The sequence below is a fragment of the Hevea brasiliensis genome, chromosome 11 (genome assembly GCF_030052815.1).
Source record: "Hevea brasiliensis isolate MT/VB/25A 57/8 chromosome 11, ASM3005281v1, whole genome shotgun sequence".
Lineage (NCBI taxonomy): Eukaryota > Viridiplantae > Streptophyta > Magnoliopsida > Malpighiales > Euphorbiaceae > Hevea > Hevea brasiliensis.
The window spans coordinates 73,671,561-73,793,128 of NC_079503.1; the positions used below are offsets into that span (position 1 = coordinate 73,671,561).

The following is a 121,568-nucleotide window of genomic DNA, read 5'->3' on the forward strand; positions in this document are numbered from 1 at the left end:
CATGTATGGTGCAGATTGTGAGAACGGACTTGAGGTATTGATATTGCCAGACTTGTGGTTGCATTTTAATTTATTTCTGTTAATATGTTTTTTTTATATGTATTTTTCTCTATAATCGTATGAGGAATTTTCTTATGATTTTCCACTTTCTTCTATTAGGCAAAGGAGCAGCAAGCCAATTTTGAGCACCTCAGCATTTTAAGCAGGTAGGAAAAATTTTTGTTGCATCTGCTTCTCTAGACATTGTTACTGGCATTGGCTACTTTATTCATTGGCTACTTCAGATACTCATAAATCCACTTAGTTTGTTTAGTGTTCTAGAACTTCCTTTTTGAGGAAAAGTACAGTCTTTGCCAGTTTGTTTTTTGTTTATTTAAGTTGCCCATGAAATGCTTAGCTTAGTGTTCTAGAAGGCTGAAATAGGGTGGTATGCTGATTCATAGAATTTCTTGAAGTTGCATTTTGCTGCAGACTTGTAGAATATGTGCTTGAATATTTGAATAGGCTTAGTAGCTGGGTTGGCAATGCTTTGTGTTTTTATTTCTGAAGCGAACTCTTTAATTGATCATTATCCTTTTTTCCTAGTGTTCATAAGCAGCCAGTTGCACTCAACTTTTTCTTTAAGATGTTTATTTGCTCTTTTACTTCGGAAATATTTCAAAATTAATGGATAAATCCAACAAAGCTATTGCCTTTCTAGTTGATGCGTCTTTCTGTGTGATTTCTTTTATGGCATAAAGATAGGAACCTCTTTGTCATTTACTAAATGCAAATTGATTTCTAAACAAGTAGATGGGGAATTCCAATAATCTCACAGTAGAATTGATTTTTAAAAACCATCCCGGCTAGTATTGTTAACTTGCTTTCAATCAACTGGTTGTACTTATGATGATAAACAGACAAGGAAAATAGCAATATGATTTAATAGTTATGCTTGCTGGAATGTGTTTTTTTTTTTGGTGCTTTGTGCTGACAACATGTAGGCATTCTAAGGGTCTGTACTATTTTTGTTTACTTGCCAAAGAAACTTTATATTTTTCTTGTTGAAAGTTGATTTTTTTTATCATTATATGGCAAATTATCCAATTGGGTGCATAAAGATAGGAACCTCTTTGTCATTTACTAAATGCAAATTGATTTCTAAACAAGTAGATGGGGAATTCCAATAATCTCACAGTAGAATTGATTTTTAAAAACCATCCTGGCTAGTATTGTTAACTTGCTTTCAATCAACTGTTTGTACTTGTGATGATAAACAGACAGGAAAATAGTAATATGATTTAATAGGTATGCTTGCTGGAATGTGTTTTTTTTGGTGCTTTGTGCTGACAACATGTAAGCATTCTAAGGGTCTGTACTATTTGTGTTTACTTGCTAATGAAACTTTATATTTTTATTGTTAAAAGTTGATATTTTTTTTATCATTATATGGCAAATTGTCCAATTGGGTGCTATGACATGTATAATTTTTTCTTTTGATTTGCTCCAGAGTTATATTATGTGTCATATGAAGTTAATGGCACATGGTAGTTTTGTCATCTATGTGAGGGAACTTTTTGGCCTTGTTCAGTTATGAAAAACCTTTTCTGTTTCCATTTCCAGTTTTCCTTTCCATTTCTTATTTTTCCAATTTTTCTTTTTGGAAAGTCGAAAACACGTTCATTTGTCTAATTATTTCAATATTTTAAATTTCATTTTTCCTTTATAAAATTTTTTGGAATTTTATTAAACAAAATAATATTTCACTCAAACTACTAATCATTTAAATATAAATATATAAATACTTTCGTGGTTTAATTATTTAAATATAATTTTTTAATCTAAAATTACATTTCAGACATAAAATTGCTTTGACAATTATTATAAAACAATTCATTGTAACATTTCAAAATTAATATGAAGTTTATCTATTAATAAGAAGGTAGTAAACAAAGTTTGAAAAACATATAATTTAATTATGTTTGCATATAATTTGATTATGTTTCATCCTTTCTTTAAAAAACTGATATTAATATTCAAAATTAAATAAATATTAAAATATATATTATTTATAAATTAGGAAAAACGTCGCTGGAATTAAAACCACATGCTGAATTTGGATGTTAAAATTAAACTACATGCTGAATTTGGATGTTAAAATTTGTTTATCTATAAGTTGGATGTGAAAGGAAATTTAAGAAAAAGAAGAAATAATGCTATTTCTGGGATTTGAACCCAGCTCATAGATTCCAATAAAATGGAATCCCGTGTTTTCCAGTTTTGCATCTTTACTGCATTTACTACGAAAAGATGAAAAATAGCTCAAAGTAGTGGAGAATTGAATTCTGATTTTCTATTTGAAAAAGTTTTCAAAGTAACCACTAGCTTCCAATTTTTAGTTTTCTTTGAATAATTTTCTGGAAGACAAAGTTGTTTCCCACAACTAAACAGTCTCTTTGTATTTTGCTATACAAATGCAACTTCTGGGGCAGTGACAGGGTAATCTTTCACCATGCAACTGAACTTTGAGTGCAAATTTGCTTTCATGATTTTTTTTTTTTTAATTTAAACTTCTCGAGTAAATAACATTGTTTCTTGTTATTAATTGGTACAAGGCACTACAAACGTGCATATCGGGAACTTTTCTTGACAAGCGATGCAAATGTTGATAAACAGTCAGCAGTTGCCAGCGACACAGCACCCATTTCAGAATATTATCATTTTGGATGGTTGCTGTTTTTGGCACTACGTGTGCATGCATTCAGCCGTTTTAAAGATTTGGTGACCTGCACAAATGGTTTGGTTTCTGTGTTGGTTAGTTCCAATCCCCCAGTTTTATCAATTCCTGATACTTTGATGTTGGTTCAGTTAAAAGGAATTCCACATTACTGCCTCCTTTTATTTATTTATTTATATATGGATATCATAAATTTTATGCCTAGGAAATTAGCAGTCTAGCCAAATGATACCGGTTATATCTTTTTGCCTAATGCCTTGACAAGATTATCTAGTGTTAGAGCAGAGATTGACATTTTTACTATTTACTGGAACTTGTCAGGCTATTTTGATAATTCACATTCCAATTCACTTCAGAAATTTCAACTTGAATGACTCTCAATGGTTTGGTAATAATCTTGTCTGTTTTGCAATTTTTGTCAGAATTTTTCTTCTCATTTTCTTGGAGGATGTCTGCTTTCAATTTTTGTTGATTGGTGTCCAAGTGTTTTATGTATAGTACAGTTAAGAAAGACGACAAAGGTGTTGATTTACTGGCATCACTTTGCAACAAATATGAGACCTCAGAAGATGAGCTGAGAAAAACAATGGAGAAGACCAACAATTTAATAGCGGATATTCTGAAGAAAAAGCCTTGTTTGGCATCTGAGTTTAAAACTGAAAACCTGGATTATATCAATGCAGGTGTGTTTGAAAAGTTCTCCATATTTACATCTGTGCACATTTCAACACTGGCAACATGTTTTCATTGTATGCTTCTGAAATTCTGATTCTCTTTGATGTAGATGGTTTGATCTATTATAAAGACTTAATGGAGGAATCATCTCTGCAGTCCAGTTTGGCTATTTTGGAGAAGAATTACGAGGATGCAATTCGTGCAAGGGGTGAACTGGATGAGAGGGTATTTATCAATGATAAAGATGGCTTGATTGGTTCAGGAAGCCCATCTGTTGGTGGCACAAATGCAACTGGCACCAAAGTAAGTTTTGTGCCAAATGCAGATTCTATAAGAAAAAGACATGAAGTATTATTGTTTAAATGTTTTTTGATTTATTTTATTTTGTGTAAACTTGATCAATAGCACCATTTTATTTGTTCTGCACAGAGAAAATTTGATTATATATCGTCACCAGCAAAGACAATTACAAGTCCTCTTTCTCCCCTCCGATCCCCTGCATCAAGTAGCATTTTAGGCAGCACGAATGCTAAGATGGCTGCTACTCCCTTAAGCACTGCAATGACAACCTCAAAGTGGCTTCGAACTGTTATTTCTCCACTTCCATCAAAACCCTCAGCACAACTGGAACGCTTCCTTGCATCATGTGATAGGGATGTAACTAATGATGTCATACGTAGAGCGCAGATAATATTGGAGGCTATATTTCCAAGTAGCTCTCTGGGAGAGCGTTGTGTAACTGGACGTCTGCAAAGTACAAACCTGATGGACAATATATGGGCAGAACAAAGAAGATTGGAAGCATTAAAGTTGTATTTTAGGGTTCTGGAAGCAATGTGCACAGCGGAGGCCCAAATATTGCATGCAACTAATTTGACCTCTTTATTAACTAATGAGAGGTTCCACAGATGTATGCTTGCATGTTCTGCTGAACTTGTTCTGGCAACACATAACACTGTCACTATGCTCTTTCCTGCAGTTTTGGAGAGAACTGGCATTACAGCTTTTGATCTTAGCAAGGTGATAGAGAGCTTCATTAGACATGAGGAATCTCTCCCGAGGGAGTTGAGGCGGCATTTGAATTCATTGGAAGAACGACTTCTGGAGAGCATGGTGTGGGAAAAGGGTTCCTCAATGTATAATTCCTTGACCATAGCAAGACCCTCTTTTTCTGCAGAGATAAATCGTCTTGGGCTATTAGCAGAACCAATGCCATCTCTGGATGCAATTGCCATGCATATTAACTTTTCTTCTGGAGGTTTGCCTCCTGTGCCTTCTTCACAGAAGCCTGAGTTGTCTCCAGGTATTTTTTTTTTTTTTTAATGAAATACTTAATCTGAAGTTAGCAACATGCAGAATTTCATTGGTTGTCATGTATCATTTTCAGGTCAGAATGGGGATAACAGGTCTCCAAAGAGGCCATGCACAGACTTCCGAAGTCTGTTAGTAGAGCGGAACTCTTTTACATCACCTGTGAAGGATCGACTGCTTGCCTTTAGTAACCTTAAATCAAAGCTGCCACCACCTCCTTTGCAGTCTGCATTCGCCAGGTAAATCGATATTCTTTGGGGGACATGAAGTTGCATCTCTGACTTTTATTGTCAATTTACAGCTCTTTTATATTATCTAATTGTTAGTTTTATGTGGATATTTGTTTCAGTCCAACACGTCCAAACCCTGGGGGAGGAGGGGAAACATGTGCAGAAACTGGGATTAATATATTCTTTAGCAAGGTAATGGACATAATATTTTAATGTCAATATTGCCAACTTGACAACCCAAGATGATTGTTCATATTTTTTTGAGGATCGGATGTTTAGGCCCTCATTCCCTCTGCCTGTAATGAAAAAGGAAATATATTCTTTAACAAGATAATAAACATAATATTTAATGTCAGTGTTGCCAACTTGACAACCTAAGATGATAGTTCATATACTTTTGAGTATTGGATGCTTAGGCCCTCATTCCCTCCGCCTGTAATAATAAAGGGATCTATTTTCATGCAAAAATTTTGTTTGAATTGGTGGTTGTGGTGATGATGGTTGGTTTGGAGCCACAATTCTTGGCATATGCTTCATTGGGTACTCAACCTGGCTTTATCTTTTGAGGCTACCATGCTTGCAGTGTGTCATGCATGGTTCAAAAATTAAGGGTGCAAACAAGCAGGGACTAACTAATATTTCGGTGGCTCAAGAGGTAGCCAAACATTAAGAGCTAGAGGTTGGCTTGAGTGTATTCAAGCTTGAACTGATGAGCCCAAGTTTGTTGAGAACAAAATTTAACGAGCTTAAGCTTGGGTTTGATTGACTTGAGCAGTTTGTATACCCCACACCCCACCACAACCCACCCCCCCTCTCTTTTCCCTGTGCCCCCACCCTGAGTGTGACATCCATTTTTCATCTATGAATGGGTTTATAATAATGTAGAGTTTTACATTTATACATTTGCTTATGAAGATGTTAAGTATTGGGGAAGACTTTCTGTTTGTCTGTCATATTGTTGACAGTTTGGAGGTTTGTCTATCATTTTCAACAGTTGTTGAAGAGTAAATGCCAAAAATAATGCCCTTGTTTGAATGGTTCCTTTGACAGTATTTTCTTCTGTGCATCATTTTTATATTTGATAAAGATTAAACTATTTTGCTTTATTTGATTTAATAATGTTCGAAAATTTACATGTCAATTTCTTCTCCTGCCCAGATTAATAAGTTAGCTGCTGTCAGAATCAATGGTATGGTTGAAAGGTTACAACAATCTCAGCAGCATGTAAGAGAGAATGTCTATCGTCTTTTCCAACAAATCCTTAGCCAGCAGACATCTTTGTTTTTTAACCACCACATTGACCAGATCATCCTTTGTTGTTTCTATGGAGTTGCAAAGGTTTGCTGTCAGTAACGTGTGGGTGTTTATTGGCTGCTATTGATGAATGATTTGCTTTCATCTTTCATTTTTTCTTCTCATGCTCATATTTTTGCCTGCAGATTTCTAAAGTGAACCTAACCTTCAGGGAGATCATTTACAATTACAGGAAGCAACCACAATGCAAACCACAAGTTTTCGGTAGTGTGTTTGTTGATTGGTCATCAGCACACCATAGTGGGGTATGATAACTAATGTCTACTCTCTTTGCTGTTGAATTTTGTGGATGTCTAACCATTTAAATTTATCATGACAGAGGACAGGACAAGATCACGTTGACATTATTACATTTTACAATGAAATATTCATTCCTGCTGCAAAGCCCTTGCTGGTGGAGGTTGGTTCTGCTGGAACAATTACAAAAGCCAGCCAGGTTCCTGAAGTCAATAATAATAAAGATGGTACTTTTTAATTATTAATAGTAATTTTTATTTTTATATTTGGTGTCCCTGCCATTGCCTTTACAAGTCATTGTTTAACATGCTTCTGTTTGTGGCCAATCAGGTCAATGTCCAGCATCACCTATAGTATCTCCTTTTCCAAGTCTTCCTGACATGTCTCCAAAGAAAGTTTCTGCAGCACATAATGTGTATGTCTCTCCATTGCGGACATCCAAGGTACCTTTTTTTTTCCCCTCAACTGTTTCCGTTTAGAGATGACTTTGTATTGGTTTTTTTCGTTGAAAACTAGTCAACCTTATTTGACGAGCTTGCCAGAACTGGAAAAGGAGCAAGATGTGGGGAATTTGGGTTATTTCATGTTGACTAATTCACAACTTGTTTGAGTACATATAACATTGCAGCTTGCTTTTAGTTTATATGAATGCTAAAGCCAAAATCGCTTATGTTTTTTGTTTATCTCGTCTTTCATCACTTAATGAGAAACTACTTGTTCTTCTGTGCTTGTACCGCTTAAATAATATTGTATCCTTGATTGCATCATCAGCTTGTGAGCTTTTTTATTACTTCACAATCAAACCTTTCTGTAATAAGTGTGAGTGCAGGAAACCTTTTGGCAAATTAGGGAAATGGTAGTATAAAATGATAAAATGGTTAAAATTAAGTAATACATGTATTTCTGCTGTAAAGCTGTAATTAATTTTATGGAAGCCTTATCAGTTACATATATCCCATTTCTCTGAAGGAAAGTGGAAAGAAATTCCAGCCTATGTTTTATATATTCCACTGTCAGGTTAAAAGGAAAGAAAAAGAATAAAAGAAAGAGGTTGATAACATAAGTCTCCTTTTCTGTTAATTGTTATTGTTGTCTTGGCAAGAACACCGTTCATAGATGTGTCAGTGTGGGCTTTTAGTGGTTATAATGCGGCAAAAGCTTTATGGCAGTTATTTACTTCAAGGTCAAAACTTTGGTTTTAGGTACAGTATGCCCTTGTGCCATCTTATTATTTCGTATGTAACTTGAACTTGATCTGCTTTCATGCTTTTAGGTGGATGCATTAATCTCACATAGCTCAAAAAGCTATTATGCTTGTGTGGGAGAGAGCACTCATGCATACCAGAGTCCTTCAAAAGACCTGACTGCTATCAACAATCGTTTGAATAGGTATGCTTTCTTTCAGCAGAAGCTATAAATTTCATCAAATCTAAAAGTCAATGACCTTAATTGTTATGCATTTTTGCCCTGTCAGTAATAATAGGAAGATCAGGGGCACGTTGAATTTCGATGATGTTGATGTGGGTTTGGTTAGTGATTCTATGGTGGCCAACAGCCTCCACCTTCAAAATGGACCTCTGAAATCTGAGCAACCTGACTCCTAATTTCAACGGTTGCGTTCATACCCTTTCTGTAAATTATAGTCGTCTACCTAATTCTTTTATTTTTGTTATATCATACTCAGAAATGTAAGACGCAGGGTGTTGTATGAGCGGTGAGTTATAGAATGGCTGCCACCACCCCCCTCGTGTGTTTTGTAATTTAGTAGTAAGCTTGGAAATTTACTATCTCTACTTGTAGTGAAAATCATGGTTTCTCTATAGCACTCACGAGGCCAAATTGATGAAAGATGAGCACCATTTGTTAAGCATGAACATCTCTGCTTGCTTACGGTTCTGCAGGCCCCCTCTTTTTTTTTTTTAACACTACTGTTTTATTAATCGTTGACAAAGATTAGTTAAAAATAGCATTTCAGTTTCTATAATGGCAATACTACCATAATGAACACGAAGACATTTTAAATAAATTATTGTATGATATGAAATTATTTTACAATGTCAAAAAAAAACTTTGAAATTTGGTAATTTTTTTACTGTTTTTATGTTTGATTGATTGATGTTTAAAATTGATCAAATGAGGGTTAATTGTTAATAGAATTTTGAAATTTAATGATTTTTGTAATTAAATTTTAAAATTAGTATAATTATTAATTAAATCTTCAAGTTTAAAACTAATTTGATTGTCAATGTCTCTGATTTTTGGGAGATAATGACAAACTTTTATTTTGATTCTTTTAAATAGGAGTTGCATTTTATAAAAAAGATAATAGCTGAAATTTAGTAAAATAAATGTCTTTTTTTTTTTTCTCAAGGTTTAATCTACTTTGCAATAATTAAGAGCTATTAACATATTTGTTTTGATAAAAAACTCTGCAAGAGAAAGTTATAAAATTTAAGGAGATTAACAATAAAATCATTAAAAAATGAATGCCAAACAAAAAAAAAGTAATAAAATGATACACAAATTCATAATTTTTCTTGACAATTAACTTCAATTTGAGATTTTTAATATAATTTCTTTAATGATTATATGACATTTGACATAAATTTCTCATTAAATATACTGATAATTATTAACTATCGATCAATTTAGGACATTAATCGTATATTGCAATTATATATATATATATAGATTCGATATGTATAAGCATAAAATGAAAAAAAAAAAAATTTAATAATTATCATTGAACTTATATAATTATAACATTATAATCCTTCAATTTAAAAATACAATATAAAATTCTCTCAATTAAACTAAGAACGGTAGCATTACAACTATATAAATTCAAGAACAGTTAGTAAAATTTGCCCGCTTAAAAATGCGAAAGGGTTTTTTTTTTTTTTTTTTCAGAAAAGAGAAGCAGATGACTTTCCAAATTAGAAAATTAAAAAAAGAAAAAAAAGACTACATATTGCAGCAGACACAAAAAAAGTAGCTTTAAAATGAATCAATCATACTAAATGCTAAAATAATCACAGCACAAACGTTTTTAAACTAGACTCTAGAAAATGTTACAGTTAAATTTTGCTCCCAAAAAGAAAAAAAAAAGAAAAAAACAAAATCAAAAACTATATCAACCATGATCTAACAAAACACGCCAGACATATCACAAACCCTAATGGAAATGCATTTTTTTTTTTAAGAAAAAAAAAAGGAAAGGAAAGGAGGTCTGCGATTACAACAAAAAAGTGAGGAAAAAAGATAGAAATGCTAGCATGGCCAAATTTGCAATCACATCCAGCATATATCTCTCCAGACATAAATTTGCAATTCACATAAAAATTAGATAATCTATTTTCCAGATTGTAATGAAAAATAATAAATGCGCTTGTGAGCTTCTCCATTACTATACAAACCCACTTGTGAACAGCTCAATTCAAAGGCAAATTAAATGGGAGAAAGGAATAGCATATGTGCATTACGCACCATGTTATCTCCAACATAAAATAAGAGCTCATGCATTATTAATATAGCACGTTGAGCATATCTTATTCTCATAGATTGAATTTCTGAATCTTCCCAATGAATAAGCCAACTCATAATAAATATAAGCAAAAATTTAACCCAAATTCTCCACAACCAATCTCCAATTTCTCCTAAATTGAATATAACAAGGGTTCACACCAAAGTTTGGGCCAGTAATAGAAGAAAGTTTTTCCTTTTTTTTTTTTCCTGGGTAAGCTTTATCATCACAGACAGATTGATTCAATTCTGATTGAATGTTGAAACCAGGAGCATGAACCCCATTCCCCATTTCTTTCTAAAAATAAAATCCGACCCATCATATGACAAATTACAAAAAGGAAGGATTGAAGAGAGGAGAAAAAACTAAGACACCAACAATAACAACAGCAACAAAGATAAAGACCAAAATCATGGAGATAATTCGCAAAATATATTTTGAAAAGGCAAAAATAAAAGAGCAGGAAGAACAAGAAGAAGCTAAGAAGAAAGAGGACGTGGGGGAGGCAAGAGTTGATGTAGACTCTGATTCACCTCTCTTTGGCCTCCACTATTCCTTGATATAAACGGATGATTTAACAACTGATTCGCCATCCACCTTCTCGCCGGCTCCCTCTGCAGACAACGACTAATAAAATCACGAAAATCCCTCGAAGCGGTAGGCGGAGCCTCCGGTGGTTGCGACATACAAATGGCACACATCAAGCTCGCCCAATCGCCCTGCCGCCCAACTGCAAAAGGAAACCTCCCCAGATAGAACTCCAATATGCTCACCCCCAAGCTCCAAATATCGCCAGCATAGCCGTCGTATTGGCCGTGATTCAAGTCTGTGTTGATCCTCTCAGGACTCATATACGCAATAGTACCCACCGATGAATTGCAGGGATCCATGGTCTGCGCCAGAATCCTACTCACCCCAAAATCTGCAATTTTCACATTCTTGCTCGAATCGATTAAAAGATTCGAAGGCTTGATATCCCTGTGCACTATTTTCCGGCGGTGGAGATACGCAATCCCGCTCAAGATTTTCCGGGCCACGTCCGACAATTGGGCCTCCAGGCCGATATGGGTCCCTTCTAGGGATCCGCCGTCCATGAATTCTAGCAAGACTTGGATCTCCCCACTTTGCTCGTAAAATTCGTGGCATTTAACCACGTTTGGGTGATCGACGCCTCGGAGAATCTCGATCTCGCGGCAGATCTGGTTCCTCACCGAGTCCTCAAGGTTTCCATATATCACTTTCAGCGCGTAAAGCTTCCCCGTCGGACGGTGGATCACTTTATACACGGTTCCGCCACTGCCACTTCCTATGCGATTGATTCGGTCGAGGTCCGAAAAACTCAGTTGCTGAGTTTGTGCGGAGCTGGAGGTAGGTGGAAGAGGAAGCGGAACCGCCAATCTTGGGTCTCTCTGAGGAAGAGGTAGGGTTAAGTTCCGTTTCCTGGTCTTGTTTCGATTGGCCGTGCCATTTCCACTTCCGTTTCCCGTTCCCGTTCCCGTTCCCGTTCCCGTTCCCGGCGTTGGTTGAATCGGCCTCATGACTCCGATGCGATAAGATTTGATTGAATCGGTTTTCCTCCTTTTTTTCCCCCTTTTCTTTTTCTATTTTTGCCCCTTCTTTATAGGGCTCCGTTTGGACAATCTTTTTTCTTCTTCTTCTTCTTCTTCTTCTATGGACAGCTTCACCGCCAAGGAAGGCTTTGTATTCAATTCTTTCTTTACAACAAAAATAAGAACAATCGAATTTTTCTTTTTTCTTGAAGAGAGAGAGAGAGAGAAGGGAAAGCGCTTCTGCTGTAAAGAGCCTTCTTTGCAGGTGAGAGAAAAGCGAGAAAATTCTTATAATTATTTTTTTTTTTAATTTGTTTTTAAGAAAATTAAAAGAGTAAAAAATGGAAATTGTGATTTGATTTGAGGGAGAGTGGAGAGGATTTAAAGGGGGAGAAGGATTATGGAACACGCGCTATCATGGAAGAGGAAAAAGAAGAAGACTGGGTAAATGCATGCGCGTGAGTTTTACTTCACATCGGTTATGTCGTAACTGCAGAATTTTTAATTTTAATTTGCAGTTTTCTTGTTGAAGTTGAGTTTTTCTTTTTCTCTCCATGCGTATAAGAACCAAAGGAAATAAAAGGTCAAAATGAGGTAACGCGTGGAGTCTTTCCAACTTTGTTTTTTTTTTTTTTTTTTAATTAATTATAAAAAAATATTTGAAAATTTATCCTTTTTTTTTTATAGTATTAATATTTACACTTTTTTCTATAAAATATAATTCAATAATAATTTTTCTATATTATTCTCAATTCATAGTATTTTATTTATATTGATAGTTAAATAATAAAAAAAAATGATTTTTTCCGTTACATTTAAGTCATAACATTTTAAAATTTAAATATATGTACCCTAATTTTAAATTAATATTTTATAAATAATTTAACCTCTTAAAATCTCATAATTTTATAATGTATAAACTAAAAGCATTAATAAGTGAGATATAACATAAAAGTGAATAATTTCATGATAAGTAATAGGGATATGTAGTTTAGGTTCAGTTTAAAATTTATCTAAATATCAAAATTAAATTAAAATTTTAGTATAATTTTAGTTTAATTTTTCATTATTTTGATACGGCTCTCAATTTTTTAGTTTTAGTTTGATTCAGTACGATTTCAGTTCGATTCTCGGTTCTTAAAATAGTTTTATATAATTTTTTTATACTTAATTAGTATTTAAATTTTAAATTAAGTTATTAATACACAATACATCATATAATATATTTTTTTAATTATTTCTAAATTATATAATTTTAATTATAAGGTATATATTTAATTTATAATTAAATATATTATATATTATATAATATATATTTTAATTATTTATTATGTAATATTTAACTATAAGATATAAATATAATTATATATATATATTTATTTATTTATAATTAAAAATTATAAGGTAATTTAATGTATTTATATTTAAAATTATTAAAAAAATATAAAAAAATAAAATATAATATTAAGTTATATTTAGTTCATAATTATATATATATATAAAAATTCAGAATTGAACTAAATTATTAAAATAAATTCGATTTGATATGATTTTTATGAATTCGATATAATTTTTCAATTCGATTCGGACTTTCGAAAATCATGGATAACCTAATAGATAGACAGATGGTTTACTTTCTATGTATTAAAGGAGAAAAAAGGCTAATTAAATTATTTGATTTTAATTATTATTTTTGTATATAATTAATTTTTTATATGTAGCGTGGGATAAAATATGAAGGGAGAGGAAGATACCGCGTCTTGGTTGAATGAAGGTAGGTGTTGGAAATGCAATGTGGGTAAAAAGGAAGAAAGGCCGAGAGATGTCAAAGAGTCAACCCAGGGACTACGTCCTCCTCCCCATGCGTTTGTCAAACGCATGGTTTTGAACAACTTCTTCCTCTCTTGGACTATGTAAAACTTCCTACTGTTTTCAACTCTTGCATGCAGCCCTTCCTCTCTATTTACATTCTTATTATTATAAATTCTTTTTTAAAAATTTTTCTGCTTTGCATGAGAATAACAATTCATCATTTATTTTTAAATATTAAATTCGATAAGATTACAAATTTAGATAATTTATTATGATAATATATATGCTGAATTTAGATATGTATTATTAAATATCTAATTTAAGTCGATTCAGTTTGATCATAATAAAATAGATTTAGACATCATTATTACATTTGAATAGATTTTATACGTTAAGTACATGTAATTAAAATTATTTATAGTATTGTTAAATTTTTTTAAATTAAATTATTAATAAAAAATTATATATATAATTATTAATTAAATATATAAAATTAAACATATTTAAATAGTATGTAAATAATGATAATTGAGTTTGTGACATAAAAGTATTTATGATAATTTTAATTGAGTATTAGATGAATATTTAAATTAGTAATCGATCGAGTTCGAATTTTAATAAGATGATTTTATATTAGTTGTATGTCCGATAGTCAATCTTCTTATTTAGAAAAACAAGTTATCTATGCATATTTCATAAAAGGTATTCTTTATCTATATATGATTATACTTTTTATAGCATAGTTTAAATGAAACCCTTGGAATAAGTATACAATATGAAAGTACTTAAAAAGAGGTTGTGATTATGAGATACTTATCACATAAATTTATTAATCCTAAACTAAGTTCATGGTTAATGTTTTATCAAGATATGGCATTGAAAGAATTCTTAGATTAGCACATGTTATGTCTTTCATCTTAAGCAGTTGATCCATAAATTATGACGTGTGAGACACTTATGCAAACATATGGATGTCTGTTAGACTCACTAATGAAAATATCATATGGGGCTAAACTCGTATATCTATGGAAAGACTCATATATTGGTTGTGCAAGTGATTCATAAAATCATCTTGTGATCATTGGACTTAAAATCATCATGATATCTCATATGAGGAATGATATTCTTTGATATAATTATAAGGTTGTCCTATCCAAGGATTGCTTGTACTGTGAATGTTGGAAATATCATGAGCCGTATGATGATAGATGGATTATAGATAAATGATTCACCACAAGTTAATTAGGGAGATATCTTAAGATTCTTAAGAAATATTAATTCATCCAAACTCTTATAAGGTAAATTAATAATTTATAAAAGGAGTTTACAAATTAGATTCATGGAATTAATATTTCACAGATAATTAGATAAATATAGAGTTATTCTCCCTATTATCCACCTGGAAGACTTTGCACTTGAATGGATGGCCAAAGCCTTGTGGAACGCCTTATTCAATTTCAAAAGTATTGTTGATGTTGTTATACCCAACAAGTTAAGTCATTGTGGTAGACGCTTTGGTTTTCTTTGGTTTCATCTTTGCCGCTTCTTCTAGAGCTATTAAAGGTTCTTAATAGCATATGGATTGGAAGTTGTAAGCTAAGGACGTTCCCATCGAAATACAAGAGGAATCAACTATCTTCTGGGAAGTCTAAAAAATGAGATAACAACAACGATAACATAGAGATAATAGGGGTATTCACATGTTGTGAGTAACAACGTAAAGAACATAGCACGTCCAAATGATAAGACATGCAACAATAGAGCAAAGAATTGAATTATGGCAATATTACTTATCAAGAACCTCTACGTAGCAATGGAAAAGGAAGTGTGGGAAACAACAATGTTAAATTTCATATTTGTCCTAATATGCCTTGACCTGGAAGTGAAGGGATGAGTTATATTATTAGGGTAGATATACATTGTCTCATGATCAAGGTTATTTGAGATTTTTTTTCTTATATGAGTTTTTTCACTACTTCATTGTTGGGATTAGTTACTAGCTCTAATTCGACACAAATTTATATTTTTTAGGAATTGGTTGGAATGTGTTCTTATCTATTAATAGGTTTTTGTTTCAATATTAAATTTTATATTTGTCCTAATATGCTTTGACCTGGAAGTGAAGGGATGAGTTATATTATTAAGGTAGTTATGCATCCATAAATGAGAATAAGAAATGGTTATCTCGCTCTTCACTTTTGAATATTCGTACCATTTCAAACCTACAAGCTTACCTTACGGCTGAGGGAGTCTTTTCAATAAAAATTGTTCCAATGGGAAGCAATATGGTTTTGTTAACCTTTGATACTAAAGAGTTTATTGAGTATTTCCTAGGTGGTGAACATAAATGGTTGAATTAATTAATGGTTCAAAGATGTTAAGCCTTGGTAACCTATTTTCACACCTTTAAAGAATTTGATATATGGTTAAGACACTATGGTATTCCACTAAAAGTTTGGACTTTGGACTTCTTTTACTATCTTGGAAATATGTTTGGTGAATTTATATTTATTGAAGCTGGCATACAAGTGAAATCCAAATTGGACTTAGCATGATTCTTAGTTTGCACAAGTTAATTCATTAAAGAGTCTGCTTGTGATTTTTTGGCAACTTTGGATGAAATCGTATGACTGCAAAGCCATTTCCTAGTTATGGAACCTTTGGTTCCTCTTCACAAACTCAAAATGATGATTTGTTAAGTAATTTGTTGGATGGGAATTCTAGAAATGCTAAGTTGGGTAATGATCTGGTTGATGAAAATGCAACATATGGCAACATCAATCTAGGAGACAACATTCTTCATTGTGATAATTTGAATATGGTACATGAAGAGGACATTAGGGATTCCAACAGATTAATTACTATCGATCCTTACATTCTTTACCGTTGAAACCCTACTTAGGCCATTTTGAAACTTATATTTAATAAATAGCTAAAGAAAATAACATTGTCCTTTGAAATCTAAAAGACCTTTTCACTCCTCAAGATCTTAATAATGAAATGCAAAATTTTGAACTATAAATGGTTAGTAAGGAGACTAACCAAGCCACAACCATTAATTAAGCTTTAACAAATTGGAGTTTGCTAAGACTTTATTAAATACTACCTCCCCACACAAGGAATGTCACCTAGCAATTTAACTTGTCACATGTACTAACACACCCTGCAGGCCCATTCAACTTAATGAGATTACATTTGGCTGCACTATAAGCTAGGATTTTGATATCCTATTATCCCAACTCAAAGTAAATAGGCTTTTAAAGCAACGTGGAAAGGTAAGAACAATAGTAGACTTATGGGATCATTACTTAATGTCGCAAGGTATTTTGCGGTCGCCAGGACGAACACTCACCGAAGTGGGAAAGAGTGAGGAGTCGCCACTTTAATTTTAAGGGGAATTAAAGAAAACCATTTGTGAAAATAAATTAAAAGAAACCACTTCGAAATTAGAGATTCCAGGTTCGGGGTCCATATACGGGCGGGGAAGGTGTTAGGCACCCTCCTCGTCCCTCCATGAGGGTAAACAGATTTAATCTTATGCTCTTTCATAAATTAAAAGGGTAATTAGGGGATTGGGATAGTGATGATGTTAATCCTTTGTGCAAAATGAAGAAATGTTTGATATTTCACTTATTTTGGGTTGCCCAGGAACACAAGTTAATGAGATGGCCCTTTGGTGAGTAAGTGTTTGAGGGAGATTGTCTTGTGTATTGGGGTCATGTCATTTAGTTTGAATTTTGTTAAGAGAGCTCGGGCAAGGAATTTCTCCTGATCTCTAGATATATTTTATTAGGAGTTTTGAGTGGGAAATTTCAGATAAGAACTCTCCTCTAATCTCCCCGTTTTAATTTAGGCGAGAATCGTGTAAAAACTCTCCTCCGATCTCTTAGGGTATTTGACTTAAAGTTTGATGAAGGATCTCAGATAAGAATTTTCCTCCGGTCTCCACCTTTTTATTTGAATGAGGATCAGGTAAGAACCCTTCCCCAAACTCTTTTGGTTCAAAAATTTAAATGGAGGATCTCGGATAAGAACTCTCCTCCGATCTTCGTGTTTCTATTTGAATGAGGATCGGGTAAGAACTCTCCCCCAACCTCTTAAAGCATTCGGTTTAAAATCGAGCCTCTCATCGATCTCGTATATGACTCTTTTGTCCGAACCTTTAGGCTGGCTACATCTGATTTCTTTCAGTTGCTAATTTGGGGACCTATCGCGGTCCTGGCTTTATTATGTTATTTCCTAGACTCACTTAGTAACCCGACCTCATGACTTTTCTCCTGATTCCCTATTCATTCTTTGATTATTTTACTTATTTCCAAAAGACACTATCACGTTAGGATATTGCTACCAACACTTTGCTAAATTACCTAGAAGTTACTTGTAACCGAAACACCCATATTCGAAGGAAATAAAAACTAAGAATAAATAAATAACGTGAACTGGAGAATAGAAAAAGTAAACTCAAGAGAGTAATTATCAGCCTGAAAGATTCGCATGGAGATTTTAATATAACTGAACTTAATGAGAATTTTGAAAATAAAAGCAGAGAACGTAAAACGAGAGCATTCGGAAAGGTGACAGTTTGGGCACTTACCTGTGTGAGATCAAGGATATCAAACTGACGCTAGGGATCACAAGTATTGTAGAGTTGAAAGCTGGCGATACAAGGATCAATGCTTACTCCGAGATTTCAGAAACCAGGTTAAAATGCAGTTGAACCGAAATGACGGAAACTGGGTCAGAATGAGATCAGGCTGAAAGAATAATGCGCTGATGTTGGGGTGATGAAGACGAGATTGAATAGAAATGGTGTAGTAGAGTAATGAACGAACTAAAAATGAAGGATTTCAGGGTCCGAAAACTCTCTATCACTGGAGATACTCGAGAAAACTAGTTTCTGAAGTTTCTCAATTTTCATGCAAGCTTAGAATGGCAAAGCAGCAAGACTGAATTAAATTTCAAAGCCTTTCCACTATAATCACCACCACCTTTTTTGTCCGTCCCCTCTACAGTATTGCATGCAGGTATTTATAGGGAATGGGTGCTACTAATGAAGGGTCAGGATCTCCCCTTGGGGAGACGAAAGGTTTGGATTTAAAAGGACATAATCCGATGTCTGAGAATTAAAGAGAATCAAAATGGATGGCTGGGATCCCATTCAGAATATCTGTCATTTCTCTTCTTAATGTAACGGCTCAAGATCCTGCCTTACAAGATGGATCCGAGGGCTGGGAATAAAAAGCGCCAGACCTGTCGTCTGTTTTTGATCCAAGGGCCCCGAGTTTGTCCTTGCAAGTATGATCAACGGTGAGGATTGTGATGTATAGAACTGTCATAACTGTTTTTGGCGTCTGTCAGCAATGTGGGCGATTCTACAAATGAGGCATGCGATGAAGATTTGATCACGCCTGCAACGCTTTAACTACCTCGGCTCTGATTATGTAGAGAGTTATTGGAAGTCGTCTCATCCTCTTCATGCTTTCCAATCTCCTATTCCTTCCGATCTCTCTATTATGACCCCTTTTCCGATCTCTCACATCGGGCCCCTCTCCCGATCTCTCCCATTCTAGAACCTTCCCTTCTAACTGATCTGCCTCAGTCAAAGCATTTAATTCTTCGGTTACCGATGCATCCGCTTCGGTTTTCGTAAGTAATAAATGCTTAGACCCCCTATATATATGCCTCAGCGGGGAATTCCTCCCACATTTCATTTCTTCTCTTCCCATTTTCACTTCTCCTGTCCAAGTTTCTCCGATAACAATTCCGGCCATGGTGACCGCTTTTGATCTTTTTTCGATTATTCTCTTTGTTCTTCGACTGAAAATTTATGATATCGGTGATTGGAGAATCATGATAACCACATCTGATGACAGTAAGAAAATCGGACTAATTTACCGATCCAGATCGAAAATGTTGATCGTGTCGATCTTGAATCGGTCTATCGATATAATCGGTGAACTAATTTCGGACGAGAGGACTGCTAATTTCCCTCTACATATCGGTGACCGCCTTTTGAAATTCATTTGGCTCCTCACCACATCGGGAGTCCCGACTGCGGCTCGGTTCTGGTCGATGACATTGACGATGACTCCTCTCATCATCATGAGAGTCATAGTTACTCCATCTGAGTTGCACAACTATCCGATGCCTATGGCTGGCTTTCTGATCAAACACATCTTTTGATTCAGCCACAAGACTAGGCTTTGACATAGGTCCCTACTAGGTAGGATGTAATGCTAATCTTTAGAGATCGCCCAAATGATGTAATTTGTTCTTTAAAGGTTCTTAATGATGTAATCCGATCTCTTGAGATCACCCAAATGATGTAATCTGACCTTTTGAAAATGAAATGAAATTTTATTTGACAGTTATCATTTAATTATTGCCTTGATTAATTTTCGATCTCTGATGTGCATGTCCGATCTGGTTCCTAACTAAATCACCCTTAGCCGATCTGTAACTCTAAACATTCGCCTTAATCTGACGATCTTAGCCAGCTGATCTCCTTTTAATTTATTTATGGTGTTTCTGGAATCTTCTTGCGACGTGTCAGGAAAGCGGGCGAATTCCGCTAACCGATGCGTCGCTTGGGACACTGTGAGCATTGAATGCTCAGATGGGTATAAATAGGGGAAGGGTCAGTCAGTTGCTCCCTTATGTCATTTTTAGCGTTTTGCGAGCGATTCCAAAATTCTCTCGTTTCTTCAAGTTTTTCCGACACCGATCACATTCCGGTAAGGGTTTTGATCTTTTCTTAGTTAAACTCCTTTGGTTTCTTTGAAAATGAGCGGCGTCGAGGGTCAGAGAGCTGTGAGTCCATCTTCTGTCCATGTTTCGTGGACCTCGAAAGAGGGTGACGTGATTAGATCGGGTGGTCAAGCCTAAGAGCCCTCATCCCGATAACTAGTTATGGTGCCAGACCGAGGCAAGGGGCATCTTTGAGAAGAGACAACTTGCCAATTGATGAGTTGCCTTCAGTCTTGAAGGATGCCGATCTCTAATCTATAAGCCAAGAGTATAATCTGCGGATCGACTCCTTTGAACTGATCAAATGTCATGGCGATCATCGGGTCAACCATTTCTTTGATGAGGGCGATCTCATCATGGTGTATGAAGAGCAACTGAAGGCCGGGCTCCGCTTTCCCTTGGACGAATTTTACAAAGCCGTCCTAAAATTTCATCATGTCTCAGTAGCCCAAGTGCATCTGAACTCCTGGCAGACTCTAATAGCCTTCCGGGGCCTCTGCCGAGCTAAAGGATTGGAACCCATAGCCAAAGTCTTTGCCGAGCTACATAGACTCGCCCGAAGGAAGGATGATGAGTTCTGGTTCTTCCAAGCTAAGCCCCATTATTCTCTCTTTACCGATCTTCCTTCTTCATTGAAGAATTGGAAGAACCGGTTCTTTATTTTGAGGAGCAAGATTCGAAACGGCTTTGAGGGGATCCCACGGAGTTGGCAACACCTGGTCGCTCCAATCCCAAAAAAGATCACTTTAAATAAGGACGAAGACGCCGTGGTAAGAGAGTTAAAGTCTCAGGCTTCCACTCAAAAATTCTCTTGCTTAGATGCCGTGATGGCCGAACTGCAGCATTAGATGATGCAGCTGGTCACTGGCGAAGAATACGAGCTTCAGCTCTCTGACCTTGGCCCTAGTACTATCCATATCTCTGGTCTCTGAACCTTAGCGAACTCACTGACTTTCTTTTTCGTGCAGGTATGGCGGGCGGTGATGCTTCTAGGGAGAGTCCCAAATGAAAGAGGGAGGTTTCTAAAAAAGTGAGGGCAATGAAGGGGGTCGCCACTGCCGATGCTCAGACCCCTCATCGCGAATCAATAGAGGTGCCGACCTCCCCTCCCCGACCTCAGGAGCAACCGATCTTTGAGGCAGAAGTCCTTGCCCCGGCCCCTTAACAGATCGAGCTTCCACCTCCCCCTCCTCCTTCGACCTCTTCCCATGTAGAAGGGGAGTCTTTCGGTCCCACGGTTAGGGCACTTTTCTGGGACTCACAACTTCTGATCCAGTCCTTGGAAAGGAATCGCTCTACTAGGGGGAACTCCGGCCTGGCCAAAGTCATGGAAGCTTCCATTTGCTTCCGAGAAGATCGGAACAGGTTGGCAAAGGAGAGTTTTGATGATATCTTGGCTCAGACAATGAGCTTAGGGTTAGAGGCCATTGCAAACCAGCATATACTCAGAGAGAAAGCTCATGGCTTGAAGAAGGAGATCCTCAAGGCTGTCCAAGATGCCTCTACTGGACAAGCTCAGCTCTCCTCTGCTAACGAGTACATCGCCAAAATGGAGGATCAAATGAAGCATTATGAGGAGAGGATCATTGAAGTGGAATGAGAACTCGAAGACTCTTGAGCTAGTTAGTCTGCCGACCTCGCTCGTTATACTGAAGACCTTCGGGCGAAGGAAGAAGAGCTCTGAGCCAAGGATGAGGAGCTTCGAGGTAAGGAAGAGGAGAGCACAACGAAGGAGGCTGGGGCTTATGTAAACGCTCATAATGACCTTATGGTCGAGCTGAAGAAACGATATCCTGAAGAGGACTTCTCCTGGATGAACGAGCTTGCCCCAGAGGCCGAAGACGAGAGCGATGAGGAGCCCGAGAGAGAGAGAGAGGGTGAGCAAAATGTAGAACAGGCTGGGGGTGATCCTCCAGTCGAATGACTTGTACTTTATTTTGAAATGAAATGAAATCTCCTTTTGTTCAATTTCTTGATGAGATTGGAAAGTATCTAAATTGTATGAGTGCTTGATTGTTTGAACGTATTAGGACATCGAACTTAGAAGTGATTATTAATTTAAGAGGTCAGAAGAACATTATAACCATGAGATCGGCCTATGCCGAGACCAAATACCGGATAGAACTTTAGATCATTAAAATTGGAAACTTGATTTGAACACTTAAAATCGGAAACACCATTAAGTTGAACTGAAACCTTAACTTTATTAAACGATTTTTCACAATATTTATAAAGGAGAGATCGAAAATAAGATTGGATGGCATGGAGACCTGATATTGGTTTGATTTCCTTTGACGAGAGATCGGAAATGAGATTGAATGGCATGGGGACCTGATATTGGCGTGATCTCTTTTGTTGAGAGATCGGAAAGCATTCGATTAGATGCGGGATCGGTTTATTTCCTAATCAAGTTACTTATAACCGAAGAATGTCAGTTGGGGGTCAATTTTCAAAGTTCATAGACTTCGATGATCGGCCAAAATATGATGTCGACACCTAAAATTAGGCCTTAAAAGGAAGCATAAGCCTATAAAAAGCAATAGCAAATGTTTCTTTTCTGCCTCAGACAGTGATATAAGAGTAATGAATGCTATGCATTATGCTTCTCCTAGATCAACTAAGACTATCTCCACCTAAAAAAATTGTCTTTACTTTGAAAATAGGCAAGAACCTGGGATTAATTATTGAAAATGGGTCACTCTTTCTCAATCAAATTGCAGCTCATATATTTGAAGACTATAGCAAATACAAGGAACTGAACTAGCACTTTGCTTCTTTTTATTAGTAAGTCTCGTGGTGATTGATTTTCTTTCTTTTTCTTATCGTAATTTTCTTCATGATCTAGTCCTTTCTTGGAATGCTTATGGTGTGGGAGGTGTTGCGAAGAAAGCATATCGTAGAAGTCTTATCTTTTGACAGAGAGTATAAGTTGTATCCATTCAAGAAACAAAATGTTATTTTGTGTTGTAATACCTCTCTAAAATTTAGTCGGAAGAAGTGTATTAATCATTTAAGAGTAAGTGTAAATAGAGTGACATTCAATCTTTAGTTTTGTTTTACTTAAAATTTAAACATAAACAAACATTTGCCTGCCAAAGCACTTAACTTTGGCTGCTGAATGATTGAGGGATTTCAAATAACATAGGAGAGAGAGGGTAGTTGAAGGTTGAGGGATTTCATATAAAAGAGGAGAGAGAGGGTAGTTGAGGGATTTCTTCCAAAACACTTATTCTAGAGTTTTCTATCCTCTTTCCCTATTTCTTCCTTCACCTACACACATATAACACTTTCCTTCTCCCTTCTCTTTATTTATCAAGTAAAACCCTTTTGATATCAATAATTCTAATGCCAATAAAGAAATGGAAAAGCAAAAAGGAGAGATAGGAAAACCAATGGTTCCACTATAATACCCCTCACTTAGAAGAGCAGGAATCTTTACTCGGACATGGAATATTTCCCAAAAACCAATGAAGGAAAAGTTTAAAGAAAGTGGGTTGTTGGTGAGAGAATAAGATAGGAGGAGTTAAGTTGTAAAAGTTTGTTTAGACAATTTCGGCCGTCGAAGTTTACAAGTTTGGCTACTGAAGTTACTCGTACCAAAATATAAAAACAAAAGGTTAAGGTCTCCCAAGTAGCCCCTCTCTTATTTTCTCCATCTCTTTCCCCATTTTCTCCTCTCTCCTTCTAGTATCTCACCCTTTATAATCTAAAACACCCTACCTTAGCTTCTAATGAAAAAGAATCACCTCTAAACCTTTAAAAAGGATAAAGATACCCTTTTCCCTCATCTTTTAAGTAGTTTGGAGAAAGAAAGGAAGGAAACTCCTCTATTTGGAAACCCTAGCTACAAAAGGTAAGTTCCAATCTCCTTCCTCTTAGGGTTTGTTTGGATGGGGTGAGGGAAGTACAAGTAATGGAAGGGTAAGGAAGGGGAAGGACAAGGAGAGTTATAATTAAAAAAATCTCATGTTTGGAAAAGAGTGAATTAATGGAAAGATAAGGAAAGGTAATGTATATTCTTTGAAAAGAGGTTAAGGAGGGATAAATTTAAGGGGTATATAAATAGAAATATTCATAATTTTCAATCTCTCCCCCCTTATCTCTCCTTACACCCTAAATTGGGAGGTAAGAAAAATTGAGATTTAAGAAAAATTGAGATTTGAGGGGTAAGAGAGGGTAAGGCTTATCCTTATTTACTCTTATCCTCCATTAACTCATCTCTTCTCAAATAAGGGTAAAATAATTACTTACCCCTCCTTATGTCATACCCTACTTCCTCGTAAGATGTAACATGATCCCGTAGTACACCTAATGAATTACCGTACTTCGCCTACCGATAACCCATTAGATATACTACAAGGGATTTTAAAACAATTTTCATGAAATTTAAATCATCGATTAAAATCTGGTGTTATAATTTTTTTTTTTAAAATTTCGGCAAGTGCTGACTGTATTTTGAGAAAACAGTTCTTCAATCCTGCAAAAGAAAATACTCCCAATATGTTTTCTCAAATACAACTCCAATAACTTTATTTCAATTCACAATTCAAATCTCGATAAACAATCAATTCATTTTCAAACCAATCTCATGATAAAGAAACATTTTATTGATTACAATACTCAAAATTTATATTACAAAACTTATTCAAGTAAATGAAATCTCAAATTTACATTTAGAATAATTTACATTTAATTACATACCAACATATTTTACAAGAGTTTTTATACAACTGCTCAAATAATTTACATACATATTATTACATGCATACATCAAAACCTATGTACATGGGTATACCTATGATATACCTGGAGCTGATCTGAATGTCTCTTCAAAGAAGCTTACTCAATTGCTCTATGCTCTTTTCACCTGTGACAGCATACAAAGCTATCGCTGAGTGGTGAACTCAGTAGTGCACAACTATAATTTAAAACATAGTACAAAATACATTGACAAAATTTACAGCAAATAATTTGAAAATCTGAATACTCATTAAATTCCAAAACTCAAATTGGTATCAGAGCAGCTCGCGTGTCCTCTTGGGCGATGGTGGGGCAAACCTCAGCTAGGATGCTGAGTTCCGAAAGGGGGGGAGAAAGGTCCCTTAGGCAAATCCCACATCGGCAAAGCACGGAGATGGTCTTGGGTTCAAAAAGTAATGATATATAAAATGGGGGAACTAATCACTAGAGGCGCCTTTTGGTGGAATGGCCTGGAGAGTTGGAAGAACTCTAGGGTTAAGCGTGCTCGCTTGAGAGAAATCCTAGGATGGGTGGCCTCTTGGGAAGTTCTCCATTCCACCTATGGGACAAAACCGTGAGGCTTATGGCCAAAGCGGACAATTCCTTTAGTGGTGGGAGCTCGATCGTTACACCTTACCTTTATTTACACCTCTCTCACCCTCATCCAAACAGACCCTTAATTTATTTGGAGTTTTAGAGGATTAGTATTTACATAGGAGTTGGTTTAGGGTTGTTTTAGGGCTAATATGAAGATTAATAAAAAATCTAAAGTTTAAGTTATATATCTGAGCTATTAAGTGTGGTTTTGGTTGTTTGAAGTATAAAATGATGAAATATACTTAGAATAAGAATTTTGGGTGTAGATGTTGAGATGTGGGGTTTGCTAGTAGTCGAAACATGAAAGTTCAACTATTAAAACATGTAAAGAGTCACGTAAATAACTCATAGCAAGTCGGCAGCCAAACATTCAAATTTTAGCCCTCGAACTTGCTCTACTTGAGAAAATGTATTCTAAATCAAAGTTAATTACGTCCTAAACTAAGAACTTTTCAAACTCATTTCCTGTAGATTGGAGAATAAAACACCTAAGACCTAGAACCAAAGTGTTTACAACTTTAAGATAATTAAGTTAATTATTTAAGTACAATTAATGTTGGTTAAGTGTGTATTGTATAAATTCATAAAATTTTCATGACATGCTATAACTAAGTAAAATCAAATATAATAACTTGAGAACACTATAAAGGACTCTAGGAATATTTATGTAATTTTCATAATACAAAATCCAATTAATTGGACTTTAAAGGAGTCAGAAACTCTAATTGGAGAATTATGCAATTGAACATAGATTGAGGTTTCTGTAGACCCTGAATGGACATTGTGATATTGCTATAGGGCCCTATGATTTTGTCGCTCTGCAGGAAGGATAGGTCTAATTATAGAGGAGACTCTACTAGATATTTAGCGGGATAATTAAGAGAATTAAGCTAGTTAAATAATTAAGGTCAATAAATGAATAAGTGTCTAATAAATGTTAATATATCTATATAAGTCCTTCCAACAAATAAAATTAGCAGTTCTAACAGGACCAACAGTAGTAAAGGATCAACCCGTCTATGAGTAGAACCTACTTAACTGTTTTTAATTGAATTGTTAAATTGTTTTATCATATTCCATACACGTTCATGCATCATGGTAGTCATGTGATATATTTTAATTATAATTGTATGATTTATTAAATATTTTAGTAATGTATATTATGAAGGTGTTGCATTGTTAAATGTGTGGTGTTGGTAATTCATGGATGACCTACTAGTTTTCAATGGAAAAGTAAATGAAAAGGAAGAAGGAAAAGGCATGCATGCATATGAGCTCACTATATGAAAGAAAGAAAGGAGATGTTGAGTAAGGCAATTTTGTGTCTTTGATATCTAAGTATTAGGGTTACAGAATCCACCTTAGGCAAGACAAGACTTTTGTGTCTTTGGTATCCATTATGTTTATGAATGTTAAGAGAAAGTCCTGAGGAGCTCTTATAATGGGCCGAAAACTTTAGATATATTGATATGTTATGAAGGTAAAGGGATGAGGAACCCTTGGTGATATAGTTTACTTGTTGTGAATTATTTGTGTTGTGAAAGCATTTATATACCTGAAATGTATTTATTAATGTATTTCCCTTTCCTATGTAATTATCTACTCACTATCCCTATTCCATTTATCCCCTTTAAGGACATGGGTAAGGTAGCAATCAGTAGATTTTTGATAAATAAGCTCCAAGGTTTGATGTAATCGAGTTTATGTATTTTGTACCATTTTGTGGAGCTATTTTGAGACATGTATAGTTTTAATTATTTTGGCACTATACTTGCTACTATATATTTTTAATGAAAATTATAATAAAAAGATTTATGATTTTCTTAAGAAAGTATAATTTTTTCAAAGTTAGCCAAGATGGCCTAAAATAATGGAAAGACCCATTTACACAAACTTCAGCTTTAAAAGAAAAGAATGAAATGAATGTGATGAAAAGTTTTGCTTAGGCCCAATGAAATGAGTTCCATGAAATGAAAGCAGAATCTGTTAGTAAATGGAGAAATGATAATCGAAATGATGTTTTATGAATAGTGTGTGATGGGTCTCACATAATAAATATAAAGATACAATATAATATAAAATAGCTAAAGGAAGGGTTAAAACTAGGCTTGCTACGGGTTCTTATGGCCATATGCTTTCCAGTACTTTAATGCCAATAATGGTTTGGATTTGGGCCGTTACATGTGCCTTTTCCTTTGATAAGAAATGTTTGGATAATAGGTGATCTTGATTGGATTTCTATGGATTATGATGGTCTCAAGTTGTATTCTTGTCATTTAGAACAAAAGCTCTTTCTTTATCACAAGGTGTTGCACCTTTATTAGTTGGTTTTACTCACTAGAACCTTTATTCATAGCCATTTCACTTGTGCTTTGATTTTTGTTTATGCTCCATGTTACTTGTCATGAGCAAGAGATATTTTGGACTGAAATTGTGCAAGGTTTGTTTTTGCTAAGCTAGGTCTAATATTGCTTATAGGAGATTTTAACTAGATATTGGCTTAAGATTAAAGGAAGAGTGGTCGGTTCTCTAACATAGGAATTCACAACTCTTACAACTTCATAAATAAACTAAATTTGGTTGATATTTCACTTCATAGGAAACAATTCACTTGGAGAAATTCTTCATCATCGAGCAAAATAGATAGGGCACTTATTATTGTGGAATGGCTAATTAACTTTCCAAATTTGTTGCGTCATAGCTTATCTCACGATCCCTCGAGACCATAATGCCATTATGCTTTGCATTGACAGTAAAAATAAGGACCAAAACTTAATCATTTCTTAGTTTCTTAATGGTCATGGCTTGATTTCTTTGATGTTGTTAATACCTACTAGTATGAAATCTTTGCTTCTCGTAATAACCTTTCTCTACATCTAAAACTCAATTTTTTAAGGGGCAAGTTGAAATCAAGGAATTCTAATACATTTGGTTATGTGAGTTCTAAGCTAACTTAAGAAAGCTTTGGATTGATTGGAAGATATCTTAAAGCATATAACCCTTTTCACTTTGGAGTAAAATGAAGCTCAACAATTGAAATTTGAGAGATCTTTTGGTTGCCCCATAATGAATGCATTTGGAGGTAGAAATCCAAAATTTCATAAATGCGAAATTCTTTCACTTGAATTCCACTAACAGATGATGCATCAGAAATGTTGAGATTTTGGACAATGGGAGGATCTTTTATATGTTAACTCCATTCAAACGATGGTAGCGAATCTTTTTAAAATGAGATTTTGTCAAAGCTATCCTTCATTAGGTAAAGGTTCAAATATGAGTTTCACAAGAATTACTAATCATCATGCATAAATTCTTGAATTGCCATTCACCATTGATGAAATCAAAATACTATTTGGAGTTGCAACTCTTCTAAAGCCCCTGAACCAGTGGGGGCCATTTTTTTTCTATAAAAATTCATGCACGCTAATCAAATAAGACTTGGTTAAAATGGTCAACAAGTTCCATCATACTACATCTCTGCCATTGTTTGTTAAATCAAGTTTCCTAATGCTCATTCTTAAAGTCGTCGGATTGTCTAAAGTTCATGACTTTAAACCTATCAAACTCATTCATGGTCGTTATAAAATCATTGCCAAGTTGTTAGTGAATAGGCTTAAGCCCCTCAAGCATAAGATTATTAGTCCCCAACAATGCACCTTCATATAAGGGAGATAAATCCTAGATAATTTTTTGATGGTTAGTGAAGTTATCGATTTTCATAAACCCAAAAAACAAGAGTTGCTTTCTCTTCAAGATTGACTTTGAAAAAGCATTTGTTCCATCAGATGGAATCATGCTGACATAGTTATGGATCTTATAGCTTAGGGAAAAGATGGTAATTATGGATTATGAGTTGCATCTCTGGCAATAGAATCTCAATTCTAATAAAAGGATCCTCAACTAAGCAATTCTCAATGGCAAATGGTCTAAGGCAAAGGGATCCATTGTCCCCTTGCCAAATTAACAACATATTGCAAAATTCATTGCAAATCCATTGCTAATATATTCTTATAATGGATGGGTGCTGGGTAACCTAGGTTAATGGATGAGTGCTGAGTAACCTAGGTTAGCCTTTGATTTTGCTTTTCCTTTTTACATTCTTAGTTTGATTCCCTTTTTGGTATTTTGTGTTATTATTCATGGAATAATTTCATTTGATTTTATGAAATATGAGATTATGTAAAATTGTTCTTGATTTTGTTGTGGGATTGATTGAGATAGTGAGTTTGAATGATTGAATGGCTGCAAGAAAGAGGATATTGGGATTGATTTAATTCTTGGCTATGGCAGGGACTGGTTAAGCACCATTGTGCCACACTAGCTACTAAATATAGGGACGAGTGAAAACAGTAAAATTGAGTAAAATGACTGAATTTGGCATTACATACAAAAACAATAAATTAAATTAAACCGATCTAATTCAATTCGATTTTTATTTTATATGATTTTAATTTTCAACTTTTATAATTCAATTTATTTTGAAATCAAACCTATCAATTGCACACCCTAATTATAGATTTGTATTTAAAATACCATTTTTTTATGAGATTAAAATATAATAAAAAAATTAAATTTAAAAAATTTAATGACTTATTTATCCAATTTGCTTTAAAAAAATAATAATTAATAATTATATTACAAAATGATATTGTAGTAAACTGCAATAATTACTGTTGTCTGGGAGACCAATATGTAAACGTTCTATGCGGTTGAATGTGATAATATTCCATGGTTTTCCTCAGAAATAAGTCAGAAATCCATCCAATATATGATCCAGAACCTGCTTATGCCCTGGAAAGGCTCAAAAACTTGCCTCCTCAGTGGTTGGCCTCCTCAGGAAATACCTCAAACTATTAGCAAGAACCTGCCAATTTTCACAAAGTCAAGACTTTCATCTGGACAACAACAATTACCCACAAACTTCTGCAGCTGCCCCAGAATGCATAGGCTGTAAACATATTTGAATTTGGTACTACAACTCAGTACTCAGTACCAGAGATTTAAACATTTGCAAACAAGTTTTCAAATATGGTGAATAATTATTTGTCCCTTGAGATTAGGTTATGATTATCAGTAAATCCCTATTGTTTGAAAATCGAACTAATTAGCCCGTGACATTTGATTTAGTGAATTATTTCTCGACATCCACTTTTTCATTAGTCAACCGTCAAAAAAGCATTCTAAAGTCTAAAATGCATGTGAAATTTTAAAAATACTCTCTATTAATAATTTTTTTCTTTGAAATTATCTTTCTTGAAAAAAATAGAAAAAATTGTTTGAAAATTGTTTCTTTAAATAACTTTTTGCTTGAGAAGAAAAATCATTTGTTAATGGGGTATTTTTAGAATTTCACATGCATTTTTAAACCTTTGATTGTTTTTTTAACAGTTAATTAATGGAAGAATGAATGGATGGACTGTATAATTTACTAAATCAAATATAAGGATCAATTAGTTCGATTTTCAAACAACAGGAACCTACTAATAATTATGAACTAATATCAGGACTAAATAGTTATTCATGTTTTAAACAACAGAATCGGAACGGTTGATAATTAAAACCATGATCAGAAACAAATTCAAATACTGCCTTTCTTAGATGCATCATACAAGGCTCAAAATGTTTATAGGCCAAATATCATACTATGATTCTGTAAAACACATCTGATGTGAGAATTACCTGTTGAAGAGGTTTGATGATGGCTTTTCCCTTGTAGCTAACATGAAACTTTGCCTTTGCCAACAAGCCCTGGGTGCCAAAAGAAGAAATAGCAGTCTAATTGTTCACTTCTGCTAATTCTATTTCAGAACATTAAAAAGAAGAGAAAAGAATGGAAACATGCAAATAGATGCCAAGGAATTACTACCTCAGTGTCAAATTCTCCTGATTCAACTGTAATATTAATGTCAGTGATAATCTTTACAAGATCCACCAACAATCCAGGGCGATCAGCGGTCTCCACATAAAGCAAGCTGCCAAAGAGAAAAAACAATTAAACACCAGTCCCCAATACAATAGTTAATATTGATTCACTAACTTCTCAGCCCACAGCTAATAGTTTTCCAAGGACCTATGCATCAAAAAAATAAAATTTGAACTTTTTCAAGGTACCAACTTCATTCTAAAGCATTTAATTAGTAATTCTTTGACTCCCAATTAGTAAATTGTTAGAAAATTCATTTAACACAAAAAAAAAAAAAGAAAAACCAACAACAATTAAGCCTTAATCTCAAACTAGTTGGAGTAAGTAATATAGATTTTTTTGGCCATTCAGCTTTGTTTCAGATAAATTCCCAAAAAAAAAAAAAAAAAAAAAAAAAAAAAAAAAAAAAAAAAAGAGAGAGAAAAACTAACAGTATTATTTTGTTTTCAATTACCTAACACATTATATTAATTACAATACCATTGTTCTCTTTTAAAAGTTTCTTTTTTCTTCATGTATGACATTTACCATTTCACTAATGACATAATTCACTTCAAACATATCCATAGTATTTTTGATATCCGAGCTTTTAATTTCATGGAAATCAGAAAAAAGTTAAATGACTAATGATTCTTATTATTAATAAATAATTGATCTCCCAAGATTATTGCTTACAAAGGGATCATGTATCAATGATTTTGGAATATTGTATCAAAAAAGACACTTTAATTAAACATTCTTCACAATCATAAATAATACCAAAGAAATATATGGTTAACCTACTAACTCAGATATTGAGCCAAATGAAGGCAAAAATTTAAGCGTGAATATGGGTTCAAAAAGTTAGCAGCATATAAAATGTAAAATTCATGGTCCACAGGCTTCTGTCACTCTACAACGGAAACACAGATTGTCATTTCATTTTTTTTCCCCAATACTATCACTAAGAGGCAAGCAGAGCCAAGATGCACATTTATCAGCTTTGTACCCAGAGCCAAGATGTATATCACCACAGTTATACATCCTATAAGGAGCCATTTTACTATTTACGCAATTATGGTTGTGAGAGACCAAGAGTCAAACAACCTCATAAGTGAACAGGAAATCATATTTACCTTCGGTCAGGATTGTCATCATAAATGTTTATGTGAGTTGCTATATCCACATCAACCTGAGAAATCACATATCATAATTTTGAGCAAAGTTTGATAGCACACAAGTGTTAATGCCCTCAATAACAGTATCTAAAATTCATTTCCTCATGATTTCAGTTTCATAACAAGGGCAAAGAAAGTTGGAGGAGATAGGTATCTGTAGATAGGATGTCTGATATAAGACAGATATCCCAACACATCGATTTGCATATAAAAAAATGTTATACAAGGGAGAAATGCCAAGAACTTCAGAAATGCAATAAATTGAAAAAGGGATGACAAGTAAGAAACCTGTTGTTTTGGTGGCTCTACACCGAAGGCAACTCCCATTGCTAATTGAGAACTTGATTCCTGGACCCCAAATTGACATAAATTAGGCCTATAAGAAGCATATCCTACAAGAAGAGCTTCCCAACATGATAAATTGACAGAGAGAAATATTCAAGAAATATTACAGGGTGATACTGAAGCAGATTATTTATGATTGTCAATCGAATTGCCTCAAGCAGCTCTGGATCTTCAACTTTTCTACCTGTATCACTGAGAAAAAGGCTCTACCGCTAAGCCAATAATATTCACCGGAAAAAAGCCATAACAAGAACTGGTTCATAAAGCTCATTAGTAACAGTGGATTGAATAAAGAATCATATCTTTTTGAAAAAAAAAAAAGAATATTCTCTCGCAGCATTATCAATTACACTTTCAAGTAGCTTCATCAGCTGAGAATAATTACTTCAGAAACCAGGTGTGGAATTTTTTTTTTTTTAAAGGACACAGTTTAAAACTTTTAGGATACAGACACATGACAATCTGATGAACCAGAGAGGGACAATGACAACGAATTAAAAGAAGGGGGGTTGGGTACAGTAACATAAATTAACACTAGTTGACCGAAAATAAGTGAAAAACATGAAAGAGTACAACATATAACTTACGCTTTGGTGATGGCAAATTTGTTGTGCTTCCCAGAAGAATCCAGAAAAACATTAGCCTTCAAAACATTTAGCCCAAGGTTTTTAAGTGCATTCATCTGTAGCGCATTTGCCATATTTCAATACAATTATTCTATAATGCTAACCAAAATGTAATACTAGATCAGTCAGAACCACAATTTTCTTAATCAGAAAATCTGAAATAAATATTTGAAAAAAGAAAAGACATGGTTATGTAAGCAAGAAACAGATACTTACAGTATCTATAAGAGCTCCAAGACGATCACCAAAGGTTATCTCAACGACAGTTGCATCGGGATCAGAGTCTTGGTCAATTATTACTTTGGGAGTTGGAATGGTATCACTCTCATTGTAATTTTCATCCTGCTTATAACAACATTTTCCCAAGTTAAAAACCAAACAAATTACACTTAATTGAAATCATCACTGCCTCTCCATCTTCAGAAGCTTCTTCCACATTACAGAAAAATCTAGGCAACAAATTAAGACAATCATGAAATATCTTCCAGGTTCTAGAAGTTTCTTTCAACTCTAGAACTGCTCAAAAACCAAAAAAATCTGGTGCCATGAACTGACATATGAGAAGCATCAGAAGCTCCTTATCACCGGCCTACATCTACTATAAATATGTTTTCTGTGTGCAAGTATTGTGTGTAAGAGAAAGTGTGAGTAATAATGAGTGGCGTGTAAAAGAGTAAGAGAAAAATATAAAATGAGTGTGCGTGGCGTGCAGAGAAGAAAGAAGAGAGTGAGAGACTCCAAGGTGTTTGACTTAGAGTGTGTGTGAACTGTGAGTGCAAAGTGTGGTAAGTGTGAGAAATAATCTAGTGTTGTGCTAAAGTGTCTGCTTGAATGTGAAAGTGTACTCTTTTAATACTTGGTAATAAAAGTTTTATTCACTCCAAAGTCCATTTTAGCTTTGAGCTTCCTACTTTTTGGCTCCTATTCTCAACATTTGGTATCAGAGTAGTCCAAAATATCAACATTGGGTATTAGAGTTAGAAGTCAGGGTGTAAATATTAAGGTGCAGAAAAAGGAGACTTTGTTGGACATAGTCAGGCTGTGGACTATGTTGGTCTGAGACTAAGTCATTTAAAGAGTCAATAGTTAGAGATTGTGTCAAGTTGCCAAGAAGTGACATTGTCAATTAAAGATACGGGATCGAAGGAGGTTCTACTTACATATAGTTTGGGACCATGAAGCTTATAGGTCGGGAACCAAGGTGTTTGACTTAGTGTGTGTGTGAGTGCAAAGTGTGGTAAGTGTTAGAAATAATCCAGTGTTGTGCTAAAGTGTCTGCTTGAATGTGAAAGTGTATTCTTTTAATACTTGGTAATAAAAGTTTTATTCACTCCCAAGTCCATTTTAGCTTTGAGCTTCCTACTTTTTGGCTCCTATTCTCAACATTTGGTATAGAGTAGTCTAAAATATCAACATTGGGTATTAGAGTTAGAGGTCAGGGTGTAAATATCAAGGTGCAGAAAAAGGAGACTTTGTTGGACATAGTCAGGCTGTGGACTGCGTTGGTCTAAGACTAAGTCTTTTAAAGAGTCAATAGTTAGAGATTGTGTCAAGTTGCCAAGAAGTGACATTGTCAATTAAAGATATGGGATCGAAGGAGATTCTACTTATGTATTTGGGACCATGAAGCTTATAGGTCGAGAACCAAGTTTACATGGCATTATAAGTGAGGTTATACCGAGTAACGATAATTTGTCAAGCCTTATAGACGGATGTTGGAATATTGAAGGTGGGAGCAAAATCTCACATTGGCAGTGCACGAGAATTATAAAGGACATATAAGTGTTGGCTTACCAAACGGTGATGGGAGCCAACTTCAAGCCTAGTTCAGTATGAAGGTCTGCCTATTGATTAATCCACACTCTTGGGCCCATGATTCTTAACACGGTATTAGAGTGGTGAGGCCCAACAATCGTAGATTTGGGACTCGAAAGCATGGTGGGTTGAGCAAAAAGGAGCTAAATTTGTGAGTTGAGTCAAAATGAGCCATTCAGGTGAACCAATTGGCTAGTCAAGGAAAACCTTAAGCATAAAGTCGGAAAAGAGCCAGACACAAGTTAATAGGCCACCCCATGCAATGGAAAGTGACAAATAGACTTGCGAGCTTAAGCTTGAACCCAATTACACTTGAGGGACAGCGTTGGAATATTAAAGATGGGAACAAAATTTCACATTTGCAATGCACGAGAATTACAAAGGATACATAAGTGTTGATAAACCAATTCAAAACTTAGACTACTTTGGTGATGGGAGCCCAACTTCAAGCCTAGTTCAACATAAAGGCCTGCCTATTTATTGATCCACATTCTTGGACCCGTGATTCTCAATTACAGAGATGAGATAACACCACTTATAAGTAACAAGGAGAAAGAAACATGGATGGTCAAAGTATGTAAGGTCATGTTTGCACTTAAGACCTTTGTGGAGGATGTTTTGCTTGAGCATATCATGGTAAGTGAATATTTTACAAAAGTTAAGTCTCTTTGCCACGAAATTTCTAAATTTGATCTTAAGTCTAAAATTAGTGAAGCAAGAATGAAAAGAATTATTACTCATTGCTTGAGACTGGAGTTCAATCTTACTATCACTACAATACGTGGTTGGACAACCTAACCAACATTATTAGATTTAGAAAATGCAGTAGCTGCAAAGAAAATGTTGGAGAAGCAAAATATGGAGATTTTTTCAAAAAATAAAGGAGTCTTATTCAGTAATAGAGGTACAGGTAGACAAGTGTGATATGTTAATGGGTTGCCTAAGAAAAATTTAAAAAAAAAGAAAAAGAAAAAAAAAAGAATCAGCAACGAGGGAGCTCACAATTAGTGGGGCTCAACAAGACGGTGATCAAAATGATGGGCAAGATTCAAGGCCTTGTCAATGAAATAAATTCAATGCTTCAATTGCAAGAGGAAAGGAAATTATGCACGGGACTGTTGGTTCAACAAGTCAATACAAGAAAATGTGGTCACTTTAGGAAATTGCGAGGTACAATATGACAACAAGAAAGAATAGAAGTTATAGAACCTAGAAGTGCCATTTGTTACAATGAAGTTAGTTAAAGAACTATTAGATAGTGAAGAAGAATGAGACTTGACAGCATCAAACTTCTTTGAAGAAGTGCCATTGGAAGAACGGATCGACTTTGAAGAAGGAAGAATTCATCAGTGGAATCCAAGTTCAAGCATTGATAAGGTAGCTTTAAGCTTGATCATGGAAGATTACAAGAAATTCCCTTTTGCAGTGACACTAGTTGGAAAAATTGATTATGAAGAAGAAGCAAAGGAAACAATATAGGAAGCATTTAGGGAGAAAATGCAAGAAGTGTAGCATAGATCAAAATTAATTGAGGAACTTTCATGGTCTTCAAGTAAAGAAGCAATTAGAGATGAAGTTAGGAAACAAAGACAAGGGCAAGCTTAAGTGAAAAAATTGGTAATAGTACAAAAAGAAAAGAAACAATCCATGTAAGGAAGACAAGTTAAAATCAAAGGGCATAATTGAGGAGTTGAATAAAAGTAAACATACAGGACGTGGAGGATATGAGAAAATATCTTGGAATAGTAATTGGCAAAAAGAACATAGAGATGCATCGCAGTACATAATGACTAAAGACAACATAAAAGTTTAAGACTCCTATGCTCAAGATGGACGTGAAGTGCTAAAGCAAGAGAAGGAAAGTGGAGTTATAGAGAGTAGAAGATGAGGGGAAGCATTGAAGACATCATCACCACCTCACGATCTCCAAAACTTTTTCCACGTTATAGAAAAATGTAGGCAATAATATAAGACAATCACGAAATCTCTTCCATGTTCTAGAATTTTCTCTCAACTCTAGAACTGCTCAAGAAAAATCTGGTCCCTTGAACCAACATATGAGAAGCATCCAAAGCTTCTTATCACCACCCTACATCTACTATAATTATGGGTAGTGTGTAACAGGTGTCGTGCGTAAGAGAATTGTGTGAGCAATAATGAGCGGTGTGTAAGAAAGCAAGAGAAACATTAAGAGTGTGTGTGTGTGACATGCAGGGAAGAAAAAAGGGAGTGAGAGAAACTCTAAGGTGTTTTACTTAGCGTGTGAGTTAGTGCAAAGTGTGGTGAGTGTGAGAAATAATCCAGTGTTGTACTAAAGCGTGAGATTGATTGTAGTTTTTTTTTTTTTTTTGGTAATATAAGCTTTATTCACTCAAGTCCATTTTAGCTTTTAGCTTTTAGCTTCTTAATTTTTGGCTCTATTCTCAACATTTGGCATCAAAGCAGTCTAAAATATCAACATTAATATCCAATAAAGCAACAAAATCGTTCCACACCTCTATGGTTGCAGCCGGTGATGCTCGGGGAATGATTATGGTGCTATAAGATGACAATCTAGCAACAATTGCACACATATCATTAGCAAGAAGTACAGTGACAATACATGGCAGGGACAAAGGGTGATGATGATGATATTAATAATACTGGTTTTCTTTACTGTGTGATTCTAAAATGTACTCAAAGCAGGCAGAATGGCAGGGAACTCGAAGCTTGTCACAAAAAACTCACCATAACATAATCATGATAATACTTTGGATGAAAGAAATAGGAATTGAAAATTGTCAAAGTATATAACTTGGAAGACTAACTATTCCATTCCTAAGAAAATCCCTCCATAGCAAATAACTAAAAAATGAATATGAATGTTGCATCAACTACAGACAAAACCCTGAAGAAAATTAAAGATCTTATCACCGAAACTAAAACTTATGCAGAAAAATTAGTGAAAAAAGATATCAGAAACAATCAAGAAGGGGAAAAATTATACTATATACAAAAGCCAAATCCAAGGAAACCAAAAGGGAATTCCAACATTATCAATCTAGCTCAGAATTGGTTAGGAACAACACAGTTGATCTAAAAATCCAAAGAATCAAAACTAAAAGTACAATTAACATACCTCCGTCTTCTTTCCTTGTATAGAATGTGGAGTTGGGTAGTATCCAAACCAAAAGAAAAGGGGTGATTTTCGACGACTTTGGCCTTACCGTTAAGAAGAAGAGAATTAGCAAAAGCCATAGCCACAGCCATTGTGAGACAGAGAAAAGCTGTTGTTGAGAGTTCAGTGGAGAGAACAAGGCCAATGGGAAATGTTGGGAGGGAAAGTTGCTTGAAATATCCGCCATGAGAAAGAGGAACTCTATTTATCTTTTTGTCTTTGTTTGGAAAAAAATTAATTAATTAATTAATTTATCTGTGCTCTGTCCAATAACGACTCGTTCGGTTGATGTGCTGCTCGCTGTCTCCATCCAAACTATTCTTTTTATCCGTTCCCTGTCAACTGCCTTGCCTTTTCTTTCGTCAAGTTGGAATCAATCCTTAGGGTTTTATTTTATTTTATTTATTATTTTTTTTTTTTAAATATCTCTGTGTTTTCTGTAAATTTTGTTAGAAATATATCTTTGGCCCCAACTTTACACTGGCTCCTCCAAACTTTGCAAAATTTCAATACATATCCCAATATTTTTTTTATAAATTTTGTTAAAAATATATCATTGGCCCCCAATTTTATAAAATTTCTATTTATATCGTTATATTTTTTATTATTTTTGTTAGAAATCTATACTTAATTCCTTGAAAATTTTCAATCCATTTTTAAAATTTTTATGTTCTTTTTAAGTGTTATAGTTATTTGTGAGTTTTAAAATAAAAAAAAATTCCATTGAACTCTTTAAATACTTAATTTTTTTATTGTCGATTTTTTTTTTTATTGCGGCTTTCTTGGCTGTCACGACCCAACCTATGGGCCGGACCGGCACTAGGACCTGGGCCAGCCTAAAGCCCCCGAGGCCCGTAGTAAGCCTTAACTATTCATTTACCCAACTCTAAGGCCCATTTGGGCCCAATTTCAAGAAACCAAACGGACAGAGTCCGGCCATAAAATGAACTTTCCAACGGGGAGTTTTCGACTCACTCGACCTGTAAACACAATAAATACTCAATTGGGGAGCTCAGCTCACCCTCCACATACTCATCAGCATAAAAATAAATGGGAGCTCAGCTCCCTCATCCAATCCATCAAACATGAATAGAATATTAAGTTTACAGGTCCAAAATAATAATTTAGTTTACAGACCCAAATCAAATAAACATTTCTAACACATGCGGAAATTCTAAGATTTAACAAGTTTATACAAACATTAGTAATCGACCTGCGAGGGAGAAAGCAGGTTAACCTCAAAAATATCCTCCTGTGGCCTGGAAAAATTTTTGAACAGGAGTGAGCGTTCGACTCAGAGAGTAAAATATCAATTTTAACCATAATCTTTATAACTATCTAAAACTAATGCACCCTGTAGAGTGAAATGCAACATCAACAATATTTTCACATCATAACATCAAAAAGGTAATTTGGAGCACTCACGCACCCTGTAGCATCAATCATAATATATGGGGCGATCCCTATCTGACTCTCTTAAATCCAACCTAGTGCAGTGAAGAACTCAAGCGGACTTTCGCTTAATAAACCAAATTGAGGTCCCGATGAAGAACTCAAGCCGTGACTACCCCTCGAAGGATCGGGTCCCATGAAGAACTCAAGCGTGACTACCCGTCCTATCCATAGTCCACACCACATCACACGCACGCCAACGCACGCTGCTGCTCCAAATTACCACAACAACATCATGGCACTTTAACAGTTATCAATGCAACATAAATCGTGCCTAGAGTTTAACTACATAAATATATGCATATAAGTGATGCATGGGCATGCTTGAACATATAATAATAGTGAAATTACAATTAAAATTAATATTTTACTCACAGACTTGACGATGGTCACTGAGGCGGTTGGGCGGAGGAAGAAAGGTCGACTCACGACAATTTTATTACAATCATTTAATAAATTTGACTCAATACAAACAAAGAAAAAGACCAATACGTCCTAAGTCGTCAGAAAATCCAGTGAGTCTCCCTATACCTAGGACCTACCCAACCTGCAAAAGGGCTCAAAACACACTTCTATATTCACAATCCATATGTCCACAACTCAATCACATCACACAGCCCCTCCTGGGCCCACCAAATCAATCATCCATCACAACATGTAAAATTTCAATTTAGTCCCTATAATTGACCATTTTTGCAAAAACTGCCCAAATAAGCTCTAAAAATTCTAAAACTTTGCTCTGCGGTCCTTAGCAATATTACTAGGCTATTGCAAAAAGAATCATAATTTTCTAAGCTACCACGAATATTTTATGGATTTTTAATCCTATTTAAGCACTAGAAAATTACGAAAAAGCAAGGTTCGGGTTTACCTTTGCCGATTCCAACTTTGGGGACGCGCTCGGGACGTCTGACAATGGGAGGGATAGCCAAAACCTCGATCCAATTCGGAGACTTTTCCGATAACGGGTCTGTCTGGCCGGAAATTCACAGACCCGGACAACTGTCGAATTTCCGCGAATTGAGGATACCTGCACGAAGCCCATAACACGGGGGTTAGTACATAAATTTTTCAGAATTTTCTAAGCTCATTTAATGCTCGGAAAAACACTGCGAAGTTCCGTGGGACCCACCGAAAAACGGTGTCGAAAAATTTTGAAATTTATATCCCCGCGAAGCTCTCGACGTGTGGAGCGCTCTGGTAGTCTCAGTTTTCTCGTGGGATTCACGGTGTTCGAGAAATCTAGCCCAAAAGTCGAAATGGGCTAAAAACTTCCCGAGCAAAAATTGGACAAACCGCTTGATGGATTTCGGCGTTCTTGGTGTCTATGGAAAGCTCTCGCCGAGTAGATGATTTTAGACACAAGACCCGGTCCAATTGGTGGCCGGATCGGCCGGATTTTGGCCGGGGAAGCCGAAACGCAGCGCGCGCGAGGGAGGTAGATCGCGCGCGTTTTCTGGCCGTTTGGGGTGGCGGCCGGCTGGCTGGGGAGGCTGGGAGGCGGCCGTCGGTGGGTGGCGGGGAGGTGGTGGCCGGCGAGGCGAGGAGAGAGAAAAGAGAGAGAGAAGGGGAGGAGGTCGACGCGCGCGGGGAAAGAAAGAAGAAAAAGGAAAAGGCCGGTCCAATTCGACCAGTCCGATCCGGTCCGGTTCGATTCGGCCGGTCCGATTCAAGATACAAAATTTTGAATTTTTACTCGGCCTCGGGACCGAAAACGAGGTCCAAAAATTTCGAAAAAATTCCAGAAAACTCAGAAAAATACGTAGACTCCAAATATATTTTTAGTTTTGTCACGTGGTCTTTAAATTAATTTTTAAAAATCATCAAAGTTTATATTTTCGGAAAATCGAACCCGATTTTTAAAATCCGAAAAATCTCAAAAAAATTCCTAAAATTTAAATAAAATTAAAATACCAAAAATGCTCATAAAATTTAAAATTTTGGAATGTTACATTGGCCCTCTAATTTGAAAGTTCTAATTTCGCCCCTGCTAGAAAATTGTTTTCTAATAAATAAAAGACAAAATTAATGCTCAAATTGAATGAAAATATTTGAACAAATTCAGATTTAGCCTTTATACAATAAAATTTTCATTTTGAAATATATTTTTCAAAATATTTTGTTTTTTAAAATATAATAACTAATTGTATACTTTTAAAATTTTTTCCATTCTACCTTATACTTTAAAAGTAATCAATTAAATTCTATACTTTCAAATGTTACATAATTCTACCCTGCCATTACTATTTCCATTAAGTGATCAATGGAGATGCCATGTCACCCCACGTCAGTTGCCACATCATGCCAATAGTAGGGCAGAATTGTACAACATTTAAAAGTATATGATTTAATTAATTATTTTTAAAGTACATGATAGAATTAAAAAATTTTTGAAAGTACAGGATATTTTTGTTCACTTTCCCTAAATTTAAATGGGTTTAGGTATTTAAGATAGTAATTAAATTTAGATATGATGATTTTAATAAGTATTTTATAATTGTTATCCTAGTATACATAATCTAAAGACAAAAAAATATAAATTTTTTCATAAATATTTACATTAAAAATTATATATTAATTAATAAAATTATAAGTAACAATAATAACAATTAAGTCTCCTAAATTAGTTAAAGTTGATAGTTTCTCCTAAAATTACTCATAATCCATTTTAATTTATATAAAATTATAATGAATGATGAAAAAGGATTTTGAATATTGAAACGAAATTGATTTCGAAGATAAATGAATTGCGAAATTTTAATTTATATAAAATTATAATGAATGATGAAAAAGGATTTTTAATATTGAAGCAAAATTGATTTCGAAGATAAATGAATTGCGAAAAAGAATCCACATAGCTAGTTTTAATTTTATATAATTTTAGGAGAAGTTTAATTGTTATTATTGTTATATATAATTTTATTAATTATATAAGATTTTTAATGTAAATAATTTAGAAAAAAAATATTTTTTGGTCTTTAGATTATATATGCTGCAATAAGAATTATAAAATATCTATTAAAATTATCATATATAAATCCAATTAATATTTTAAATACTCAAACCCATTTAAATTTAGGAAAATTTACTGAAAAAATCTTGTACTTTTAAAATTTTTTCAATTGTACCCTATACTTTAAAAATGACCATAACCCTATACTTTCTAATATTGTACAATTATACCCTACTATTGGCGTGACGTGACAGTTGACATGGCGTGACGTGACACCTGCGTTAATCACTTAACATAAATAATAACAGCGGGGTAAAATTGTGTCACATTTGAAAGTATAGGGTTTAATTGGTCATTTTTAAAGTATGGGGTATAATTGAAAATATGTTAAAAGTACAGGATTTTTTTGATAATTTCCCCATGACACAATCGTGAATTAACTTTTTGAAGGTTTTATTCTTTGTTATTGTACAATATATAGAGTACGCAAGAGATACATTTACAAGAAAAGAATAAGTTGAAGAATAATACAACAAATAATGACAAAGCAATATCCTAAAATAAGAAAGAAATAAAGGTAATTCCTTGTTATGATTAGGAAGATTATCCATCCCTTAATTCTAGCATTGACCCTTAATTCTACCACTCCCCTTACATTGGAGCATGGATATCACACATGCCTAATTTGTCTAAATGCCTAAAGATCATTAAAGATATTGTTGGCTACAACTTTAGTAAGAACATTTTTAGATTTCACAAAAGGAAAATTAATGATCTTAGCTTCAAGTTTTTCCTTGATGAAGTGTTTATCAACTTCTAAATGTTTTGTCTGATCGTGTTGCACTAGATTGTGGCTTATGCACTTGTGCTTGTTACTAGGGTTATTTTTCACATCTCTAAGACACAGGACTCTAAACCCACCCCTCCTCCATCTCCCCGCCCCTACCTATAAAAGTAAAGTACCTTAAAGTAGATCTTTTATTATCAACCAAGGTTGCCTAATCTACATCAGAGCAATCTTCTACCTTCAGGATCTTGCATAAACTAGCTTACTACACCTATTGCATATGCAATGCGTTGGCGTAATGTGGGACAAATAAAATAGCTTTCCCACGAGTTTCTGATACATTGTCTTATCAGTAGAAGTTGCATCCAAGCAGTGAAATAACTTATGATTTGTTCAAATAGAAGTGTCAAAGGTTTACTTCAAGCATACCTATTTTGCTTAACAAATCAAAAATGTACTTTCATTGAGCAAGAAAAAAGAAAAAAATTCTTTAACCTGGCTGCCTCGATCCCAAGAAAGTATTTCAAGTCACCGAGCTGTTTCATTTCAAATTATGAGGCCAAGTGTTGCTATAAGCTCTTAATTTCATCTTGATGATCACCAATTACTACTATATCATCAACATAGATAATTAGAACAATAATTTTGCTCTTTTGGTGCTTTAAAAACAAAGTGTGATCTAAATTGCTTTTTTTTTGTAGCCAAAGTTCTTTATAGACTTGGTGAATCTACCAAACCAAGCTCTTAGAGATTGCTTTAACCCATACAATGCTTTCTATTACACACATTTGTAACAATTGAGTACTTCTGTATACTTAGAGGAGGATCCATGTACACTTCTTTTGTAAGGTCTCCATTTAAGAAAGCATTTTTTACATCAATTAAAGAAGTGGTTGGTCTGGATTAGCCGCTAAAGACAAGGGCACTCTTAACTGTATTAAGTTTGGCAATTAGTGCAAAAGTGTCTTTATAGTCAATCCTATAGGACTGTGTATATCCTTTTGGCACTAACTGAGCTTTAAATCTTTTAATGGTCCCATCTGCCTTATGCTTGACTGCAAACACCATCTACATCCTTCAGTCTTCTTTACCCTTGGTAAATCCACAAGCTCCCAAGTAGCATTTTATCAAGTGAAACCATTTCTTCTGCCATGGCCTAAGTCCATCTAGCATCTGACAAAGCTTCCTGCATTTTACTTGGAATAGTGATAGACGATAATTGTAGCACATATGAAGCATATGACATGGACAATTTTTTGGAAGACACATGATTACTAATGGGATATCTAGCTTTGGATTTGAGATCAGGCTCATATTTTTTAGGTGGTAAGCTACGATTAAAACAACCTAGAAGACGACATTAAAGCAATTGTGCTTCAAAATTAAGATAATAATCATAGAATTAGAACTAATGGGTACCTTTAAAGTAATCTCAAAAGAAGGTTGACCCAGTGATTGTGTTGGATTGTTAAGAGATTACTATCATGGAAGGAATCATCTTCAACATTTGGCAGCAAGTGCGCGACCTTGAACTCTATCTAACCGAGGATGAAGACCAGCCTTGGGAATTAACCTTTGTGGTGCATTTTTCAAAATCATTAGCACATTCCAAATATATTACACCCATTAATAACATCAAGTTCTTGCCATATTTTTGTAATTTGTCAAAATAAGAAATAACAAAACCTCCATTCTCCATTCTGGCTAACAGAAATTACCTCACAATGTAATTGATAAAATTTTAATACATCTTGATCGATTGCATCAAGAAGCCATGACTTGACCAAGCAATTTTTTAATCTTCCCATGTTTCATATTCTTCTAATTGGACATCTTTTGGTTTAGCCTTAGTACAACGTGGTTGTATAAAAAAAAAATTTTGATATTTATTTATTTTGTACATTTAAAATTATAAATTAATGCCTTAAATTATAAATTGATCTTTATTTTAATTGGCTGAAAATAATATAAGAATTGATTATTCCCACTTAAATTCAAATCCTATTTTAATTTTTTGATCTAATTAAAAATTAAATTTATCAATATATGTTAAGGAAAATAGAAATCCTATTAAAAGTATCTTAATTTACTTAAATACTTTATATATTAATGTATACAATTTGTGAAAGTGCTATTTAATGAACAAAATAATTATTTACTTACATACATACAACTAAAATTTTATTGTCTTTTAAATGTTTTCATAGTTTTGATTCAAATCATTATTTTATTTTATTTTTTAAATTTTTTATGTTTTGATGGAAAATTTCTATTAATTTTAAAGTTTATTAGTTAACAAACATGATTTTTTTTTTTAAAAATTATATAAAAAAAATTAAATCACGAGTACATATATCAAATATCGACTATGCGTAATGCATAAAGTACTTATATAAACATGTTTGAGTTGAGTATGAATTTAAAAATAATTATCTATTTTAAATTCGAATAAAAGCTTATTTTTCGCTTTGAACATTTTATTTTTATCTAATTTTTTTCATATTTAAGTTTTTTTTTTCAATTTATTTAATCCTTTTGATTTAAACTCAAACTAAGCCCTCCTCTACAGAAGCAGTACATAAGTTTATTTTTTAAAAATATTTTTAATATTAAAAATATAGGTTAATTATTTTGGACCCACTATTAATCAAACATTATCATATAAGTTAGTATTAAAATATTTCTCAACGAAGGTTAATATTAAAATATAAAATAATTGTTTTAAAATTACTAATTAACTTTGAAATATTTTATTAAAAAATTATTTAAATATAATTAACAATTTTAAACCTATCATTGAATATATCCAATCTTTTATAAAGTATTTTTTTAATCATAATTAAATTATTTTAAGGTTTCATGTCGTCTTATATAATTAAATAAATACTATCTATATCATATATAAATGTATGAAGGAGGAAGATATATTAATTTTGTCCAAATTGTCCTTCATTCGTAAAATTAATTATAATTATATTTTTATTATTGAAATTAATTTTACAGTTTGTTTAAATTTAAAATTTTTAATTTTAGAGTTCATAAAAAATTTAAAATTCTTAATCCTACTAATACTTAACTTTAATTAAATATAAAATTTTATAAGAAGTGATTAACTAAAATAATAAATTAATAAATAAATAAATTATTAATTTATCTTTTACTTACAATTATATTTTTATTATTGAAATTAATTTTAAAGTTTATACAAATTTAAAATTTTTTTATCCTATTTATACTTAACTTCAAATGAATATAAAACTTTGCAGAAATAATTAATTAAAATATCAAATTAATAAATAAAAAATAAAAATAAAAAAGTATTATTTATAAAAATATAAAAAATATATTTATAGCAATTGATAAATAATTATTCAATTTATTTTAGTAAAATTAGTAAGTATATATATATATATAATTAATTAATTAAATAAAATTTAGGGTTAACTACATATTACAATCAAGAATTTAAATTTTTAATTAAATTCAATAAAATATATTATTGGTCATAAATTTATTGCCTTTTTTTATTATTTATATTGATAAAAATATAAGTTTCATCAAACTTAAATTTATTTTTATATATGAACAAATTTTATTTATTTCATTTTCAATAAGAATAAAAATAAATAATTTTATATTCTCAAATTATTATTTAATATAATAAATTAAATGTAACACCCCTATTTGTATAGCCTGGTATATTTCACTGTTCCGGTAACTAGTGTCAGTCCGGACAATTAAGGAGATTAGAACCACACTTAAGACAACTAGATAAGCCATAAACACAAATAATTAGTAATTGCCAATTAGTTAAGTATAAATAAGAAGAACAGAACATAAGAAGTTAAACGAGCCGAGAGTCACAGCGATGGGTGACCTTCTCAGGAACGACTGCGAAGTCGATTTAAACTCAAATTTCAAACCGTAAAATGTGACGCTGCGGTCCTTAGGACCATTAAGAACACAGTGGAAAAGAGAAAATCACGAAAAAAGGTTGTTAAGCCAGTCAAATAATTAGGTCAGTGAGCCGAAAGAAATATTAAATTATTTGCAAACCGGGTTGAACTTGCGAGGGGCAATTTGGTCAATTGACCCCGAGAGCTGACTCCTGACCTAACTGTCAAATAAAATCAGAGAAAAGAAAATTTCGGGATCAATAATTAAATTAAAGAACTAATAGGAAAAAAAAAAGAAAAAGAAAAGAAAATGAAAAAGTGAAGGGAGATGACATCATGCATGACATCATGCATGATGCTATAAATCATATAATTAACAAATTTAATTAAATTGATTTTTGGGTCTTCCATAAGACAAAAGACATAAAGAAAGAAAAAAAAAATATATCCAAAGTCTTCTTTTTTCCCTAGTTGCCGTCTCCCATTTCTCTCTCCCTCTCCATTGTTAAACCTCCATTGAAGTTTGTATTCAAGCTCAAATTCCCTCACTTAACCTTAAGATTTTCCATAAACACTTCATCAAAACTTGTTACCTCAACCTAAGAAGAGGATTGAAAGAGTAAAGAAAAAGAAAAGGGAAGAGAATTGAAGAATTGGACATTAAAGATTGAGGTTAGTGATTTAAGTTGCAAAATTAGTTTATTAGTTGTGTTTATAGCTTGATTAACTTAGAAATAAACTTAAAATGAAATGAATTATTGAGGGACCAAGTTGAATTTCGGCCAGCATGTGTATGAGGGGATTATTGCATGAGTTTGATAGATTTAAAAGTGTATGTGATCTTGTTTGAGATGAAGAAACATATACATAGGCTTTGAATCAATCAAATGCAATGAATTAGTGTGGTTAGGGTTTGACACTTAGGGTTTAGAGACAAAAAAATATGAGAAATTGATAAATGATGTCTTTGACCTAGTTTGAAGTGAAAAATGGTCATTTGTGACTAAATGAAATGTGTTCAAAGTGTTGGAGTTGAGACTAAATTTGAACTCAATGTGGTCATGCTGCTGGCAGCATGACCAAGGTCCCTTTGAGGGACCAAAAATGAAAATTTACAAGTCTAATTGGTATGAGACTAATTGGGAATGAAAATAGACACTAAATGACACAATTTTCATTTAGGAAGTATGCCCAAAAAGTGACCAAAACCTAGTGAACAAATTGACCAAATCCGAAAAATCTCAGTCTGCCCTGTACAAACTGACCAAATGAATAGTGTTTGTTCATTTGGCCATAACTTGAGCTAAGCAGGTCTAAATGACCTGAAATTTTACCAGTGGACAGATGAGATATAGACCTAAAACTTTCATGAAGAATACAAACCCAAATTATGCCATTAACCAAGTCATTTGGCCACCCCAAGTTGGTGACCTAAAACTGTCAGAACCAAAATTTACCTAGAAATCTGGGTTAAGTCCAATCCGACAGCCATGGTTCAAATGGCTATAACTTGAGCTACAAAACTCCAATTGGAGTGATTCAAAAAGGAGAATAAACTTAAGACAATAGGGAACATTTTCTATGAAGAAAGTTTTGCCAAATTCCAACAGTAAGATGACCAATGGAACAGTGCAACCTTAGATACCAAAACTGAAAATTATCAAATTTGCCTAGAAGACTTAGAATTTGAATAAACAACCAAAACCAACAAATTTAGTGACCAAAATATGGTATGTGGGTGAAGTTGGAATTCCCATACCTATTAAGCCTTAGAAAGTCAATAAATTGACTTGAATAGTGTAGTGAATAGTAACCCGAAACACAAAAATTTAAGGAACGTCGAGTTTAGCACATTAGAGCTAGGTAAAAGTGAAGTTAAAGTTATTTTTGGATTTATGTTAAGTTATGGTACTGAAACATTGTAAAATTGTGTGTTTCAGTTGAAAAAAACACCGAGAAAGAACCCGAGGAATCGAGTCAAGGCGAAGGGGTGACTCGCTTAAGGTTTGTGTACAATGTATAATTTCTATAAATTATTTTCTGCATATGGTTTTGAATAATTTGAAATAGTAAATCGTGACATTATTTATGATGCTTTGATTTGAATTGTTGAAAGTTAATTGTGTATATTTGAAATGGCAATGTTTAGCAAATTGTTAAGATAAGTTTTGAAACCACAGTGTCATGACCATATATTTGAACACCTCACTAGCATGACTAGTGGAGGTAATCAGTTTCGAATTTTGATTCCTTCTCTGGATGAAGTGTTGAGGTGTGCCAGTAGAAGAGGAATTTGAATGAATATCCATATATTTGAGCTAGTTAACCTTGTGATGTGATTTCTCCTTAGCCTCTGGCTATTGAGATTATATTTGTTTCGAATGGCATAATATGACTATGAGTTTTGTGAAATGTGTTTTGATACTTGAAATGAACTTGTTTGAATTAAAATCTCATAAATTATGTTTTGTATTTAATTTTCATGTTCAGTCTAATTTTTGAATTAATGTGATTTTAATTCTGCATAAAGATTAATTTAATATGTTGTGCACCACTGAGTCCTAGTACTTAACGATAGCTGTTATTGCTGTCGCAGATTTAGAGACTAGAGGAGCAGCAGACTGAGCTGCTGAGGACAGGGGAGCTACTTGCTTGAAGCTATCGGGTATAATTTATACCCTGAATGTAAATATTTATTTTGATGTATGTATTACACATAAATGTATGGACATGTAAATTCGGTCTTGAGCAGTTTGTACAAAGTTTGTATAAAGTTGTAATAAAATTTAGTTTGGATTTCCTAATGTAGATTTTAGTATGATGTATATATAGATTGTTTGTCTTTAATGAAATAGTGGATGAAAATGTTTTATTTTAATTTGAATGAGATTGATAGATATTATTTTAATGATTATTGAATTTTGGAAATTGAGAAATGTTGACTGTTGAATGTTGAGACTTGAGAAATTGGTTGAGATTGATTGTGAAAATTGAAGAAGTTGTTGAGGAAATTATTGGAAGTGATTTCTTTCAGGTATTTGAAGAACTGATTTCTCAAAATACAGACGGAACTCTATTAAAATTTTTATAAAATTTGCGGAAAAATAAAATGGGTAAAAAATTTTAACCGATTTTCAACTTTAATTAAATGTTTTAATATCTATTTAGAAATGCTCACCACTTAACAAAAGTAAGAAAATTGTTTTAAAATCCCTTGTAGGGTACTTAATGAGTTATCGGTAGGTGAAGTTCGATAGTTCATTAGGTGTTCTACGGGATCATGTTATGTCTTACAGAGGAGTAAGGTGTGACATTAAAAAATAATTTGTATTGAAAACTTTAATAAAATTATTATAATTGCATTTCAATTTTGACAAATTTAAATAAATAGAATAAAACTAAACTAATTTAGTTAAATAGAATTAAACTAACACTAATTTTATAATTTTAATTAAATCAACTAAAATTTCAATAAAATTAAAAAAGTGCTTAGAATTTTTTTAATTAATTATTTCTATTTTCAAATTAAATTTATTTTTTACATCATTAAAATATTATAATTTATAAATATATTAAAAGTTTTTTTAGAAATACTATTCATAAAAATTATTTAGTCTTTATTTGGATAATTAATTGTTTAAAATAAAAATAAATTTTAATTTTATATTAAAATATAATAAAAAAATCATAATATCAAATTTAAATGTTTATTCATTTCAAATTTTTATCTATTTATATAAATTTTATATTATTATTTAATAGCTAAATGACTAAAAAAATAAAATATTTATAAATTTCTTTAATTTTAGCCAAAACTTTTAACTTTATTAATTTAATCTTAAACTTTGACATTAGTTTCAATTTTAATAGTTAGCTTAATTGGATTACTTTATTGACAAAAGCAATTCAAATATTTGCATACATTATTAATATGAGTCAATTTTTTTATTTTTATATCAATATTAGCAGTTATTCTCACATTGATATAAAATATTATTTTAATTAATTTATCTATCATTTTAAAAATTATAATTACATTATTTTGGTTTTATTATTTTCATACTTTATTTTTAAATATTTTATTTTTTCTTTTTTTACCTTAAATTTGAAATAAAATGATAGGAAAGATGTGAATTAAAAGTATAAGTAGAAAGAAAGAGGAAAAAAAAATTCAGATAATAATATTAGATATGTTATTCATTTATTATTTTTTTATCAACATGAAATTTGTTAAAATTAATAAAAATATTAATATTATTGAATATATTAGTAAAACCAAAAGGCATAGCTAAAATTGATAGTAAATAAAAATTTTGAATTATTTTTACCAATTGATGAGTTAATTATTTTAATTAAATTTATTATTAAAATTGAAAATATTTGGAGAGGTTTGTGATTAAATTAATATAATAAAATTTTTTTTATTAAAATTGATAATTAACAATAAAAAATTTTTATTTTTTTGTTCTTTTAACCTTATTTAATTATGTAAATATATGAGTATTTAGAGTTATATTAAAGAATAAAATTAATATATGATATATAATTATAACAATATATTTTTAAATTATATAATTTAACTTTTCATCAATATATTTACTATATATACTTTTTTTGTTTTAAATACTTCAATTTTTTAATTTTTAATTTACCTTACAAAGAATTATATATATATATATATAATTTAATAAATAATAAAAATTCATTCAATCATTAACCTAACTTTTTTACTTATAGCATTGTATTCTTTTATAATAATTAATTAATATAAATAAAAATATGAATGAAAGAATGTACAAAATGATCAAATTATTTTATAATTTTTTTAATTTACAATAAATAATACTAACATATCATAATATTAGTCTTATTATAATTCTTATTTCAAAAAATACTTGCATAGAAAAAAATTCTAACTCATAAAAAAATTTATTAATAATAAATGATAATATGTCATTTAAAGAATTAATATTAAAAAATATTTTTTTTCAAATTTTTATAATTATAGATATTTTTTTTAACAATTTTAGCATGATTTTAAAAGTTTTTTTTTAATATATAAATTGAGTTAAATCAGTTAATATAATATAATTTTGATTTTTGATTATTAATTTCTCTTCCAGTCATAATTTTAACTATAAATTTATTTCAATTTTCACTACTTACTAAAAATAATTCATGCCAAATCAACATATGAAACTAAATATAGAAGTGAAAAAGACATCATAATTATTATCAAAAGGTAATTATTATTCTAATAATTTTATTATTTAAATTCAATTATTACTTATTTATATTTTATTTATTTGATTTTATTGAACACTACCAAAAAAGGATTAGCAATCGATCAAATCGGTTGCAAATCCATTAAAATCGATTGCTAATTGATTTAGCAACGAATTCAGTCAGTTGTAATGAGTCTGGTTGCAAATAGTAACCAATAATCAAATCAATTGTAAATAGTGTAGACCCTTATTTTGTAATGAGTATGTGTATTGAGGCTGTGGGAAACCCGATAATGAAAAATTATATGACTGTAAGATGTAATTGGAGTCATGAAGCTGAATTATTAATTCTGTGGCATTATCTTGAAAAAAAATAATAATATGTTTTTGGGAAGCAAATTTAATTAAATTTAAATAAAATTTTGTTTTATTTAAATTTAGTATGTGTAATTTTTGAATGTACCTAATTAAGTTTAATTGGGCCCCATGGGCCTAAGAAAGCCTAGTTATGAATTTTAAATAAGACCTATTTAATTTATTTTTTAAAAATTAAAATAAGAAAATATCTTTTTCTCTATCCCTCTCTTCCTATTGGTTTGAACACCTCACTCATATCCCAGTCTCACCCAAATTCCTTAATCCCAATTGTTTAAGTTATCTGAACCTTATCACACTAAGACTTCAAACCCTACCACACCTCTTCCTCATTCCCTATTGGTGCCTTCCCTTTTCCTTCTCTTCCCATTGGTTGAAACACCTCATCCATATTTCAATCTCAACCAAATTCTGCAATCCTAGTTGTTTAAGTTATCTGAACTTTATCACGCTAGGACTCCAAACCCTATCACACCAATCTCCCAAAACCTTATAAATACCCCACTGAAAAAAAAAAAAGAAAAAGAAAAAGAAGAGGAGGGGGAAAAAAGAGAAAGTAGGAAAAAAAAAGGAGAAAAAAAAGGGAGGAGAAGACAAAAAAAAAGAAAAAAAAATTTAAAGACAGGAATAGTTAAAATTCTTTCAGCGATATTTCTTAAAGGTTAGTGCTTTTATTTTCTTTTCAAGATCTATGCCATGTAATACTTAATTCTATGTTTCTTGTTTTTTAATTTATTTTATATGTTCATATAGATTATGTAATTATGTTTAATTTGAGGGGATATACAACTCTGCACATCTTCAGTTTTTTGTCTCTCGTATTTTTATTATTTTTCATTATTTTCTGAATCTGTAAAAAGTTCTTAAAAATTATATTCATAGTCTACACGAAATTTTATTAATTTTAGGCTCAAGAATCACTAAAAAAGCTTTAGTATTTTATAAGTTATAGTTGTTTGAAATTAGGGTTCCTGTAAAATCTGATTTGCAGGATACCCGATTTGTGGAGCCCATATCTCCCTTGTTTCTTAATATTTTTGTGTAAATCTAGTGTCTGAAATTAATTTCAGAATCTTATGAATCTTTTCCAATTGGTTTTGCATTCATATCTGTTGTGGTTAATGAGTCATGAATTTTACAAAAAAGTAGTACGATTCTGTCACTTAGAAAAGTTACGATTTATGTAGACCATTCGGCTAATTTATAAATTTTATGATCTTGCATAATATGTAGGCTGTCTTCTGTAATTTTTTTATGATTTTTAGTAATGTCTAACTATTTTTAAAAAATCAGATTTCTTTATGCCGTTAATCTGTTAGAATTTGGAAATTGTATATTTATGCATGTTCATGTATTTTTTGGGTTTTAATTGATATTTGATCTATTTTTCTGTGTTATTTTAATTCAAGAAGTGTTATGAAGTGTTGGGATCATGTTAGAAGACTTAGACCATTAGGTAGTTGTAACTAATTAGAAATCTTAACCCTTTAGGAGAATAGAGTTAGAATCCAATGTAAATTATTATTAATATTTTCTTTAGTTTCTTTATTTTTTATTACAAACAAAATTGGTAAGTAGCCCTAAGGTAAATACCAAAGAGGACATTTACATGAAGCTTATATGGAGTTAAACGGGAGTAAGCCAGGGATATTATTGCCATACTAGAAGAGAAGACCCTTTTTTAAGGGTAGCTTGCCCCAATGGCAACTGCATTTACCAACAGGTAAATAGCTCTAAACTCCTCGAATAACCATTGGCATGAAATTATAGTAATAATAGAACTTTTATTTGGTAAATTAAAATTAAAATTGTTTTTAATTTAACTGACTTTTGCATGTAATTAATTTAAATAAATACTTTGTGAATTAAAATTAATCTTGTTTGTAAATTAAACTAACATTGGCATATAAAATAAATTTAATTTAATACTTGGTTATTGTAAAATAAATTTGCATGTTAGAAATCTTTATTAGGTTATGATTGTTTGGGCCTTATGTGATATTAGAATAAATTACACATGTACATTGTCGACACCATATTTTGGCCGATCCCCAAAATCAACAAGACTTTGAAACCGATCCCCAGCACTAGGTCTCCCTGGGCCAGCCAATGACATTTCCGATTTCTCTTCATTTTTCTTTACCAGATGACCATATTTCCGAACTCTCCTTAAAAGGAATTGAATCAATGCTAAGACCTAACATTCGTTAAAGCCCTGCCGATCTCTCAAATCATTTACCGATCTCTCAAACCCGCTGCCGAATTTCCGGACCCGTCGGGTATATCCCTGATCTCTGTTGATAAATGAAGTGAACTAGCATTAGATTTTTTTTTTTACCAGTTTTATTGCCGATCTCTCGGAAGATTAAGAGCTAAGGTTTTGGTTCGGTTTAACGAGGGTTCCGATCTTAAGTTTTCAAGTTAAATTTTCAATTTTAATCAAGTCCACCGATCTCATGCTTATGGTGCTTTCCGATCTCTTATACTTAGATTAATAATTGCATTTAAGTTCTTGTCTTGCTGTGCTCACACAATCAAATACTCAGACAAACAATGGTTTAAAATTTTCCGATCACAACCATTCATTGAACAAAGAGGCATTCCATTTCATTTCATAATTTGTACAAGTTATTCGGCTGGGGATCACCCCGGCTGATTGTCTGCTCACTCTCTCTCTCACCTCGGCTTCCTCCTCACCGTCCTCATCGTCGCCTTCAGAGCCAGTCGGCCATCCAGGAGAAGTCCTCTTCAGGGTAGCGCTTCTGGAGTTCGGCCAAGAGGTCCTTGTGAGCATTCACATAGGCTCTGGCTATCCCTGTCACCATCTCTTCGTCTTTCTCCTTAAGCTCCTCATCCTTCGCCTTAAGCTCCTCGTTTTCTCCTTAAGCTCCTCGATGAGTTGGGCGACTGGCGGCTTCGTTGGCACTGGCGCTGGACTTCTCCGAGAGCCCGATCCCTTTCGGCGGGACACGAGTGCTCGGCCGGCTTGTCTTCATAGTACTTTGCCGTCCCTCAACTTGAGATATATAATCCGGCGGATGAGAGTTGAGATCGGAGGAAGCCAATTCTGATTTTTCTTCCCGATCTCCTTACCCACGCTGGACCTTTTCCCAAAACATGGTCCGATTCACTGTGCACTCCACATTCGGACTCATGGAGTGAGTCAAGATATCATCAAGGCTGCTCGAGGATAGCCTGTCCGATCCTCCGAAGAAAGATGGAAGACCCCAAGACTTGGGCAAAACCGGGTTCTCGACAGTCAGTTATTCTCCGAGACTCCATTAACTTTTGGGCGCCACGAGAGGAGGTCCTCCCAGAAGCTTGAGTAGGCCCCCTTTCTGTGCTTGGAATAATTGGGAGAGGTGGAGGCTGCTCTTCCGTTCTAGGAGGAGATCGGACAGCTTCTGAGGTCGGCGGACCGAAGGTTGAGGCGGGTCTCTTTGTATCTCCCGTGCTCATGACCGGTGTTCAAGCATTTCCGACGCTTCATCTCCTTTACTTTCCGGAGATCTCTCTTTCCTTCTTCCGCTTCCTAGAACCCTCACCACCCGCCATACCTGCACAAAGAAAAGGTTAGTGAGATCGCTAAGGTCGTGAGCGAGATATAGAAAATACCAATGCCGAGGTCGAGAGCGGAAGTTCGCGGTCTTGGCGGTGAGCAATTGAATAGTCCAATGGTGCGGCTCGCGATCACCGCATCCAAACAAGAATACTTTTGAGTGGCGGCGACTCTTGAGATCCATCACTATTAAGCTTTCCTCGACTCGGGGTAATGTGATTCGAAGCAAGGGTCCCCTGGTACCACCAGTGCGGGGAAGTCCTCAAAGCGGCTCGGATCTTTGCTCCTCGTGATGAAGAAAGCGGTTCTTCCAATTCTTGAGAGACGAGGCGGATCGGAAAAGAGCCCATAATGAGGCTTCGCTGAAAGAACCAATGGTCATCGTCCTTTCGGCGAGTTAGCCTGTGCAACACGGAGAACACCTTAGCCGTAGGTCAGATTCCCTTAGCTCGGCACAGACCTCGGAAGGCTACCGAGATCCGCCCTGAGTTGGGGTGAATTTGAGCAATGCGCTCGATGAAGTTTTAAGACCTCCTTGTAGAAGTCGTCTAGAGGAACCTCGCACCGGCCTTTAAGCGTTCCTCGTACACCATAACCATGTCATTCTCTTCAAAGGAGTGATCGACACGAAGATCACCGTGGCACTTGATTAGCTCGTGCGAATCGGGCGAATGTTATATTCTTGGCTAAGCGATTGCGGTCGGTTCTCGAAGAACCGACGGTAGCTCGTCTATAGGAGAGTCTCTCTCCTGAAGAAGGTGCGAGCCTTGATGGTATGACCGCCCCAGAGTTGGAGCGGAGGCCACAGGAGGTTCTCGTTGAACGCTTGGCCCGGCCTCTTCTTCATCGACGATGACCACGAGAACCGAATGGAAGGAGGGCTCGCCGCTCTCGACCTTCTGCACGCTCATTTTCAAAAGAAATAAAGAATTTAAACTAAAAAGAGGATCAAAGCCCTTACCGAGTCGATCGTCGGAAGAACTTGAGAAAAGCGAGAGAACTTCAAGTTGTGAGCGAGGATTGAAAATGGAATGAGAGAACAAGCGGCTAACCCTCCCACCCCTATTTATACTAGTCCGAGCATTTAATGCTCGCGAGGTTCTAGGCAGTGCATCGATTGGTGGGACTCGACAGCTGTTCTGACACTTCTCTCAAATATCCGAATGTTCAGAGATCAGTTAATTGGAGATCGGCATAATAAGTTAAATATTTTGAATAAATGATCGCTTAAGTGTCATTCGTAAAGAACGGTCGAATAACCACATTAGAGATCGGAAAATAATCAATGCAAAAATAATAAGATGATAACCGACAAAATAAAGTCTTTATTTTCAAAAGATCGGATTACATCATTTTGGCGATCTCTAGGGATCGGATTACACTAAAATTGGATCACATCATTTCTGTGATCTCTAGAGATCGGATTGCATTGAAAATAAAATACATCATTTGGGCGATCTCTAGGGATCGGACTACAATAAAGGTCTAACTACATCATTTGGGCGATCTCTAGAGATCTGATTACATTTTAGGATTACATCATTTGGGCGATCTCTAGAGACCGGTGGAACATCCTATCTAAAAGGCCTATGTCAAAGCCTAGTCTCGTGGCTGAATCAAAAGATGTGTTTGACCAGGAGACCGGTTGTTGACATCGGATAGATGTGCAGCTCAGATGGGGTGACTATGACTCCCATGAAGATGAGAGACATCGTCACCGATGTTACCACCCGAAACCGACCCACTGTCGGAACACCCAATGTGGAGGAAAACCGCTGTCGGAACACTCAATGTGATGAGAAACCGAATGAACTCAATTGAGCGACTCGAGATCGGTACAACCAAGGTCCGCAATACAGATCGGTCAAATCCAGTCCTCTCACCATCGTCAGTTAAGGTCATTCGATCACCGGATCGTAAATTTTCAGTCGGTGAGTAAAGAAGTCCATCGGAAAAAGATCAAAGCCATAGTTATAGCCAGAACTTCCACCGGAGCAGCTCGAACAGGGCAAGTCCGAAAGGAAGAGAGGAAAATCGGATGAAAGAAATGTCTCTGTCGACGAGTATATATAGGGAAAATGAGCATTTATTCTTTGAAGCGAAAGCAAGCGGCAACGCGGAATCGAGGGACAATTAATACTTTGACTAGACCGGACCTGAAGAAGGGAAAAGATCGGAATAGTAGATCGGAAGGTGGGAGACCAGCATGAAAGGTCGGAAAGAACATGTGAAAAGATCGAGAAGAGGAGGATCGGTAGGCAAAAGAATAAGACAAATTCCAATAACCGTCGTCGAATCGAGCCAAGGTAGTTAAGGCGTTGCAGGCGAGATCTCCACCATACGCCTAAGAATCGCCTTAATCTTGTGCAGTGCGGGGTATGTCATGTGATCCTGTACATCCCAATCTCCACCGTTGATCCCACTTGTAAGGACAAACACGGAACCCTTAGATCAAGAGAGAAGACGACAATACCAGCGTCTTTCGCTCTTAGCCCTCGGATCGTTCCGGACAAGGAAATTTGGGACCGTCAGATGGAAAGAAGAAATGGACAAATATTATGAAGAGTGATCTCAACCATTCATTTTGATTCTCTTTAATTCCTGAACCTCCGATCATGTCCTTCGAAATCTCGACCCTCCATCTCCCTCAAATAAATCCTGACCCTTCACGAAGAGCACCCGATTCCTATAAATACCTGCATAAAAACTGTTCAAGGGACGGGCAAAAAAAATAGACAAGAGGCTGTTATTATAGCAGAGGAACTCTGAAATTTCATTTAGTTTGCTACTCTGCTACTTAGAAGTGTCGATCAAAAAGACTTTTGAAACTAGTTTTCTGAAGTGTTTTTCTTGAAAAGATTCTGAATACTGGAACTCTACATTTCCAGTTTGTTCATTATCTGGTCACACTCTCACTTTCTGCCTTTTATCATCTCTGTTTTCATTGTCCAAGCTCAACTTCATTCCACTCGGTTCTTTTCATCTTGATCTGATCGCATTTTAGCTAAGCACCCTCCAGTTCACGAGGAACACCACCCCTCAGGCCAATCAATCCGTTGCCTTATCACTATTTGACACCACATAGTTATTTTAGTAGATTTGGCTCCTTACTGTTATGAGCTCATAATACTGTTTTATTAAGTGCTTACATTTACTTTCCGCATTGTCTTTTTTATTCTCACTTCTTTGACTTTCTACTTTTTCTCAAACATTCCCCATTGAATGTTCTTGTAAGAGCTCATACCACCTTTGTTTTATCGAGTGCATTTACTTTCCGCATTTTCTGTGTTCTTCTTACATCCGCAACTTTCTTCAAGACTATTTTTGCACAAACGATCCCCAAAGAATGACACTCCCAAATCATCTATTTAGTGATCAGTTCATTTTATTAATCTTCATCTTTTTGAAAGCAAGTTTTCTAACTCCTAGTAGTATGTAAGTGGTTGAGTAAACGTAGGTAATCGCAACTTAGGGTCTCTTTTAAAGAGAGAACATGAATAACACGTCGGAAGATAGCCAAACTATTAAGCCGACGTAATGACAATTCGACAAAGATGTCATAAAGTGGAATAAGACCAAAGTAAACGAAAGCAGTAGATCGGTCATTAATAGATATTGGTAAAATGAGCATGGAAGGTCGGTAAATCAAGTCTAGTTTTCCTATCTAGTCAAAAGGTATTGAGAAGCCTTATCCTCAAACATCTTAGAATGCGTAATCCTTAGCTTTAGGTTCTTATGTCATGTAGTTGAAATTAAAAATCAGGAGATCGGAGAAATCACTTCCGTGCTCTGTTGTCTAAAAGAGATCGGAAGAGAGTTCTTATCCGGTCTCAATCCAAAATTTTAATAAACGTAAAAAGAGATCGGAGGAGAGTTCTTATCCGGTCTCCCTTCAAAATTTTAATAAACATTAAATAGGGATCGGAGGAGAGTTCTTATCCGGTCTCAACTCAAAACATTAATAAATAACTCTAAAGGAGATCGGAGGAGGGTTCTTATCCGGTCTCCCCTCAAAATTTTAATAAATAACTTAAAAGAGATCGGAGGAGGGTTCTTATCCGGTCTCCCCTCAAAATTTTAATAAACAACTTAAAAGAGATCGGAGGAGAGTTCTTATCCGATTCTCACACCCGTTCACTAAGGTTGTCTCATTTACTTATGTATCTGGGTGATCCAAATTTAGTGAAAAATCAAATATTCCTTTTACCAAAAGGATTAACATTGCCGTCTAAGCCCTCCTAACTAATTTATAAGGGCCAGAATTAAATCTACTTACCCTTATTAAGGGACGAGGTGGGGTGCCTAACACCTTCCCCACCGTTTACGGACCCGAACTTAGAATCTCTGTTTTGAAGTGGTTTCATTTTTAATTTAACTTCTCAAATGGTTTTCTTTAGTTTCCCTCAAAACTAAGGTGGCGACTCCTCACTTTTTCCCACTTGGTGAGTGATCGTCGAGCGACATAAAATCTATTGCGGACTTAGCGACTCCACTGGGGAAATATACCCCGGTCTAGTGGTCCAAAAGTAGATTTAATTTTGTCTAATCAAATTATAGTTAGATGGGCTCCCTCGGAGATGTCTTATATGTTAATTATTATTACTGCTAACTATTTTGTTTTGCCTGTTCTATCTCTTACAGATTGCTCTTCATTTCAAAAAGAAAAAAAAAGGAAAAAAAATGGAAAAATAAAATCCCCTGAATTGGGAAGAGGTAAAGGTGTCCCTCCACACACTGAACACTCACGCAATGTCCTCACACACTATGGTCCTAACAGGGCTTTCTTACCCTTTTAGGAAAGTAGGAGGAGTCATGTAGCGGTACAGTGGGTTTTACCCGTTAGTATCCGTGAAGGCTTACGCTCAAATTGAAACTCGCTCTATCCCTTTGTGATACTCGTGGAATTTTCCCGATAACATCACGGGGTAGAATGGGGCTCTCTTGTTTCTGATGGGGCAATTTGGGAACACGTGGCTTTTAGAAAATTAGCTCTGAGCTAAACTATCACAATAGTTGAAGGCGTAGTAAACTACCTCATAAGATAGAACTATCCGGTAGGTAGCGCTCACCGGTGTTAGGAGTCTCCCTACTATAGGACAAAGGGCAAACTTTCTCTTACCCTATTCTGCTTTAATTTCCTTTTGTTCATTTCTTTTGAGGGTAATCTTGAATCCTACTAGAACACCTACACATTTTCCTACTTTGATAAATGTGTACGTGTCACTCTGTCAACAGTATGATTCAAAATTACCCTAATTTGTCTTACTAACGAATTTTCTCACAGGCATTACCAAACCAAGAGTGCAGAAAAGGATAGGCATCATTTTTATCATGGCATCCTCGAGTCGATCGCGAGAAAAGGTTGAATGCTAAACTTTGGTCCAAATCGGCTCATAGTCCGGTACCTCGCAAAATGATGCTTCCGAGGCACGCTAGCTCGCCACCTTCGCTAGATCTGAATAAAATAGAGTCGGAATGAGCGACCTAGAGTGCATCTAACGGATGGAGGTCGCTTCGATCGGGCCAAGTGACGTTTTGCAGAGAAGTACGGGAGGATTGCAACCTTAATGCAAGTCAAGGTCCAAATCCCGGCATTAAAAGCCATGTTGTCGGTTTGGAATCCTAAGTACGGGGTATTCTCTTTCAATGACATTGATACGGTCCCCACTATGGAAGAATATCAGGCATTCTTTGGGGATCCCATACTCATTGCGAGCCGGATCTACTTACACCTCGAGCATAGGCAAACACAGAAGCGGTTGGCACATATGTTGGGTTCTCCCCGGAAGAAGTAAAGTCAAAGAAACGCCAAAGGAAAAACACATGGTTGGTATTGGACATATCTCCGAAATGTTTAGATCAATGCCTCCATGAGAAGCAGTGGGGCCAGGGTTTGATGGCTCTCGCTTTGGGAATCTACGGTCGATTACATTCCGGGACCATTGGGAATCATAACTTGCAACGGTGGAAGTGTTCGGGCGGTGGAAAGGCGTGATTAATCCAATACGCAATCCTTGCGGAGACTTTATTAACCCTTACCTCTGCGGACAACGAGGCAGAGGATACCTTAAGTGTTGTTCTCAACTGTTATACCTCTGGATTATCAGTCACATGTGTCCTGTGGAGACAAAAGGATTGACTTGGTACCTTGACCAGCCTCCCATTGAGAAGATGATCCGGTTAGTGATCAGCCCGAAGAATGAAAAACAGTGGTGGGAACGGATTTTGAGTTTCAATAGCCATGATTACTGTTGGAGGAAGGCGTGGGCGTCAAGCCAACCCGTTTTGATCGATGCAGGGGTATTCGATCGGTGTCACGATCGGAGTAACCGGATACACAAGTTACACTCCGGCATTGGTAATGAGGCAGTTCGGCTCAACACAGTCTGTGATCAACATTGAAGAATACCACCAAGGTCGCTTCTACCACGAGCTCAAAGGAGAAGAAGGGTTGAAAAAGGCTCGCAAATCTTGGGAAAACGTCACTCTAATGGAGAGATCGCCTAAAGGCCCAAGCACCTCGGGCGATTATCTTAAATGGAGAGCTGACAGGGACCGAGAACATTCAACTGTGAAATTCGAAGACAGTAACCCGCTCCGAGATGTCCTATTAGAAGAAACGAATGGCCATCTGGATGACTCACTACGAGAGGCTAATCACGAGAACTCACAAGCTGCGGGAACAAATAAAGCAGTGAAGGACCAACAGTGAAACTTAAAAGAAGAGTAAGAAGACTTAAGGAAGAGGTAAAGGCCGAAAGGATGGGGTTCGAGGAGCAAGAGTGCAGTGGGAAAGGGAAAGAGACTCTCTCAAGTGAGGTAAAGAAGCGAAAGTCTGAGAATAGCAAGTTTAAGGAAAAGATGAAATACCAAGAGGTACTCGTCGAAGAATATAAGCAAGAAAGTAAGAAGAAGAAGCTCGAATTGAAAGAACAAGAACTACTCATCAACGAAATCTTGAAAGAGTGTGCTAAAGAACGGAAAGAAAGAAAAACAAATGTCGTTCTCTATCAAGGATGAAAGAGAATGTTGACCAGTGGAGAGAACAATATACAGGAAAAGCGAGAACTATTACACAGATCGAGTATGCCTGAAAGCATTTGACCCCAAGCAAGAAGAAAGTTTATATTAGTATCTCAGAAAATGTCATCTTATTATAAAGAACCTTCCATATCATAGTACAATGTAAAATATACGATGTACAAATTAATCAGTTAATGAATTTATTTTTGGACCATTGTTTAGCAATATTTGTGAATGAATAGTATGACTCGCGTAGGAACTTGGTCGCTAGGGTTATGTGAAAAATTGAAATCGCCATATGAGCAGGTATCATAAATGCGCATTCAATCCCGTCATTCACGGTCGGACTATCGAGCGATGCCATGATAAAGTGGCGATTATCCTTTTCTGATTTCAACCTGCTCTCAAAATGCACTGTATCCTTTCGTCCACCAGGACTTTTAGTTTCTTTGCAAAATTCGAAGTTTATTTAAAATTTTCTTTTTACCCTTACAGGAAATCAATATTGCTTCTAACAACGCAAGTCTGACCAAGCACACGGTTCAACCCCAGCGAGTGTACTTAACAAGATCTCGAACAAGAAGACTAATGGAAGACCAGGAACAAGTCTGAGAACCTACGGGGCAAGTGTCTGAACTAAAAGACCAGGTTTCAGAACTTATGAAGATGATGAGGAGATGTCCCAAAATAGGCCCACTTCAGACCCTAACCTACCATTACCTCCCCCACCTCCTACAACGGTTGATTCTCACTACGCTTCAACCTCCTTCACTTTCCGACCATCAATCCGGACCCGATCCTTTGTCAATCCGGTGACCATAAATAATGACCTACCTTTTTCCTATTACCGGCTATCTCAAATGCCGAGCCACACCCTTCAATCCCGATCCCTCGATTTACTCCACCCCTCGGCTCCCGGTTGGAGGAGCACATCATCTGATGGAAAGAGAACATAGGGCGAGAGAAAGCGAGAAACTATCGGCTCTAGAAGAAAGGCGAGGGCAATAGAGGCTGAACATGTATGGTTCGATCGATGTGTAAATCCGAGATTGGTGCGGATGTGGTGGTACCACCCAAATTCAAGGTTCGGATTTAGACAAGTACACGGAAACTCGGATCCCGCATCCACTGGCAACCTACATTGCCAAAATGTCCGCCTTAATGAAGGCGATAGACTTTTCATTCACTTCTTTCACGAGCCTCTCGGGCGGCTATGAGATGGTGCATACAATTGGATAGGAGCAAAGTGCACTCTGGAAGGATTTAGCCGATACCTTTCTAAAGCGGTACAAATTCAATTGTGATGCGGCACCTGAGAGGACCTCGGAACACAGTGCAGAAAGGCAGGAAGGTTTCAAGCGGTATGCCCAACGATGGAGGAGAAGGCTGCGAAGTATATCCTCCGGTGACCGACAATGAACTCTGCTCCTATTCATCGAAACATTGAAGGCTCCTACTTCAACTGATGATTGGCAATACCTCCATGACTTCTCAGATATCATCCAAGCTGGTGAGAGAATTGAAGCTAATCTGAGAATAGGAAGACTACAGGAGTTGGCTGAGAACCCTGTAAAGAAGACTGCCAGCTTTGGCAAGAAGAAGGAGGGTGATGTACACTCTATCACCCGTCAGAATAATTACTCCCAGTTTCCCCAAAATAATTACCGGCCATATCCTTCTTCTCATGGCCAAACCATCGCCAACATTCCACCTCCTTTCCCTAATTATCCGCAGCCACGCCCACAATATCCCCCACCTACAAATTTTCAACCAAGGCCACCTCCTCCTCCCGTTCAACCAAGACCACCACAAAACAACCCGAGACCTCCAAGGAACCCTGATCCACCTCTTCCCCTCCCTCTCAGTGAAATATACCGATACCTTGTCGGTATAAACCAAATCGTACCAGTCCCCTTAGACCCAATCCAGCCGCCATATCCCAGGTGGTATGATGCCACAGCCCGTTGTGAGTATCATGGAGGAGCACAAGGGCATTCAACCGACAACTGCGGGGCACTCAGAGGGAGAGTGCACGCTTTAATCCGAAACGGGTGGTTGAAGATCGAGGGAAATGGTTCCCTCCCCAATGTCACCTCAAACCCACTACCTAACCATAATGCGGGCAGTGGTGTAAATATGATAGAGTCTAAGGGAGAGGGATCAACACCAGAAATGGATAAGCTGGTTCCATACTTTGAGGAGATTTTTGCTGTAGCAACGAGGGAAGGCTACCTTTGTCCTCAGGTAGCGGGATTCGAAAAAAGTACGGGGTGTCCTTACCATGGAGGAGCAGCTGACCATGAGTTGCGAGATTGTAAGGGGTTCAGGCAAGAGGTTCGGAACTTATTGTCTCTCAAGGTTCTGAGATATCAGAAGAGGTCAAAGACGAAAGAGGGAGTGAACACCACTAGGTTCAGCCAAACGGCTTCTACCTTCAAACCCAGAATCACCTTCTCACCCCCGGTGGCTTCACCGCCAGTAGCGGTTATCCGAACTCCACCTCAGCTCCCCGTCACCAATACTCACGCTGTCCCATGGAATTATAATTTCCAAGTTTTCACTCAGGGAGCGTCAAGCAGTACATCCGCTCCCAGTCTCGCCTCACCTCCGGCACCACCAAAACCATGTTTCGCTCCTCACGAGCATTTCAGAATGACTTATGCTGGACCTACCAGCAACCTTACTCCCCAAACCAGTTCTCGGCCCGTTATCGCAACAAAGCCCTCTCCACCTGAGCAAGAAGTCGAGTTTATAACTCGAAGTGGGAGGTGTTACGGGAACGAAGAAAGAGAGAAGAAGAAAGGGAAAGTAAAAATGGGAGAGTCATCAAAAAATACAGAAGAGGAGGTTGAGAAAGCAGGGGAAGTAGAACCTACTGAACATAAAGAAGAAGAAGAACTACTGCTCCAAATAATGAAAGCAGTGAGTATGATGTAGTGGAGCAATTGAGGAAGACACCTGCCCGAATTTCACTGTTATCACTGATCCTGAGCTCTGAAGTCCACCGACAAGCCTTGCAGAGAATCCTGGATCAAGCCTTTGTGAACCTTGACATCACACCGGGACAGTTTGAGAAGATAGTAGAACAAATCCAGGCTTCCAACTTTGTAGCCTTTTCTGAAGAGGAGGTAGATCCCGCAGGCTTAGGGCACAATAAAGCTCTACATGTAACTGTGAAGTGCAAGGGTTGTATAGTGGCCAAAGTTCTCATCGATAACGGATCGGCCCTTAATGTACTGCCTAGCGCAACCTTAGCCAGGCTACCGGTCGACCAATCGCATATACGTCAGAGCGCGATGGTGGTAAGAGCCTTTGACGGTACAAGGAGAGAAGTACTGGGAGACATTGACTTGCCAATCCAAGTCGGTGCATGTACCTTCAACATCACGTTCCAGGTGATGAACATTGAGCCGGCTTACACTATGCTGTTGGGAAGGCCGTGGATCCATTCTGCGAATGCTGTTCCTTCAACTTTACACCAGAAGATCAAATACATTAAGGACGGAAAAATCATCACTGTAAGGGGTGAAGAAGCCATATTGGTTACCAAGCCGCAATCACTTCCTTATGTGGAAGCGGCCGAGGAGTCATTGGAGAGTTCTTTCCAGGCCCTTGAACTGCAAGATACCGGGAAGGAGGGGGCTATGGCTATGGTGGCCAAAGTGATGTCGAGGAATGGGTATCAAGAGGGGAAAGGCTTGGGCACCACACTGCAAGGAATCGTGGAACCCATACCGGCTATTCAGAAGGTAGGCCGTTGTGGTCTGGGATATGAGGAGGATGCCCTCGTGGATGGGCGATTCTGGATGAGAAAAATACTTCGGGATCAGAGGTTTGACCAGAATATGGGAAAGATGAAAGTAGTCCCGAGAATCACGGAGATCTTCACCAAACCGGTCATTCAACATCCGGCAAATACAGAAGAATCACCCGATGATCCATCCATCGATGTCATCCAACTGGACTCCTTGTATGAGGCCCTAGTCTCGCCAGTGGCTGAGGGGCAGGAGCTTGACAACTGGACAACGGAGGATATCCCTGTACTCAATCTCGAGTAAAGTACCTCTGGTTATCTACACTTGATCACTTTGTCCATGGTGACAAGTGTAATACTGTAAATGGACCTTTTCTTATGGCATTAATATTATTAATGAATTGATAGCACATTTTTAATCCAACACTCTCTCTCTTTCCTTTTAAATTCCATCCTTATAACATGTTCTATTCTTTATTCGTCCAGGACCATCCATCAATTAACACCTAATAATCCAATAAACTCAGAAATCCCTCTGGTTAATTTTGAAATCCCCATAACTGCCATTACTTCAAGTGACTCTGAGGAAGAACTTACACAAGAAGACGGTGAAAAGGATGAGCCCTCCCTCGTGCCTTGTGGAGACGAGACGCACACAATAAACTTGGGCACGGAAGAAGTAAAAAGGGAACTTAAGGTAGTAGAGAGTGAAGAATTGGGAGATATGATCAGTCTGCTTAAAGAATTCCTCGATGTATTTTCCTGGAACTATGATGATATGGTGGGTTTGGACCCTCAGATAGTAACACACAAAATTCCCTTAATTCCAGGAACGATTCCGGTGAAGCAGAAACTAAGGAGAATGGATCCCGACACACTGCTCAAGGTTCGGGATGAAGTCAAGAAAGCGATGACGGGTTCTTGGAAGTGGTCAAATATCCCCAATGGGTGGCTAACGTCGTCCGTGTGAAGAAAGACGGGAGAGTCGAGTGTGCGTTGACTACGAGGACCTTAATAAAGCTAGCTTGAAAGAGCGATTTCCCTCTCCCCCACATTGATGTGTTAGTTGACAATCTTTGCGGGATTGGGCGGTGTTCGTGTATTGATGGGGCATCAGGTACAATCAGATCCCAATGGGCCGAAGAAGACAAGGATAAAGCGCTTTCATCACTCAATGGGGAGTATTACGCTATCGGGTCATGCCCTTCGGGTTGAAAAATGCGGGCTACTTACCAGCACAATGGTCACATTATTCCATGACATGATGCATAAAGAAGTGGAGGTGTACGTGGATGATATGATCATTAAATCCAGGGGAGAAGAGAGCCACGTTCAGGTGATGAGGAGGGTATTCGAAAGGCTCAGGAAATACCACTTGAAGCTGAACCCTGGTAAATGCATATTCGGAGCTAAATCGGGAAAGTTGTTGGGATTCATAGTAAGCGAGAAAGGGATAGAAGTAGATCCAGACAAAGTTCGAGCTATTCAAGAAATGCCATCCCCAAAAACAGAAAGGGAGGTGCGATTTTAGGAAAGTGAACTACATTTCGAGGTTTATTTCTAATCTTACTGCCAAAGCTGAGCCTATTTTCAGATTACTCCGGAAAAACAACTCTACTCAATGGGATTCAGTTTGTCAAGAGGCTTTTGAGAAAATCAAGCAGTATCTGTCAAATCCACGATTGGTTCCACATGTGGCGAGCGGGCCTTTGATCTGTACATGGCGATCCAATGAGTCGATGGGATGTGTTTTGGGACAACATGATGATACCGGCCGAAAAGAGAGGGCCATTTATTACCTGAGCAAGAAGTTCAATGATTGTGAGTCAAGGTACTCTTCCTTAGAAAAGACTTGCTGCGCATTAGCCTGGACAGCAAATCGCCTCAAGCACTACATGTTGAATCACAAGACATGGCTCATCTCCAGGATGGATCCTATTAGATATGTATTCGAGAGCCCATTCGTGCCAGGAAGGATAGCCAAGTGGCAGGTTATACTCTCGATGCGACATAGTCTACATGACCCGGAAAGCGGTGAAAGGCAGCGTAATTGCTGACCTCCTAGCAGAAAATCCTATCCAGGATTATGAAGCTCTGGATTTTGAGTTCCCTGATGAGCATATTAATGAAGTAGACTGCGAAGAGGAGGGGCCCGCCGACGTATGGGAAATGTATTTTGATGGAGCAGTCAATTTATCCGGAAACGGAATCGGAGCTGTACTGGTATCCCCGGACGGAAAACACTTCCCGATAGCTGTCAAGTTGAGGTTTGACTGTACCAACAATGTCGCAGAGTATGAAGCTTGTGTGATGGGTCTACAAGCTGCTATCGAAATGAAAATCAGAAAGTTGGAGGTGTACGGAGACTCGGCTCTGATAATCTATCAAGTCAAGGGAGAATGGCAAACTAAGGATCCCAAGTTGATCCCATATCAGAAGTACTTACTGGAGCTGATTAAGGAATTCGAAGAAATCTCTTTCACTCATCTTAGCACAGACAAGAATCAATTTGCTGATGCTTTAGCTACTCTGGCCGTTATGGCTCAAATGGAAGAAGGGCAGACGACTCAAGCATTGAGGGTCAAAGCAAGGGATGAGCCAGCTTATTGCTTCACGATTGAAGAAGAGCCCGATGAAAAGCCTTGGTATCATGACATCCTGGTCTACTGTAGAACCAGAGAATTCCCCTCAGGGGCAACCAAAAATGAAAAGAAGATGATTCGGAGATTAGCATTGGGATACTTCCCCAGTGGAGAAACCCTATACAAGAGGAGCTCCAACGGCGAATTACTGAGATGCGTAGATGCAAAAGAAGCAAAGAGAATCCTCTTTGAGACACATGAGGGAAATTGTGCGACCCATGCCAATGGACACATGATGGCTAAGCAAATCATGCGACGTGGGTATTTTTGGACCACAATGGAGAAGGATAGCATCGAGTATTTCCTGAAGTGCCATAAGTGTCAGATCTATGCCGATCCAATAAACGTCCCACCTCATAAACTGTTCAACCTCGTCTCACCATGGCCTTTTGCAATGTGGGGCATCGATGTGATTGGTCCTATCAATCCTAAGGCATCCAATGGGCACAGATTCATCCTAGTGGCCATCGACTATTTCTCCAAATGGGTCGAAGCAACGTCGTATGCTCACATCACGCAGAACACGTTCCTTAAATTCTTCAAAAGCAACATCATCTGCCGGCATGGTCTCCCGAATGAAATTGTCACTGATAATGCCAAGAACTTGAATGGTCCGAAGATTAAGGAATTATGTGATCAATACAAAATCCGGCATCTCAATTCCTCCCCGTACCGTCCCCAGATGAATGGAGCGGTAGAAGCCGCAAACAAGAACCTCAAGAGGATAATCCGGAAAATGACGGTCACATATAGGGATTGGCATGATATGCTTCCTATGCTCTTCACGCATACCGGACTTAGTAAGAACCTCAACCGGCAACTCCATACTCACGGTCTACGGGATGGAAGCGGTATTACCTATTGAGGTCGAAATTCCTTCCTTTTGGATTACGAAGGAATCGAGGATTGATGAATCGAGAATGGATCGATCAAGGTTGGATCGATTAAATTTCTTTGACGAAAAAGGTTAACGTGACATGTCATGGGCAATTATACGGAGGAGAATGGCTAGGGCATTTGATAAAGGTGTTCGCCTCGTGAATTCCAACCGGGGACCTAGTGTTGAAGAAAGTCTTTGTCGAACCAAAAGCGATCCCGGGGCAAATGGTCACCAACTTATGAGGACCCTATGTGGTTAAAAGGCATTTTCCGGAGGAGCCTTAATCTTGACCCATATGGACGGTGAAGAATTCCCGAGACCCGTGAATGAATGCCGAAACCTTTGTCAAGAGGTACTATGCATAAAATGAGTAAAGGGCGAAAACCCGAAGGGCGTCTGAAAAAAAAAAAAAAAAAACTTGGAGTGAAAACCAGAAGCGCCCCAAGAACCAAAGTGGAGAAATAAGGAAGAGGGTATGAAACCAAGGATGGAGAAGAGACCATTATGGCATGAGGCTCTGAGAGAACTTGAAATAATGGCGGTTAAAAGACTTCAAAACCAACTAAAAGGAATATGTGAGATCTATCTTTGTACCTTTTTCTTCTCCTTTGAAAGTCTATTTTTCCTAATAAAGTTATACTTCATTCCTTACATTTTTGTTTTCCGTTTACCCACTTTTTGATACTATCCTTTCTCTTTGTTTAACGCTATTGATTAGTTAAAATTTTTGCCATAAGATTTGAATTCGAAAATTGATAACCTCACGTACTTTATTATGAGATTTGCAGGAAGTGGCCTTCACAAAAAAAAAAAAAAAAAAAAAAAAAAAACTAGAGGTGAAAACCCTAAAGGGCACTTCTGGTTAAATGGACGGAAAGAAAGTGAAAACCCGCAAGGGCGCTTTCCATAAAATAAGAAGAAAAATCGGGAACAGAAGAGGGGCATTTGAAGCCTTGATGGTCATGGGCCAAGTCTTGCAACTCCTTTTCCATTAATCATCGGCCTTCGGTATCTTGTTAAGTACACTTCATCAGGGAAGAACTTCATGTGTCAGGGTTAGACTTGCTTTGTAAGTTGATTTTAATTTCCTGCATTTACATTTCTTGCTATCAACCTCTGGTTCCTTGATCTAAGTTGATTTTAATTTCCAGCAATTTAAATTTCCTGTCATCAACCTCTGGTTCATTGATCTAAGTTGATTTTAATGCAATTTATATTTCCTGCTATCAACCTCTGGTTCCTTGATCTAAGTTGATTTTAATTTCCTGCATTTACATTTCTTGCTATCAACCTCTGGTTCCTTGATCTAAGTTGATTTTAATTTCCAGCAATTTAAATTTCCTGTCATCAACCTCTGGTTCCTTGATCTAAGTTGATTTTAATGCAATTTACATTTCCTGCTATCAACCTCTGGTTCCTTGATCTAAGTTGATTTTAATTTCATGCAATTTACATTTCCTGCTATCAACCTCTGGTTCCTTGATCTAAGTTGATTTTAATTTCCTTTAATTTTAAATTTCTGTCATCAACCTCTCTCTTTTTGATTTTAATTTCCAGCAATTTAAATTTCCTGTCATCAACCTCTGGTTCCTTGATCTAAGTTGATTTTAATGCAATTTACATTTCCTGCTATCAACCTCTGGTTCCTTGATCTAAGTTGATTTTAATTTCCAGCAATTTAAATTTCCTGTCATCAACCTCTGGTTCCTTGATCTAAGTTGATTTTAATTTCATGCAATTTACATTTCCTGCTATCAACCTCTGGTTCCTTGATCTAAGTTGATTTTAATTTCTAGCAATTTACATTTCCTGCTATCAACCTCTGGTTCCTTGATCTAAGTTGATTTTAATTTCCTGCATTTACATTTCTTGCTATCAACCTCTGGTTCCTTGATCTAAGTTGATTTTAATTTCCAGCAATTTAAATTTCCTGTCATCAACCTCTGGTTCCTTGATCTAAGTTGATTTTAATGCAATTTACATTTCCTGCTATCAACCTCTGGTTCCTTGATCTAAGTTGATTTTAATTTCATGCAATTTACATTTCCTTGATCTAAGTTGATTTTAATTTCATGCAATTTACATTTCCTGCTATCAACCTCTGGTTCCTTGATCTAAGTTGATTTTAATTTCATGCAATTTACATTTCCTGCTATCAACCTCTGGTTCCTTGATCTAAGTTGATTTTAATGCAATTTACATTTCCTGCTATCAACCTCTGGTTCCTTGATCTAAGTTGATTTTAATTTCATGCAATTTACATTTCTTGCTATCAACCTCTGGTTCCTTGATCTAAGTTGATTTTAATTTCATGCAATTTAAGTTTCCTGTTATCAACCTCTGGTTCCTTGATCTAAGTTGATTTTAATTTTCTGGTACGTCGACTTCTGTTAACAATTTCTAGGTCATTAGTTCCCTAATTTCAAACACTTAATCGTCCAAAATATGAGTCTGAATCTTTACATAATTCCCACACGGAAATTTCTTTCCTTTAATAGAAATTATGTAAAGAGGGGCAGCTGTCGACACCATATTTTGGCCGATCCCCAAAATCAACAAGACTTTGAAACCGATCCCCAGCACTAGGTCTCCCTGGGCCAGCCAATGACATTTCCGATTTCTCTTCATTTTTCTTTACCAGATGACCATATTTCCGAACTCTCCTTAAAAGGAATTGAATCAATGCTAAGACCTAACATTCGTTAAAGCCCTGCCGATCTCTCAAATCATTTACCGATCTCTCAAACCCGCTGCCGAATTTCCGGACCCGTCGGGTATATCCCTGATCTCTGTTGATAAATGAAGTGAACTAGCATTAGATTTTTTTTACCAGTTTTATTGCCGATCTCTCGGAAGATTAAGAGCTAAGGTTTTGGTTCGGTTTAACGAGGGTTCCGATCTTAAGTTTTCAAGTTAAATTTTCAATTTTAATCAAGTCCACCGATCTCATGCTTATGGTGCTTTCCGATCTCTTATACTTAGATTAATAATTGCATTTAAGTTCTTGTCTTGCTGTGCTCACACAATCAAATACTCAGACAAACAATGGTTTAAAATTTTCCGATCACAACCATTCATTGAACAAAGAGGCATTCCATTTCATTTCATAATTTGTACAAGTTATTCGGCTGGGGGATCACCCCAGCCTGATTTACATTCTGCTCACTCTCTCTCTCACCCTCGGCTTCCTCCTCACTGTCCTCATCGTCGCCCTCAGGAGCCAGGTCGGCCATCCAGGAGAAGTCCTCTTCAGGGTAGCGCTTCTGGAGTTCGGCCAAGAGGTCCTTGTGAGCATTCACATAGGCTCCGGCTATCCCTGTCACCATCTCTTCGTCTTTCTCCTTAAGCTCCTCATCCTTCGCCTTAAGCTCCTCGTCTTTCTCCTTAAGCTCCTCGATGAGTTGGGCGACCTGAGCAGCTTCGTTGGCCTGAAGCGCCTGGACTTCTCCGAGAGCCCGATCCCTTTCAGCCAAGACACGAGTCTGTTCGGCCAGCTTGTCTTCATAGTACTTTGCCCGTCCCTCAACTTGAGATATATAATCCCGAGCGGATGAGAGTTGGGATCGGAGGGAAGCCAATTCCTGATTTTTCTTCCCGATCTCCTTACCCAGACGCTGGACCTTTTCCCAAAACATGGTCTGATTCACCAGGCACTCCACATTCAGACTCATGGAGTGAGTCAAGATATCATCAAGGCTGCTCGAGGATAGCCTGTCCCGATCCTCCCGAAGAAAGATGGAAGACCCCAAGACTTGGGCAAAACCGGGGTTCTCCCGAACAGTCCGGTTATTCTCCAGAGACTCCATTAACTTTTGGGCGCCACGAGAGGAGGTCCTCCCAGAAGCTTGAGTAGGCCCCCTTTCTGTGCTTGGAACAATTGGGAGAGGTGGAGGCTGCTCTTCCGTTCTAGGAGGAGATCGGACAGCTTCTGAGGTCGGCGGACCCGAAGGTTGAGGCGGGTCTCTTTGTATCTCCCCAGGCTCATGACCGGGTGTTCGAAGCATTTCCGAACGCTTCATCTCCTTTACTTTCCGGGAGATCTCTCTTTCCTTCTTCCGCTTCCTAGAACCCTCACCACCCGCCATACCTGCACAAAGAAAAGGTTAGTCAGATCGCTAAGGTCGTGAGAACTGAGATATAGAAAATACCAATGCCGAGGTCAGAGAGCGGAAGTTCGCGGTCTTGGCCGGTGAGCAATTGAATAGTCCAATGGTGCAGCTCGGCAGTCACCGCATCCAAACAAGAATACTTTTGAGTGGCGGCCTGACTCTTCAGATCCATCACTATTAAGCTTTCCTCCTGACTCAGGGTAATGTGATTCGGAAGCAAGGGCCCCTGGTACCACCACCGCGGGGAAGTCCTCAAAGCGGCTCGGATCTTTGCTCCTCAGGATGAAGAAACGGTTCTTCCAATTCTTGAGAGACGAGGGCAGATCGGAAAAGAGCCCGCAATGAGGCTTCGCCTGAAAGAACCAGTGGTCATCGTCCTTTCGGCGAGTTAGCCTGTGCAACTCGGCGAACACCTTAGCCGTAGGTCTGATTCCCTTAGCTCGGCATAGACCTCGGAAGGCTACCAAGATCCGCCATGAGTTGGGGTGAATTTGAGCAATGCACGCTCGGTGAAGTTTTAAGACCTCCTTGTAGAAGTCGTCTAGAGGGAACCTCAGACCGGCCTTTAACTGTTCCTCGTACACCATAACCATGTCATTCTCTTCAAAGGAGTGATCGACACGAAGATCGCCGTGGCACTTGATTAGCTCGTACGAATCAGGCCGAATGTTATATTCTTGGCTAAACGATTGCAGATCGGATTCTCGAAGAACCGACGGTAGCTCGTCTATAGGGAGAGTCTCTCTCCCTGAAGAAGGTGCGAGCCTTGATGGTATGACCCGCCCCCGAGTTGGAGCGGAGGCCCTGGGAGGTTCTCGTTGAACGCTTGGCTGATCGCCTCTTCTTCATCAGACGATGACCACGAGAACTGAATGGAAGGAGGGCTCGCCGCTCTCTGACCTTCGGCACCGCTCATTTTCAAAAGAAATAAAGAATTTAAACTAAAAAGAGGATCAAAGCCCTTACCGGAGTCTGATCGGCGTCGGAAGAACTTGAGAAAATGAGAGAACTTCGAAGTTGTGAGCAGGGGATTGAAAATGGAATGAGAGAACAACTGGCTAACCCTCCCACCCCTATTTATACTAGTCCGAGCATTTAATGCTCGTGAGGTTCTAGGCAGCGCATCGATTGGTGGGACTCGACAGCTGTTCTGACACTTCTCTCAAATATCCGAATGTTCAGAGATCGGTTAATTGGAGATCGGCATAATAAGTTAAATATTTTGAATAAAGGATCAGTTAAGTGTCATTCAGGTAAAGAACCAGATCGGATAACCACATTAGAGATCGGAAAATAATCAATGCAAAAATAATAAGATGATAACCGACAAAATAAAGTCTTTATTTTCAAAAGATCGGATTACATCATTTGGGCGATCTCTAGGGATCGGATTACACTAAAATTGGATCACATCATTTCTGTGATCTCTAGAGATCGGATTGCATTGAAAATAAAATACATCATTTGGGCGATCTCTAGGGATCGGACTACAATAAAGGTCTAACTACATCATTTGGGCGATCTCTAGAGATCTGATTACATTTTAGGATTACATCATTTGGGCGATCTCTAGAGACCGGTGGAACATCCTATCTAAAAGGCCTATGTCAAAGCCTAGTCTCGTGGCTGAATCAAAAGACGTGTTTGACCAGGAGACCGGCTGTTGACATCGGATAGATGTGCAGCTCAGATGGGGTGACTATGACTCCCATGAAGATGAGAGACATCGTCACCGATGTTACCACCCGAAACCGACCCGCTGTCGGAACACCCAATGTGGAGGAAAACCGCTGTCGGAACACTCAATGTGATGAGAAACCGAATGAACTCAGTTGAGCGACTCGAGATCGGTACAACCAAGGTCCGCAATACAGATCGGTCAAATCCAGTCCTCTCACCATCGTCAGTTAAGGTCATTCGATCACCGGGATCGTAAATTTTCAGTCGGTGAGTAAAGAAGTCCATCGGAAAAAGATCAAAGCCACAGTTATAGCCAGAACTTCCATCGGAGCAGCTAGAACAGGGAAAGTAAGAAAGGAAGAGAGGAAAATCAGATGAAAGAAATGTCTCATTGGGAGTATATATAGGGGAAAATGAGCATTTATTGTTGAGCGTAAAACGGCTTAACGCCGAATCGAGGGACAATTAATACTTTGACCAGACCGGACCTGAAGAAGGGAAAAGATCGGAATAGTAGATCGGAAGGTGGGAGACCAGCATGAAAGGTCGGAAAGAACATGTGAAAAAGATCAGAAAGAGGAGGGATCGGTAGGCAAAAAGAATAAGACAAATTCCAATAACCGTCGTCAGAATCAGAGCCAAGGTAGTTAAGGCGTTGCAGACGAGATCTCCACCGCACGCCTAAGAATCGCCCGCAATGCTGACAGGTGCCAGGGTATGTCATGACAGTCCTGTACATCCCAATCTCCACCGTTGATCCCACTTGTAAGGACAAACCCGGAACCCTTAGATCAAGAGAGAAGACGACAATACCAGCGTCTTTCGCTCTTAGCCCTCGGATCGTTCCGGACAAGGAAATTTGGGACCGTCAGATGGAAAGAAGAAATGGACAAATATTATGAAGAGTGATCTCAACCATTCATTTTGATTCTCTTTAATTCCTGAACCTCCGATCATGTCCTTCGAAATCTCGACCCTCCATCTCCCTCAAATAAATCCTGACCCTTCACGAAGAGCACCCGATTCCTATAAATACCTGCATAAAAACTGTTCAAGGGACGGGCAAAAAATAGACAAGAGGCTGTTATTATAGCAGAGGAACTCTGAAATTTCATTTAGTTTGCTACTCTGCTACTTAGAAGTGTCGATCAAAAAGACTTTTGAAACTAGTTTTCTGAAGTGTTTTTCTTGAAAAGATTCTGAATACTGGAACTCTACATTTCCAGTTTGTTCGTTATCTGGTCACACTCTCACTTTCTGCCTTTTATCATCTCTGTTTTCATTGTCCAAGCTCAACTTCATTCCACTCGGTTCTTTTCATCTTGATCTGATCGCATTTTAGCTAAGCACCCTCCAGTTCACGAGGAACACCACCCCTCAGGCCAATCAATCCGTTGCCTTATCACTATTTGACACCACATAGTTATTTTAGTAGATTTGGCTCCTTACAGGTAAGAGCTCATACTACTGTTTTATTAAGTGCTTACATTTACTTTCCGCATTTTCTTTGTTCTTCTCACATCTGTGACTTTCTACTTTTGCACAAACAATCCCCAAAGAATGTTACTGTAAGAGCTCATACCACTGTTTTATCGAGTGTCTGCATTTACTTTCCGCATTTTCCTGTGTTCTTCTTACATCTGCAACTTTCTTCAAGACTATTTTTGCACAAACGATCCCCAAAGAATGACACTCCCAAATCATCTATTTAGTGATCAGTTCATTTTTATTAATCTTCATCTTTTTTGAAAGCAAGTTTTCTAACTCCTAGTAGTATGTAAGTGGTTGGGTAAACGTAGGTAACTGCAACTTAGGGGTCTCTTTTAAAAGAGAGAACATGAATAACACGTCAGGAAGATAGCCAAACTATTAGGCCGACGTAAACAGCAATTCGACAAAGATGTCATAAAGTGGAATAAGACCAAAGTAAACGAAACAGAGTAGATCGGTCATTAATAGATATTGGTAAAATGAACGCATGGAAGGTCGGTAAATCAAGTCTAGTTTTCCCTATCTAGTCAAAAGGTATCGAGAAGCCTTATCCCCAGCATCTTAGAACGCCAGAATCCTTAGCTTTAGGTTCTTATGTCATGTAGTTGAAATTAAAAATCCGGGAGATCGGAGAAATCCCTTCCAGGCTCCTGTTAATCTGAAAGAGATCGGAAGAGAGTTCTTATCCGGTCTCAATCCAAAATTTTAATAAACGTAAAATGAGATCGGAGGAGAGTTCTTATCCGGTCTCCCTTCAAAATTTTAATAAACATTAAATAGGGATCGGAGGAGAGTTCTTATCCGGTCTCAACTCAAAACATTAATAAATAACTCTAAAGGAGATCGGAGGAGGGTTCTTATCCGGTCTCCCCTCAAAATTTTAATAAATAACTTAAAAGAGATCGGAGGAGGGTTCTTATCCGGTCTCCCCTCAAAATTTTAATAAACAACTTAAAAGAGATCGGAGGAGAGTTCTTATCCGATTCTCACACCCGTTCACTAAGGTTGTCTCATTTACTTATGTATCTGGGTGATCCAAATTTAGTGAAAAATCAAATATTCCTTTTACCAAAAGGATTAACATTGCCGTCTAAGCCCTCCTAACTAATTTTTAAAGGACTTGCAATTAAATCTACTTACCCTTATTAAGGGACGAGGTGGGGTGCCTAACACCTTCCCCACCCGTTTACGGACCCCGAACTTAGAATCTCTGTTTTGAAGTGGTTTCATTTTTAATTTAACTTCTCAAATGGTTTTCTTTAGTTTCCCTCAAAACTAAGGTGGCGACTCCTCACTTTTTCCCACTTCGGTGAGTGATCGTCCAGGCGACCGCAAAATCTATTGCGACATACATAATTAACTTAATTCAATTATCCTTAGGGTAACTTGGTGAAAATTATTTAATTAGGTTAAATAGAAATATAGAGTTATTTGAAATTGAATTTGTTTGTAAATTAAATTCTCAATAATAAATTAATTTTAGTCATCTGGTAAATATCATTTAAATAATTAGCAACCCCATAGATAGAAATTACTTGTGCATGAAAATTGTGTGTAAACAACATCCCTTTTGTGAATTACTTGCGTGTGTAAGATTAGAATTGCATTTTTTAGGATAAAGTTTAATAAAAGAATAATAAACAAGACTTCTAGAAACATTAGTAGAGGACTGGCACTCGAATCAACGAGGTTAGACCAGGCGTAAAGGGTGCCTAACACCTTCCCCTTACGAACCCACTATCTCGAACCTAGACATTGAGTTATGGTAATGACGGTTGTGAAAACTCTACAAGGAGTAAGTTGCCATCCATGACCCTCGAAAGAAACACTGAATATGTCCCGGTTATTACCCGGGTGGCGACTCCTGTCTATCTATGCCTTTGTGGCATAAATCCTTAGTACCGTGGTAGTGTTATGGGAAGACGGTACTTACCAGTGGTTTGATTCTATTAGGATTGTATGAAGTGCATGTCTAGGAAATGTTGTCTAAGGAGGTGGTACTTAAGTGAGACCATTGTGACGTCACCATCTTTCCTGGGCATTACCTGGTGTATTTTTTATAATTCTAATGGATGATATTTCGCCTTACGTCCTCCCCCCCCCCCCCTCCTATAGTTTGGCGACTCCACTGGGGACTAAATGGATAGTTACTCCAACATGTTTCTATTAGTTTAATATTATTCCTCTGTTAAACTTTTTGCATTACACTAGACTATCACACGGATCACTCTTACCCTTTTTAGCCCCACTAGTACTTGCAAAGGAGACCATAATTTCACTTGAGCTATGACGAATTGCTGAATGCTAGCACCCCATGCCCATACCTTCGAGTATATAAAAGAGCCACAGCTCCGGCCGTTGTACTTAATGGATAAGCTCTCGCATGGGTGACCCTTTTCCTACCCAATGAAGCCCATGAGCCATAGATTTTAACCCTAGGTACCCCGTAGATTTTTGTTATGCTGGATTTATAACCTTACTATTTAAACCATAAGTTCTAGTGGTAGTTAAGATGAACCTAGGCCTATGCATAAACCCAATGTGTGTATAGGCCCAAGTCCATTTCAAAACCCATGTTAAGCAAGAGGATGCTTACTTATGGTTAAACTTTAAGGATATAAATCCTTTGTTTGTGAGGGAAGGATCATCCTGGACCACCCCCTGTTGGTGTGTCCAGTGTACCATCGCCTAGGATAGAATTTTTTCTTACCCTGCACGTGAGAGTTGAAGGTATAAGGGGGCGAAGATTCAATTCTGGAGATTTTTTTCGACTTTGGTCCGATTTTAGTTCAATTTATATGGTCTGGTTTTGGTTCAGTTTTGGTTCTATTGGTATGGTTCAGTTTTGATTTTATAAAAGTAAAGAAAAAAAAAAGAAAAAAAAAGAAAAAAATGGTCCATTCATGCATTGCATTCATGTACATAGCATACTTAGGTTAACCCTTAAATCCTCTTTTTTTTTTTTAGCAAACATAGCCTCAAAACACACCAAAGAGACTTCCAATCAGGTCACTTGGGTTGGGGAAGGGAAGAGACTGGTAAGGATTTCACCTGCGCTACTTAAGATGGAAGAAACTATGGCCATGCTTGATGAAATATTGGACGCCAAGATGTTTGAGCTAGAAGAGAAAATTATGCTCAACTTTAGACAGAGGCCCCGATGTAGGCCAATTAAGTGGCATTAAAGTTATTGAGGTTCAAATTGTGTCTCTCACCCCAAGGAGATTTTTCTAATTCAGCCAAGCTTTATCCGAAGTTTTGGAGCATCTCAAAGCTCAAGACCTCCTATAGCTCTTAGCACCCAGACCACTACCAAATCCACTCCCACCTAGCTATGATATCAACCAATGTTGCCGGTCCTACCAAGCCCACAGCCATGACACCGACTGATGCTTTCAACTTAATTAGGATATCTAAGACCTAATGGATGCCAAAAGGATAATTGACCCAGAAAATCAACCAAAAAGCCCCATGCCTAATCAAAATTTTCACCTACACCAGGTCTCTATATGATCTCTATTACCCCAAATAACCCTAACAGAATTATTAACTTTATCCAACCCATCCAAAAGCCCAATGAACCTCGGTCTATAATGGTTGTTGACATTTGTGATAATTATAACTATGATGAGGGTCCTTTAGATGTTTGGACCAATTTTGATGAGGAGGTAATTGCATTACAACTAGATGGTTTAGTTCCACTAGTGTCTGATTTTTAAGTTGTTGGGACCTATAAAAACTAAATAGATCTAAAAGTGGCTACTATAAAGAAAGGGATGAAGTTTTTTCTTAGCACAGGCCTAGAAAAAAGTATAGATGGTCTGGTGACTTTTCTTGAGATGATGGGGCAGATCATGAGTCATGGTTTGGGCTATGAGCTAATAGAAGAGGAAGAAAAGCCAAAGCCTCCCAAGTTCTTGAAAGAGGGGGAAATTACCTTGACATATAATTAGGGGTTACCACATGTGAAAGAATTAGATCAAAAAATAAGCACCATTAATTTAAAGAGTGCATGGAAGCCAAGAACCTAAAGTTACACTCCTAAGTTTGAGTTTGTCTTTTGTAATGCTCACAGTAGTGATACTGATGTTTCCATTTTTGATGTACTTGATGAAGATTTCGAGGCAAAAATTACTAATATGACTAATCCTTTTGCTTACTTATTTGATGCTTATTCTAATAGGCATATGCATGGCATTCATAATCATTTAGAATCAGTTTCTATTAATGCATCAAAATCGATCTCTATTAATTTGGGTACACCAAATAATCCTAAAGAAATTAAGTTAGCTGAAGATTTAACCCAAGAAGAAAGAAATAAAGTTATAACCTTGTTAACAAAGTACCAAGAAGCACATGCCTCGAGCTTAAAATCAGGTGATCGATTTCCAAGCCACACTGATGTCCGCATAGGAAAAGAGTGATCAAAAGTTGACTTAGCTAGTTATCCTAATGAGGAGTAAAATTTCATGCTATGAAAGATTAATAGTAGCAAATGTGGACCTAGAGGGAGAAGGAAAATGATATGAAGACATAAGGAGGTCTCTGGAAGTGAGAGAATACTCGCAGTAAGCCTACAAAAGAGATAGAGTAATAATTCATAGATTAGCCACTCAACTTACTTTAGATGGGGGGCAATTCTACAAACTCTTATGTGTGATAGAAAAATAGGCTGAGTAAATAATGAAAGAAGTACATGCAGGAATGTGTGGTCCCCATATGAATGTAAAGGTTCTAGTTGGAAAAAAAATGTTCGAAACTGTTGACACCATATTTTGGCCGATCATCGAAGTTAATGAACTTTGAAAATTGACCCCAACTGGCATTCTTCGGTTACAAGTGACTCGATCGGGAAATAAACCGATCCCGCATCTAGTCGAATGCTTTCCAATCTCTCGATAAAGGAGATCACACCAATATCAAGTCTCCATGCCGTCTAATCTCATTTCTGATCTCTCCTCAAAGGTGATCAAACCAATATCAAGTCTCCGTGCCTTCCAGTCTTTTTTTCGATCTCTCCTTCACAAATATTGTGGAAAATCATTTAATAAAGTTAAGGTTTTAGTTCGACTTAATGGTGTTTCCGATCTTAAGTATTCAAATCAAGTTTCCAATTTTAATGATCTAAAGTTCTATCCGGTGTTTGGTCTCGGCTTAGGCCGATCTCATGGTTACAATATTTTTCCGACTTCTTATACTTAGATTAATGATTGCTTTTAAGTTTGATGTCTTAATACGTTCAAACAATCAAACACTCATACAATTTGGATACTTTCCGATCTCATCGAGAAATTGAACAAAAGGGATTTTATTTCATCTCAAAATAAAGGTTACAAGTCATTCGGCTGGAGAGTCACCCCTAGCCTATTCTACATTGACATTTCGCTCAGTCTCCCTCTTTCTCTCAGTTTCCTCCTCGCTCTCCTCTTCGTCTCTAGGAGGAAGATCCACCATCCAGGAAAAATCTTCCCCAGGATAACGCTTTTCGAGCTCGGCCAGAAGATCGCTGTGTGCATTCACATAAGCACCAGCTTCCCTCGTCACAGCCTCTTCTTCCTTTACTTTGAGCTCCTCAGTAAGGCGGGCGACATCCGCAGTTCGGAGCAACCAAGCTTCCCCAAGTTCATGAGCCTACTCGGCCAACTTATCCTCATAGGATTTCATCCGACCTTCGATTTCAGCAATGTAGTCTTAGGCGGATGAAAGTTGGGCTCGGGCGAAAGCTGCGTCCTGGACTGCTTTCAGAATCTCCTGCCTCAGAAGATGAGCCTTTTCCCTGATTATGTGCTGATTCACCAAGCTCTCTATGCTCAAACTCATCGTCTGAGCCAGGAGATCGTCAATGCTACCCGAGGTCAGCCTGTTCCGGTCCTCCTGGAGGCATATGGTAGCACCCAGAACTTTGGCCAAGCCTGGATTCTCCTGAACAGATTGGTTCTTCTCCAGAGAATGAATGAGGACTTGGGCACCTCGAGAAAGGGTCCTCACGATAGGTTGGGAAGACCCCCCTTCAGCACTCGAAGGAACAGGTGGAGGTGGTGGCTCTTCTTGTCGAGGGGGAGAAGGAGCTACCTCTACTTTAGGGACCGGTGGTACCGAAGGTCGAGACAAGTCTCCCGGCACTTCTCCTGAATCCTGCCTTGGCGTTTATGATGCTGTGGTGATCTTCATTTCTCGTACCTTTTGGAAGATTTCTCTTTCCGCTTGCGGCTCTCCTTTGCGCCTTCACCTCCAGCCATTTCTGCACAGAAAAACAGTTAGTGAGATTACCTAAACCGGGAGACTAAAGATTTACGTTATACTGGTCCTGGGCCTGAGGTTAGAGAGCTGCAGTTCATAGTTTTCATTGGCAATCATCCGCATCAGCCACCATCTCAGTTCGGCCATAACAGCATATAGGCACGAATACTTTTGAGTGGCCGCCTGATCCTTTAATTCCTTTATTATGGCACCCTCGTCCCTACTTAGGGCGATCTTCTTTGGAATTGATGGGCCTAGATACTGCCAGCTACATGGGAAACATTCAAAATCGTTTGGAATCTTGTTCCTCAACATAAAGAAGCGATTCTTTCAATTCTTCAGTGAAGAGGGGAGATCGGGAAAAAGCCCATAGTGCGGTTTGGCTTGGAAGAACCAATACTCGTCGTCCTTTCGATGAGTAAGTCTATGCAGCTCGGTAAAAACCTTCGCTGTAGGCTCGAGCTTCTTGGCTCGGCATAAGCCTCTAAAAGCCACCAGAATTTTCCATGAGTTCGGATGTACTTGGGCTATACATACGTGGTGGAACTTCAGAACGTCCTTGTAGAAGTTGTCAAGAGGAAATCGAAGCCCGGCTTTTAATTGCTCTTCATATATCATGATCGCATCATTTTCTTCAAAGAAGTGATCGGCTCGAAGATTGCCATGGCATCTGATATGCTCGTATGAGTCGGTCCGAAGGTTGTACTCTTGACTGATCGACTGCAGATCGGTTTCTTAGAGGATCGACGGTAACTCATCCACGGGAAGATTTTCTCTCCCAGACGAATGTGTTCATCTCGATTGTGCTGCTTGACTATGGGTTGAAACAGAGGTCTTAGGAGGCTCAGGGTGCCCACTCGACCTAATCACCTCGACTTCATCCGATGACCATGATACATGGACGGAAGGAGGGCTCGCCGCTCTTTGACCCTCAGCGCCGCTCATTTTCAAAGAAATGAAAGAAGTTTAACTAAGAGAAAGATCAAAACCCTTACCGGAATGTAATCGGTGTCGGAAAAACTTGAAGAAACGAGAGAATTTTGGAATCGCTTGCAAAGTGCTGAAAATGATATAAAGGAGCAACTGACTGACCCTTCCCCTATTTGTACCCGTCTGAGTATTCAATGCTCACAGTGTTCCAAGCGACGCATCAGTTAGCGGAATTCATCCGCTTTCCTGACACGTCGCAGGAAGATTCCAGAAACACCATAAATAAATTAAAAGGAGATCGGCTGGCTAAGATCGTCGGATTAAGGTGGATGTTCAGAGTTATAGATTGGCTAAGGGTGATTTAGTTAGGAACCAGATCGGATATGCACATCAGAGATCAGAAATTAATCAAGGCAATAATTAAATGATAACTGTCAAATAAAATTTCATTTCATTTCCAAAAGGTCAGATTACATCATTTGGGCGATCTCAAGATATCGGATTACATCATTAAGAACCTTTAAAGGTTAGATTACATCATTTGGGCGATCTCTAAAGATCGGCACTACATCCTACCTAGTAGGGACCTATGTCGAAGCCTAGTCTTGTGGCTGAATCAAAAGATGTGTTTGATTAGAAAGCCAGCCATAGGCATCGGATAGATGTGCAGCTCAGATGGAGTGACTATGACTCTCATGATGATGAGAGGAGTCATTGTCGATGTCATCGACCAGAACTGAGCCGCAGTCGGGAGGCCCGATGTGGTGAGGAGCCAAATGAACTTCAAAAGGCGGTCACCAATATTTAGAGGGAAATTAGCAGTCCTCTCGCCCGAAATCAGTTCACCGATTATATCGATAGACTGATTCGAGATCGGCACGATCGATATTTTCGATCTGGATCTATAAATTAGTCCGGTTCTCTCACTGTCATCAGATGTGGTTCTCATGATTCTCTGATCACCGAGATCATAAATTTTCAGTCGAGGAACAAAGAGAACAATCGAAAAAAGATCAAAAGCGGTCGCCATAGCCGGAATTGTTACCGGAAAAACTTGGACAAAAGAAGTGACAACGGGAAGAGGAGAAATGGAATGCGAGAGAAATTCCCCGCTGAGGCATATATATAGAGGGTCTGAGCATTTATTACTTGCGGAAACCGAAGCGAATGCATCAGTAACCGAAGAATTAAATGCTTTGACTGAGGCAGATCGGTTAGAAGGGAAGGTTCTAGAATTGGAGAGATCGGGAGAGGGGCTCGAAATGAGAGATCGGAAAAGGGGTCATAATAGAGAGATCGGAAGGAATAGGAGATCGGAAAGCAAGAAAAGGATGAGACGACTTTCAATAACTCTCCACATAATCAGAGCCAAGGTAGTTAAAGCGTTGCAGGCGTGATCAAATCTTCACCGCATGCCTCATTTGCAAAATCGCTCACATTGCTGACAGACACCAAAAACAGTTATGACAGTTCTGTACATCACTGTCACACCTTACTCCTCTGTAAGGCATAACATGATCCCGTAGAATACTTAATGAACTACCAACTTCACCTACCGATAACTCATTAAGTACCCTACAAGGGATTTTAAAACAATTTTCTTACAAAATTTACATCAAAAGAAATACAACTAAACTTTATTACCAACTTCATACAAATTTTTGTACAGTTGCTCAAGACCCATTTATATGTCCATACATTTATGTGCAATATATACATCAAAAGAAATATTTACAATTAGGGTATAAATTATACCCGAAGACTTCAAGCTGATGACTCCTCACACCTCAGCAGCTCAGTCTGCTGCTCCTCGAGTCTCTGTATCTGCGACAGCAATAGAAGCTATCGTTGAGTACTAGGACTCAGTGGTGCACAACATACTAAAATAATCTTTATGCAAAATATAAATCACACTTATTCAAAAATTTGATTAAACATGAGCATTAAACACAAAACATGAATTATGAGGTTTTAATGCAAACCAAGTTTATTTCGAAGTATCAAAACACGTTTCATAAATCCCACAGTTAGATCATGCCATTCGAAACAAATAGAATCTCAATAACCAGAGGCTAAAGAGAAATCACATCACAAGGCTAGCTAGCTCAAATATATGGATATCCATTCACATCCTCTTCTACTGGCACACCTCAACACTTCTCCAGAGAAGGAATCAAAATTCGAAACTAATTACCCCCACTAATCGTGTTAGTGAGGTGTTCAAATATATGGTCATGATACTGTGGTTTCAAAACTTATCTTAACAATTTGTTAAACATTGTCATTTCAAATATACACAATAACTTCCAACAATTTAAGTCAAAACATCATAACTAATGTCACAAATAAATTCTCAATAATTCAAAGCAAATGTAAAATACATATTTCATTCACTTTATCAACACATTTTAAAGCATAGTGATGTTGTGCACAAACCTCAAATGAGTCGCCTTTTGGCCTTAACTCGACTCCTCGGGTTCTGTCCCGGTATTCTTTTTCACTGAAACACACAATTTTATAGTGTTTCAGTACCATAATTTAACATAAATCTAAAAATAAATTTAACTTCACTTATACCTAGCTCTAACGTGCTAATTTCGACGTTCTTGAAATTTTTGTGTTTCGGGTTACTATTCACTACACTATTCAAGTCAAATTGTTGACTTTTTAAGGCTTAATAGGTATGGGAACTCCAACTTCACCCACATACCATATTTTGGCCATTAAACTTGTTGGTTTTGGTCATTTTCTCAAAGCTTAAGTCATTTTGGCAAAATTGCCAATTTTCGATTTTGGTGCTCCGAAGTTGCACTGTTCCATTGGTCAATCTACTGTTGGAATTTGGCAAAACTTCCTTCATAGAAAATGTTCCTTATTGTCTTAAGTGTATTCTCATTTTTGGATCACCCCAATCGGAGTTTTGTAGCTCAAGTTATAGCCAAAATACAATTACTGTTCACGTGCACTGTTCATGCTGAGATTTTGGTTCTGGCAGATTTTTGGTCCAACTTTGTTCATTAATTTGATCAAGTTAAGTTCATAATTTGGTCTAACTTTCTTCATATGAAATGTTCTAGTATGTCTTAGGTTTCCATCGGTTCAAGAATCACCTAAATCCGAGTTTCCTAGAGAAAGTTATAGCCCTTCAAACATTACTGCTCAAATGGAATTCTGCAGAATCGTAGGTACAGTAACTCAGCTTTGCTCAATAATTTGTCTAGGTTAATGGCATAATTTGGGATGATGTTCTTCATGAAAGTTTTAGGTCTATATCTTATCTAATATCTGGTAAAATTTCAAGTCAATTTGACCTTCCTAGCTCGAGTTATGACCAAATGAACAGTTACTGTTCATTTGGTCAGTTTGGTGCAGTGGCAGCCTGCTCTCATTTCATTTTGGTCAACTGGTTCACTAAGTTTTAGTCAGTTTTTTGCCATGATTCCTCAATGAAAATTGTGCTATTTTATGTCTATTTTCATCTCCAATTGGTGGCATATCAATTGGGCTTGTGAAATTCCCATTTTGGTCCTTCAAAGTAGGTTTGGTCATGCTGCCAGCAGCATGACCATTTGACCTACGAATTTGGTTTTCATTCCAACAATTCCCACACATCTCTTTTGGTCATTATTGACCATTTTTCATCTCATAATTGACCAAAGTCATCATTTAACCCTTTCTCCAAAATTTGGTTCACAAACCCTAGCATTCAAACCCTAACTCATACATTTCATGCAATTAACTACATCTAATGGTTTTAATACCAATCAATCAACTAAGTAAGGTTTCTAAACTCATTCAAAACCCTCAAGCCATACAAAATCATACTCCCTCTAAGCTGGACAAAATTTCAGCAATGGTCCTTCCCCATATTTATTTCATTTAATCAAGTTCTAAGCTCATTTAAATACCTAAACATGCATTTGAAGTAGAAAATTGAAAGTTAGCACACTAACCTTTCTTAAATCCTCCAAACCCTATCTTTAACTCCTCTTTCTTCTTGTAATCCTTGTGCTTAAGTTGAGATTGCAAGTTCTAACAAGGTTTTTAGGGGATTTATGAAGATTAAGTGGAGCAAATTAAGCTTAAGTGTAAGCTTAATGGAAGAAACTTTCATGGAGAAGAGAGGGAGAAGGTGGGGCGGCACAACAAGGAAGAAGGAAGCTAAAATAATTTTTGTTTTTCTTTTATTTTCTTTAATCTTATCCCTTTTGAAGACCAAAAATCCCAAATTAATAAAATAAGTTAATTAATCTTTTATGACATCATTCATGATGTCATCACCTTTGACTTTTCTAACTTCTTTCTTTTTTTTTCTATTTATTTTTTTCTATTAGTTCTTTAATTTAATTCTCGATTCCGAAATTTTCTTTTCTCCATTTTTATTTGACAGTTAGGTCAGGAGTCAGCTCTCGGGGTCAATTGACCAAATTGCCCCTCGCCGGTTCATCCCGGTTTGCAAATAATTCCATATTTCTTCTGGCTCCCTGACCTAATTATTTGACTGGCTTAACAGTTCTTTTTCATGATTTTCTCTTTTCCACTGTGTTCATAAGGGTCCTAAGGACCGTAGCGTCACTTTTTACGGTTCGAAATTTGAGTTTAAAACGACTTCGCAATCATTCCCGAGGAGGTCACTCATCGCTGTGACTCTCGGCTCGTTTAACTTCTTCTATTCTGTTTTTCTTATTTATAGTTAACTAATTAAACATTACTAATTATTTGTGTTTATGGCTTCTCAAGTTGTCTTAAGTGTGGTTCTAATCCCCTTAATTGTCCGGACCGACATTGGTCACTGGAACAGTGAAATCTATCAGGATATACAAACGGGGTGTTACAATTCTCCCCCCCTTAAATAAAATTCGTCTCGAAATTTTACCTGGTATTAATCTCTGAACAGCTGTGGGTGCTGTCTCCTCATGTCATCCTCTCATTCCCAAGTAGCCTCCTGGCCCGAATGATGGTTCCACAGCACTTTTACCAACGGTATCTGCTTGTTCCGTAGCTGCTTCACCTCATAAGCCAGAATTTATATGGGTTCTTCTTCATATGTGAGGTCTGGATTCACTTCAATTTCCTCTACTGGTAGTACATGAGATGGGTCTGATTGGTACCTCCTCAACATAGATACATGGAAGACATTATGTATCTTCTCCAACTCTGGAGGTAGTGCCAACCGATATGCCAAAGGACCCACTCTTTCCAATACCTCATATGGCCCAATGAAACGAGGACTCAGTTTCCCCTTTCTGCCGAATCTCATAATTCTTTTCTAAGGAGAAACCTTGAGGAATACTTTTTCACCCACTGCATACTCAATATCCCTTCTTTCAGATCAATGTAGGACTTCTGACGGTCTGATGCAGTCTTAAGTCGACCTCTAATCACCCTGATTTTCTCTTCAGTTTGCTGAATGATTTCGGGTCCAATCATCTTTTTTTCACCCATGTCATCCCAACACAACGGGTACATTTCCTGCCATACCAAGCTTCATATGGAGGCATCCCAATGCTTGATTGGTAGCTGTTGTTGTAAGCAAACTCAATCAAAGGCAAGTGTGTATCCCAACTACCCTCAAACTCAATCACACAAGCCCGTAGCATGTCCTCCAAGATCTGAATTACCCTTTCAGACTAGCCATCTGTCTGTGGGTGGAATGCCGTACTGAAGTTCAATCTAGTTCCAAGGGCTCTCTGAATACTACCCCAGAATCTAGAAGTGAACCTAGGATCTCTATCTGACACGATGGATACTGGCACTCCATGCAGTCTCACAATCTCATCGATGTATAACTTGGCCAATCTTTCTAAACTGTAATCCATCTAGACTGGCAGAAAATGAGCAGACTTAGTTAGTCTGTCGACAATGACCCAAACTGCATCATGACTCTTCTGTGTCCTCGGAAGTCCCATCACAAAATCCATCGTTATTCTCTCCCATTTCCACTCTGGTACTGGTAGTGGATGTAACAACCCAATGGGTACTTGATGCTCTGCCTTTACTTGCTGACAAGTTAGGCATTTGGATACAAACTCTGCCACATCTCTTTTCATGCCCATCCACCAGTAATGCTCCTTTAGCCCTCTATACATTTTTGTACCACCAGGGTGCATGGCAAAAGGAGACTCATGTGCTTCCTTCAAAATGATCTTCCTCAATTCAACATCATTAGGAACACATATTCTGCCCTGATGTAGCAGTAGACCATCATCTCTGATTGAGAATTCTGGTTTCTTGCCCTGCCTAACTTCTTCCAACAGCTTCTGATACTTCTGATCATTCTGAGCAGCCATTCTAATCTGATCAATCAACACTGGCTGTACATGCCATGCAACTGCTGTCTGCCCATCATCATTAATCTCTAAGCTGGCATGCAATGATCTCAACTCATGTACCAAAGACAAAGGAGTAATCTATAGACTTGCCATAGTCTTGCGACTTAAGGCGTCAGCCACAACATTAGCTTTCCCTGGCTGATAGTCTATCAGACAATCATAGTCTTTTATCAACTCTAACCATCTCCTCTGTCTCAAATTCGGCTCTTTCTGGGTGCCCAAATACTTCAAACTCTTATGATCTGTATAAATGTAACACTTTTCCCCATACAAATAATGTCTCCAGATCTTAAGAGCAAACACTATAGCTGCAAGCTCCAAGTCATGTGTCGGATAATTCCTCTCATGCGGTTTTAGCTGGCGTGATGCATAGGCAATGACATTTCGATCTTGCATCAATACACAGCCTAACTCATTGTGAGAAGCATCACTGTAAACGGTGTATTCTTTACCCGGTGTAGGTAAAGTCAGGACTGGTGCCTTTGTCAAACATCTCTTCAATTCATCAAAACTCTGTTGGCATTTATCTGTCCACTGAAATTTTACATCTTTTCTAAGCAGCTTGGTCAATGGAGATGCCAACATGGAGAATCCCTTCACAAATCTACGGTAGTATCCAGCTAAACCTAGAAAACTACGAATCTCTGTGACATTTCTGGGTGGCCTCCAATTAAGGACAGCTTCAATCTTACTTGGATCTACTTTAATGCCCTCTTCTAATACTACATGCCCCAAAAAGGATATCTCCTTCAGCCAAAATTCACACTTCGACAATTTAGCATATAGCTGTTTCTCCCTCAAAGTCTGCAGTACAATCCGCAGATGTCTATCATGCTCTTCTGCATTTCTCGAATAGACCAATATATCATCTATGAATGCCACAATAAACTGGTCGAGGTATGGTCTGAAGATAGTGTTCATCAGATCCATAAAAACAGTCGGAGCATTAGTTAACCCGAAAGGTATGACTAGGAACTCATAATGGCCATAGCGGGTTCTGAAGGCAGTTTTAGCAATACTTTGCTCTTGTACTTTCAACTGATAATAACCTGATCTTAGGTCAATTTTGGAGAACACAGCTGCACCCCTCAACTGATCAAACAAGTCATCAATGCGGGGCAATGGATATCTGTTCTTTATAATCACCTTATTCAACTGTCGATAATCAATACACAAGCGGAGAGTGCCATCCTTCTTTTTTACAAACAATACTGGCGCTCCCCAAGGTGACACACTAGGGCGGATAAAGCCCTTGTCAAGCAGTTCTTGCAACTGCACTTTCAACTCTTTCAACTCTGCAGGTGCCATTCTATATGACGTTATGGAGATTGGGTCCACACCAGGCATAATATCAATCTAAAACTGCACCTCTCTTTCTTGAGGTAATCCTGGCAATTCATCAGGAAACACATCCAGAAAGTCACATACAGTAGGGATGTCCCTTAGTGCTGGGCTCCCCACTTGGGTGTCTATGACATGTGCCAAGTATGCTTCACACCCCTTTCTTATCATCCTTCTGGCTAGTGCAGCCGAAATGATGTTTGATGGCAGTAAATGCCTCTCCCCATGTATTACCACATCATCGTACAAAGGGAGACCAAAAGTGACTGTCTTCAGTCTACAATCAATCATAGCGTGATGCCTGGCTAACCAATCCATGCCCAAGATAATATCATACTCTCTAAAGGGCATTTCAATCAAGTCTGATAGGAAAACATGTCCTTGGATCACCAAAGGACAGTCTCTATAAATTCTGTTGACCCGGACCTCTTGTCCTAATGGACTAGTTACTAGCACTTCAAAATCCATTTGTACACATGGAACAGCAAGTGAACTGACTATGCTATCACTAACATATGAATGGGTTGAACCCGGATCAAACAATACAAATACTTCTTGATCAGAGATAGAGAATGTACCAGCTACCACATCAGAAGTCTCAGCCTCTTCTCGCTGTCTCATTGTGTAGATTCTGATTGAAGCACTTCCTTGTCTGGCGACCAATCAGCGTGCTCACCGCTGGCAAGCACCTCTACCTCTGCCTCTTCCTCTGCCAATAGACTGTGATCCTTTGGGAGCAGGACTCTGAATAGATCCCTCGGCAGTAGTAGGAGCTGGACCATATCTTGAAGATGGAGCACTAGTGCAGTCTCTTGCTAAATAACCCTTGCCTCCGCAGTTAAAGCGAGCTCGGTGGCCCGATGAGTACTCCCCATGAATCTTGCCACAAGTCTCACAGGGGCGGGCAGAATGTGAACCCCTGCTCGACTGCTGACCAGACCTAGGGGGTCTCTGTCTAGAAAATCTGCCCCTACCAAATCTTCCACCTCGACCCTTGCTGGGTCCACTAAATTTCTTCTTCTTCCTAGAAGTCCCACCAGAACTCTGTTCAATTGATTTTTCCCCTTTGTCTTTCTCTGATCTTTCAACTTTTTCTGATTTTTCTTTTATTGGGGTCGCTTCTAATTCAATCCTTTCTAGCTCAAGTGCTTGAGACATGAGTTCTGAAAAGTTACTGTGTCGAAATCCCACAACTTGCATCCTTATGCTAGGCTTCAAACCCGTCTCAAATCTCTTGCACCTTGCTTTGCTAGTAGTAAGGAGACTCCCTGCATAGTGACTTAAGCGGGAGAACTTCCTCTCATACTCTGTCCCTGATCTATTCCCTTGTTTCAAACAAAAAAATTCTTGCAGTTTCTGATCAACATATGCATATGGGATATATTTCTGTCTGAATTCTCTGATGAAGTCATCCCAGGTCAGCACTGGTGGTTCAGCCAAGCTGTGGGGGATGGTCTTCCACCAATCATACGCATCCCCTTGCAATAGCGACACGGAATACTCAAAATTTAGTTCATCTTGGCAGTGCAGCTTCTTAAATACTCTGTCCATTCTTTTAAGCCATTTCTCTGCCTCTAAAGGGTCCACTGTACCCTTAAATTCTGCAGCCCCATACTTCAATAACTTGTCATACTATCTGGCTGGAGGCAGTAGTTGTGCCATAGGTGTTTGAGGTGGAGCTTGAGCAGGCATACCCCCAGCCATTTGTTGAAACATCGCAGCCATATGCTATGTGAATTGTGCAGGAAACTGCGGCATTTGCGGGGCTGGTGCTACTGACCCACTGACATTCTGTAAAGCTGGGGCTTCCCCTTGTGCCTCAACTTCAACAGACTGCTCAACTGAGCAATCCCCTTCTTCCATTTCAGGCTGAAGTTAGGGTATCTCCTGAACAAGTAACACATGGAGACTTCCCTCCGTAAGTTCATATTCATGATGTAATGCACTGTATGTAACAAATATGGACATTGAGCATTTTTACTTAACAAAGAAAGACACAAATTTATATGTTAAAACATACTTCAAAAATTTGCTCTGATACCACTAAAACATGTCACACCTTACTCCTCCGTAAGGCATAACATGATCCCGTAGAATACTTAATGAACTACCGAACTTCACCTACCGATAACTCATTAAGTACCCTACAAGGGATTTTAAAACAATTTTCTTACAAAATTTACATCAAAAGAAATACAACTAAACTTTATTACCAACTTCATACAAATTTTTGTACAGTTGCTCAAGACCCATTTATATGTCCATACATTTATGTGCAATATATACATCAAAAGAAATATTTACAATTAGGGTATAAATTATACCCGAAGACTTCAAGCTGATGACTCCTCACACCTCAGTCTGCTGCTCCTCGAGTCTCTGTATCTGCGACAGCAATAGAAGCTATCGTTGAGTACTAGGACTCAGTGGTGCACAACATACTAAAATAATCTTTATGCAAAATATAAATCACACTTATTCAAAAATTTGATTAAACATGAGCATTAAACACAAAACATGAATTATGAGGTTTTAATGCAAACCAAGTTCATTTCGAAGTATCAAAACACGTTTCATAAATCCCACAGTTAGATCATGCCATTCGAAACAAATAGAATCTCAATAACCAGAGGCTAAAGAGAAATCACATCACAAGGCTAGCTAGCTCAAATATATGGATATCCATTCACATCCTCTTCTACTGGCACACCTCAACACTTCTCCAGAGAAGGAATCAAAATTTGAAACTAATTACCCCCATTAATCGTGTTAGTGAGGTGTTCAAATATATGGTCATGATACTGTGGTTTCAAAACTTATCTTAACAATTTGTTAAACATTGTCATTTCAAATATACACAATAACTTCCAACAATTTAAGTCAAAACATCATAACTAATGTCACAAATAAATTCTCAATAATTCAAAGCAAATGTAAAATACATATTTCATTCACTTTATCAACACATTTTAAAGCATAGTGATGTTGTGCACAAACCTCAAATGAGTCGCCTTTTGGCCTTAACTCGACTCCTCGGGTTCTGTCCCGGTATTCTTTTCCACTGAAACACACAATTTTATAGTGTTTCAGTACCATAATTTAACATAAATCCAAAAATAAATTTAACTTCACTTATACCTAGCTCTAACGTGCTAATTTCGACGTTCTTGAAATTTTTGTGTTTCGGGTTACTATTCACTACACTATTCAAGTCAAATTGTTGACTTTTTAAGGCTTAATAGGTATGGGAACTCCAACTTCACCCACATACCACATTTTGGCCATTAAACTTGTTGGTTTTGGTCATTTTCTCAAAGCTTAAGTCATTTTGGCAAAATTGCCAATTTTCGGTTTTGGAGCTCCGAAGTTGCACTGTTCCATTGGTCAATCTACTGTTGGAATTTGGAAAATTTTCATTCATAGAAAATGTTCCTTATTGTCTTAAGTGTATTCTCATTTTTGAATCACCCCAATCGGAGTTTTGTAGCTCAAGTTATAGCCAAAATACAATTACTGTTCACGTGCACTGTTCATGCTGAGATTTTGGTTCTGGCAGATTTTTGGTCTAACTTTGTTCAGTAATTTGATCAAGTTTAGTTCATAATTTGGTCTAACTTTCTTCATATGAAATGTTCTAGTATGTCTTAGGTTTCTATCGGTTCAAGAATCACCTAAATCCGAGTTTCCTAGAGAAAGTTATAGCCCTTCAAACATTACTGCTCAAATGGAATTCTGCAGAATTGCAGGTACAGTAACTCAGCTTTGCTCAATAATTTGACTAGGTTAATGGCATAATTTGGGATGGTGTTCTTCATGAAAGTTTTAGGTCTATATCTTGTCTAATTTCTGGTAAAATTTCAGGTCAATTTGACCTTCCTAGCTCGAGTTATGACCAAATGAACAGTTATGTTCATTTGGTCGATTTAATGCAAGCACTGCTCTCATTTCACTTTGGTCAACTGGTTCACTAAGTTTTAGTCAGTTTTTGGCCATGGTTCCTTAATGAAAATTGTGCTATTTTATGTCTATTTTCATCTCCAATTGGTGGCATATCAATTGGGCTTGCAAAATTCCCATTTTGGTCCTTCAAAGTAGGTTTGGTCATGCCAGTGACATGACCATTTGTTTCTGAATTTGGTTTTCATTCCAACAATTCCCACACATCTCTTTTGGTCATTATTGACCATTTTTCATCTCTTAATTGACCAAAGTCATCATTTAAGCCTTTCTCTAAAATTTGGTTCACAAACCCTAGCATTCAAACCCTAACTCATACATTTCATGCAATTAACTACATCTAATGGTTTTAATACCAATCAATCAACTAAGTAAGGTTCCTAAACTCATTCAAAACCCTCAAGCCATACAAAATCATACTCCCTCTAAGCTGGACGAAATTTCAGCAATGGTCCTTCCCCATATTTATTTCATTTAATCAAGTTCTAAGCTCACTTAAATACCTAAACATGCATTTGAAGTAGAAAATTGAAAGTTAGCACACTAACCTTTCTTAAATCCTCCAAACCCTATCTTTAACTCCTCTTTCTTCTTGTAATCCTTGTGCTTAAGTTGAGATTGCAAGTTTTAACAAGGTTTTTAGGGGATTTATGAAGATTAAGTGGAGCAAATTAAGCTTAAGTGTAAGCTTAATGGAAGAAACTTTCATGGAGAAGAGAGGGAGAAGGTGGGGCGGCACAACAAGGAAGAAGGAAGCCAAAATAATTTTTGTTTTTCTTTTATTTTCTTTAATCTTATCCCTTTTGAAGACCAAAAATCCCAAATTACTAAAATAAGTTAATTAATCTTTTATGACATCATTCATGATGTCATCACCTTTGACTTTTTTAACTTCTTTCTTTTTTTTTTCTATTTATTTTTTTCTATTAGTTCTTTAATTTAATTCTCGATTCTGAAATTTTCTTTTCTCCGTTTTTATTTGACAGTTAGGTCAGGAGTCAGCTCTCGGGGTCAATTGACCAAATTGCCCCTCGCCGGTTCATCCCGGTTTGCAAATAATTCCATATTTCTTTCGGCTCCCTGACCTAATTATTTGACTGGCTTAACAGTTCTTTTTCGTGATTTTCTCTTTTCCACTGTGTTCATAAGGGTCCTAAGGACTGCAGCGTCACTTTTTACGATTCGAAATTTGAGTTTAAAATGACTTCGCAATCATTCCCGAGGAGGTCACTCATCGCTGTGACTCTCGGCTCGTTCAACTTCTTCTATTCTGTTTTTCTTATTTATAGTTAACTAATTAAACATTACTAATTATTTGTGTTTATGGCTTCTTAAGTTGTCTTAAGTGTGGTTCTAATCCCCTTAATTGTCCGAACCGACACCGGTCACCGGAACAGTGAAATCTACCAGGCTATACAAATGGGGTGTTACAATCACAATCCTCACCATTGATTATACTTGCAAGGACGAACTTGGAGCCCTTGGATCAAAAACAGACGACAGGTCCTGCGCCTTTTATTCCCAGCCCTCAGATCCATGTTGTAAGGCAGGATCCTAAGCTGTTGGATTAAGAAGAGAAAGGACAGATATTCTGAATGGAATCCCAGCCATCCATTTTAATTCTCTTTAATTCTCAGACATCGAATTATGTCCTTTTAAATCAAAACCTTCCGTCTCCCCAAGGGGAGATCCTGACCCTTCATTAGCAGCACCCGTTCCCTATAAATACCTGCATGCAATACTGTAGAACGGATGAAAAAAAGGTGGTGGTGATTATAGTGGAAAGGCTTTTTAAATTTAATTCAGTCTTGCTGCTTTGCCATTCTAAGCTTGCATGAAAATTGAGAAACTTCAGAAACTAGTTTTCTCGAGTATCTCCAGTGATAGAGAGTTTTCGAACCCTGAAATCCTTCATTTTCAGTTTGTTCATTACTCTACTACACCATTTCCGTTCAGTCTCGTCTTCATCACACCAACATCAGCACATTATTCTTTCAGCCTGATCTCATTCTAACCCGGTTTCCGTCGATTCGGTTCAACTGCATTTTAACCTGGTTTCTGAAATCTCGGAGTAAGCATTAATCTTTGCATCGCCAGCTTTCAACTCTATAATACTTGTGATCCCCAGAGTTAGTTTGATATCCTTGATCTCACACAGGTAAGTGCCCAGACTGTCACCTTTCCGAATGCTCTCGTTTTACATTCTCTGCTTTTATTTTCAAAATTCTCATTAAGTTCAGTTATATTAAAATCTCCATGCGGATCTTTCAGGCCGATAATTACTCTCTTGAGTTTACTTTTTGTCACGACCCAACCTATGGGCCGGACCGGCACTAGGACCTGGGCCAGCCTAAAGCCCCCGAGGCCCGTAGTAAGCCTTAACTGTTCATTTACCCAATTCTGAGGCCCATTGGGCCCAAATTCAAGAAACCAAACGGACAGAGTCCGGCCATAAAATGGACTTTCCAACGGGGAGTTTTTGACTCACCCGACCTGTAAACACAATAAATACTCAATTGGGGAGCTCAGCTCACCCTCCACATACTCATCAACATAAAATAAATGGGAGCTCAGCTCCCTCATCCAATCCATCAAACATACATAACATATTTAAGTTTACAGGTCCAACATGATAAAAATATTACAGACCAAATTCAAATAAATACTGCTAACACATGCGGAAATTCTAGGAGTAATTAAAATTACACAAACATGGATAAACAACTGCGAAGGATAAAAGCGAGTTAACCTGCAACAAAATATCCTCCTGTGGCTGTAAAAATTTTTGAGCAGAGTGAGCGTTCGACTCGAGAGAGTAAAATATCAATCTTAACTATAATCTCTATAACTATCTCAAACTAATGCAACTGTAGAGTGAAATGCAACATTAACATCATATTCACATCATAGCATCAAAAGGTAATTTGGAGCACTCACACACGTAACATCATTCATAGTATATGGGAGCCGATCCCTATCTGACTCTCTTAAATCCAATCTGTGCCGTGAAGAACTCATTTCGGACTTCCACTTAAATACCAAATCGGGGTCCCAGCGAAGAACTCAAGCCGTGTCTACCCCGAAGGACCGGGTCCCAGCGAAGAACTCAAGCCGTGTCTACCCGTCCTATCCATAGTCCACACCACATCACACGCACGCCAACGCACGCACACTGCTCCAAATTACCACAACAACACTCATGGCACATTAACAGTTATCAATGCAACATAATTCGTGCCTAGAGTTTAACTACATAAATATATGCATATAAGTGATGCATGGGCATGCTGAACATATAATAATATCGAAATTACAGTTAAAATTAATATTTTACTCACAAACTTGACGACAAATTACTGTGACGGCTGGGCGGAGGAAGAAGGCTGTCCCGGCTCACCTGACAATTATATTACAATTATTTAATACAGTCTGACTCAATACAAACAAAGAAAAAGATCAAAGTCGCCCTAAGTCGTGCGAAAATCCAGTGAGTCTCCCCTATACCTAGGACCTACCCAACCTGAAAAAGGGCTAAAAACGCACTTCTATATTCACAATCCATATATCAACAGTTCAATCATATCACACAGCCCCTCCTGGGCCCATCAAATCAATCATCCATCACAATACGAAAAATTTCAATTTAGTCCTTATTATTGATCATTTTTGCAAAAACTGCCCAAACAAGCTCTAAAAATTATAAAACTTTGCCCCACGGTCCTTAGCAATATTACTAAGCTATTGCAAAAAGAATCGTAATTTTCTAAGCTACCACGAATATTTTATGGATTTTTAATCCTATTTAAGCACTAGAAAATTACGAAAAAGCAAGGTTCGGGTTTACCTTTGCCGATTCCGACTTCGGGAACGCGCTCGGGACGTCTGACAATGGGGGGCTAGCCAAAACCTCGGTCCAATTCGGAGACTTTTCCGTGCAGTGCATGCGGCCCGAAATTTGCGAACGGTCAATCGCCGAATTTCGCGAATCGAGGATACCTACACGAAGCCCATAACACGGGGTTAGTACATAAATTTTTCTGAATTTTCTAAGCTCTTTTATTGCTCGTAATTTCTCTGCGAAGTTCGTGGGACCCACCGAAAAACGTTGTCGGAAAATTTTGAAATTAATATCCCATGGCTCTCGTCGAGTGGAGCGTGCTGGTAGCCTCGGTTTTCGTGGGATTCACGGTTTTGAGAAATCTAGCCCAAAAGTCGAAATGGCGAAAATCTTCCCGAGCAAAAATCGGACAATCCGCTCGATGGATTTGGCGTTCTTGGTGTCTATGGAAAGCTCTGCGAGTAGATGATTTTAGACACAAGACCGGTCAATCGATGGCCGGATCGGCCGGTTGGCGGAGCTGGAGCGGCAGGGAGAGGAGGAGAGAGAAAAGAAAGAGGAAAGAGAGAGACGCGCGCGGGAGAAGAAAAAGGAAAGGGAGCCGGTTCGATTCGAAATACAAAATTTTGAATTTTTACTCTGCCTCGGGACCGAAAACGAGGTCCAAAATTCAAAAATTCGAAAAATTCAGAAAAATACGTAGACTCCAAATATATTTTTAGTTTTGCCACGTGGTCTTTAAATTAATTTTTAAAAATCATCAAAGTTTATATTTTCGGAAAATCGAACCCGATTTTTAAAATCCGAAAAATCTCAAAAAAATTCCTAAAATTTAAATAAAATTTAAATATCAAAAATACTCATAATTAATAAAATTTTGGGGTGTTACATTCTTCCCCCCTTACAGAAAATTCGTCCTCGAATTTTTACACAAGGCAGAATAAAGTACATGATTATACATTGAACAAATAAGAGTACTTGCTACGCATGTCCCGTTCTGACTCCCAGGTGCACTCTTCCACTGACTGACTCCTCCACAAAACCTTAACCATAGGGATCTGTTTAGATCTCAGCTGTCTCACTTGGTAGTCCACTATGGCTACAGGCTGCTCCTCAAATGTCAAATTTTCCTTTAGTTCTATCACATCCGGCTGCAGTACATGAGAAGGATCGGGAATGTATTTCCTGAGCATGGAGATGTGAAACACGGGATGAACGTGAGAGAGGTTGGGTGGTAGCTCCAACCGGTAGGCAACTGCTCCAACTCTATCAGTAACCTCAAAAGGTCCGATATACCGAGGTGCCAACTTGCCTTTCTTTCCAAACCTCATGACTCCCTTCATTGGAGAAACCTTCAGGAATACATAGTCGCCCACTGCAAACTCCACATCCCTCCGTCTGGGGTCTGCATAACTCTTCTCGCTTCATCGAAAGCCGTTCCCTGATTAAAGGAACTACCTCTGAAGTGTACTGCACTAGGTCTACATCATGCACTTTCGCTTCCCCCATTTCTGTCCAACATAGAGGAGACCTACACTTTCTTCCATATAGTGCCTCATAGGGTGCCATCCCTATGCTGGAGTGATAACTGTTGTTGTAGGCAAACTCCACTAAAGCTAGTCTCATCCCATTGACCTCCAAAATCCAAGACACTCATGCGAAGCATGTCTTCCGATGTTTGGATTGTCCTTTCAATTTGTCCGTCTGTTTGAGGTGGAAAGTCATCAAGTTCAATTGTGTGCCAAGTGCCTCCTGCAACTTTCTCCAAAATCGAGAAGTGAATCAGCCCTCTGTCGGATATTATGGAAGCTTGAACTCCATGCAATCTGACTATTTCTCGAATGTAGAGCCGGGCATACTGTGCCACAGAGTAGGTAATCTTTACAGGTAAGAAGTGAGCTGATTTGGTCAAGCGGTCCACAATTACCCATATCGAATCATATCCTCGCATGGTACGAGGCAACCCAGTCACAAAATCCATAGTGATCATTTCCCACTTCCATTCTGGGATAGGGAGCTCTTGCAGCTTCCCTGACGGTCTCTGGTGTTCAAACTTCACCTTCTGACAAGTCAAGCACTTGGACACAAAGTCTGCTATGTCTCTCTTCATGCCATTCCACCAGTAGCTATCTTTCACATCATGGTACATCTTGGTGGAACACAGGTGGATATCTTTGTCAGATGTGTGTAGTGTGCCTCTTGCATGATTTCATTCCTGAGATTGTCCACATCGGGCACACATATTCTAGAACCTTGCACTAGGGCGCCATCATTGGCAAATCCAAACTCACCACCATCACCCTGCTGTACTCTTTCTATGATCTTCATCAATTGTTGGGTCTCTGTGCTGGGAAACTCTAACTCTGTCCCTCAAGTCTGGCCTCACTGAAAAGTGAGCTAACAAGATACCCCTCATCCGACGGATCTAGGATTAAACCTTGATCCATCAACTCATGTACCTCTGAATCGGTGGTCTCTTCTCTCTTGAAATGTGCGCCAAAGCGCGGAAGATTTTCTGCTCAAAGCATCTGCTACAACATTGGCCTTCCCAGGGTAGTACTGGATGGTGCAATCATAGTCTTTCAGAAGCTCCATCCATCTCCTCTGTCTCAAGTTTAAATCCCTCTGTTGGAAGATGTACTTCAAACTCTTGTGGTCGGTGTATATCTCGCACACTTCACCATACAGGTAGTGTCTCCAGATTTTTAGTGCAAAGACTACAGCCGCCATTTCCAAATCATGGGTGGGGTAGTTCTGCTCATGCCTCTTCAGCTGCCTTGAAGCATAAGCCACTACCTTTCCATTCTGCATCAAAACACACCCTAGGCCAACTCTGGAGGCGTCACAATACACGGTGTATCCTTCACCACTCACAGGTAGTGTCAACACAGGGGCAGTGGTTAGACACTCCTTGAGCCTCTGGAAACTCACCTCACAGTCATCTGTCCAAATGAATGGAACATTCTTCCTGGTCAACTTAGTTAGGGGAGCCGCTATCCTGGAGAAATCTTGCACAAATCGCTCAGAGTAGCTTGCTAAACCAGAAAACTTCGCACCTCGGATCGTTGTAGGCCTAAGCCAATCGATTCTGACTTCAATTTTCTTGGGATCCACTTGAATACCGTCACTAGAAACCACGTGTCCCAAGAATGAGATGCTTTCTAGCCAAAATTCACATTTTGAAAATTTGGCGTATAGCTGGTGCTCCCTCAAGGTTTGCAACACCATCCTCAAGTGCCACACGTGTTCTTCCTCGGTCCGAGAGTATACCAGAATGTCATCTATGAATACGATGACAAAACGGTCCAAAAATGACTTGAACACCCTGTTCATCAAGTCCATGAAGGCTGCTGGTGCATTAGTGAGTCCAAAAGACATCACCAAGGACTCATAATGACCATATCTTGTCCTGAAAGCCGTTTTGGACACGTCCTCATTCTGATTCTCAATTGATGGTAGCGACCGCAGTCTATCTTGAAAAGAATCTAGCTCCTTGGGTGATCAAACAAATCATCGATCCAGGAAGTGGATACTTATTCTTCACGATCACCTTGTTGGTATGCGTAGTCAATACACAACCTCAATGACCCATCCTTCTTTCTCACGAATAGAACAGGAGCACCCCAGGGTGAAGTGCTCGGATGTATGAAACCCTTGTCCAAAAGCTCCTGTAGTTGCTCCTTCAGCTCTTTCAGTTCTGCTGGTGCCATCCTGTAAGGTGGCATTGAAATGGGGTTTGTACCCGACACAACATCGATGCAAAACTCTATCTCCCTTCCTGGTGGCAACCCTGGAAGCTCCTCTGGGAAGACATCCATATATTCTCTGACAACAGGAACATTTTCCTTGCTGACACCTTCCACAGAGGTATCTCTCACCAATGCCAAATACCCTTGGCATCCACGCCTCAACATTTTCCTAGCACTAATTGCCGACACCAAGTTATATGGAGCCACGCTCCTGTCACCATCAAAGCTAAACTCTTCCACACCAGGTATGTGGAAGTACACCTTTTTGTTCCTGCAGTCTAAGGTGGCGTAATGAGTTGCCAACCAATCCATCCCCAAGATTACATCAAAATCCATTACTGGTAAAGGAACCAAGTCTGCTGGGAGGATCTTTCCATCCACTACTACTGGGCTACCCGGAAATACCATGTCTACTTCTATGTTGTCACTAAGTGGGGTAGCTACTGACAAAGGGCACTCTAAAGTTGTAGGGTTTCTACCCAATCTCATGGCAAACACAGGGGAGACAAATGAGTGCGTAGCACCCGGATCTATTAAAACACGAGCCTCATAAGAACAGACCAGAAGAATACCTGCCACAACTGCATTTGAAGCCTGAGCATCCTGGTGGGTCAGGGTGAAAACCCGAGCTTGACCCCTACCCTGAGTGGCAGAACCCTGATACTGACTTCTACCTCCTGATCTGCCTCCAAATCCACGTCCCCCTTGTCCTCGGCCCTGTTGGCCACTGAACTGACTGCCTGCCATGTTGGAAGCACCCGGATACAATTGTCGAGGAACATTTGCAACAGAACCCTGTGACCCCATCTGTGGCTCACTGAAAACGGGGCAGTCTCTAGCAAAGTGGCCCGGTTGGCCACACCTGAAGCATACTCCTGACCCCATCAAACAAGGTCCTGAATGTCCTCTTCCACACTGTGCACACGGTGCCAAAGAGGATCCTGAACCAGAGCCAGAACTGCCTTGCCCTGAACTGTTACCACTGCTGGATCCGTACCCTGGTCTGAACCCTCGGGATTTGTGTCTAAAACCACTCCTCTTATTTCTGCTTCTTCCTCTGTAAGTAGTTTGACCACCACTGTCTGTAGTAGCCATGGGTGGGACACCTGAGGAACCCTCTGCTTTGTTCTTCTTTGCTCTTCCGCTGTCATCCACAGCGTAACTGATCTCTATCTGTCTGGCTCGGTCAACCACCACATCAAAAGACTGATCAGACATCATGGCCAGGTTCGCATACCTCCTGTCAAGCCCCTTTAGGAATCTTTTCACCTTCATCTTTTCTGTAGCTACTGCTGCAGGGGCATATCTGCTCAATTCCAGAAATTCTGTAGCATATTCATCTACAGACCTGCCGTTCTGTCTTAAGGCCTCAAAGGCCCACTGTTTCTGATCTCTGAAGCTTTCTGGCACGAACCGATTGATGAAAAGTTCCACAAACTGAGCCCATGTCAAACCCTCCATCCGAGGTAACACGTAGTCATTCATCCATTGTCTAGGCATGGGCCCCATGACGTGCTGCATACACTCTATCAGTCTTCTATCAGTCAACTGTAATTACATTCTGCACATGCGAGAATCCAAAAACCGATATGCATCGTCTGACACATCATAGGTACCAGGCACCAACTTCTTGAAGTTGATGATCTGTTTGTAAGATTCCTCTCTTGGTGCGGTGGACTGCTGCTGCTGTGGAGGATGGACCATATACTGAGCCATCATGTCGATGGTTCTCTGCAGACCAGCTAGAGTAGCTGCCATGGGGTCCATGGGACCCTGTGCCATAAAGGACTGTTCCTGTACTGGGGTTGGCTGCTCCTCTACTTGAGCAGCTCTAGGCCTCCTACCCCGCCTCCTGGCGGCGCCTCATCTGTCTTGACACCTTGTCGGGCACATGCAGTTCTCGTGCGATGGCGGCTCTCACCTTCTACGCATTTTCACGAAATTCAGCATTAGCCCACAACATTCAAAACTGCACATTAGACAGCTCTATAGACTCCTATTTATACATAACATATGGAGCAGAAACTAGAAGCAAAGATGACAATGCAAGACAAATGTGGACCCTATATTTCCGCATGTGACTCCTATTAGACTCTTCACTACACTTTAGACAACATTCCCTAAGAATCGGAGCCTAAGCTCGATACCACATTTGTCACGACCCAACCTATGGGCGGACCAGCACTAGGACACAGGCGACCTAAAGCCCCGAGGCCCGTAGTAAGCCTTAACTGTTCATTTACCCAATTACGAGGCCCATTGGGCCCAAATTCAGAAACCAAGCGGACAGAGTCCGCCATAAAATGGACTTTCCAACGGGAGTTTTGACTCACCCGACACTGTAAACACAATAAATACTCAATTGGGAGCTCGGCTCACCCTCCACATACTCATCAACATAAAATAAATGGGAGCTCGGCTCCTCATCCAATCCATCAAACATACATAACATATTTAAGTTTACAGTCCAACATGATAAAAATATTACGGACCAAATTCAAATAAATACCGCTAACACATGCGGAAATTCTAGGAGTAATTAAAATTACACAAACATGGATAAACAACTGCGAAGGATAAGCGAGTTAACCTGAACAAAATATCCTCCTGTGGCTGTAAAAATTTTTGAACAGAGTGAGCGTTCGACTCGAGAGTAAAATATCAATCTTAACTATAATCTCTATAACTATCTGAAACTAATGCAACCTGTAGAGTGAAATGCAACATTAACATCATATTCACATCATAGCATCAAAAAGGTAATTTGGAGCACTCACACACGCTGTAACATCCTTCATAGTATATGGGAGCTGATCCCCTATACAGATCTCTTAAATCCAACTGTGCCGTGAAGAACTCATTTCGGACTTCCACTTAAATACCAAATCGGGTCCCAAATAAGAACTCAAGCCGTGTCTACCCAAGGACCGGGTCCAATGAAGAACTCAAGCCGTGTCTACCCGTCCTATCCATAGTCCACACCACATCACACGCACGCCAACGCACGCACACTGCTCCAAATTACCACAACAACACTCATGGCACATTAATAGTTATCAATGCAACATAATTCGTGCCTAGAGTTTAACTACTTAAATATATGCATATAAGTGATGCATGGGCATGCCGAACATATAATAATATCGAAATTACGATTAAAATTAATATTTTACTCACAAACTTGACGACAAATTACTTGTGGACGGGCGGAGGAAGAAGGTCATTCCGACTCACCCGACAATTATATTACAATTATTTAATACACCGACTCAATACAAACAAAGAAAAAGATCAAGTACGTCCTAAGTCGTGCCGAAAATCCGGCAGAGTCTCCCCTATACCTAGGACCTACCCAACCTGAAAAAGGGCTAAAAACGCACTTCTATATTCACAATCCATATATCAACAGTTCAATCATATCACACAGCCCCTCCTGGGCCCATCAAATCAATCATCCATCACAATACGAAAAATTTCAATTTAGTCCTTATTATTGATCATTTTTGCAAAAACTGCCAAACAAGCTCTAAAAATTATAAAACTTTGCCCCACGGTCCTTAGCAATATTACTAAGCTATTGCAAAAGAATCGTAATTTTCTAAGCTACCACGAATATTTTATGGATTTTTAATCCTATTTAAGCACTAGAAAATTACGAAAAAGCAAGGTTCGGGTTTACCTTTGCCGATTCGACTTCGAACGCGCTGGGACGTCGACAATGGGGCTAGCCAAAACCTCGGTCCAATTGGAGACTTTTCCGTGCAGTCCATGCGCCCGAAATTTGCAGACCCGGTCAACTGTCGAATTTCCGCGAATCGAGGATACCTACACGAAGCCCATAACACGGGGGTTAGTACATAAATTTTTCAGAATTTTCTAAGCTCATTTAATGCTCGAAATTACACTGCGAAGTTCCGTGGGACCCACCGAAAAACGTTGTCGGAAAATTTTGAAATTAATATCCCGCGAAGCTCTCGTCGAGTGGAGCGTGCTGGTAGCCTCGGTTTTCTCGTGGGATTCACGGTTTTTGAGAAATCTAGCCCAAAAGTCGAAATGGGCGAAAATCTTCCCGAGCAAAAATCGGACAATCCGCTCGATGGATTTCGGCGTTCTTGGTGTCTATGGAAAGCTCTCGCCGAGTAGATGATTTTAGACACAAGACCCGGTCCAATCGATGGCCGGATCGGCCGGATTTGGCCGGAGAAACTGGAGCGACGCGCGCGCAGGGGAGAGGAGGAGAGAGAAAAGAAAGAGGAAAGAGAGAGACGCGCGCGGGAGAAGAAAAAGGAAAGGGAGCCGGTTCGATTCGAAATACAAAATTTTGAATTTTTACTCTGCCTCGGGACCGAAAACGAGGTCCAAAAATTCCGAAAAAATTCCAGAAAATTCAGAAAAATACGTAGACTCCAAATATATTTTTAGTTTTGCCACGTGGTCTTTAAATTAATTTTTAAAAATCATCAAAGTTTATATTTTCGGAAAATCGAACCCGATTTTTAAAATCCGAAAAATCTCAAAAAAATTCCTAAAATTTAAATAAAATTTAAATATCAAAAATACTCATAATTAATAAAATTTTGGGGTGTTACACTTTTTCTATTCTCCAGTTCATGTTATTTATTTGTTCTTATTTTTTATTTCCTTCGAATATGGGTGTTCCGGTTACAAGTAACTTCTAGGCAATTTAGCAAAGTGTTGGTAGCCATATCCTAACGTGATAGTGTCTTTTGGAAATGAGTAAAATAATCAAAGAATGAATGGGAATCAGGAGAAAAGTCATGAGGTCGGGTTACTAAGTGAGTCTAGGAAATAACATAATAAAGCTAGGACCGAGATAGGTCCCCAAACTAGCAACCGAAAGAAATCAGATGTAGCCAGCCTAAAGGTTCGGACAAGAGAGTTATATACGAGATCGGTGAGAGGCTCGATTTTTAAATCAAATGCTTTAAGAGGTCGAGGGAGGTTTCTTACCCGATCCTCATTCAAACCGAAACATGGAGATCGGAGGAGAGTTCTTATCCGAGATCCTTCCTTAAAATCTTAAACCGAATGCTTTAAGAGGTCGGGGGAGAGTTCTTACCCGATCCTCATTCAAACAGAAACATGGAGATCAGAGGAGAGTTCTTATCCAAGATCCTTCCTTAAAATCTTAAACCGAATGCTTTAAGAGGTCGGGGGAGAGTTCTTACTCGATCTTCATTCAAACAGAAATATGGAAATCGAAGGAGAGTTCTTATCCGAGATCCTTAAAATCTTAAACCGAATGCTTTAAGAGGTCGGGGGAGAGTTCTTACCTGATCCTCATTCAAACAAAACACAAAGATCGGAGGAGAGTTCTTATCCGAGATCCCTCTGTAAAATCTTAAATCGAATACTTTAAGAGGTCGGGAGAGAGTTCTTACCGGATCCTCATCCAAAAAAAGATGCGGAGATCGGAAGAGAGTTCTTATCCGAGATCCTCCATTTAAATTTTTGAACCAAAAGAGGTCGGGGAAGGGTTCTTACCTGATCCTCATTCAAATAAAAGGCGGAGACCAGAAGAGAGTTCTTATCCAAGATCCTTCATCAAACTTTAAGCCAAACACCCTAAGAGATCGGGGGAGAGTTCTTACCTGATTCTTGCCTAAATTAAAACGGGGAGATCGGAGGAGAGTTCTTATCCGAAATTTCCCACTCAAAACTCCTAATAAAATATATCTAGAGATCGGGAGAAATTCCTTGCCCGAGCTCTCTTAACAAAATTCAAACTAAATGACATGACCCCAATACACAAGACAACCTCCCTCAAACACTTACTCACCAAAGGGCCATCTCACGAACTTGTGTTCCTGGGCAACCCAAAATAAGTGAAATATAAAACATTCCTTCATTTTGCACAAAGTATTAACATCATCACTATCCCAATCCCCTAATTACCCTTTTAATTTATGAAAGAGCATAAGATTAAATCTGCTTACCCTCATGGAGGGACGAGGCGGGGTGCCTAATACCTTCCCCGCCCGTATATGGACCCCGAACATGGAATCTCTGTTTTCGAAGTGGTTTCTTTTAATTTATTTTCACAAATAGTTTTCTTTAATTCCCCTCAAAATTAAAGTAGCAACTCCTCACTCTTTCTCACTTCGGTGAGTGTTCGTCCAGGCGACCGCAAAATACCATGCTACAAAAACATATAAGGATTGGCCTGAAAAACTCCTTTATGTTCTTTTAAGGTTATTGTAGTACTACAAGAACATCCACGATGGCAACCCCATTCTCTTTAGTGTATGGGACTAAAGCAATGCTATCCATTAAGTAAGAGTTCAGATCCTTAAAAGTGATGCTAGAAGCTAAGATCCTAAAAAATGGGTGGGCTTAAAAGAGATATGATAAACTAGCTTTGATTGATGAAAAGAGGATGTGAGCCTTGTATCATATGCAGGATTATCAGAGAAAGATAGCTAGAGCCTTTAATAAGAAGGTGAAGTCAAGAAAGATCAAAGAGGGATACATGGTTTTGAAATAAGCTTGGCCCATGCCTTTTGATTTAAGAGGAAAGTTTAACCCAAGCTAGGATGGTCCATACATAGTTAAAAGGATCTTGCTACTGTAAGAATATCAGATCTGGATGGGAATGAATTTCAAGAACCAGTCAATTTAGACATATTTAAATGGTACTTTGTGTGAGACAGGCCCGCTAGGCTGAAAACCTGCAAAAGGCAGTCTAGGCAAAAGTAAGGGTCAAAGAAAAAAAGAAAAGAAAAGAAAAGAAATGTTAGATTGAAAACCTACAAAAGGCAGTCTAGGCAAAAGGAGAGATGAGAGAAGATCTGGATGAAAAACCTAAAAATGCCATTCGGCAGGTTATAAGCTTATTTCTAACTTTGAAAGGTTAGAAATTTGGCAAAACTAAATGTAAGAGGGAGTAATGGTGTACTTGAATAAATAAAGAAGTTTTTATTGCATTGACCAGGAATAGGTTTTATTTAATTATGATTGTGAATGGTTGTGTCTTGAGGGATACATCAAAAGATTAAGTAATTGAACTGCATTATTTTGATTAACCTATTGTCTTGTGAGCATGATAGAATAGCTGCTTGATATGAATGCCCTGGTGATTGTCTAATTTAAAAAAAAAAAAAAAAAAGAACAAGACAAAGAAAAGAGAAAAAGGAGCTCGCTAGGTGGAAAACTCAAAAGGGTCGCTTAGGCAAAAGTTAGAGCAAGCCCAGTGAGATGAAAACCCAAAAGGGCATTTCAGGCAAAAGTTAGGGCATAGAGAATGGAGTTCATGGAAGAGAAATGAGTCAAGGCAAAAACCATGGGGGGAGAGAAGAAAAAGAAAAATCAGAAGGAAATTGTATTATGACCTTAAGGAAGTCTTTTTTTTGGTGAATAATTCTTCTAAAAAATTTTGAGGTTATAAGAAAGTTTTTATAAAAAGAGGTGCCCCAGAGGACTAAGTTTTTTTAGAATCTCTAGGAAAATTAGCATGCCCATGATAGGAAGTAGCATACAGGAAGCATAAAAATCAGAGAGAATTTTGAGACCCAGTCATCCCAATTTTTTCAAATTATGAATTAGATATTTTTTTGTAAGTCCTTAGACGTTGCTTAAGGCGCATGACATAGTTGTGTAAGGCATAGAAGAACATGCATCAACATGTCACCTGTAGGTGTGTAAGGCGTAGCATAACATGCATCACCACAGTTCTAAGTGTTGAACTATGAGGGGGTCTGATTCTTCCTCAAGATAGCGAGGGGGATACGTAGGTAGTTTAGGATGTTGTCCTAAATACGAACCCATAACACTTCATGACATCATTTTTTAGTAAGTCCTTAGATGTTGTTTAGGACATATGGCATAGTTGTGTAAGGCGTAGAAGAACACGCATCAATATGTCACCTGTAGGTGTGTAAGGCATAGAAGAACATGCATCACCACAGTTTCAAATACTGAACTACGATGGGGTCAGATTCTTCCTTAGGATAGCGAGGGGGATACGTAGGTAGTTTAGGATCACGGTCCTACATACGAACCCATAACATTTCATGACAGATATTTTTTAGTAAGTCCTTAGATATTGTTTAGGGTACATGGCATAATTGTGTAAGGCATAGAAGAACACGCATCAACATGTCACCTGTAGGTGTGTAAGGCATAGAAAAACATGCATCACCACAGTTTCAAGTGTCGAACTACGAGTGGGTCTGATTCTTCCTCAGGATAGCGAGGGGGATACGTAGGTAGTTTAGGATTGCGGTCCTAAATAATCCACAACATTTCAAATCACACAGTTGCCATTGTCATGAGACCGCAGCTAGTCTCATGACACAGAGTGTATCGACAGAGCAAGATGCACTCAATTTTCACATAACACAGTTATCACTGTTATGAGACTGTAGCTAGTCTCATGACACATAGTGTATCGACAGAGCAAGATGCACTCAATTTTCACATGACACAGTTATCACTGTTATAAGACTGTACCTAGTCTCATGACTCTGAGTGTATCGATAGAGCAAGATACACTCATTTTTCACATGACACAGCTATCACAATTATGAGACCGTAGCTAGTCTCATAACATATAGTATGTCGACCGAGCAAGATGTACTCGATCCTTACAGCCAATGTTTCATTGTTATTAGAAGATTGAGTTTCACTTTGATAAAACTTGAGCAATGCTTTCACATTGATTTCAACTTTCACCAAAGTGGGGGGCAAACTGTAGACCCTTATTTTGTGATGAGTATGTGCATGACTGTAAGATATAATTGGAGGCATGAAGCTGAATTATTAATTCCGTAGCATTATCTTGAAAAAAAAAATATGTTTTTGGGAAGTGAATTTAATTAAATTTAAATAAAATTTTGTTTTGTTTAAATTTAATATGGGTAGTTTTTAAATGTACTTAATTAAGTTTAATTGGGCCCCATGGGCCTAAGAAAATCTAGTTAGGAATTTTAAATAAGACCTATTTAATTTATTTTTTAAAAATTAAAATAAGAAAATATCTTTTTCTCTATCCCTCTCTTCCTATTGGTTGGAATGCCTTACTCATATCCCAGTCTCACCCAAATTCCTTAATTCCAGTTGTTTAAGTTATCTGAACCTTATCATACTAAGACTTCAAACCCTATCACACCTCTTCCTCACTCCCTATTGGTGCCTTTCCCTTTTCTTCTCTTTCCATTGGTTGAAACACCTCATCCATATTTCAGTCTCACCCAAATTCTGTAATCCTAGTTGTTTAAGTTATCTGAACTTTATCACGCTAGGACTCCAAACCTTATCACACCTCTCTCCCAAAACCTTATAAATACCCCACTGAAAAAAAAAAAAAAAAAGAAAAAGAAGAGGAGGGGGAAAAAAGAGAAAGGAGGAAAAAAAAGGAGAAAAAAAAGAGAGGAGAAGACAAAAAAAATTAAAGAGAGGAATAGTTAAAATTCTTTCAGCGATATTTCTTAAAGGTTAGTGCTTTTATTTTCTTTTCAAAATCTATTCCATGTAATGCTTAATTCTATGTTCCTTGTTTTTTAATTTATTTTATATATTCATATAGATCATGTAATCATGTTTAATTTGAGGGGATACACCACTCTGCACATGTTCAGTTTTCTGTCTCTCCTATTTTTTTATTTTTCATTATTTTCTGAATCTGTAAAAAATTCTTAAAAATTATATTCGTAGTCTACATGAAATTCTGTTAATTTTAGGCTCAAGAATCACTAAAAAAGCTTCAGTATTTATAAGTTATGATTATTTGAAATTAGGGTTCTTGTAAAATCCGATTTGCAGGATACCCAATTTTTGGAGCCCATATCTCCCTTGTTTCTTAATATTTTTGTGTAAATCTAGTGTCTAAATTAATTTCAGAATCTTATGAATCTTTTCCAATTGGTTTTGCATTCATATCTATTATGGTTAATGAGTTATGAATTTTACAAAAAAGTAGTACGATTCTGTCACTTAGAAAAGTTACGATTTATGTAGACCATTCAGCTAGGGTTTTATTTGATTTATAAATTTTATGATCTTGCATGATATGTAGGCTGTTTTCTGTAATTTTTTTATGATTTTTAGTCATTTCTAACTATTTTTAAAAAATCAGATTTCTTGCTACCGTTAATCTGTCAAAATTTGAAAATTGTATATTTATGCATGTTCTTGTATTTTCTTGGGTTTTAATTGATATTTGATCTATTTTTCTGTCTTCTTTTAATTCAAGAAGTGTTATGAAGTGTTGGGATCATGTTAGAAGACTTAGACCATTAGATAGTTATAACTAATTAGAAATCTTAACCCTTTAGGAGACTAGAGTTAGAATCCAATGTAAATTGTTATTAATATTTTCTTTAGTTTCTTTATTTTTTTATTACAAACAAAATTGGTAAGTAGCCCTAAGGTAAGTACCAAAGAGGGCATTTGCATGACGCTTATATGGAGCTAAACGGGAGTAAGCCAGGGATATCATTGCCATACTAGAAAAAAAGACCCTTTTTTAAGGGTAGCTTGCCCTAATGGCAACTGCATTTACCAACAGGTAAATAGCTCTAAACTCCTTCAATAACCATTGGCATGAAATTGTAGTAATAATAAAACTTTTATTTGGTAAATTAAAATTAACTTTATTTTTAATTTAACAGACTTTTACATATAATTAATTTAAATAAATACTTTTTAAATAAAAATTAATCTTGTTTGTAAATTAAACTAACATTGGCATATAAAATAAATTTAATTTAATACTTGGTAATTATAAAATAAATTTACATGTTAGAAATCTTTATTAGGTTGTGATTGTTTGGGCCTTATGTGATATTAGAATAAATTACACATGTACATAATTAACTTAGTTCAATTATCCTTAGGGTAACTTGGTGAAAATTATTTAATTAGGTTAAATAGAAACGTAGGGTTATTTGAAATTGAATTTGTTTGTAAATTAAATTCTCAATAATAAATTAATTTTAGTTATCTAGTAAATATCATTTAAATAATTAGGAACCCCATAGATAAGAATTACTTATGCATGAAAATTGTGTGTAAACAACATCCCTTTTGCGAATTACTTGCATGTGTAGGATTAGAATTGCATTTTTTAGGATAAAGTTTAATAAAAGAATAATAAACAAGACTTCTAGAAATATTAGTAGAGGACTGACACTCGAATCAACGAGGTTAGACCAAGTGTAAAGGGTGCCTAACATCTTCCCCTTACGTACCCACTATCCCGAACCTAGACATTGGGCTATGGTAATGACGGTTGTGGAAACTCTGCAAGGAGTAAGTTGCCATCCATGACCCTCGAAAGAAACACTAAATATGTCCCGGTTATTACCCAGGTGGCGACTCCTGTCTATCTATGCCTTCGTGGCATAAATCTTTAGTACCGTGGTAGTGTTATGGGAAGACGGTACTTACCAGTGGTTTGATTATATTAGGATTGTATGAAGTGCATGTCTAGGAAATGTTGTTTAAGGAGGTGGTACTTAAGTGAGACCATTGTGATTCCACCATCTTTCCTGGGCATTACCTGGTGTATTTTTTATAATTCTAATAGATGATATTTCGTCTCACGCCCCCCCCCCCCTCCCCTCCCCTCCCTCCTCCTACAAATAGCAATCAACAACTAAATTGGTTGCTAAATTAATTAAACTTAAAAAATAAAACTTTTAGTAAAAAATTATTGATTGCTAGTAGCAATCGATTTAGCAACCGAAATTGATTGTTAATAGCAACCGAAATATAATTAATTTCGAAAAATTTAATGTCTTTAATTTTGTAATTTTATAACCATTTTGTAAATCGGTTGCTATTCGCAACTAATTTAGCAACCGAAAAGTTGGTTGCTAATTTTAAAAAAATTATAAAAAAATAAATTTCAAATAAAAATAAAAATTCAAATAAATAAAATTTTCAAAAAGTACTAAAATAATAAATTATTAATGAAAATTAGTACTAAAAATTAATATAAAAATATTATAAAAAATTTCTAATAATAACTATTATAAAAAATATTAACAAAAAAATAAATATAAAAACATATTTATAAAACAAATTACTAAAAAAATTACTCCATATATATATATATGTATATATATATATATATATATATATATATATATATATATATATTATAACAAAAAATTATCAAAAATTAATACTACAAATAATTTATCAACAAAAAATATATTTATACAAAAAATTTTATTTTATTTAAAAGAAAAATAAATTGAATAAAAAAGATGAGAAAAAAAAAAGATGAAGAAGAAAAAAGGTGAGAAATAAAAAGATGATGAAGAAAATAGATGAGAAAAAAAAAGATGATGAAGAAGAAAATATATGAGAAAGAAAAAAATTAGAAAGAAAATAGATTAAAAAAAAAGATAAGAAAGAAAAAAGATGAAGAAAATATGTTAGAAAAGAAAAGATGATAAATAAAAAAGATGAGAATGAAAAAGAAGATAAAGAAAATAAGAGAAAATGGAAGAAAGAGAGAAAAAAAAAAGAGTTGTGGAGAAAAAAAATGAGCGGTGGTTTATATAAGTGAATTAGCAACCGATTGTCGGTTGTTAATTTCTTTTAAAAATTGAGTGAAAATTTTTTAGGAGAAAATTTTGTAACCGATTCGCAATTGGTTGTAAAATCGGTTACTAATAGCAATTGATTTCAATTGGTTGCAGAAATCGGTTGTAAAACAAAATGAAAAAAGAGGTGAAAATTCTTGTGAGAAAAAAATCGATTACAAAATTAATTACTAATAGCAACTGATTTTAATCTATTTCAAAAATCGATTATTGTTAGCAATTAATTTGCAAAGAAAACAAAAAATTGAATGGGAATTTTTGGAGAAAAAAATCGGTTGCTAATAGCAATCGATTTTATATCAATTGTAAAAATCAGTTGTTGCTAGCAACTGATTCACAAATCGGTTACAAATTAAAAAAAAGAAAAAAAATTATGCGAAAATTTTTAGGGGAAAAAATTAGTTACAAAATCAATTGCTGTTAGTAACCGATTTACAAATCGGTAGCAAATCAAAAAAAGAAAAAAAAATAGGCAGAAATTTTTGCAGGAAAAAATTTAGCAACCGATTTACAATTGATTGTAAAAATCGATTACTATTAGCAACAGACAAGAAACTGGTTGAAAGTAACAACCGATTTTAGCAACCGATTGCAAATCGAATGCTAATTTTTATAATCGATTGCAAATTGGTTACTAATTCTAAAGCCAATTAAAATAATTTTTTAATTTAGCAATTGAATCCCTAAATTGGTTATTATTAGTAACTAATTTCAAAATCAATTATTGTTAGCAACTAATTTTAAATCAATTGCTATTAGCAACTGATTTCTTAATCAGTTGCTAATAGCAATGGATTTTATAATTAATTATTAATTATATATTTAAGAATTTTGTTTTTTAATATTGATAGCAATCGATTTAACAACCAATTATAAATTAATTGCTATTGACAATCGATTTTAGCAACTGATTATAAATCAGTTGCTAATAATAACTGATTGCTAAATTTTTCTAAAATTAATTATTTTACTAAAAAAAACTAAAATTATAAATCAATTGCAGAATTAATTGCTAATAGTAACCGATAATAGTTTTTGCAATAATCAGTTGCAAAATCGATTATTTTTTGTAGTGAAAGTAATAATCGTTGATTTTATAATCATATACGAAAAATTAATAAAAAAATTATATAAAAATAAATTAAATCATAAATAATAGGTATAAATAATGTGAATAACACGTTTAAAAAACTAGTAAAAAGAAAGGGCCAGATCGGCTGATCAGACTACTGACCGGTCCAAGTAACAAAAAAATTCTTCAAATAGTAAGAGTAGAACCTAAGACCTTTACACCTTACCTACAAACACATTTAGCATTTGTTTTTCAATTATATATATATACTAAAAGAATAATCCTTTACAAATTATTACATCTAACAAAACATATACTTTCTTAATTATAAAATTCTATTAATATACACTTGAAACAAAAGAAAATATATATACATATGTATTCATAATTTACTTAAGTAAAAGATGAACAAAATACAATCAACAAGTATTGGATGTAATAGTAAGACTCATTGCGTTTCAAGAGAAGAACCTAAAGCGAATATAAAAAAAATACCCTAATAGAAAAAAATGAACAAAATACTTTATTATGATCCACAAAAAACGTAGAACTTCCCTTTTAAGGCCAAAACAACTCCTCTTCTGCCACAACCCCAACATATAAAAGAAACATGCTCCATAAATAATTAAAAATTAGTAAGTATTAAATTAATCAATATTATATTAATAAAAAAATACAAACCCATTTCCACAAAATTACCTATACTGAGCTAAAACCAACCATTATTCCCTACCTACATAATTAATATCAAAAAATACAAACCCATTTCCACAAAAACCAAAATCAAACTGGAACAATTTTGAAAAAGTAAAATAAACCTAACAAAATATAGTACTAAAAAAGCAATAAATAGAAGACCAAAATGAAAGACAACAAATCTTTCATATTACCCAAATCTAGCCATTATGGATGTTGTAGAAAGATTAGCCATCAGGCCTGAGCATTAGGTCGGTTTGGTTCAAAACTAAATAGAATTGAATAAACCGAAAACCTAATTTCTTATAAATGTAAAAACTGAACCAAATCGAATCAAACTATGTAAACAACAAAACCAAATTAAACCAAAATAAATCGGTTTGGTTTGGTTCAAAAATTTGATTTTCATATCTCCATTTTTCGTCTATTCTCATATCACAGAGACCCACAAAAATCACAAAATCACAGTAAGCCACAAAAAAATCTCAACTCATAATAACAACAAAAAAATTTTCATTAACACAAAATTGATAAATAGAATTTACATTGAATTCAAAAAAGCACAAATTACAAATTATAGCAACTGAAATAAATTAGAGGAAAAAGAGAGAGGTGTTGCTTTGCTGTGCTAAGGCTACAATGTTGGCGTGTTGTTGTGTTGCTTAGTCCTAAGCACAAATTGCGACTGTAGTGTGGACTTGTTGCAACTATGGATGGGCACTAGGGAAGAACATGCTGAGATGAGGAATGGCCAAATGCGTGAGGTATGGTGGCAGCGAGCATTAGAGAAGAAATGAAGGAGAAGAAAAGATGGGAGATTGGGGGGTGGCAAGATATGAGAGTAAATGAAGAAGAAGAAGAAGAAAGCTATATTAATCTTTAGCACATCATTAAAACCAACAAATTAAAAAAACCTCAATTATTCTTAGTTTTTCTTTTCCTTACTGTTAGAACACGTTTTCTTACATCATTATATACATATTTGTAAGTTCACTTTTAATAACACTTTGGCTCGCCAAAATCCAACTTCTAGCTCCGCCCCTGCAGCTCACCATCACCCAACAAAGGAAACAAAGAGGGAAGAAGAAAGAAGAAAACCCAACAAACCCTAACTTTCTAAAATCTCCATAATAACCCCACAATTATCTCCTAAATTACCTCCTTAAAATCACATCCCAAAAGCAACAACGCCTGCCCTGATCCTTCTCCCTCTCTCACTAACAAGCTAAAAAAAAAAAAAAAAGAAAAAAAAAAGGGGGAAAAAAATGAGAAAAACCAAAATAAAAAGAAGTTCAAAACATTTTTCACAGCTTCCTTTTTAACTAGAAAACTCAAAAAGTGCTTACAAAATTACTTAACAAGGAGGTTTCCAGCTAACAACAATTCTTAGGTGAAATGCAGCAAAACTTGCATTACAAATAATAACTGTTATAGTGGAATATGTTTTTTTGGCTCTTAATCACTACTATAAAATTAATTAATTTGCGATTGCTCCGTTTAGCTACTCACCTCTGGTAAGCCGACTAGATAGCATTTCGACTCTGGGGGCTCCCTTAACAGATCTTCTGCCACGACAACTGTAATGGGGTGCCACGAATCCAGACCCAGAAGGACCTACCATGATAAGCGCCATGGGTTACGCTCTCACATTTCCCGCCCCAGGGGGCGTGGTCTAATTATTCGATACCTCTATGACTGGTTGGGAGGCTTCGCCTTCGGCCATCAGTGCCTCCCGAGGAGGAGTGGTTAAGTCAAAAAAATCTTCTGTCCTGCCTTGAGCTGAGGTTGGTACACCGGTATTCATCAGAAGAATAAGAAAGTAAAACAAAGGATAAAAAATAACAAATGACAAGTTGGAGATTACCTTTTAGTAAGGAAAAGAGGTTTCTGGCAAAAAAGCAAACTCTGACGAACTCAAAAAAAGGGAACTCAAACCAAATGAGGAAGAATATAGACCAAGGAAAAAAAGTAAAAGGAAAAACGTCTCACCTTTGTGCTTATATAGCAAAGGTAATAAACATAACAAATCTCAAACTGTTAAACGAGATGCTTGGAGTGTCGTGTTGCCATGATTGTTATGCAAATCTCCAAGAGCCAAAGCAAATCAAACCCCTTCACATCACACCAGTCAGGTAGCGCCACCTAAGCATTAGGTACAGTAAGATGACCATCATAAGATAAAAATTTTCATTAGAAGACTACCAAGCCTAAAGACTCGAATATTTGTGGGGGAGACTTATGATATTACAACCACTAAAATAATACTAAGAATCGAGTAATGAATAACCAAGTAATAAGTAACGGGTAATAAGCAATCTAAACTAGATAACCATGTGATACCAGACACTCGGATAAAAAGTTACTCGCCCAACTACAGTCATAAAACTTAGATCGGTTTATAAGGTTAAGGTTTCTATCAAAGTTTCATCTGTACAAGGATTCAACCAGCAAAGTGGACTCCTAGTCCTACTAAATTGCAACCCCTAATCCTTACAAGAAACTATATCAAAGCCTATATAAGTGTCATCAGGTATGCACAT

At 37.0% G+C, this 121,568-nt stretch overlaps 4 protein-coding genes across 10 annotated transcripts in view; 1 reads left to right on the top strand and 3 right to left on the bottom strand.

Annotated features, from left to right (window-relative positions):
• The window catches only part of LOC110655951 (retinoblastoma-related protein), a 9,618-nt gene extending 1,268 nt beyond the window's left edge, over nt 1–8,350 (top strand). For 2 of the 3 annotated variants that reach the window (XM_058130148.1, XM_021812459.2), the window contains 15 exons: nt 1–34; nt 160–206; nt 2,595–2,793; nt 3,038–3,104; nt 3,220–3,399; nt 3,501–3,694; nt 3,821–4,694; nt 4,779–4,941; nt 5,052–5,124; nt 6,091–6,270; nt 6,372–6,491; nt 6,566–6,710; nt 6,814–6,926; nt 7,757–7,872; nt 7,958–8,350. The exon at nt 1–34 is cut by the window's left edge and continues 310 nt beyond it. In XM_058130148.1, the coding sequence (XP_057986131.1) occupies nt 2–34; nt 160–206; nt 2,595–2,793; nt 3,038–3,104; nt 3,220–3,399; nt 3,501–3,694; nt 3,821–4,694; nt 4,779–4,941; nt 5,052–5,124; nt 6,091–6,270; nt 6,372–6,491; nt 6,566–6,710; nt 6,814–6,926; nt 7,757–7,872; nt 7,958–8,087 (2,634 nt within the window). In that variant the 5' untranslated portion in view covers nt 1 and the 3' untranslated portion in view covers nt 8,088–8,350. Of the gene's footprint in view, nt 35–159; nt 207–2,594; nt 2,794–3,037; nt 3,105–3,214; nt 3,400–3,500; nt 3,695–3,820; nt 4,695–4,778; nt 4,942–5,051; nt 5,125–6,090; nt 6,271–6,371; nt 6,492–6,565; nt 6,711–6,813; nt 6,927–7,756; nt 7,873–7,957 lie in introns of those variants that run through there. The other variant, XM_058130149.1, reaches the window with a different exon arrangement.
• A 1,654-nt stretch (nt 8,351–10,004) lies between these two features.
• Nucleotides 10,005–11,912, bottom strand: LOC110655952 (mitogen-activated protein kinase kinase 5). The gene has a single exon (XM_021812460.2). It carries the CDS (start codon nt 11,542–11,544, stop codon nt 10,486–10,488), a length of 1,059 nt encoding a protein of 352 aa, XP_021668152.2. The 5' UTR covers nt 11,545–11,912; the 3' UTR covers nt 10,005–10,485.
• Nucleotides 11,913–30,008: 18,096 nt separating this feature from the next.
• LOC110655953 (ACT domain-containing protein DS12, chloroplastic) lies at nt 30,009–38,667 on the bottom strand. Of its 3 annotated transcripts, none has more exons than XM_058130153.1 (10): nt 38,437–38,667; nt 37,814–37,871; nt 33,720–33,845; nt 33,465–33,520; nt 32,985–33,069; nt 32,821–32,880; nt 32,491–32,546; nt 31,319–31,424; nt 31,132–31,200; nt 30,009–30,316 (listed from the first exon to the last, which is right to left on the bottom strand). In XM_058130153.1, the coding sequence occupies exons 1-10, from the start codon at nt 38,565–38,567 to the stop codon at nt 30,254–30,256; spliced, it is 810 nt and encodes a 269-aa protein (XP_057986136.1). In that variant the 5' UTR covers nt 38,568–38,667; the 3' UTR covers nt 30,009–30,253. The 3 variants fall into 3 exon arrangements, with proteins under 3 accessions (XP_057986136.1, XP_057986135.1, XP_057986133.1); XM_058130152.1 differs by having other exon boundaries at nt 30,009–30,400; nt 33,465–33,559; nt 38,437–38,666; XM_058130150.1 differs by having other exon boundaries at nt 33,465–33,559; nt 38,437–38,665.
• Nucleotides 38,668–40,873: 2,206 nt separating this feature from the next.
• Nucleotides 40,874–106,238, bottom strand: LOC131170638 (uncharacterized). Of its 3 annotated transcripts, none has more exons than XM_058130155.1 (2): nt 105,261–106,238; nt 40,874–40,957 (listed from the first exon to the last, which is right to left on the bottom strand). In XM_058130155.1, the coding sequence occupies exons 1-2, from the start codon at nt 106,207–106,209 to the stop codon at nt 40,914–40,916; spliced, it is 993 nt and encodes a 330-aa protein (XP_057986138.1). In that variant the 5' UTR covers nt 106,210–106,238; the 3' UTR covers nt 40,874–40,913. The 3 variants fall into 3 exon arrangements, 2 of the variants coding, with proteins under 2 accessions (XP_057986138.1, XP_057986137.1); XR_009141409.1 differs by lacking the exons at nt 40,874–40,957; nt 105,261–106,238 and adding exons at nt 100,115–100,498; nt 100,946–101,035; XM_058130154.1 differs by lacking the exon at nt 40,874–40,957 and adding an exon at nt 100,115–100,498.
• Between the last annotated feature and the right edge of the window lie 15,330 nt (nt 106,239–121,568).

Excerpts from the sequence above, each read along its gene's own strand:
- LOC110655952 (XM_021812460.2), bottom strand. The coding sequence starts at position 11,544 with ATGAGGCCGATTCAACCAACGCCGGGAACGGGAACGGGAACGGGAACG.
- LOC110655953 (XM_058130150.1), bottom strand. The coding sequence starts at position 38,567 with ATGGCTGTGGCTATGGCTTTTGCTAATTCTCTTCTTCTTAACGGTAAG. Across the intron at positions 32,881-32,984 it reads ATCTGCTTCAGTATCACCCT|GAATCAAGTTCTCAATTAGC; the intron begins GTAATATTTCTT and ends TTTGGGGTCCAG. Across the intron at positions 30,317-31,131 it reads TCATCAAACCTCTTCAACAG|GTTCTTGCTAATAGTTTGAG; the intron begins GTAATTCTCACA and ends GAAAATTGGCAG.
- LOC131170638 (XM_058130155.1), bottom strand. The coding sequence starts at position 106,209 with ATGCAGCACGTCATGGGGCCCATGCCTAGACAATGGATGAATGACTAC. Across the intron at positions 40,958-105,260 it reads TTCAAATGCAGTTGTGGCAG|GTATCCTCAATTCGCGGAAA; the intron begins GTATTCTTCTGG and ends GGCTTCGTGCAG.